At 44.6% G+C, this 137,783-nt stretch overlaps 1 protein-coding gene across 7 annotated transcripts; it reads right to left on the reverse strand.

The window, feature by feature from the left end:
- Positions 1-3,393: 3,393 nt before the first annotated feature.
- BCAS1 (brain enriched myelin associated protein 1) lies at positions 3,394-89,154 on the reverse strand. 7 transcript variants are annotated; one of them, XM_074347467.1, is made up of 13 exons: positions 89,019-89,154; positions 88,767-88,913; positions 78,745-78,821; positions 76,414-76,492; positions 63,944-64,500; positions 46,014-46,160; positions 44,794-44,838; positions 35,684-35,860; positions 28,159-28,200; positions 20,544-20,714; positions 12,735-12,800; positions 7,309-7,557; positions 3,394-4,403 (listed from the first exon to the last, which is right to left on the reverse strand). In XM_074347467.1, exons 3-13 carry the CDS (start codon positions 78,814-78,816, stop codon positions 4,329-4,331), a joined length of 1,680 nt encoding a protein of 559 aa, XP_074203568.1. In that variant the 5' UTR covers positions 78,817-78,821; positions 88,767-88,913; positions 89,019-89,154; the 3' UTR covers positions 3,394-4,328. The 7 variants fall into 7 exon arrangements, 6 of the variants coding, with proteins under 6 accessions (XP_074203568.1, XP_074203573.1, XP_074203567.1 ...); XM_074347472.1 differs by adding an exon at positions 42,298-42,432 and having other exon boundaries at positions 88,767-89,118; XM_074347466.1 differs by having other exon boundaries at positions 88,767-89,108.
- Between the last annotated feature and the right edge of the window lie 48,629 nt (positions 89,155-137,783).

Raw genomic sequence — 137,783 nt, forward strand, 5'->3', positions numbered from 1 at the left:
ACGTGGGCAATGAGCAATCATTGCCAGAATTGCAGCTGGGGGCCATTTTGTCAAGAAATGTGCCTTTGGGGGAGAGGAAAAAAGCCACACCGGCCCCCTCATAGTAAAAGGTAACAAAGGAGGTAATTAAGTTCAGGTGGGGGCATACAGCTTTACATTAGGTAGTGTATTCACAGAGCATCCTGTAGACTGTGGAGTGTGATCATGGAAGGCATTATTATTACCACCCTTAAGTCTGTGAAATCGCACGTGTGGCCCGTGCACGGCTCATTAAAGGGCCAGGGGATGGAGAGGCACCAGGGAGTAGCTTTCTGGGGAAAGGAAACAGCAGCGAAAGGGTTAAGCTCCCCAGAAAACCAATTTATGCAAAGGGCTGGATCCTGACTGGCATTCAGGCCAGCGAATGGAGATCTGAATTACAAATTTACAGAATTTGCTGCTCTGTAAGTAATTTCTTTTCTTCCTAATGGAGCCGGTAATTTCCAGTGGGCTGGTGCCACTTTTATTTCCCCCGACAGAGTGAACAAGACCTAGACCACAGAGGAGCCTAATTCTACTCCCCGTGCGAACTGCCTTTTTAAAAGGCTGAAAAAGGGACATTGGGAGGAGAGTTAAGTGTACATTTCTGCAAAACGCACTCCCTGCGTTTGCAACTTGGATGAGTTAATAATTGAAATCATTTTCCCTTCCTTCTCCTGGAAGTCCTAAGGGTAGGGAGGCTAGCTGATTTTATTTTGTTAAGGCTTAAGATCAACTCGGGACTGTTTGACACAAGAAATGAGACTGGTCAGGTCTGCTCCCTTCCAGGCATTTGGAGAAGACCCAGCAGGACACAGATCCTAGTCTCTTGGAATCTAATTTAAGGGGACCCCAGTGCATGTGGACTGTTTGCAAACAAACAAATGCAGTCCTGCTGGAGAGTCTGTGTGTGTGTTTAAAGCCCTGATAATCTGTTTAAAGAGCAGGGGGTACAACAAAACCTCACTCTTTCTTTTCCTTCCCTTTGGGCACTTCTATGCGTGGTAGGTGCCCCCTTCCCCAAGATGATGACTTCCTGAGGGACCTCAGGGCTGCTGTGCTTTTGAATGAATTCTTTTCTGGATCTCAGTCCAAAAGTCACCTTTGGCAGGGACTGGAAAGCAGAGGTTTTTTTGCTTTTGTTTTTCTCCCCCCAAGTGGCAGTCATTTCAGCTCAATAGTCCAATGCTTGGAAAGGCACTTCGTCTTGACACTGGAGAAGACGCTCTTCCCTCTGCACCTAAAAATAAATAAGTAAATAAGTGAATGAGTATGTCAATTTAAAAAAAGTACCTTTGCCCCCTCCTGCAGGTTTTAATTTCTCTTTCAGTTTCAGGCTGTTCTTAAGACTGCAGTGTGTGCACTTTTGCTACTCAGATGGCATTCCTGGGCTCTGCATCTTGGGGAACTTCAGTCCCGCTGTGAATTCGTGTCCCAAGAGCTCTCCTGGGCCCACTTTGGGGGAGGAGCATTTGTTCTTTTCACACTAGCTTGGCAGAAGGCATGGATGTTAGTATTTACTGTAAACGCATCAGGAAGCAGCGCTCCACCCAAAAACAAACCAACCTCACAAAATCCAAAAACACAGTTTTAACTCACTTCTTAAGCCACAGCTGGCTTTAGAATCCTCCTAATAAGCCATTTTTGAGTTTTTTCTGGCTAAAATGTTCTTGTCTTAAAAAAACAATTTTTTTTTTAAAGGTTGCTCTCTTTTGGCCAAGAGGATAGGAAACCAGTTACAGAAACTGTTCGCATGCTTTGCAGCAAGATTCTCAGCAGAGAACTTCTTTTGAAAAATTAAAAAAAAAAATTTTCCGGGGCGGTAGGGGATGAGAGGGCTCCTCCTGTGTCAGTGACTCAGTCCTGCCCTGGGGACATTTCTCATCGGGGCCAAAAGCCCCTGTGTCCAGTGAGGTGAAACTTGCAAATCACACTGTCACCTTTCTCACTAGACTGGTATGCCTGGGAGCTCGAAGGCCGTACCAGGCAACCCCCCTGGTGCTTAGAGACAAAGTAACCAGCTGCCTGGTTTCCTTGAATCATCCCATGTTCTATGATGGTACTGGTGGAGGGAAAGTCACCCCCAGCCAAGGGCTTCCCCAAAGGGTTTTTTTTTCCCGTTTTGAGCCCAATTAAGCACTCAGACATGAAGAAGCATGCGGTCGTTCTCAACTGGGTGAGTCATGGACACTGAGGAATCTCCAGGTTTGGACAGGAGGTCTGAAGATGCTAACCCAGCTGCCAGGAAAAGGTCTCTCGTCTCTATTTGGAACTCAGCATTCAGCCAGTGCAAGCTGGGAGCCATGAGACTCAGGAGCAAAGGGCCCCCGAAGTCTGTTTTATAGAGATACCATTTTTGTCCCCAATACATTTTCCAAGTGCCTTTTTGCCCAAGCCCTGGTTTTATTTGCCTAAGGGACAGACTTGTCAGGAGAGGAAGGTCGATGTTAGTTCTAATCACTGGGATGGACTGTACGTGTGATGGATTTGCACGAGCCAGTGTGTGCGTGCGGGTCTGTGTCAGCTACACGCATCTATTTGTATGTGTATGAATGTGAATGTGTGCGTGCATTGATCTAGTCCTGTATGTAAGTCAGCCTGCGTTTGTAAGTATGAACGTATGCACGTGTGGCTATAAATCCAAGTCTGGATGTGTATGTGTGTATCTGTGGTGGACACTGCCGATGCCCTCAACTTCTAGCTGTTAAGGAAGCCCAGCTTCTCAGCTCAATGGGAGCAGCTTGCCTGTCCCAGCCCCTCCCAGGGTGGCCCACGACTCACCAACAAGGGTACAAAGCCTGGCCCCCTTGCCCATACATAGAACCAACTTTATGGTGCAGTTCATGCTCTAGGGCCCCCTAGGGAGATCACGATGGAAACTTGACTCCAGTTGAGACCAATCCCTGCCCTGTCCGTCTCTTCCTCCCTCTACCCGGGAGCCCGCCTTCAGAAGATCATGTGCATCTGAATCCCTGTCTCAGGCTCTGCCCTAGGCAGCACAGCCTAAGGCAGTATTTATATCTATGTGCACGTGTGCATATATGCAAATATCCATGTGCACACATTTGTATGTGCATGTTCTACAAGGAAATCTAGGAGGATCTGGGAAAGAAGACAAGATGGTGGGAGATCACTGATTTTACACTGTGGATGATGAAGGCATCTCAGACAGAATACGAGAGACCTGCTTTAAAAGTTGAAAATTAAAAGATCCTTTAGATGTAAATGTATTTTTTTTTATTAAACCAAAAAAGAAAGATACAGTATACATGATATCAGTCAATCAGATGGCTACTCTGAATTACATTTTAATCGACTCATGGTCCTATTTACTCCTCTGTACAAGTATTAAAACAAAAAACTCAGGTATTTGAATAATCTTCTGTAAATTTTTATTATTAACTGGGGTTACGGGGAGGGTTTTATCAGAGCACATCATGAGAACATTAGGAAATTACAGACAGACTTGAGATAAGTGTCAGACAGAACAGATGAAGCAAGCCCCTCCGCCATCTGAGAAACATTAATAATGTAAGATTGCAGAGACCAAATCTTTGTTAGGGATACAGGATGCAGGATTAAAAATGGAGACCTCGGCGCCCCCTAGTGTTGCAAAGTAAACTCGCCACTTCATTTGTTTTGTTTTGTTTTTTTGAAGTTGTAATCATCGCCCTTGTCACTGAGCCTCAAAAAAGCAACTGTTTTCCCAAATCATTTCAAGTCCTCTCCAGTCACCCTCTTCCCTCCCGTCAGTAACGTTCAAGGACCCTATCTGAAAAACAGCTCTTACTCATTCCTTTCTCGTTCCCCACACATTCCATTCCAGGAAATTGGCAACCTCCCAACACAGAGCCCACGTCCTCCCTCCTTTAAACATGAACTTAAACAAACGGGGTTTTCGTCTCTCCTCTTGAAGCTCCGAGGATGAGCACGGATTTACTACAAAGCTTAATTCCTTCCAGAAGGCATTTTCCTTCTGCAACTTACTTGTCACTGTCATTTTTCATAACTTTACCAGAATGCCTTCCTCCACCCTCTTCCCCAAACCCTGCTTGGCAACCGCCAACTCTTCTGACCCGGCTATAGTTAACCTGCTAAACCATCTTTACAGTTATGTACCAAGAAAAGACTGGACCAGAGACGTAAATTATACACCTTAATATACAACAGCTCAGGCTTAATTTGTAGGCAGAATTTCATTGGATGGCCGTCAGAAGAAAAACTATGTACATGGAATGGGGCCGGGGAGGAGGTGGAGAAGGGAGAAGGCATCTTGGTGGCAGAACTTGGTGGGAACCGTGGTGATTTGTTTACTTGGATTTGCCAACTGGTCCGATGGAGACGGGGTCTGTTTGCACTTGAGCATCCGACATCCGCTTTGGGCCCTGGAGAAAAATATGAAAGAAGGTGCATTGTAGTGAAGATCTGTAATAGCAGCAGCAACAATGGCCATTTATTTAGCGTTCACTCTGTGCTAAATCAATACACCTTATTCACGGTGGCGGATGGGAGAGTGGTCTCCAATGAGATGCCTGAGTTCAGTGCCCAGTTCCACGACGTCCTAGCTTTGTGAAATCTTGGACAGAAGACTGAACTCTTTGCGCTCCAGTTTCTCCATTTAGAATAGGGGGTGATAGCATTTGTCTCAGAGGGTTGTTCCACGCTGAAGTGAGTTCTCACTGGTAATGCCCTTAGGATGGCGCCTGGGGTGTAGAAGACCTTCCCAGGTAGAGCCCACATCAGTCACCCTCTCTAGTCACTTTCTAACCACATTGCCCTGTTTAACTTTCTTACAGAACGTATCTTTCTCAGAAATGACCTCATTGTCTCTGCTGTTTGTCTAACATCTGTCTGCACGAAAGCCCCGTGGATTCTGTCTGTTGCATCCTCCGTGCCTCACGAGGGCCTGGAACGTCGTAGACGCTCTTTCGCATCGACTGAATGCGGCTGAATACACTCCACGAGCCAAGTGCCATCTCTGCTGTTGTTATTATTAGTGTTATTTCTCTTTCTGTGAAGTAATTTACATACAGTAAAGTCAGCCCTTTCTGTGTGCAGCTCTGTGAGCTTCGACTAACACAAATAGTCATGTAACTACCACCAAAATCAAGATACCGAGCAGTTTAATCACCTCCAAAATCCCCCTTGTGCCGCTCTGTAGTCAACACCTCCCCCCACCCCCGGGCCCTGGAAACTACTGACCTGCTCTCCATCCCTAGAATTAGTTCTGCCTTTTCCAGGATGTCAGCTCAATGGAATCAAAGAGCACAGCAACTCTGAGTCTAGCTTCTTTCACGTAGCAGGATGGAGCTGAGATTCACCCATGTCGCATGTGTCAGGGGTACTATCATTGTGGGCCCTGACTCACAGTACAGTTTATATAGTAGAGTATAACATGGGACAGTATAGCATAGCAAAAATAGTCTTCAGAGGTTATAAACAAGGGTCCAACGCTCCCTTGCTTACCACCCTTTCACAGCTTCCCAATTTACGGAGGATTTCGTCAGCATTCTTTGCTCAGCCTGCACAGCCTGCATGAGCTGCCCCCTCCAGCATCACTCCCTTTATTACCCACCTGGCTCACCACCTCCCAGCGACTGGGGCTTCCTTTCTCGTCCTCAAACACGCTAAGCTCATCCCCACCCCAGGGCCCTGGCACATGCTGTTCTCCCCTGGAATAAAGAGCGCCCCTCTCTTCCTGCTTGGAACCAATCATCATTGCTGTCTCATTTCAAATTATTAGCTCCTTAGAAACAGAGGATCCATCAATTCCAAGGAGCACACATACCCCCTCCCCGTACCCAGCATGACTCTATCACATTGCCATGTTTCTCCCCCTTCCACGACTTCCCACACTTAACATTTCTGTTTTCTAATTTATCAGCTTTCTAGTTCCACCCTTCCCCACTAGAACATGAGCTTCAAATTGAGGTTTTGCACACATCCTCAAGGGCACAAAGACTAGATAGAAATAGATGACACTCATCACAAAACTTTAAACTTTGGGCCTGAGATTCAGCATTTCTATAGTTCTTTATTCTTTTTTCATTATTTATTTTAATGGAGGTAGTAGGGATTGAACTCAGGACCTCCTGCATGCTAAGCATGTGCTCTCCTGCTGAGCTACAACCCCCCCCCCCATTCCAGATTCTGCATTTCTAATGCTCCCTAGGGATGCTTCTGGAGACCAAACCTGGACCAGGGGAACCAGAGCTTCACCTACCTCTATCTATTAGAGGTCACAAATGCCTACGGATAGTCAGAGAAGGAAAGACTTACAAATGAGCAAATAGGTTTAGGACACTTTCCTTCATGTAACTATCTCACCTTTGTTGCAACATGAAGGTTAACCCCAGTGCACTGGCCCCACAGCTGAAGTCAGTATTACCTCCCTGCCTGGCCCTCCTGGCTCCACCCACACTCCCACGGGGGCTCGCAATGACTCCACTTGTCTTTCCTCCTAGTTCACACTTGAACATCCTGCTTATTATTTGGGTAATGAGTCTTCAGACTCTCCTGGCCAGAATTTCCATTATCCCAGACATAATGAAATGTGTACTAGTGTCATATTTTGCTCCATCTATTCGCCGATCAACAAACACTGCTTGGGTGTCGACTGTGATCTAGCCACCACGCTGAGGAGGACAGCACGTCTGCCCGGGACACGTAGGGTCACTGGCCTCCCACAGCTACCAGTCTCGGAGAGGAGACAGAACAGACACAAGTAAAGAACCCAAAGCTGAACTCATTATTTAATGTCTGGCATCCACTCACCCTTCTGGGCTTTTGGAAGAAAGGAGCTAAGTTTTAGCCTCGTCCCTATACCCAACACCCAGGGCCAGGCTCAGAACAGTTACCCGGGTGTAAACTCCTCAAGGTTCCCTTTGGCCACAGACAAACATCGCTGTTTCTCATCATTACCTGTTCCATGGCCTGGAACACACCTGCCTTCAGACCGCCCCTCGCCGCCCCCCTGGACAGGTTAATCTGAGGCCCTACCATATAGGCAACCTCCTCTGAGAAGCCCTCCCCACACTCCCCTCAAACCCAACGCCAGGCCGTCCTCCCACCCAGGCTCGCTCCCCGGCCGGCCTCTCCCTTCCCGCGCGCGCAGCCCCTCAGCCCCGCACCTGCCACGGAACAGCGACGCCCGCCCGCGGCCGCCTGGCCCCCCGCCCCGCGCCGGGCCCCGGCAGGTGCTCGCCGAGTATCCGTCTGGCAAACGCCCCCCCACACCCGCCCCCACCCCGGCCCCAGAGCCCAGGGAGAAGACGCGAACCGCCCACCCACCAGGCCTTTGAAGAAGCCCCCGAGGGACTGCCGCCGCTTCTCCGGTCTCTTCTGGGACTTGTCCCCGTTCTGCAGCGAGTTGGCCTCCGCCGCGGCCGGCTCGGCACTCGGGGCCGGCTCTCTGGCTTCCTGCTTGCTGGGCTCGGCAGCCGCCTTCTTGTCCTTGGAGGAGCCGTCTTTGCCCTTCTGGGCCGCGGCCGCCGGTTCCGGCTCGGGCGGCGCGGCGGCCTTCTCCGGGGACTCGGATGTCTACGGCGAGTTCAAACAGAGCGCATGTTTAGTGACTGCAAGACGGTGCTCACTAGCAGCTGAATAAATACGTTAGAACAGAGAAGTTCAGAGGTTGGATGGTGTCTACGTTTTCATGAGCCGTGCGTGAGACGGTAAAAAATAAGGAGAATGTGTAAAATACTTTTTACTGTCGGAGGTCACGGTAGGGGACACATTTATCTGAAAATTCATTCATTCATTCATGCTTTCCCAGGAGGCATTGTTTAAGACTTCTTGAACTAGAACCTGGATTTTCCTTGGAGAGCCACCCTTCATTCATTCCCTGTAGTTTCACGCCTGGACAAAGGCATGTGACTCAGGCCTGGCCAATCAGAGCACGACATGTGACTGGGCTGCTGTGATTGGCTTAGGCTGGCCAAACTCACATAAAACTGAGTGAATCTCAGAGCTTTGCTAAAACCACCAAGAGAGAGGTCTGTTCCCTTCCCTTTGGACTTGAAGCTATGAAGATGGAATCCTAGGGCTTGCAGAACCACCACCATTTCCAGGAAAAATCTGCTTGAAAAAGAAGCCATGTGACACAGAGGAAAGCAGAGCTGAGAGATGGAGAGAAGAAGAGAAAGAGCCCATGGAGGGATGGCATGATATATGATCCTGGATCCTGGATCTAGCTGTTCCTGAAGCCCTTTTTCACATGCGTCAGCTTTGAGAGGATTTCTCCCACTGGCAGCCACATGTGACTCTTCTTGGGGATGCCTATTCTTGTCTTCATGATTATGCCCATCTTAATTTCTGGTGTGAAAGTGTCCTTTCATTTCATAAAACAGTGGTAAAAGAAGATAATTGTTTGATTTTTAGTTTTGAACATACATCTTTTCATGCTAAAGTGAAATGTTTGCAATCCTACTTGGATCCTAGGATTTGGACGAATGGGGGCTATAGAATCCAAAATTCTAGAAACTACCAGGTATATTGCAGACAACCAAAAACCTGTTAGGAAGTAAGAGCCTTCTTCCCCATAATTTACATGAATCGAAATGGCTATGGGGGCCAGGCAGATAAAATAAAAACACGAAACAGGTTAGGGGTAAGAATGTGGTGACCTTATTTCCCCAGTTGTGCAAGCAACATAAGGCCAAAGAAATACTCCTCTAGTGTGAAAAACAGTTCAAGCAATGCTGGGTTTGATGCTGGGGAGACAATTTGGAGTAGGGGGGGATTATGGTGAATTGAATGTCACATGCCTTGTTTAAAGGGGCAGCAGTGGCTCAGACCCACCAAAATATCAGAGGTAGGACTACAGCCCCTGTTCTGTCAGATCCTCTATTTTTTTTCCCCAATGGACACTTGCATTTGAATTACTTTAAATTCAAAATATGTCGATTTTAAAATACTGACATCAAAAGTTTGCAAGCCCTGTTCACAGCAAACCACCACAGCACAAGTACCCCTGTGGGCTACATTTGGCCCAGTGGATATATATTTATATTTTATGATTCATAAAAGTTACATATTATCCCCAGGTCACAAAGTTCTATGACAAAGTGGCAGTTCTGAGTGAGAGGGCAGCAAGCAGAGAACTGTCCTTTCACATCAGTGGATCAAACACATCCCTTAGAAATGAGTGAGAAGATAGTGAAAACCCCCCCAGTCCTGAAGGCCTCCCCAGGCTGCAGCTCCCAGGAGGGCAGAGTTCCTTGGAGAATGAAGCATCAGACATCCAGTGCACCCCCAAGAAGTGGTCACATCCTGAATATTTCCATCCGATCCCGACTGTCAAAGTTGTAGCAAGTGCTAAGACACAGATGCCAAGTACGGCAGACAGATACTCGTCTTAGAAGGATACAGAAACTCCCACCAAGCTGCTCTGCAGGAAGGCCGGAAACCAGCAGCCCCTGTTCAAACACCCTGGTAACTTTTTGTTGTGTGGAAGATTTTAAGACACAGTGAGCAGCTAAGAGCTTAGTGTCTGGAGTCAAAGAAACAGTGTGTGGTTCTGGTTTCATTTCAGCCTTGCTGTGTGACCTGGAATAAATTGAGCTCTCAGCTTCCTGTTCTGTATGGGAGGAACAACAACAACAACAAATCATACCTCACGGCGTTGTGAGGATTAAATTAGCAATAATGGAAAGCCCACTGGACATGGTGTCGGATGCCAACATTTAGGGACCAACTACTTCGGTCTGTCTAGGAGTGAGGGGGTTCCAGGATATGGAACTTATAGTTTTAAAACCAGGCAAAGTCCAGGGAAAACTGAGATGAGCTGGTTGTCCTGGCTTACCACTACCGGCGGTGACTGAGAGACCGTGGGTCCAAGTGCCGGGCACAGGTGAAGCTCTCAAGAAATATCCTGGGGCATCGAGTCCCCCTGCCCCTCTCTAACCTCGTCTCCCACCCGTTTCCCTTCTGCTCTTTCTGTTCCAGCCACATGGCCCTTTTCTTCCTTGAACAAGCTTGTTCTCAAATCAGAGCCTCCTATTTGCTGCACTTCTGCTTCAGGACTGCTTCTTCCCTCTCAAGTCTCGGATCCCAGGCCCCTCCTTGGAGATGCAGTCCCTGATTGGATGGTCTAAAGAAGCCTGGGTCCCTTCTTGGGGAACACTGATGAATTTTCTTTGTATTTACAGTCATCTCGGGGATTCCCCTGCTCACTTGAAAACGTTCTGTCTGACTCTCTCTGATGGAAGGAAGCATAAGAGCCCCAAACCCCTGTCTCTTCCACTGCTGTATCCTTCGCGCCTAGCCCGACATATAGTAAGTCTCCATCAAAATGGGTTGAATGAATGGCCTGCAACTCGTCTTCCAAATGTCGCCAAAATATTTCCCTAGACATTTCTCTTAGGTGCAAAGTGGGAAGTCCCCACAAACCAATGGTGCTCATTGGACATTGATTTCTTTTGAGGGGAGATTTCAATGGATCATGTCCATTTACCACATTGTCACTCCATCCCTATTAGGCTTAAGTTTTCTTTTTAAGGCTTAGAGGCTAACTTCTGAAAACCATACATGGCTGGCTCCTTATCTTCAGAGTAAGCCAAGAGTCTAAACTGTGTATGAAATGCAGATGACTTAGAACCTGTGCTTGATCCTGCCTCAAAATTTACGACAAAAATTATTCCCATGTGAATCACTGGAGTGTATCCTCTCCTAGAACCCAATGATGCTGGCAGGAAGCTGGACAAGGTCATGGGAACAACCCATTTGATTCAGACACTAGAAGCCAATCAGGCTGGGAATTCCTTGGGCTTTTTTTTCATAGAAACATTGACTAAGGCTCTTATAACTCTGACAGGGCAAATCTAAAACGAGATGAGACTGTCTGCTCCCACCCCTCAAAATTAAACTAAGCCTTGTCATCTCCCAGTGGTACACACCAATCTTCTCATGACTGGATCCAAGGCCCTGGAAAACAGAATTCTCAAAACATCCCTTGATGAGTGTAAATAGAATGACATTTCCAGCTCATTCAGATTTCCACTGACTTCATTCAGATCTTGAATCACCAAAATGATTGGTAAAACTGTTTCACTGTCAGATTCCAGACAAAATGTACAAACACATTTAAGTGTCTCATGGTAAATGAAGTAAGTTTATCATGTTTCCAAGGGAGTTACCTTTGGGATTATTTGTTCCAAAATGGCCTATAATATGGGTTTGGGGGCCAGGTATAGCAGTCAGTTAAAAGAGAAAAATGAAAATAATTTGAATGCAATTAAAAGCAATATATTCCATGTTGAAGTACATAGGATAGACCAATTATTATGGAAACAGAAATATAAATTATTTAGTCATTGCTGGTATGTGTGTGTGTGAGATAAACAACATTACAGGGTGGTAAATCCTTAGCAGCAGCATAATAATAATAGTCATAAAACAACAGCAACAGGTCTGGCTTTATATGTCAAAGCCCTAACCCCCAGTGAAGGTACGTGGAGAAAGAAAGTAATTGAGGTTAATTGAGGTCATGTGGATGGAGCCCCGATCTAATAGGATTAGTGTCTTTGTAAGAAGAGACACCAAAGAGCTTGCTCATTCTCCTTTCTATGGTATTTTGTTATGGCAGCTCATGGTGACTAACACAGCAACTAACAATTATTTATTGAGCCTTTTGTACCAGAAATGTTCTAAGTGCTTTACATGTAGAGATTCACCTAAATATGACAGCTCTATGAGGCAGGACTTCTCCTGGCTCCATTATACAGATGAGGAAACTGAGGCACGGAGAGACTGGTAATTTGCCTTTGGTCACCCAGCTGAAAAACAGCTGTGCCAGGATTCAAACCCAGGTAGTTTGAGTCTGCAACCCAGTCTCTTAACCACCTCTCTGTACTGCCAAAATTAGTAGAAGAATATTTGATGACATTTTTGCAGAGGTATATTTTCAAGCTAAGAAAGAGTACTAGCTGAGATGCCGCCTTCCTGGGCTTGTCTGGAGTGGTTCACTTCCGACCCTTCCCTACTTGGACAGCACACTGTGTTGTGTGCTACTTATGTGTAACAAACCAAGTGGTACATAAATTGAAAAAAAAAAAAAAAGAAAGAGTGCAGATTATAAAATAGAGTGTTGAACATGAGATGATCCCATTGGGGAAAAAGGAATACATATAGTTATAAAAACATCATAGCTGTTTCCTTAGGATAGAGAAAGTAACAGAAATGAACCATATGAGATCCCATGTCTTTCACTCACCAATTCCAGAAATGGCTCCTACTCTGTACCAGGCACCATGCAAGGTGCTAGAAAAATAGAAGAGGCCCCTTCCTTGCTCCACACATGCTCCAGATATGGGCAGGAAGCGGGAGGGGAGACAGGTAACTAATGGGCAAATGATTTATTTCAATGAGTAATAAGTACCATGAAGTAGAACAGGATGCAGTGATGCTGAGTGGAAAGGGAAGGGCTCTTTGAGGAGGTGATATTTGGGCCAAGCCTTGAAGGCTGGGAAGGAACTGTCACATGGAGAAGAAGGGAGAGCATGTGTGAAAGCTTTGCAGTAAGAAACAGCCGAGGAACTCTAGTTCGTTCATGCGTGTGTCTGCAGAGCCCAAGATGGTGCCTGATATACAGTAGGTGCTCAGCTTAGAGATGGCAAATGAGTTGGCCGTGATTGAGGACTGCATTGGAAATGAGGATGGATAGAATCAAGAGCATGCCAACTAAACCCACCACCAAACCGAGTTTCCAGAACACTTACTTGGTAGCTGGAGTCTTTCCCATTTATTTCTTCCGAGTGGGTGGTCCCTCCATCCCCTTTCACTGACTAAAACAGCAAACAGACAATGGCCTCTCAGCTACCAGAAGCACAGCAACGTGGCGAACGCAACAGAAGTTCTGCAATGGATGACCTCAGTCATTCATTGTTGAGAGTCGAGGGCAAGGCAAATGGGAGACTGACTAGAAACATATTACTCATGAGACATACACTCTCCATGCGGTCTGTAACCAGAGTCTGATTAAATTCAAGTGTTGGCCTCTAAAAATAACAACAGTAAAAGTCTTAAATCCTGGAATTAAGTAATTCTGGGATAAATAAATGATGATGAAAATACTAATGTTGGAACCAGAAGGTGGTTGAACATATTGAATGAATGAATAAATAAACAATTAAGCCATTGGAAGTGTTATCTACTGGTAACACTTAAGTGGTGAGTGCTTTGTTGTCGTGTTACCCACCACCCACCCTCACCTCCTGTAGAGAGACGGGTTATGTTGAACATTCTATTTTCCAACCTTTAGCGGCCCCTGTGGCCAGTGGCATCAGTGACAGGGCTGAATGGGGTTGAACTCACAGCTTTGGCTCCTTCAACCAACAGTCAAAGCTAATGGTTCTAAAAGTGTGTACCGGGACCAGCAGCTTAGGCATCACTTGGGAACTTGACAGTAATACAAACTCTTGAGAACTACACCAGATCTCTGGAGTCAAAAACTCTCAGGGGTGGGGCCCTGCAATCTGTGTTTTAACCAGCCCTCCAGGTGATTTTGAGGCACGCTTCAGACAAATGCCGACCAATATTGGGGTCTGTAGGTTCAGCTGCGGATTTAGTAATGCTTCTCTATGCTTGATGCTTGATAAGAGACCTAAGAAATTTGGCGATTAATCGTTCAGTTCTTATCAACAGTTCAGACTGTGTTCTAATTCCTGCATATTTTCTCAGTGCTTATGGTCTCCTGCTCCTGGCTATGGAGGGAAGGGATTGTAGGAAGTGAGCGTTAAGCTCTGTGGGGCAAAGAGGAAGACTTCAGATTCCACGGTTATTTTCTTGGCTATTCTGCTTGTAGACAGCAAGAATCCATAACACTTGCACTAAGAACAGTTAAAAACATCAAAGGCACTCAAAACTTTTTTGGCTGATTAATATCACATGCCCCCGCAATCTTAAATTAGCAGAGGTAATGAAAATTATTATTTATGAAGACTAAGTTTTAGTGGAGTGCTTACCAAGTGCCCAGAAGTGTACAAAATGAGATAACAACATGTGTTAGTCCATCTATTTATCATGCCAGAACCTTGAGATAGAGGAACAATTTTATTTCTCTTATTTCACAGGCAAGAAAATGGAAGCTCTGAGAAACTAGCACGAGTCATGAAACTAGCAGGTTAGGGAGCCATGATTTGTCACTATGGCAACGAGTCCGTATTCTGCACTCTTAACCACCCCCTGATAGTACCCCTAGAAGGTAGGAGGTACCAGTCAGCGAATAGATATTTACTGAGCACCTACTACGAAGCTGCCTAATTAGGAAAAATGATCAGGGCTTGGATAAGATGAAGGTTGAAAATCTCAAATATGGATGTTTGTGGGACACGCCTGTCATCAGGGCACAAATGTGCTCATCTTTACTGCTTGTTCTCCAGTTCAGAAGTCCTGACTAGGACTGTCAGTGCTTTAACACAGTATGAGAATTCCTAAGTCCCCCGTACCCCTAGAGCAACCTTTGCAGAGCTAGCCATAGGTTAGAACCTCAATACGTACTTCTCCACTGGTCAGGACTGGAAGAAGTCTTTCCTCAGCCCGAACTCCTGGTGTCCAAAAGTTCCACACACTTTTCTTAGCAGATATCATTGCCATGGGCTTCACCAAGCTGTTCAACCCAAAGGCAAATGTGGATCTGTAGGTACGACTGTGCTCAGACGGAAAGTGGTTTTTGCCTTCCTCTGGGTCTTCTGTCCTGTTGTACAAGGCTCATTTTGCTTGAGAACATTTAGAAAAATAAATGGACTCTCTTGGTGATTCTCTCTCTCGCCACAGTCAGGTCTCTTAGCTCTTACCCAAAAGTTTTGTCATCTCAGGGTTTCACTGGGCTTCCAGAAACTCAGGCTGTGTTGTAATCGTCCCTCCTACTCAGACACACTCCGGTAAAGTGTCCTTTAGGTCCTGTCCTTGTGAGCTGGCTGTTAGGGAATGTCGAATAGCGAAAAACAGCCAGCCAACCAACCAGACGAAACGGCTTTTCAGGCAAACCGAATGCTTTTCAGGTGGCATGTTACTCCCCCTAAGGGAGAGAGGTTTTTAATTTCCCTTTAATTGTTTCAATTTGGTATCATGAGGAAGTCTGCCAGAAGAATTGACCTTCTTCTTTCCTCCTTTCCCTGCTAGGAGGAGGTGAATCTGGATTGAGTCAGAAGGCTCTCTCAACAGCAGTGGACCTAGGCTACCCTCCTAAAAGCAGACCCTCCTGATGCCGGACATCACTGCAAAGAGGTTCCAACTCTTAAAAAAATAAATAAATAAAGGAGAATGCCTCAACCCTCTCCATGATTTTTCTCTGTTGTTCATTTTGAGGCATATAAAGCTACATTTATACAAAGGTGACTGCTGAGTTTAGTCTAAGGGTCTTATTAAGCCCACCTGAGGTGTCTTCAGCAGCTGTTATTGACAATTCCTTCCTTCCTCCCTTCTTTCCTTGTTCCTTCTCTCCTTTGTTTTCTTTCTTTTAAAAAAAATGTTTTCTTCTTTGTTTTCTATCCCTCCTCTTTCCTCTTTGCAGAGCCCTCCTTCAGGGACAAATTAAGATAGTTCATGTTGGGCTTTGTATTCGAAGGACCATAAGCACAGAAGCTTATTTTTTCCAGCTGTCAAAAATAACAGAGTTGCTGTTGAAAGAGACTAAAATTCTTTCAGAGACTATTTAGTCCTTTAAAGAACAGTTTGAAGACTATTAAGTAATTTCAGAGATTTCCCAGTGTGATACTGAGCAACTTTCCTTACAGAGTTTATTTTCATTCATGAGAATCAAAGACGAAGCATCTTAGGGCGTCCAGCCTGCAGGGCTGAGATGGGATCTTAGTTGTGAATCAAAGCCTTGCATATTAATGAAGTCACTTCTAAATTTCTTTCATTGTGTCAGGCATTCCTATAGCTTGATACTCTGAAGGGTGTTTGAACCACCTCCCATATGTATCACGTAGATAACTCAAAATTCTGGTGGAAGTGTTTGTTTGGTGGCCAGTTCACCTTTCTTTGAAAGAAATGCAAATGTATTTTGATAGAGATTTAATCCAACTGAAGTCAAGATTTAAAAGAAGAATTGGGATGACATTTTAGTTTACTCTGAAGACCTCAGCACGATTATTTACCAGATTAGCCTTATTACAACAAATCCAAGGAACTGGACCTGCTAGAAATTCCCAGGATAAACAAAGGCTTTGGGTCCAACCTTCATGCTTTTCCAAGATACTCGCTTGAAATGGAATCGGATGATTCAGACAAAATTACACAGCCTACGTAAATCTCATCTTAGTGACAGGCATATTCAGAAAACTCGCGCCCAAGCGCTATGTGAGTCATGCGTTAATTCTTCTTTCTTTTGCCTTGCTGTAATTTCAGGTAAGTGCAATTTTAGGTAAGCCCAATACATAAAAATGATGCTTCCACGGAAAAGGTTAATAAGAGAATCACAAACACGGAGCTATGGTTGTTCTCTGTTTACTCTCAAAGAACACAGCTGGCAATAATGTGCAGAAAGCGGTAATAACATATGAGTTCAAGGGTGAGCTTCAGCACCACTGAAAACCTGAGTCAGAATTCTGGCTCTGCCCTTTACCGGCTCTGTGACCTCGGGCGGGTCACTGAGACACTCCGAGTCTTCCTGAGCTCATCTGCACAGTGGGGCAGTAAGAGTGTTCGTTTCACAGGGTTTTTATCTTCATAAATGAGTTACTGCCGGCCATGTGCTTAGCACAGGGCTGGCTGCATCATTTGCATGCAATAAACAAATGGGAGCCATTATTATTATTATTATTACTATCAATAGCTGAGACATGTGCCAAATGACTACCGAATCCCCTTTTGGGGTGGGAAGGAATACAAGTCGCTGGTGAAGACAGGAATTGCCCAAACAAATGCTACTTTCAGAAACCTCTCCTCAAAGAACAACTCAGTATTCATATTTAGTACTCAGGGAAGAATCTGAGATCAAAAACTTTGGCTAGAAGACTCTTGGTTTTTGTTTTATAATGAACCTTACAACCCACCTTCTTTTTTCCTCTAGACAGTGCATTTCTGCAGATTTTCTTAGACTTATAGATTGAATGTAATCAACAAAAAACCTCTGATTTCACAGCTCTCTAATTTGGGTTTTAAATTTGCCCAACATGAAAGCTCACCGTCTTTCTTACCTAAACCGGAGAAGGTTATTTCAACAAAGACTTTCTTACAAAACTATGGTCTAAAGAAAGAGACAGGAGGAGGATTCAGTGAAACAATGTGTGTGACAATAGTTTGGAGGAGGAAAGCACTTTTCAAGTGTAAGGTGTTATTAACACTGACAATTTATAAATCGTCATCTCTGCTTTTCCATCTACCACCTTTCTGGTTTCATCTGCCTACCTGGTTTGCGGAAACATGAATACAGTTCTCTACCCACTCACTTTGTAAAAATATACTAGTGCTTCAACTATCCAATTTCTTGACATACAGTTGAATTAATACATATAAGAATCTTTTTCTATTTAGGGCATGACAGATGTCTTCGTTATTCCTTGTGATTATTCCGAAAGTCTGCAGGAGCACACGGAATTTTTGTGAAGTGCTGTACCTACATGTGTCCCGTGTGATGTTAAGATTTATAGGACCCGACTTCCTTTTCCCTGAAATATAATTATTTGAAAAATGATATTCATTCTATTTTGAATTCTTACGAAAGGTTAACTTTTGGAAAGAGAAAGCTCTCTTTAGAAATGAACTGGGCAATGTATTTATTAAAAAAAACCAAAAAAACCCACTCAACCAAGAGGTCCTTTGCCCTGGGAGAGTCAAATATGTTATCTGAAAGAAATTTAAGGGAGGGGAAGGCTAAAAAGTAAGAAATCAATGATCAGATGAATGGAAACACTGATGACAAAAACAGGGGTGACTCATTTGCAACTAAGTTTTCTCTTCAATTAAATCAATTACTTTAAAAAACTATATTTTGCCAAAAATATCTAAAATTATTTTAAAACTTTCACTTACTCAATTATAATGCTCAGGCACATACTCAAAGAAAATTTTTTTTAATCCCATAGTGATGGGGCAGATGCCGTCTCTATTTTCAAGCACTTAGAGCAGTTTTTTTTTTTTTTAACCTCTGCATAAATCCAAAGACTAATAAATTAGTTTGGAAGACATGAAATGTTACCTGAAAGTATTTCCTGGAAATAACTGCTGAAGCTGACTTCCAGGAGTCTACAGGATGGGGATAGTAACACATGTGCACAAAATCAGTGTACAAGGATGTTCATGCAGGTTAGTGAGGCAGCTGGGGTCACGTGTGGAAGACACATGGTGTGCGCTCACTGAATGTGGCAGAGGCTTAAAAATAAATCCCTGTTTTCCTAATTAGGCTTTGTTCTCCATGAGGACAGGGCTCACATCTATTTATGCTCCCTGTCGTATTTCTAGTGCCTGGAATATTGTGGGTGCTTAATAATTAATTATTGATTGAATAAGTGAATAAATGAAATGTGAAAAGTTGGAAACAAACCAAATGTCCATCAACAGAGCAATGGTTAATCAGAATGTGATCAATCCAGACAATGTGATTCAGTGAAGTTGTTACAAAGAGTGAGGTGGCACTACATCAGGGGCTGCAAACTCAAATACCCACAGGGATAGGACCAGTAATGTAAATGAGGGAGGTGGGTTCAGTGTGATACCGGGGAGTGGCGGGGATTGTGGTGAACTGGAAAACCCACGTGCTTCGTGCATTTGAATTAATCACAATGGTAATATAATATTCTAATGAAAACAAAACAGAATGTCAGACAAGAATAATTAGGATTATCTGGAATTTTAGGGGAAACCCCAACAAGCATGGAAGCCTGGGGGTTTAAACCTGAAAAGGAAGCAATAATATTCAAGCTCCCAGGCCTAACCCTTTTAATGGGCAATAGAAAATAAGACCAATGGACATTTGGGGAAAATGTGTCCTTTTTTTAATCCCTATAGCTGTCCCAGGGAAAATCAATTCCAAAGGACTCTTGTTTCCAATTTGTTCCCCCTAAGAGTTCAGACTCACACAGTTTCTCCTGCTAGAAAATATCCCCCAGTTGCATACAATGGGTAACTCTGGAGGATGAACTGAAGCATGGAACCTCATTCGAATTTCAGGATTTGTTTTGAATGTATGCAGAGGGTGGTTTGGAGGTCTTTCACGCTTTACTTGGAGTCTCTTATATTTCCCCCTTTTTTAAATGAAGAAGTCTCATGTTGAGTACTTGGAAGAGAAAGTCATTCTGTTTGCTTTTTTTTTTTTTTGTATCCCTCAACTCCATCCAGAAATGAGAAAGCTGGATCATCCTCAATGTTATGATGAGCTATTTGGGGATCCCATTTGTAATTCAGATGGGTTGCCAGAAACAGGCCAAATGTTCTTTTCTTTCCCGACGTTGTGTAAAAATGGATTTTTCAAAAATCTCAAACCTTGATGCCCACGTTCAGGGCCAAACTGCAGAGTAAATGGCCAGGAATACAGACGGGGCTCCAGCCATACGGGTCGCCCACCACTTCTTACTCCAACAAGAATCCGACAGCAAAGGAAAAGGATTCCTGGCAACAATTTCTAAGAGAGTGATTTCTAACACGCCTTCTCTCCCGCTGGCAAGGTTTTGTTCTGTTTTGTTTTGTGGACTAGAAAGAATTCCTTAACAGGTTGAGCTTGTGAAATGAAGAGAGTTGCTTTCTCAAAGGATTATATTCCCAAATATTCCTGAAAATAAAGGCCCATGATGATGAAATTCTTGTTTTTCGTTAAGAGAGAATTAAACCAATGATCTTTTACTTGGGTTTTTGGTTTTTTGTCTTCCAACCAATCTGGGTCTTATTGCATAATATTATTTAAGTTCCTGGATGTTTAGATATTCAATGCATGTGACTCTTCATAGACACGGAAAGATGTCTGCCCACTTTCTATTCAGAAGATTAAACGCATGACAAATCCACCAACAAAATTATACATACTCACTATTAGAGAATTACATTGTCATTTCCTTCCTGGAATCATCTATAAACCAGCTTTGCCCAAATTTCTGCCACTCATATGTTCATAATCTTTCCAACATCAATATATAACTTGAACTATTTATCACTTAATCCTTTAAAAATGCCTTATGTTCTTTATGTAAATAAACATTTTCAAAGGAAACTGCATATCATTACACAACGAGAAAAGCAGTCTCATTTGCCATAAATGGAAGAAAACTTAAAAAAAAATAATTACAACTGAAAGTAAACAATGATATTAACTTCCTGGTGGATGCTGTTGTCTGCTGGAGCTCAGGACCCAAAGCCAGCTCCTTCTTTGTTAAAGAGGTGGTCAGTGGAGGTGAGAGAGGTTAAGGAATATGAGCCTCTGTGATCGAATCACAGGGAAGAAAGGAGATTTTCTCACTGCCCAACTCCTACTCCGTTCCTATTCCATTGACACCACCTAGAAGCACGTCTCGCCACCTGTGACGTGGGTACTGTGGTCTCGGAGGCTCAGTTCGTATTTCAGTTTCCCTGCCCCGGAGGCAAGGGCTTACCATTTGTCTGAGAAACGCCATCAGGGAGGGTCTCTGCGGTTTGCGTTCTTCTCTCTTGGGTGTCACTTCCGCGGGTTCAGGTGCGCTATCTCCCTCCTCGCTGAGATCCACTGTGTGTAAGGCTGCGTCTACCTCCTCGGACTTTACCTCTACTGCTGATTCACACACCACCTGGATTATTTTGCCAGGTAACAAGACAGTGAAAAGAAAAAAAAAAACACCCCCAAAACATGCTTTATAAAGTCAGGTCCTGGTTGCCCCTTGTTTACACAGCAGCTACAGGCTGGAGTCTTATGGCCATTTCTCCGCGGGCACATCTTTGAAGAGAAACACTCACATCATATCACGTGCTCTCCGAATACGCTGGCATGGACGTGGCAGCATGCCTGCCCGACGAAGGTACAAGGCTTAGACCTTAGGTCAGGGCGGCCCTTCAGAGCATCCTCAGCACCACTTCCAATCTAAGAGACCCACCTGTTTGGTCTGCCATTCAGGTGAACACACCTGGCCTGTGTAAAAACCGGGAGCAATCATTTCCTTGAGGGTCCAACCTTAGAGATGGGGGCCGTGACGCCGTCCAGTCCTCACCCTGGCTCCCCTGGGGATGCTGGAGAAACTGTGCTCTTTGCAGAAAGGATAGTGTGAAAGCAATGGGCTCGACTTCCTCGTGAACTCATGTCCCACCTCTCCCCAGCCCAGTCACTTGCTCTTGTTCCTTAACTGAAGTTCCTGCTTTCAGAAACAAGATAAACTTGGCAAGAAAACTATTGCTAAGTTCCTTAAGGCCCCCAGCGAGCTCCTGAGTGAGCTCAGCGCCCTGACTGTCCGAAGGGATGGGCCAGCACTGGTGAGGGGTGGTTAGACAGGAGGTCCGCTTCACCTGCGCTCTGATTCCAAATTTTGTTCATTTGCGTCACCTCCCTCCCTGTGTGCTGTGCCCAGTCACGTCTGAGACAGCTTTTGTATCTGCGTTGGTCCCTGAAACACGACAGAGTTAACTGGCTTGGAGAGAATTTCATAATTTCCTTTTTGTTTCCTCAGGCAAGGTTGGCGAACTACTACCAAATTCATCCCAGAGCCTGTTTCAGGATGGCCCCCGAGCTAAGAATAGATTCTACATTTTTACAGGGTTGTAAAATTGTTTTAAAAGATGAAAAATAGGCAACAGAGACTATATGTAGCCGGCAAAGTCTGAAACATTTACTACCCGGCCCTTTACACGAACGTTTGCCGTCCCTGCCTCAGAGGGACGTGCTCTAGAGCCAAAGGCATCTTGGCATTTGTTTTGGCCGATGCCAGACCCACAGCTTCCTTGGAATCTCATTCTGTGGGGGAAGGGAACTTAGTCATTTCCAAAAACACAGAGTGATTGTAGAGAAATCATTTCCCTTTCCTTCATGCAGAATATACTATTGGTTTGCACATAATCCAGTTGATCTGAATTGAGAAGGACCCTTCATCTTGACCCCATCAGCTCAAGCAGGAAGATGGCCATCAACACATCAGCAGACAGGAACATCCCGAAACACGGCAATTAAATCATAGCATCCTCTCCCCACCTTCCATTTCTTAAGATATTGACACAACTTCCAGCATTTCCCCTTTGTCATCAAAGGTCTAGGTTGGGGAGTTATAAATTCAAAAGTAACCAGGATACAAAGCAAAGGGAGTGATACCAGCGAGGTCTGACCAGGTGTAACACAAGGCAGAGTGGTGGGGACTATGGCAAACAAAAGTCAAATTGCCCCCATCTAAAGACGTTCAAAGAACAAAGGCACCGGACTGGCCAAACAAAACACGCTTGTGAGGAGGCTTCTGCTGCCGGGCTGCCCATCTCTGACCCAGGCGTGCCTTTAGGAAACCAGGCAGAGACTGGCACCAAATAAGAAACTGGACTGGTGGTCCAACGTGGTCATGGGCTTCCCCATCTAGGCCCGATTTAATGCAACTGCATTTCTGAAAAATAAGCTTCAGCCACGAGAGTCCTGAGTGAGTCTGAAACGTAGGCAGCCTGGCACAGGGGTTGCGAGTTCACTTTCTAGTGCCAGCCTGCCTGGGCCTAAATCTTAACTCTGCCCCTGAAAGGGGCTCTAAGCCAATGTCTCTACTCAACAGCTCTGTGCCCTCGTTTCCTCATTTTTCAAAGGGGAGAGTACACACATCAGAAAGTTGTTCTGAGAATTAAATCAGGCAATGCGTGTACAGTTCTTAGAATAGTGCCTGACACTTAACAGGCACTCAGTTAATACCAGTGGTTCTTATGCTAATTGAGAGCCATTTACACCATGGCCATGAATTATCTGGAATCACCCACCATGCACATGTCCACTATTTGGAGATGTTATTAATAAATATCTCTTACTATGTCAGATGCTGCGCAAGGCATTTTTAATAATTACTTCAGTAAATAGTTACTACTTACTCAAGACAGTTCAGAGTAAATAACATTATCCCTATCCGACAGATGAAGAATCTGAATGATTGAATGACTTGAGCAAAGTCACACCACAGGTAAGAGCCATTTCAATGAGAGTGGAGTTGTTTACCAGTAACTGAATACCTAATCGTGACTTAACAAGTAACAATAAGGAATAACAAGTTCGAAAGTAGGAAGTTATGGGCTTGGCTCAGTGGCTCCACAATATTTCCAAGAAGCTGGGCTCTTTCTATCCTTTGGCTCTGCCATCCTTGTCAGGCTGGATTTTCATCCTTTTATTTGCTATCTCATGGATCTAGAGTAGCTGCCACAGCTCCAGGCATCACATCTTTAACCCAATGTCCTAAGAAGGAAGGAAGGTCACAGCAAAGTACCTGCTCCAACTGAACTTCTGTATTTTGATCCTCTACCTCAGGGTACATTTCATTGGCCAAACGTAGGTCACATCCTTACCCCTAGACTAATTATTGGTGAAAAAAAAAGGGATTATTGGTTTAGACAAATCACAGTCAAATACTTCAGGGCTGTGGTAGTTGCCAACCTTACATAAGATCAGGGGGAAAAGGGTGGAGGAATGGGAAATGGCCTTTAGTTAAGTAATGAACAGAGTCTGACTCACTGACTCTGTGTTCAGAATTATTCTGTCTTTGAAGCAGCAAGTTCTTTTTTTGTGTGTGCAAGGTCCTGAAGGGACAATTACTCATATGATAAAACGACTGTATGGTAATAACTCCGTAAATCAACTTTATTTGAGCACCAATGGTTTTCTTGCTGGGCCTTTTCAAACGTCAGGAGGTGTCAACTTCTAAATTCTAGCCCAGCGTTCATTCTTCAAAACACAACTATTTTTGTAGGCCAAAAAAATAAAAAATAAAAAATGGAGGGGGGGGGAACTTCTAGAGACTCTCATTAGCTTTGAAGTCAGGCCAAGAAGTTGGCTTTCAGCAGCCAAGGAAAAAATCCACCGACATCCAGTGTGGAAATCTAGAAAGATTTGAGCTAAGTGAGGATCTGATTTGCATATACAGACATGAGAATTTGATTTTTATTTGGATAGTTTTCTGATTTCCTTCCAGGCCAGAGCTTTGGAAAAAGTTGTTCCTTATTCAGAATATGTGACTGCATCTGCACATTTTAATTTTGGGTATGAGGGGCATAATGAAAATCCAATTTCAGCGCTGTATTTTGGAACTAAATCTCCTTTGCTTGATGTCAGTAGGAGATATTGTATGTTGCATAAAGATGGCTAGGATGATTAACACAGACAATACACATTTCAGCAAAAGGTGTCACTTTTTTGCCTCTAATATGATACCATACTTATTCTTGAAATTTGGTTTATACAGTTCTTACTAGAACTGTGAGTTTTTCAAACAGATTTATAGCAAAATAGATTTCCTCCACTTCAACGACACCCATGACATGATCATATTGATATTAAAATTTTTTATTTTAGAATCTTTTTAAGATTCTTTTTGATTTGATTTATAACATGATTACTTGATTGCAAAGACAGCGTAGAGATTTTATATTCCTACCCAGTGACTCATCCACATTCTTCCTCATTCACAGCCCCCTAGTATTGCTTTGGGGGAAAAAAAATCTTCCCTAACTTTAAGACTACGTGATTTGGATGAAGTTGGTTGAGCGGATGTAAGCCAATCACCATGGTCTCGCTCTTTGGCCAAATGAGTTCAGGGATGGGAGTATGTGGCAGAAAGTACTATTTTCCCAATTATTCACTCTGTGTGTCTTCCTCTGGAGAATGGAGCATGAGTGGATGTGATGTAACCCTCGACTGAGTGGCTGTTTTTGAAGCCATTCCCTGGCCCACCCACGGTACTGTTTTCTCTGTGTCACTCCAGCTGCACATCCTTGTTGAAGGGGCTGCTTTTTCCATCTAGATCTTAGCAAGAAGAGGCCATGAGGATTACCCACAAGCCAACTTACAGCTTATATGCAGCATGAGTCAGGGGGGACAAAGAATCTTTGCTGTTGGAAACCGCTGGAATGTGGGGCTTGGTTGTTACTGCAGCGCAACCTAGTGAATGCTGACTAATGGAGCACGTGAAAACACTTAAGTCAATGAAAAAGAACAAATTCCAGGACACGTAGGGCTGCTGCTGGACCAGTCTTGCCTTTACTCGGCCCTGGGTTACGTGAAGTTGGGAAGCTGAGAGTGTAGCCAGGCCAGGAAGTCTGAGCCAAGGGAGAGCCCTGAATACAGATTCATCCGAAACCAATTCTACTTCCCGTTGATGAGCACCAGAAATTCCATTTTTTTAAAAATCCAGGTTGACTTGGGTTTTCTTTCACTTGCAACTGAGAAGTTTCTCACTAACAGAGAGAAACAGCAGAGACACCTGTTTTCTTTGATCTTATAGGTGGCACGGAAGGAAAGCTGTTTCCCCCCATTAGTTAGAACACTAACTAAATTAACCAGTGGACCAAACGTTTTCAGATTACAACAAAAGGACTCAATATTTCCTGTGGTCAGGATAGAGAGATTTTATTTCTGGTAGGACCAGAAGCTCACTCTAGGAAACGCGCCAAACTTCCATGGGCTTACCTTATTTTTCTTTCCCTGAAAAATTTTGAAAAACGTTGAAATCCCTCTATCCTTTGCTCTGCACTGGCTGACAGACTGGTTTTAGAGACTTGTGGTAGGGAAATTTAACATCACACTTTAGCCAGAAGCAGTTGCACGTGAAAGGACTCTTGTAATATGATTAATGACTCTGAATGGTCCTGTCCTGAAGGTCTAGAGTACTGTCCATTGTTTTGACAAATGCCATCTCTCTTATCTGGGAAAAAGAAAATTAAACTAATTGTTTTCCCCACACCTTCACTCCACGTGGTCGCTGAGTGAGGTGTGTAACTTCCTGAGGAGATACAGTCACCGATCACAAGGAGGCACACACCTCCTGTCACAACTCCTGTGCACGGACATCACCGCAGGGGCGGCAAACCTCTCCTGCAAAGGGCTCTGCAGCTACTCAGCTCTGCCCCTGTAGCCGCAGAGCAGCCACCGACCGCGTACAAAGGAAGGGGAGTGTCTGTGTTATGATAAAACTGTATTCATAAACACTGAAATTTGAATTTTGCATAATTTTCACAAATCACAAAATTTTTTCTTTTGATTTTTTTTTTCAACGATTCAAAATAAAAGAACCATTCTTAGCTCATGGGCCATGCAAACACGGGTGATGGGCTGGATTTGGCCCGTGAGCCATAGTTTACCAACCCCTGCATAACTGAATTCTTCCTGCGTTTCAGGCGCTGAAGTACGCACGTTATGGGCATCATTCAAGGAATTCTCACAAGGATCCTAAGGGGTCGGTAATATTATTATGGCCATTTAAGAGATGAGTAAACTGAGGTCCAAGAGGGAGCACAGCCTGGGGGTCATGGGGCCAAGATCACAGCTTTTGAGCCTCGTTCTTTCCAACTCATAGTCAGTTAGGAGCCGAAACGTTGAAACTTAAAAACAGAAATGTTATTTGGAGGGCTAGGCAATGTAAAGCAATTTCTTAAATGCTTCTGTATTTTCTTGACAAAATATTTTGCTTTCACTTGCATCTCATCCAATTTTGTGTTATCTTTTGGTAGCAATCATTTAACTCTGACTCATGTTATATTTCTGTTTCAAATTTTATACTAGAAAATGACATGTTTTCTGTTTGCCTGCTAGAGATCACCTCTGCATTTTTGCACACGAGCTGCAAGAGACATGGGGTCCCTCAGAGAGACAACTACACAAAAAACTTCTGAAAAGAAGTTGTTCTTCAAAAAACTCGGAACCTCAAAACTGACAGATGCTTCAGATTTAACCTGAGGCTCTGACATTTAAAATTCCCGGGAAAAAGACTCATGGAGTCCCTCCTTGGTGGGTTGCTGAAATAGAGACTTAGACTCTCTAGAAAATAGCCAGTAAGTTTATGAGAATTTTCTGGAATTACAAGAGACCAGAGCTTTGTGAGCTACTAAGTTTGGCTCAAAAGAGAGAGAGAGAGAAGAAAAAAAGAAAGAGAGAGAGAAGGAAGGAAAGGAAGAAAGGAGAGAGGGAGAAAGAGAGGAAGGGAGGGAAGGAAGGAAAGAAGAAGGTAGGAAGAGAGGAAGGAGGGAAGGAGGAAGGAGGGAGGGAGGAAGGGAGAGGAGGAAAGAGAAACAACAGTAACAACAAAGCAGATTTCAAAGCTCCTTCTCCCACCGAGAATGACCACACAGCCATTCTAATTTTTATGCCACATCACAGACAATGTTTCTGGAACATATTTGGGTTTTCCATTTCTGCTCAGTTCCAGCAATTAAATACAAGTGGAAACACAAGCGCTACCCATGGCAAGCGAACAAGAGGCACCTAGGAAGAGCCAACATATTTTGCTTTGGCAAAATGGTAACCATCAGTTTCTATCTTAAGGAGCCATGGACTTCCTCATCCCGCTTATAACATTTTCCAAAGACCGTGCTTCGTTCAGAGCAGGAAGCGGCTGTTGTGGGTCTGAAACTCACGAGGCCAATTGATTCATCTCCCCAGAAGATGTTCTGGAATGACACATTTTGGTGGTCTCATAGGGAACCATCTCCTTCAGACGTGAGCGCACTGTCTTGAAAGTTTTGACCATCACTCTTGGGAATTAAAGGCCAAAAAGAGTGAGGTTCAACCTAGGTCTGTCAGCTGTCGACCCACACAGTCGGCTCTCTGGCCCGAGACCAGCAGTCTCCCAGCATCTACTGCAGCAACATGCTCCCATGCCTGATGCGCCCACCTGTCCTGGGTACCACCCACAGTTAGTGGAGAATCTGGGTTGCCATGGAAAGAAAGGCAAAAGAGCGATCAAAGTGGACTAGAGCAGAGGGCGCAGCATGATTGTCCCTTAAGGACGTGAAGGTGATTTTACGTCTAGTAGACTCCTTCAGCCCTTAAACGGTAACAAATGTTAAAAATTTGCGCGCTCTGGTTTTGCATTTAGTTTGCGTCGACTCAACGAGCCTTACAAATACCCATCCAAAGTTACCCCGCGATGGTCCCTAATCACGCAAAAGGGTGGAAGAGTCTGTAGGGGACGGATCACTCTTGGAGCATGCAGGGACCCAGGACCCCAGAGCCGGCACGCCCCAGGCCCATCATGCCAGAGATGAGGATGGACTCATTCCGTCATTTAGCGCGTAACTTACGTTCTCCTCTGCACCTGTGGGGACTGAATCCTCTTTAACTGACTAAAGGGAAGATAAAAAAAAAAAAAAAAAGTAAGAGTCAGGATGTTACCAAAACCAGGGCTAACAGCTTTCTGGTGCAATTCTTGGATATTGCTTTTGTATACTTTGTTCCAAGAAGAATTTGAAGGAGGTTTACACAAATATAAGAGCGTAGCAAGATAATACAAATTATGTATTTTCAAAAGCAATAAAGGAAAAATAAACATACAGATGCAGCCAGGAGACCAGTGGAGTGAGGAGAGCGGCTGCTACAGAAAACACAAACCACAGTGTTGGCTGTGGGCGAGGAACATGTTGTGTGGTAGCTGATGAAGAGAGGAAAGGATGTCAGTCACTCGATATAGTCACTGTTAGGTAAAGACACGTGAGCTGCTCAGGAAAATTCTGGTAATAAATTCAGGGAAACTCATCCCCTGGTCCTCATAGAGCAAGCAGGCACAGATGTAAGAATCAGGGACCTCAGCCTTATCCTGACAGGAGGAAGGTGGCCAGCATCCAAAGCTGCTTCTTACATCAGCCTTCAGTGTGGGCCAGTGTCATCACGCCCAAGTGCAATTTGGTTAAAATACTTCCACGGAGGGCCAGAGGGCTGGGCTCCAGCACATCCAGCTTCAAACACTGTTGTTCCCTGAAGTCATTCTGGCATCTACCATCCGGCCCTCAAAGAGAAGAGGAGTTACCCAAATTCTGTCAAAAGCCAAGGTCACAATCATGATACCAGTTAGCCAAGCTCCAACTTGGGAGGTCATCTTTGCGTATTTCCTGCAGTTGTTCTGAAACTTTTCGGGGTGGGCGGCGTTTACAGGCCACTTTGAGACTCCCCTGACAGAGCTGGACTCTCTTCCCAGAAAAGTAAACATAAGATATTTTGCAAATAATTCCAGGGTGTTCATAGACCCTTGCATTTCTTCTCTTGGATTCCAGGATAAGGACTCTTATCTCCATCGGTTTTGTTCCATGTCCTGCCTTGATTTTTACCTTTAAAACGTGCAGTGAGGTGGGGAGGAGGGAACTCACAGTTACAAATGTATCTTCTCCATTTGGCAGTCTTGTTTCCTTCAGTGTCTGGCACGTGGAAGAGACAATCTGCTCAGAATCCAAGTCCAGAGCACCCTGGACTGGGCGGTCAGGTTCAAAGTCACTGTTTTAGCTGTGCAATCTTGGGCAAGTCAATTGTACCTCTCTGTGCCTCAGTTCACTGACTCAAAAGTGGGCTATTCGACTGTCTACCAAACATAGGGTTGTTCTACAGAATAAAGATAATAAAGCATGTGATGGGAAAGTCACGGCTGAAGCAGAGCTGAGACGCACCTCCGTCTGGTGGCTGGGGTCGGGCCACACAGCTCCTCCTGGTATGTACAGGAAGACCTCAGTTTCCAGGGGAGTTGAGTTAGAGACTCTGGAAGGTGTGTGTATGCTGGGGAGGAACAACTTGAACCATGTTTGTAAAGAGGGTTTAGTTGTATGTAGTCTTTTCTAGAAGTCAAGGTATATGGATGGAGCAGAAATAAAGATTTTAAGAAATGGACAACAGAAAGAATTCACCGATGGAAGGAGGACTCCAGGTGGACCGGCTACCTGCAGGGTCAGTTCTGGGTAGGATGCTGTGAGAGCAACTCAGGCCCGATCAGCTCCCCTGGAGTTGGCAGAAGGGGGCCATGTGGATGCTGAGAGGGCATCTGGTTAAGTGGTGTCCCTCTGTGCCCCACGCAGCTGCCCCCGGAGCTGGGCATAACACAGGCTGCTTTCTCCTCCCTGCTTTGTAAGTGGCAGGTGGGCTCTGGCGGGCTTGTGAGGACATCAGTGATGTGTCGGGCCAGGTGGCAGGGATCTTCTCCTTGGTGGCTCTGGTGGCAGTGGTGTGGTCTGGCAGTGATCACCCACAGGGACATGTGGGGGCCTGGACTAATTCGTGACCATTTTTCTTAGCTTCCTAGAACTTTGAGTGGGATGAACATTGGTGCGGATTTTTGTTCATCAGTCTATGAAAACCGCTGATGTTAGTTTTGTATATGTAAAGCACTCAGCACAGGGGGGCCCGCACAGAGCATGTGTTCAATTAATGGTAGCAGTTTCTGTGAATGCTGGGGAGCAGCGCCTTAAGCTATGCCTATGAGGCCTGTTTATGACTTTTCTTGACTCATTCCACGTTGCTCTCGTAATTTCCTTACGTCTGGCCCAGACAGAGTTTGCCCCTGGATCCGTTATGAGCAGCATTTTTAACATTGCTCTTCGGTTATGTTCGGTTCCGGAAGCAGAATGGGCACAGGAGGACGCGGATCTCAGTTCCATCCTGATGAGCCGCTCCCTAGAGGACAGCAGCACACTGACCTCTGTAAAACAAAAATTCTGGGGCATCCTAGCTTCAGTCCATTGTGCCAGCGTTTTGAGATCTTGATCGTTTATATTGGGGATCACATTAACGAGCGAACCCAGCTTGCAACCTTGATAAGGCTGCCTCGCAGGTCACTGACCAAACAGACTCTGAATGAGGAGGCCCGAGGCCAGATTCCAGAGAGCTGCGCAAAGACGGCTCCTTGCATGTGGCTTTGACCCTTTACTATTCTTTGTTGGCCTGCGTCTCCCCATCCCGTGAATGTGCACTCGATGCACTTCCGCAGAACTGAAAAAAAGCAGCAGGACTAACAAAGGTGATAATGGAAACCACCTGGACTCCAGGGCTGTATGCTAAGCAGTGGGTTAGTTTTTAACAATAGTGCTCCGTGTCTTCAAAACGGAAGCAGTTCTCCCCTCATTTCTAGGCCTCTGCTCCAACATCTATTAACTTCTCTTTTTTTTTTTTTTAATGGAGGTACCAGGGATGGAAGCCAGGACTTGTGCATGCTAAGCATGCGCTCTAGCACTGAGCTAGACCCACTCCTGCTAAACATTCTCTCTTACTCTAAAACCATAGATTTCGAAGACTGAAGTGTGTCTCTATTCTCCTTCCAAGCTGACTGTGTCCTGGATCACACAGTACAGCATCCTGCGTCTCACATTTAATGTGTATTTGTAACTGGCTTGGCTTCCATGTTCAACACACAATGACAGACGAAGTGGCCTCGGACAACTGCTTCCTTTTCTCCTCATCCTTTCCGCACAGAAGAAAGCCTACGAGCTGAGGAACCAGCCACCCCAGATTCCAATTCCTCATTGCCCCTGCCGAGGGGTACGCGGTGATGGCTAACCTCTGGAGAGGAGAGAGGGCTGCCTCTTCCATGTCGGGAATGGGGTCCTGAAGGGAATTTCAAAGACGGGAAGGAAAATCGGACGGTGCTGCTGACAGAGCAGCTCACTTCAAAGTGAATGAGAGAGAATGATTCTCAAGTGCAAGGTCGACGTCTGCAGACCCAAAGGCATTTCTGAGGTTCTCAGGCCCTGCAGTCAGAGGAACGTGATGCGGCGCGGCGGCCGGTCAGGAGAAACACAGAGCGTGGGATTCTCATTCAGATCTCAAACCCAGAAACACTTTGATCTGTCTCGGTGAACTGTACATCTGGCTGTTATCTGGTGAGTCTAAAAACTGTCCGGTCTCATTAACAACAGCAACAAAGACCCAGTTTGAAACCTAAAGGATCTTGTTTGGACATTTACATTGCTGAGAATAAAGCCGCGCAGTTATCATATAAACGTCACTGACAAGAGCGCCTCTCCGGTCAATTCTTAAAGGAATGCTGCTTTAACATGCTGTCACCTGGGAGCACTTAAGCCAGCAGGCACCCTGCTGCTAGCAGGTCTCCTGGAAGCACCATTTGGATCATGTGACCGCTGTTCCGCGTTCACTGATTGCACGGTGGACCTAAGACCTTTTCTATCAAGCCCAGATATTTCAGCCCACCTTCCAGGTGCCTCCATAATCGTCCAGCCATACGCCAGACTTTCTTAACCGAGATCCCTGTGGATTCAGGGATCAAACACAGGATTCGGGTTTTGAAACAAATAACCCAGCTGAGTCAGAGGAATTTTTCATTTATTTTCCTACTCAGTTCTTCCTGGCTTCAGGGCTCGCATTATTTTTCTACTTCATCATTTGTCTCCCCCAAAGGAAAGCAGGAAAAGCACCATTTTAAAGATGCTCCAAACGTTATCATTTACTAATTGTGTGCACGCACATACGTGTACACATGCACATGTGCATGCATTCGTATGTATCTTGTTCCTCCAAATGGATTTCAGTCTTTTGATGTAGCAAGTAAGTCTTATACTTGTTTTGTACCATGGGTGCTGTTGGTACCAGAAGTCACACATGGATATTTAGATCATAACCAGCCATGTCATACTTGAAGAAATGATGTTAACACCGTTCATTGAGCACTTACTATGTCTCAGACGCTTTCTATGTAAATTATTGGATTCTCATAACAACACTGTGAGATAAACATGGTCCCTACTTTACAGATAAGAAGATAAAGGCTCTAAGTGGTCAAATAATGTGTCTGAAGTTACAAAGCCCCATCTTTCTGATTCTGGCTATTAATGCAAACTTGCCACACACACGATTTTTTTTCAGATCATCTATTCTAATCGTTTCGCTCAACAAATGAGGAGAAAGAAACCCACAGTAAGTTACTTTTGTAAGGTCACACAGCAAATGGTATCTCAATTAACCCAGAAAAACAAACGGCATAGTTTGCCCGAGTAACTGGATTTAAACTCTTTTTTGTCAAGCACAACAGAATTCAAAATTAATTTTCTCAAAGGTTATTTCTGTTATTTTTTGTTTACAATAAGAACCACTTCAGCCATCAAGACAAAGTCAAAATACCGTACAATTTCATATTGACAGCCTTTTAGGGGAAACATTAATTTCTGATGTTCATAATTGCAGACTTACAAACGTCAAAATTTGCTTGTTGAAAAGTTTCTCAATTAAAAGAGAAGAAAGAGAGCTTAGGGTCAGTTAGCGGAAATGTCAGAATTTTCAAGGGTTTCTCTTTGTTTCTCAAAATTTTTATAAGGATGGTGTTATAAGCAAAGCTTATTCTAATTTAAAGAAAAGAGCACAAAGACTGTCATTTTGTCTCCTACTGGGAGTAAGTGCCTCCAGGAGAATGTAAGTTATAAGAAGGCAGCAGTCCGTTCACTGACATTTCCTCAAAGCCTAGCACTTGGGGGACACACGCACCCCTTAGTACGAAGGAAGCGACTTACAATATTGCTAAATGAGTGACTCTCCCCATGTCACTTCTTTACAGAGCTTTTTCTTCTGATTGGGTGGAAGAAGGAAAGACAAGCTTTATAGGTGATGTGGTTTTCAGTTTCTCTTAACTTCATTATTTTTATGATCATCGAAAGAAATAAAGGCAGAGAATGGTGAAAAAAAAAAAAACAAAACAAAACTGAGAGACCGGAATAAACGAACTTCTGTCATCAGAGAGAGGAATGCCATGTGGTCCTGACTTTCCTTTTCAATGGGAATAGCTGGAATTTCAAAGAAACCAATATATCCTTTATCGACCATGAGATAAGATAAAATATTTGAGGTTTAGAAGCTTAAAAGCTTCCCCCAAGTGGATGGCACAGAAAGATGAAGTGGACGGGTTAATGCCTCAACCATCCTGGGCACACAGCAAATAAACGACGTTGGAGGAGAGATTTGCCCACGGGCCGCTGTTGTGGGAGCCCCAGTGTCCGGGGCTTCCCAGCATTACTTAATTTAACCCTCACTTCATTTCCATGACATAGGTACGATTATTATTTGCATCTCACAGATGAGGAAACTGAGGCTCATCCAGGTGGACTGGGACTCAAAGTGGGACCTGTCTGACTCCAGACTCTTAACCCTTATATCAGTGTTCCTCAAACTTCCGTCGTTTGCTGACCTCCTGTATCATTTTTGGTGCACTGTACGCACTACTGGCATCCATTACTGTGTTGACGCTGAGGCCAAGCTGCTCCCAGGAAATGACTGAGCACAGAGGGTGCTAGACGGTTCTTTGTGCCCCATGCAGAACCCTCGCAGTGGGCAAGCCGTGCTCTGCGATTCCCCACCGGCTCAGCATCACCCTCAGTCTGAGGTTTTTCAGACCCTCTCTTCTTTCCCTCTCTCCCTTCACAGGTGTCAGGCCCTCAGTGTGGTCTGCAGCCTCTCTCCCCCTGCTCCTGCCCCCTCTTTACCCTCCACAGTCGGTTTCCTCCAATAAATCTCCTGCACATCACTTCTGTCTTAGCTCCTGCCTTCTGAGAACACCAACTGACCATTATTTACTTACTGTCAGTACCATTAATTATATAACACTTTCCTTTTAACTGGATTCCTTTTTAAACTAAAGACATGCGGTCTCTCTCACCGTGAGCAAAATACATATATTAAATCTTGAGTTCATTGTGCCAGTTCTATTTTTCCCAATACACTTACATCTGTATATGATTATTTAAGTAAAAATATTTGAATGTGAGTCACTTAAGTCATCTCCTTTGCCACCAGTACATGCATGTAACTTACTTAGAAACTGTTCCCTTCATTACATTGCCAATAAAATATTTTTTTGAAAAAACAAAAGGGTGGGGAAGGAGGATTAGAACAGAATGCCAAATGACATCATCCAAAGTTTTCATGAAGTTTTGGAGTTTGTGTTCTGGGCAGAACCTACAAGGAAGATTTCTGGACAATACAAAACAAACAGGAAAAAGTTTTAGCAATCCAGCTGGATTCTGGACATGAGAATAAACTAACACCACGGTGGCATGGATTTTATCACCTTCCTCACATTGTGTGCCAAGTGGCACGGATGCTTTGTCGAACTGGCTAAATTAGATTTTTTCCTTTCTATGGATTACACCCCTGCCACCCCCAACTCCATCCTTGACTTCTCGCTCATCTTTTGACTACATTTAAAATGGCTCTGAACGTGTGTGGCAGCTGGGGTTTGTTCAGCAAGGATGATCAAGGAATAGCTCTCAGAATTACTCAGCCCCGCACACCCCGTTTCCTTGCTTGGCAACTTAATTCTACAGGAGGAAAAAAATCAGGCAGTGGTTTGAGTTTTCCTATCACACAGCACACTGTGTGCTTGCCCTGATGGTGACCTGGCTGACACCTTGGTTTTCCAAAAGGAGAGAGAGACCTAGTGATTATCTCTGGCCAGGGGAGGAGAGAGAGAACCCAGAGTTGTTTCATCTCGCCAGGAGGAGAGAGCTCAGAAAAAACCAAGAGGAAACCAGAGTAATCCACCATTTTAGAAAGAAAACGAAATCACAAAATACCACGACCCCTCTGTGATGAACCAGAGTAATTCCAAGAACGAAAAATTTACTTGTTCCATTTCCTTTTCTTTCCCACGAAACACATGTTTATCACAAGACAGGCATTTCATTTTTTTCCCAGGAGTGAGTTTAAAGTCTTCAACTCAGTGGCAAGCTGAGTCATTCTGGAGGAGAAGAAGCTCCACGCGCTGCTGAGTACACTGGTTGGTCCAACAGAAACCATTTCTCAAGTCATCCTAATCCCAAGGACTCTCCAAATCTTGAAGATAGGACTTACCTTTTTCCAGAACAGTTTGCCCAGAGGCAGAGAGGTGGGCCCGCCCTTCTCCTTGGCTCCTTCCTTTGCTGCTTCAGTGGATGTAGAATTCTTGGCTGCCCCTTGGGGCTCCTGGGGCGTAACATGGGCTTGGTCTGACTTGATGTCGGCTGGAGTGGTGGGTGACTTTTCGGCATCCTAGAGGAGTTTAAAATTATTTTCAATGATCTCAGGCTGTCAAAAGCAAAAGGTCTCTTTTATACACATGGGCTGGGGTCATGCCTGTTAACTGTCTTCTTCACAATTGTCTGTCTTTTCCAAATATTCCACATGGACGTGGATTTGTGTTAAAATCTTGGAAAAAGTCAAGTTATTTTCCTTTTACAAGAAATACATAATTAGAACCATGACGTATTATGTTTATGGAAGTAACGCGTTAGGAATCAAGGTGATTGTAAGAGGCACTTGCTGTTAGAAGGTTAGTTGGTGTTGAGCCCATCAGTTGGCAAATGGTTTTGATCATGTTCACGGCAGAAAAAAACATTCTGAGCACACACTTCCCATACTTGCGTATTTATTCATATGATAAAGATGCACTGTTTTACTCATCCAAATTTGAAATTAAAGACGGGTGACAATAAATATACTTTAAAAGAGAGGTGTCTAAGATTTCCTCCCAAGCTCCACTTTAGAGATCCCTGACCCAGTCTGCAGCGTTTGTGTAAGGAACTCACTGAAGAAGTCTGAGTTTGAAGACCACCCGCAACCCCTGTTTCTGCACTTTTAGATGCAACGCCCACGTCTAAAGTAGATGCGACTGAGTGGATTGTAATGGACAGAAAACTGCAAATGCTCTTCATTCTGTCCTTTCTCTTTCTCTCTCCCACCTTCTCTCTCCCGGCCCCAATCTCCCCTTCCCCTCTGAGCAGACATGCTGAGGTCCAATTCTGGGACACGGGACCTTCTCAGCTCCCAAGTCATGGGACAAAGGAAGAGTTCAGAGAATTGCAGCCTCTATTTATCTCGACAGGAGGGAACACTGCATTAAAAATTTTAACGCTGGGCTCATCTGACCTAACTCCTTCATCTTCAGCATCTTCGTTTGAATGATTCCTGCTCCGGGGACTTGGGACACAAACCCTTAAATTCCCAGGGGTGTCAGATCTTTGACTACATTTTCTGATTAAAAAGAAAAAAAAGATCTGGCAGCACAAACAGGGTGTGGAAAAACAGTACTCTTGACCTTGGAAAGAGTCTTAGCGACCACCTAGTCCAATGCCCACGTTTTCACAGATGGGGCGATGGAGGCCCACGACCTGATCTGCCCGACACGGATATGGGGCACAGTCTGGCCTCGGATCTGACCTCTGGCTCCTCCCTGGCGCTCTTTCCACACAGCACAATGCCTCTCCAAAGGGTGTTCACCAATGACGTGAATTTTGCTGTCTGATGCAAGACGCAGTATCTTCCACACTGACTTTTTTGATACCAAGAGGGAGTCATTAATTGAGCAGATTCTATGTTTGAATCTGGAGACAAAGGGCCGATGTCTAGAAATTACTTTTGTGACAGGTGATCCTGGAATAATCCCAGTTACATTTAAAAATGGATAAAATCACATAATGCTGGGGTTTAAAATAAACTCTACCTTGTAGCAACAGTGAAATCAAAATGGCTGAGCTCATACGGTCCTGCATTTATGCATGTCCCAAATGCTCTCGGACACCTGGTGCTGTCTGAGCTCTGAACGGCAATTACACGAGCGAGGGCTGGTGGCAAGGAAGTGCCCTCCACCAACTAGCTTGCTCACTTTTTCAGAAAATACGAGGAACGTATTATTATTTATTCACATACTCATAAAAAATGCATGGAGTGTCTTCTAAGACCTGGGATGTGTACTAGGTGCTGGGGTTACGTGTCCTCATGGAGAGCAAGACACTAAACAAATAATTCCACAAATGAATGTAAAATTTCAACTATGATAAGTGCCATGGTGGGGAGGGGAGGGGAGGATTCGGTGCTTTAAAAAACAAACAAACAAACAAAAAAGGCTGAACCAGAGAATCAGATCCGTCATGACAATTAGGGAAGGCTTGACCGAGAAAGGGGGTGCCTGTGCCAATGATCTAAAGGGTGAGCAGAGGTGAACTGGAGACGGAAGGAAGCACACCCCATGCACAGGGAACAGGATGCTCTCAGAGCCCTCGGCGAGCATCAGAGGGACGTGAAGGAAGTAGAAACGGCAGGAGTAGCCTGAGCTGGTCCCCAGCGTCAGCTCCCCTGCTGCTTTCCTGGGAGAATCCCCAGGTGCGAGACCAACGACCTGGGGGTGGAGCTGACCTCACTTCCACCTCTCAGAAAGGGTCCTTGTTGGCTTCAGTAAATCATGGATCCAGCTAACGTCACTGCAGCAGGCGCTCCATCGCTTCCTGACCCCACGCTGCTCTGATTTAAATTCTGTTGCTTTGCTTTCTGCACTTTAGATGCTGTGTTATCCGTCCAGCTCACGGCTGCCGCTTCCTCGGTGCTCAGTTTACTCAGCCAGAGCCACAGGGGGCTACAAAAAAACAAAGGCTGGCTCTGGAGTTCTAGAACCCTTCCAGGACAGGTCCAGTTTACTCACTCCATCACACACCTCTGGTTTGGCTGGTGTCACTGCTTCCTCTGGTTCCCCTCGGCCTCCTCTCTCTCTCAGCCTCCTGAAGCTGGGACCATGGTCCCAGGGGGACTAGGCACAGAGATTTCCGACTTTTAACTGTGACTGAATAATAACAATAAAAGGGACCCGTGCCAGGCAATGTTCCAGGCAACTGAACGTTCTAACAACAGTCCTATGAGGAAGGAACTAATTGTTACGTCCATTTTATAGTTAGGAACATCTTGATCCCAGGTGGTTAAATAACTTGCTTGTGATCACAGTCATAAGGGGCAGAGTTGACCTCTGAAGCCAGGCAGTCCGGTGCCCAAGCTGAACCCTCAACAGCTACTCTCTCTCTACTGCCTCTAACACACCAAGGTACCCCACTCCATGGGCTGTACTCCCCATCGGGGATGGACCGTCTACACCACGCATGCTCAGCCAGGGCAATATTAGCTCCAAGCAGGGGGAGAGTTGGAGGTGATGTTGCCTTGCTCTTGGGTGATGTGTTTTGGAAAAGTTTTAGATATTAATATACTCTCGGACCCTACTAAGGGCCATGGCACATAAACAGATAAACAGTATACATGTTGTACTAAAATTCCATGGGGGGAAGGGCAATTAGGGATAAAAAAGCTTCCCGGTGGAGAGATGAGAATGAGAAAAAGACTGAGAAACACATCTATACTGCTCAGTTTCTCTGGGAAATGGCCAATTCTCTGCCCTGGGAAGAAACCCTGAGATCCTTGAAAAACATCACAAGGGCAGGACTCTATCAGACGTATAATAATATCACTCTAATATATCTGTGTAATTGTTTGTTGACTATGCTTCTCCCTGGCCAGGCTGTGGGCTCTGTGAAGGTTCAGGGCTGTGACGCCTTGATCACCGTTACTTCCCTACCTCCCATCGGATTCAGTGTCTGGCATTGAGTAAATAACAAATTAACTGCATGCGAGGGACCACAGAGAGGTGCCCACACAGCATCCTGCCACGCCGTGTTCCCGCCCGCCACCCGCTCCTTACTGGTGGAGTCATAGACCACCGTGAGTCATCTCTCCCCCCGCCCACTCATCTCCTCACTTTCCAAAGAAGTGCTCCGAATGGCGTTCTGCCAGCATCAGCTGAATTACTCCTCTTTGCCTGCGTTCGGGAGGAGACTACAGAAATTCTCTCCGTGTTTTTTGGAAACAATCCCCTGAGTGGGGTGGCCAGACCGAGCAAATAACAGGGAGAAAATACGGTGTCCTGTTAAATCTGAATTTCAGATCGACAAAGAATCATTTTTTTTTTTTTGCATAAGTAGGTCTCATATATTGTCTGGGACATACTTATAGTTATACTAAAAAAAATTTGCTGTTTATTGGAAATTTGAATTTAAGTGGGTACCTCTATTTTATCAGGCAACCCTACCCATGAGATTCTAATGTATTAGATTAGGGGACTACATATCAGATAACCCTTACATTCTTCCACAATAAGTTCTCATCTTGTGTTTATGTCTGGGTGTGGGAGAGGAGAGGGAGGTGTTAGTAAGATACAAATGTTATACCAAGAACCAAAAAAACAATGAATGTGCGGCAGAAGCTTATGAATCACATGAGGCAGCTGCTAAGATTTTAGCTGCCTCACAAGAGAGGGCAGGCACTGAGCAAGCCTGAGTGGGGAGAGGCACATTTCCGGGCATGGAAGACATTCTAAAACAACGTCCTGCCTTGTGTGCACGTGGTCAGGTCCACTGTTTGGAGGACGGGTGAAAAAGTGTTACTCTGAGGCATCGCATGTGATTAAGCCAAGAACCAAAAAAAAAAGATTCAAATTCAGCAAAGAAATGCTGCTGATTGCCTTATGATTTATAACAATAAACATTTCATTTATTAATTCCAGACTCCTCCACTCTTTTAAACTAAGAAAATTCTTTTTATAGGGGGGAAAGTTGACATATAAAGAAATGAACCTTGGAGTTAACCAGAATTGATAACCATTGTGGTTGGTTTTTTGGGGTTTTGGGGGTTTTTTTGGGGGGGGTTTGAGCAAAACTAGAAGATAATGCTTGGATGTCGTCTCTTCTGTCCCAGGTTACACTGAAATCAAGGTGGATGTCTCACACCTCCCATAACAAGGTTCATCGATAGAATCTGTCTGGTCAGTTTTAATGGCCCTATTTTCCTATCTTTTTTGGGTGACAGAACAATCAGTCCAGGAAAAGAAAAACACTGTCCCAGGCATGAAGGTAAAAGCCAATGAGATCTACCAAACTGATGTATAAATGAGAATTAAGAACATCTGAGAATTGTCCTCTTAACTTTGATGTTAGGGGAAAAAAAAAAGACTGAATATACATCAAGGCAAAACCTCAGGTCTGTTTTACAGAAATCCCAGAAGGGGTTGCTACTTCTATGTCTTCTACGCCCAGTAGTTCCAGAACCTTCCCCTACCCCAAAATGCAACTCAGTGGGAGGATGTGAGGCCAAGGATTTGGAGAAGCCCCAGGAATACTGAACTTGGGTGGTCCACTTGTGGGAGGGGCAGAGATTCTGGAGACGTGACACTTTGCAGTGCATGCAATGAATATCATCATGAGACACACATCTGCAAGGTGGGGGGAACCTGCACACGTCTTGGGCATTCAAGGCCCCCTGCTCACAGAAACCCCATATGGAATTCAGCTAGGTTCCTTTGTACCAGATCTGTGACACGTGTCATTAGCAGTTACCAAACTGTCTCCCACGTACAGTGGTGCCACTTTCTAATGTTCCCTCCCCCACTGCAACGTCTCCCATCCACCTCCTCCTCTCTTTACAGAACAGAATAACTCTGTATGGAAACTGAAGGGTGGCTTCATAACACAGTTTGTTTATCAAATGCAGATTCAGCCACGAGAGCTTTCTATGGAGCGTTTATTTGCATACACAATCCTGGGACTATCACAGCCAGCTGGGGAAGTTCTTTTTAATAAGTTCATTCAACTTAGCGGAGAATGGTGGATATTTCAGGCACATTCAGAAGCATGCTAGCCCATTTCTGGGATCCCTTTAATGGATGGTTTTAGACAAACACTGGCATTTTCTTAGACATTAGAATAGTGAAATCTCCCAAACCGACTTCTCTGCTGCCTTTACTTTCCAAGAACATGGGAGACCTTGCTCTGCCTTCCCTCATTGTTTGATTCTGTCTGGGATTCCGTCTGGGTTCAGCATAAGTTTAGTTAACACAGGGAAGAGGCGGAACAGACCACAGAAAGGCAAAATTGTTATGCTGCGGTTAGCAGAGTATTTCCCAAAGTGTAGAAAGCATACCATTGCTGGTATCAGAGATGGCTTCAGGCTGTGCTGAGATAGCATATTAAATAATATTAAAATCAGGAAAATACTTTTCCCTTTTCAATTCTCATCATTCTAGGGCCATTCGGCGGAGAATCTGAGTCGGGTACTGGTGTATCTGTAACGCGTCTCTACCTCTGGCTAATTGCCCTTTAATAAGGCTGGAAAGGGCAACGGACTCAGAGCTTTAAAATGAACGAGGTAGCTAGAATATAATCTCTTTTTAAAATTATCCTTATAATGGGAGCTTCCTCTTACGAAAAATGTTGCTGGTTTTCCAAGGGTGATGTAACATGAAGTTTCTTTTAAAGATACCTTCAAATAGAAAGTGAGTCGACTTCAATATAAAAGTACCCAGTCAGTAACCGTACACCTGTCAGAAATGATGCAGGTGGTATGCAAGCTTTCGACATTTGGGAGACACTGGGTTAGAAGGATAACCCCCGAACCCTGGTCCACACTGGGAAAATAGTCTGAGATGTTTATAACTGAGAACTGAAAGAAAAATCACTGAAACTTGATTCACATCATATTTAATTCCCCTCTAATGACGCCCACCACCCAAGGCTCCGTCTTCACTGAAGGGGAGCTGGGTGGAGGCAGGAAGGCACATGTGTCCTGTGGTGAAGACCAGGGTTCTTTTTTTCCCCCTCCTAGTTTGACAAGATACAGACCTTATGCCTAAAGAATTTCCTAAAGGCGAGCCCTAGCCGGGGGCTATGCAGGTGCTTTTTCTTGGCGCCTTTAGCCTGGCTCTCCGCCGTCTTCTGCCCAGCTTGTCCGTCACAGACACTTTCTGCTTTGGATGCCTTTCGGGCAACAGCAGTCACAGCTTAGAACTTTTGTTTTTAAACAAAATCCATTTCTCGGTTGTTTTTAAGTGCAGTAATCCACTTCGACAGTTAGCTGCAGGTATGTTACCCCTGTCTCCCCATCACGAGACATCATGGGGATGTGCATCTTTTTCAAACTTTCAAAGATGATTTATTACAGAGCATATTCACCATCTATTTCAGGTACACATTGACTTTCGACACAGCAACCTATTTAAATGACCCAGATTAATGCCACTCCATGTGCTAAAGACAATGAAAGATATTTAAGCTTTGTCTAGAGGACTTGAAGCCAGGTGACAATTTTAAAAATAAAAAAGATAATGCAGTCCCTACCTGACAGTTTTTAAAATCTAGATACCATTGTCACATGAAAAAGAAAAAAAAAATACTTGAAGACAAGCAATTTATTTTTGCATCCTGGAGTCAAGGCCAGCACTGCAGCTGAGTGACTTCAACTCTCAAATTGATCTCTTTTTCAGTATTGGAAACTTTAAGGAAGCAGTATCACCCACAAAAATTTCAACTGACTTCCAGACGGGCAGCTGTCCCAGGCAAAAGATGTCCTTAGTGTGAGCCATTCCACTGAGCCAAAGTGGGGGGAGATTGGAATAGAAACAGCCCAGTTACAACCATTGAGAATTGCTGACTCAAGGCACAAGTGTGCTAAAAAGTGCCCAGGGCCAAGTGAGAAGATGGACAAAGCACGAATCCAAGTACTTCAGTAGAAAAGATGTTAAAAGGGCAAGGCATGGGAACCAGGTTGGTAGAAAGAGGTCTGTTTGTGGGTGTCACGGACAACCTACTTTCACAAAACCATCTTTTGAGATCCAGTTCCACTAGCGTTGGGCCCACAGCACTCTGGGCGGGGCCACGAGATTGCAGCACTAGGTGCGTTCAGCTGGGACCACATTCTGGGTCGGGGAAGAGTCTTGGTGCATGAGCAGCTGGAGAGAGTGAGGGCATCGGGTCACTTGGGAAGCCACACAACACACCCACACGCCCCGCTGCTTGGGGCCTACTGTGCTGACTATGGGACTTCAAACAATGCGAGACACAGAACGGAAAGAGAAACACTGGGACCCAACCATTCACTGAACTTGACCCTGGCTGCCTTGTAGCAAATAAATAATTTTATAGGAAAACGCATGTGTATGCCTCAGATATAGACTTTTTTCCATGGAGGGAGAAAATTCTAGAGGAAGCAGTCAACACAATACTAATGTAATCACAGTGTTCAATCTGTCCTGCAGTGACTGTGGGAACAGGGATCCCCTACATCTGAGCAGAGCTCCCCGGTTTACCAGGCGCTGTCACGACCTTCATTCAGTCTTGGGGAGATAGACTTTTTATCGCCTCACTTTTACAGACATGGGAATGTGGGTCCAGACCGGTTAGGATCACACAGCTATCAAGTAGCGGGACTGAAGCTCTAACACAGAATCTGTCTTCTCTGACAAATTCTAGGATCCTTCTCACAACTCAGCCTCTTCAGATCTGGGTAGCAGATGCCCCGGGCTGGCCAAGCCATTTGTTTGGTCCCAGTGTCTTTCAAAGCCCTTTCAGTTATCAAGAGAAGGACACAAGACACTTATCTGTCACCAAGTTAAACTTTCCTCATGATTCCCGTGAAACTTAAGCCATGTGTTCTACTAGAGATGATCGGCTCTGTCAAGTATAAAGGAAAAACATCTCCAGAAAGTAGCCATTCCAAACAAAATTTATGTTGAGGGGAACTGGCTGAGTTTCTAGGATGACAGTGAAAAAGTGCCCGCTCTCGAGGGCATCCTAACTCCTCTACACGTTCCTACGTTTGGCAAGTGTCGACTGGTGACTGTTTCGTTTCACCAAACAACTGCCACTGCAGTGAGATTAGTTTTTTTTCAAATTACACGAAAAACAAAGTAAGACTCATTTTTTTAAAAACCAAAAATAGAGCAGCTTACGTCTACTTTAAACTGAGTCTCACCATTTTCTCATTTCCAGAGGCTAATTTTTACTCTATTCCCTGGGTCTCTCCATACACAGCTAAAAAAGACTAAAATGATATACAATGATAGTATTCTGTTCTTGTTCTATACAAGAAATTGGCTTTTGTGACATTCTTTAGCCAGAATTGGTACATTTCCAGCTTCCCATCAAAATTTTCATTGAAACACAATTAATGTAAATGGAACGTTTTAAAGACAGTCTAACAGCACTACGAAATCGCTAAATATGTAAACATGTGTATACATCTATACACATGCATAAGATTCAAAGAACAAAGAAGGACACATAAATCCAAATCCAACTCTATACACAAACCCAAACATAAACACGCTACAAGCTACTCACCGTGTCTTCCGGATATTTCTTTGTTTCAGCTTTGCTGGGTGAAACCTTAAAAGTTTGAAAAAAAACCAAGTGTTAAAAGCCATAGCTCTTTAGGGTGATTTTATTTCATAAATACATAATTTTTTAGGGTAGCCCAGTCCACGCTACAGGTAAGGAATGTAATCACGAGTACTTTTCGTTTAGCAGAAACTCTCGGGCTTCTGGGTCACCCCTAAGTATACATAAGTTAACAAAATTAATATTTTATAACAAAATGCATCCGATCTTACACATCCACCAAGAGCTTGGCCCCACTCAAAACTGTCTCCTGGAGGGCCACAGACTTTATTTTTTCCTTTTTTTAAAACTTACCCTTTTTTTCCCCCATCTTTTTCTTCTTTTTGGTTATTTTTTAAAATTTTGGTTTCATTTTTTGGTGTGGGAGCTATTTAGGTTTATTTATTCATTTTTTCATGGAGGGACTGGGGATTGAATCCAGGCCCTCATGCATGCTAAGCACGCGCCCCACCACTGAGCTAGACCCTTCCAGCTACAGTCTTCCCAACAATTCTACCACTAAAACAAACAAATGCACAAGCCTTTGGTGTTGGTGGCACATTCTGTTGATGTTTCCTGTCTTGCCTTTTGAAGTCAGTCTTGGTCTTTGGAAATAGCCCAAACACTTCGAGCTATCTGTTTAATTATGCATTCACTCATTCAGCCCTTTATTGAGTGTCTGGCATGTGCCAAGCCGTGGGCTCTGAAGACACACAGATGAGCAGGCAATGCAAGACATGGGTCCCCGCCTCCACCCAATTAAAAGGGAGCTGTAGGTGTAACAGGACAGGAAGAGACTTCTACAGTTTGATTTGCCATTTGAGTGGCAAAACTGCTTGGATAGGTCCTCATCTCAGGGAATTATTTTCCAATTATTTGTAGGATCAACAACTGGAGGACATCCAATGGCAGCAGCGCTCCATTACAACACAGCTCATGTCATACAGTTAGGGCACCCGCTGTTCATACCGCAGTTCCCAGCACCAAAGACTCCCTCACTGAAAGCCAACTCCCTTACGAAGCACATCTTGTCCCTGTTCTGCAGTGTCCCAGCTGCATCATGGTGACACCCCATGTAGAACGAAGACATTCAAGTGCGCATCATTCTTAGAATTAACAAAACTTTCAAGCAATAGAATAAAATAGAATTTTAAGGAACAGAATGGAGAAAGGAAACTGCTTACCAGGGTTTTAAAGAAGCTCATGATGGAATTATTATTCTCTGTCTGGGGGTCTTCCTTTGCAGTCTCCAGTTCTTCAGGGTCCCCAGGGACAGAGCAACTCACAGTTGTGATTTCCTGTCCTTCCCTCCTCCTGCCGTCAGCTATGTCCTAGGAGGAAGACAGAGTTTTCACAGTTGCGACTTGTTGAATGTGTGGACTCCCAAAGTAATATTTTTGCTTCGCGCCCCTTTCTCCCTTCCCGCCTAATTCCAGGCATACTTCTTCTGCCCACGGCCGTGTAGAACAATCAGGAGCTTATGAGCATCCCTCTCCCTTTCCCTCCCCCTCTTTCTAACATATTCAGCATTTGCTGTTAGCTGGAGGGACATTGTTTGGAGCCAGAGGCTCACAAACACAGCAGTGCGTGTTGCATTCCAGACAAAAACTCTTTTCTCCCAGCTCTGCAAAGAGGTTGTGTATGATGCCAATATTTTGTGGTCTTCTCGTCTAATCATTTGTGTATTATCCTCAGAGATGCTTCTATCTGATTTCCCACAATCCCCACAGTGATGAATTGTATCAACGAAAAAAAAAAGTACTGATGTTTTAAAATAATATTTCCGTTTTCAGGATGTGAGAGTTTACGAGTGCAAGGGGTGTGATTCAGGGACTGGTTTTCTCCTCTAGCTCACTCAGGAGGGTAGGATGCATTCTGAACGCTCTCCTTTTTTCATCTCCACTCCTGTGACCCTGGCCCAAGCCAGGTGCCCATAAGCCCATCCTTTCTTCAGGCTTGGGCTCAAGTTTACTTCCTCCACTGAAGTCCTTCTGGGTCCCAGCAGCCACGGGACCTGTTCCCTTCTCTGAGTTTCTATACCACCACTCCCTGCACACTCACGTGGCACATGGGTTACCTTAAAGCCAAGGACCAGGCCAGAAGAGTCTGCATTAAAAATGGGGCTTTTGGGGAAAGGAGATAAAAATACATAAACACATTCTGGTGAATATTTTAAAAGGTAGTAATAACGCCAGTATTCCGCAGGGTTTCGCTCAGCCCTGGTACTCTCTCTAAATGGAGCAGAGCTTCTTGTGAAACGCCTCATAAAGGGCTGGAACTTCACAAACCAAAAGCAGAGAAAAGCCATGGTCTTAACAAGCTTTTAAGTAAGTTCTGAGGATCTAATATACAGCATGGTGACTATAGTTAATAATACTGTACTAGATGCTTGAAAGTTTCTAGGAGAGTAGACCTTAAATGTCTTCACCACAAGAAAGAAATAGAAATTATGTGAGACGAAGGAGTTATTAACTAAACCTACTGTGGTAATCTTTGCAATATATACACGTATCAAATCATCAAGTTGTACACTTTAAACTTACATGATATTATATTTCAATTATATATCAATAAATATAGAAAAAACAATACCACTTATAATTGCACAAAAAATGAAATACAAAACAGGTATAGGACTTATATGCAGAAAACTTTACAATACTGAAGAAAGAAATTATAAACGATATAAATAAAGAGAGACATACAATGTTCATGGACTGGAAGACTCCACACCACAAAGATGTCAATCCTCCTAAGTTGATATACAGGGTTAGTGCAATTCTTATCAAAATCCTAGCAGGATATTTAGAGATAGATGAGATTATTCTAAGATTTAAAGGTCAAAGGAATTAGAATATCTGAAACAATTTTGAAAAGAAAGAATAAAGTGGGAGGAACCAGCCTACCTGATTTCAAGCCTTGTTATACAGCTATAGTATGCAAGGCTGTGTGGTATTGGTGGGTGGAGGCACAGACACATATTTGAATGGACAGAATGGAGAACCCAGAAATAGACCCACACAAATGTGCCCAACTGATTTTTGACAAAGATGCGAAAGCAATTCAATAGAGGAAAGATCATCTTTGCAATAAACAGTGCTGGAATAATTTTACATTGAAAAAAAAAAAAAGAACTTCAGTCTAAGTCTTATGCCTTATACAAAAATTAACTCAAAATGATCAACGACTAAAATACAAATGTAAAGTATAAAACTTTAAGAAAAAAATAAGAGAAAATTTCTAGAATTGATGACAAAGAGTTTTTAAACTTGACATCAAAAGCATAATCCATAAAAGGAAAAAATGATAAATTGGTCCCATCCAAATTGAAAGCTTTTGCTTTGTGAAAGATCCTTTTAAAAAGGATGAAAAAAAAGCTAGAAAGGGGGAGAAAGTATTTGAAAACCACTTATCTGACAAAGGACTAGAATCTAGAATATATAAAGAACTCTCAAAACTCAACAGTTAAAAAAAACTCAAGCAATCCAATCAGAGAATGGCAAAGATATGAAGAGACATCTCACTGAAGATACAGATGGCAAATAAGCATGTAAAAGATGTTTAGTTTCATTAGCCACCAGGGAAATGCAAAGTAAAACCACAACAAGATACCACCACACACCTATCAGAATGGGGAAAGTAAAAAACAGTGACAATTTCAAATGCTGGCAAGGATGCAAAGAAACCAGATCACTCACACACTGCTGATGGGAATATAAAGTGCTACAGCCAATCTGGAAAAGTTTAGCAGTTTCTTAAATAACTAAACATGCAAGTATAATTTAACCCAGCAACTGCACGCCTGGATTTTTTTTTTCTACAGAAATGAAGACTTATATTCACAACCCAATACATTCATGTTCATAAAAACTTTGTTTGTAATAGCCCCAAACTGGAAACAGCCAAATGTTTTTCAATGGTTGAATATTTAAACAAAATGTGTTACATCCACAGCATGGAATACTACTCAGCCATAAAAAGGAATGAAGGAAAAATATCTATTGATAGACTCAATGACCTGGGTGGAACTCCAGGGGATTATGCTGAAGGAAAAAAGCCTGTCCAAAAAAGACATATATTGTGTGACTCCATTCATATAACATTCTTGAAATGATCTACTTACGAAAATGGAGAAGAGATGTCAGAAGTTAAGAAAGGGGTGGAGGAGGGAGGAAAGTGGAGGTGCCTATCAAAGAGCAACGTGAGGTGGTGTCGCCATGATGGAAAGGTTCTCTTATGCATTATATCCAGGTCCGCATCCTGGTGGTGATGTTGTATTGTAGTTTTGCAAGATGTTACCATTGGGGGATGCTGGATAAAGGAATTTCTTTGTATTACTTCTTACAACTGCATATGAACCTACAATAATTTCAAGATTTAAAAGTTTATAGAAAGTATTACAGGGTAGTACTGAAAAAGGAAGAATGAAGAACAATTAAAAAGTCTCCACTCACAGCAGCACTGTATACAATAGCCAAGATGTGGAAGGAACCTAAATGTCCATCGACGTATGACTGGATAAAAAAAACTGTGGTATATTTATGCAATGGAATACTACTCAGCTATGACAAATAATAAAATAATGCCATTTGCAGCAACATGGATGGACCTAGGGATAGTCATTCTAAGTGAAGTAAGCCAGAAAGAGAAAGAAAAATACCATATGATAGCACTCATCTGTGGAATCTTAAAAACAAAAGACAAAAAAGACACTATGAACTCGTCTACAAAACAGAAACACACTCGTAGACATAGTAAACAATCTTACAGTTACTGGGGAAAGGACATGGGAAGGGATAAATTTGGGAGTTTGAGATTTACAAATGTTAGCCACTATATACAAAAATAGATCTTAAAAAAAGTTTCTTCTGTATAGCACAGGGAACTATGCTCAATATCTTGTAATAACCTTTAATGAAAAAGAATATGAAAATGAAAAAAAAGATCCAAAGTAGGAAAAAAAAAAGTCTTCACAATTTTGGAACAGGTAAATAAAGCAGCATGGGGTATGAACATATGAAGTTTACCTAGGACCATGTGACAGAATATTCTGCAGCCATGGATTCTTTGAGGGATGTATAACGAGAAGAAAAATGTCCCCAGTAAAGATAAAAATGACCAGACTCTAGATGTCAGGCCAAGGCTAAACTCCTTAAAAAGATCTCATTTAATTCTTATAATGATCCTGTGAAGTGTGGACTATTTGTCATTCCATTTTCACTGATGAATAAATTGATGCATAAAAAAATAAATAACTTGCCTTTGGTCAGAGAGTGAAACTCGGATTTGGCCCCAATAATTTCAGAGGCGAAAGGCCTTTAAGCACCATGCTGCATGGCCTCGGCCATCTCCTTCCCTTTAGGTGTTTATTCAGATATCTTCCCATCAAGAGCTTTCCTATTTTAATTTTCCTTGGCTCCTTTCCTCTTCCCTGCTACTTATTTCCCCCAACTTTTATCATCATCCACATATAACACATTTTAACCAAAGACGTGTGAGAATTCAGTGTAAGATAAAGATGACACCTCAAACCTACTGGAATGAAGGAGGACTTTTTAATACAGATGTAAGGATGACTGGGTGGCCATCTGAAAAAAAATTACTTTAGTGTTGAAATCCCATACCAGGATAAAATCTAAATGGATAAAAGTACTAGAAGAACACATGGGAAAAAAAAAACTTTTATAATTTTGGATTGAGAAGGCTTTTGTAATTTTGACTCAAAATCCAGAAGGCATGAAAGATTGAAAGTTGAAAAAACCAAATGTTGGAAACCATTTGGGAGGGAGGCTGGGATGAGAAGCATTCACCCTTATACGTTACTGACTGAAGTGTCAATGACTTCCGTCCTGATGGAGGGCGGAAATTTTGGCATCGTCAACTAAAATTTTAAAAAGAAAATATTCTTTCACCCAGCAATTCCACTTCTCTAAGAGTTGATCTTAAATCTCAATTCACATCAGTGTGGAATAACAAATATACTAGCTTATTCATTGCGATGAGGTCATAGCAAATGTTTGGAAACCATCCCAATGTCGTTAATAGGGTCCTGGTTAAATAAATCATGGTACATCCATTCAATGGAAAACCATGCAAGTATTACAAATGAGGAAGCTGTACAGATATAGAAAGTGGTGTTAACTGAAAAAAACTTCATAGTATAGAACAGAATGTATATTATATTACCATTTGCTTAAAAAGAGGAATGCGAATCTACGCTTGTCTTTTGCTTGTATACGCTCAAAGAAACCTTAAAAAGATTCATTTAAAAATATGAACAGTGGCGTGGGGGTACAGCTCAGTGGTAGAGTGCACGCTTAGCATGCACAAGGTCCTGGGTTCAATCCCCAGTACCTCCAATAAATAAATGAAGAAATAAAAATAAGGAAAAAAATACAAACAGTAGTTATCTGTTGGAGGTGGCACTGATAGACAATAATACCTTTTTTCTAATTTCTTACTTTGAGCCATGTGAATGTATTACCTATTAAAGTTAAAATTAACACAAAATGTGGGTGACTAATTCCAAATGTTCAAAAACATCCAGAGAGCCAAACTCAATACAGTTGGGAAGCTGATTCAGTGCGGGGCCACTAGTTTGTGGCCTGTGCATTAAATAGTGGCTTATTCCTCCTTAACTACAAATACTTCTTTGTTATTCTCCTCAGGCCCCCAGATCGTTCTCAGCAAACAAAAATTTTAGACAGAAACACAGACATTTCCCAGGAAATATCTGGAAACTTGTCTTTAAGCAAACAGGTGTCCGTGGTATCAGCTTATTTCTCATCTGTGCGGAAGAAGCCCATATATTTTTTCCCCTTTCTGTTGGCTTCAAAGGGCAAACAGACAGGAACACCAGTTAAGTGATCACAATTTGTCATGGTGAAAAATTGTGCCGTCTTTTAAGTTGATTGTCTATAATCAAGCCCACATGCAACTTCTGGCACCTTCCTTCAAGTGTAAATTGCATTTGGATTTCATCCTCCTTTAAGCAAGGTCTATCTGCAACATCTAGGTGAAAATATACGTGAAGGCAGGATGACCCAGGCTAAAGAGAAGCCTTGTCTGGAACGACTTGTGATGAATGTCTGCCCCATCTAGATTCCCCATCGGCTGTGCATCACTGGTTTCATTTTGAGTATCTGTACCAACAATCAGTGCCTAACGTGAGGTTTAACACAGGAAAATCTGTCTCAGAAACGTTGACCAGTACAGAAACCCATGACTCCACTCTTTCCCATCTGTTAGAAATTCGAGCCACATGCTGTCCGGGATAAAAGGGAAAGCTATGCTTCCTCTCCCACTCGGTTGCCCCAGCAGCACAAAGGACATCATTTACTCAGCAACAGTGGTCTCCAGACAAATGTTAAGTCTTTACTTTTTTGCTAAAAGCACAGTCACCTGCATCCACCCATTGTTAGATTTAGCATGAAAAATCAGATTTGGTGAATTCTTAAAGGTAAATTTATCCTCCCGTTTTCCTAGAAGGGAAAGCAAATTAATTAATCAAGCAGGAAGGAACTTCAAGATCCAAGTCTACTAAAAATGGTTTGTGGAATGTCAACATTTCTGAAGCAGTCTGAAAAAAAATTTTTTTTTAACTTTGTTTTGCTACAAAGCTGAAAACCACTGAAGGAGGCTCTATCTCCATAGCCAATTTTGTATTTTTACTTTTCCCACTATTTCTGCTCAATTCACATCAACGGATAAAAATGCACTCACATCTTTTAAGCTCCTGCCAAGAAGAGGGAAAGAACTCAAGTAGCACAACTGTGAGAAATGCCAATAATGAAAGGACTTCGAAAACTGCCCATCCACGAGGAAACTTCTCCTTCCAAAATACACATTAGCAACACGTGTTAAAAGTCAGTGTTATTTCGGAACAAGGAACTGCCACGCAAGCTCTGGACTGCACAGTTCCAGAATTATTTTAAGTGAAAATAACCTCTTATTAAACCTCTTGTTACTACTGGAGTTTCTAACGCAACTCAGGATGCTCAAGCTTCACAGCGCCATCTAGCGGAGGGACCAGGAACGACCTCGGTTGCAGTACTTTCCTTACAGCCCGGAAGCACCCTGTTCTTGCTCCATTTATAAAAAAAAAAAGAGAAAATCTAGATGAGCAAAGGGTAAAAATATAAAACGCAACCATTATCCCATTACAGGAAATAACTACTACTAAAAATTTGCAATTTTCCCTTCCACACCCCTCTTTGGGTGGAAGGATGAATACCAGTGGGCAGGCAAGGAAAACATGATTTTTACCCAAAAGGGATCTTTCTGTATATACTATTTTGAAACCCACTTTTTAATTTAACATTATATGCTATTATGACCGTCCTCACATGTCAATCATTCTATTTCTATGCCGTCCTTGTTTATGATGCCCTGTGTGAGGGGTTCCTGAATCAGTACAAAAGCCCTCCAAATAGGTCTTCAGATCTTCCTAACTTTTCTCTTACAGACAATGCAGGACTTGAAAAAAAAAAATACCCTTGTGGGTAAAATATTGCCCATTATCTCAATAAATTCCTAGCTGTCAAAGTGCTCATTCAAATTTCTTAAGACTTTAAAGTTGTGAACCACTTAAGTGCCACGGCTGAGAGAAACTTCCTAGTGATCCAGGCAACTGAGTAAGATCTTATCAGACGCTTCAGAGGGCAATAAAAGTAACCTAAAATACTGAAACATGAAATCTAGCTTTTCATTGTCTTTGGGCATGTTTTCTAAGAGGGGGAATCTGCATGACACAGATCTAAAAATGCTCCACTCACCCAATTTTCCCACCTCGTTTTTTAACTTAAAAAATTTTATAAATTTTTTCTCTCATTATTTATTTATTTAATGTTATTTTTTTAAACTTTGGTGGGGGGGGGGAAGGTAATTAGGTTTGTTTATTCATTTTAATGGAGGTACTGGGGATTGAACCCACAACCTCATGCATGCTGGGTACGCACTCTACCACTGAGCTATACCCTTCCCCCTTTTTTCTCTCATTTTTTAAAACTGAAGTATAGTTGATTTACAATGTTGTATTAGTTTCTGGTGTATAGCATAGTGATTCAGAGAGAGAGAGAGAGAGATACACATTCTTTTTTATATTCTTTTTCATTACAGGTTACCACCAGCCATTGAATATAGTTCCCTGTGCCATACAGTAGGACCTTTGTTGTTTATCCGTACATAGTAGTTTCCATCTGCCAGTCCCAAATTCCCAATTTATCCCTACTCCTTCCCTCCGCCTCCCGCCCCCAAACCCCAAAGTTTGTTTTTCTGTGTCTCCTCCTCTTTTGGGGAGGAGAAAGGCAACAGTGTCCATTTTAGCTGCTTCTAATGGAATGAAGCGAGGCTGGACCAGCTGTCCAGTGTGATGCTCTTGATTCTTGTTTACAGATCATAAGCTCACCACCTGTTTTAACAGTCAATAGACATAACCTCAGGGTATTAAAAACTCATCCTACACTTAGGTAGCAGAAGTCTAATACAGCAGCTTTACATGGTAGAGCCTCATGAATCTATGATATTGATCGATGCAGAGATGTTATATTTTTAAGATTAAATAAACCAGTTGTTCATTGTAGTCACAGGTGAAGAGTGCAAAGAAATCTATCAGAAAAAGCAATTCACATTTTCTTCCTATAAATAACGGTTTTCCATTTTCTCTCTCAGCAACTCCTCTGCTTGCGGGGTGAGTGAATTTGTCGACTTGATTTCCAATGGCAAGTGAAATGTGGGTAGAGAATTAAGCAATAAAATGTTCTTTTCTCGCTGCTTCTTTTTTTTTTTTTTTTTTTGGCAGCAGTAATTACTCTGGGGTATTGCTAAGGACACATGAGTTAGCACTCTCTTACGTAAAGTCCACTATGGATGATGGAAAACAGAAAAATCCATTTGTTGTGGGCAGAGAGAGGGTGGAGAGTGATTCCCAGGTCCCATCAGCAAAAAAGGATCTGTGGTGGATTCTTCTGGTCTATGATCAGTTCCAGCATGTAAACCTCCAGACTGACAATGACATTTTACATTTATTAGAGGAAAAATATCCAACATTATATAAAAAAAACCACTTCAAAATACAAAAGCAAATAACCCACAGCCTAGAACAAGTTTCTCATCTGTTTAACAAACACTTCCTATTAGTGAGAAAACTGTTTTGAATACTGCCAAAATTAGGCTGCAGATTTTCTAAGAAATGTTTGGACTAATGTAGAAAAAGAAGAAAGGAAAGTCACACCCCTTTTCCTGAGTTTTTAGATTAAATCAGACTCCTTCCTTATTCTGCCCACTCCCCTATTCTAATGATCAGCCTTCTCTCTAAATTCTGTGTATTTCATATGCAGCCCTTTTAATACACTGGAACTGTTCATTTATTTATTTCCTTGTTTATTATTGGTCCCTCCACTGGTACATGGTTCTATCCATCCTGAAATCATTCTGGCACAAAAAAAAGCACTCAGATGTTTGTTGAATGAATAAACGAAAAATATTGGTGCCTCTTACTTATTGTTTAACACCAGCCGACAAATTGACTCTCAGGCTGGATTTACAGTTTATTAACCAGATGGTCACCTAAATTGCTTCAAACTGCCTTATGTGCTATGAAGGATGAAAAGCGGTCTCTGATGACAATATTTTATTTTACTCTCAACTCTACCACCAGAAAATAACAAGACAAGTGTTATAATGAAGGACAACTCACATGTTGGCAACTGTTGGGAATAATAGGGAGGGGTGGGGACTTGGATGAACTGGAGAGAGAATGCCCCATCTCGAGGGGCAGTCACAACTCCCACCCCACCTGGGGACATAGGATGAAACTTCTCACTTTTCAGAAATGTCTGGAATACGGAATTCTATTTAAATCTCATAATTTGAAAATACTGTCAACTTTGTCAATTTCAAAATGTTATCAATTAATTAAAATATTATTTAAAACACTGGGTGGGTCATATAAAACCAATCTGTGGCTTGATGCATCCTACAAGAAGTCGTTTTCCAACTTTGGTCTACATGTCTAACTCAGCATTTCCTAGAAGAACTATTCCTTGGAAGATACACCCAACTGGTTAGACGGCTAATAGTTCTATGGATAATTAAGTCTGAGAAACACTCAGTTAAACAAAGTCAAGCTGGTGTGCTTGCTGCAGGACTTCTCAGAGCCTTTAGCAGGCTGACATCCATTGTGAATCTTCAGGAAGGAGTATAAAGCAAGTACGATTTTCAAAAACTCTTTGATGATGGGGCCCTAATTCTAGGCTGATCTTATTGGACAGATGAGTCCACAAAACATTAGTTTGCGACATATGAGCTTCAGAAATTTAAAAAAGATATAAGATGTTTCAAAAGATTTTAAGTGCTCCCTCTTTTGAATTTATAGGCACAGTGGCTAAGTTGCTGGTGATGAATTCCAGTTCTGCTTCTTTCTAGCCACATGATTGTATGAGAGTTACTTCACCTCTCTGTGAGTTAGTCAGTGCTCCATAAATTAGGGCTGTTATTATAACCTTGGAAGGAGAGAATCAGACTGAATAACACCAAAGGGAAAGTAAACTCAAAAATCTATTTTGCAAATTCACTGCAGAACACAATTCACTTGATATTCAACCATGATGAGTAACACCAGAATATACTAAAGACTGAGTTAAAAATACCAAATAAGTGGTAGAGATATATGATTCTGCATAGTTTATCTAAGTGGAAGCATCTAGAACATACATAGGTTTTGAAATCATTGTTTATTTAAAGTTGTGTTAGGCAGAGCTGATCACGAGATTGCAATAATATATTCTAACGTTCTCTGAAAAATCGTAACATGATGTGTACCATTAGTATTCTTGGAAGATTCATCTAACAAACATTACTGCATGCCAAGGTGTGCCGGGCAGTGTGCACTGGGAACAGCCAGTTGCATAAGAAACAGTCACATCCCTCAAGATCGCTGTCTCCAGACATGAAAAGGGCGATGACGGTAGAAAAGAGCTTTTCAAACTTCAGATTGTGACTATTAGTGAATCGGAACATAATTTAATGGGTCCCAACCAGCATTTAAAAACCATCAAACAAAACAGACTAGAAAGATTACAGAGCACCAGCCTGTGTGCTTAAGAATCGTACTATTTTGTGAATTCTTTGTTTCGTGTACGTGCACATGTATCAGGCCAGGATGTAACATCTGTTTCTCACTGTGGGTCACAGTCAAGTTAAAGAGCTAGTTTGACGAGTCTATTTAAATAAATTACCATAAGGGGATACCACACCAGCCTCCTCTAGCTCCAACCACTTAATGATTTCCTAACATAAAGCTGATAGACAATAATATGTCTGGTTTCTATCTGTGGCAAGTCATCTTTGCTGGAAGAGCCTGCTTTCTATTGTAGAAGCTTTCTAAACCCTCCAGGCAGACACGTGACTCAGTTTCACCAATGGGTGAATCTTAGGCAACTCCTTTTTCACTTCATGGGACATAATGACCATCTGTATGCACTGCTTGGAACTATGGCAGCCTCCTTAAAACCACAAAGTCAGTATTATGTAATAGCTGTACATGGAGTATGACCTTTAAAAATTGTGAATCACTATGTTGTACACCTACACCTTACATAATGTTGTACATCAACTAGACCACACACACACACACAAAATGAAAAGCAAAAGAAAAACCACAAGGGACCAAGCCCGTGAACCAAGTCGATCAGTTCACGGAGGGCAGTGGAGACTGACGCATCTGGGGGCTGTAAAGACGCCGCACCACACTGAACCCCCCTGCTTCTAGAGTTCTTATTATGTACAAGAAATAGTACATTCTCCTCATTAACTAAGACATATTGATTGAGCATTTTTTTTGTTTGTTTGTTTTGTTGTTGTTTTTTACTTGCAGCCAAAGGCACCCTAGATGATACACTACCCAAATTCCATCATGCTGGAAAGCCATTTGATGTTTCATAGTCTTTATTTCTAAGCTTCTGACAATTTAGAAAATGGACTGTTTCATTTAGCATCATTACCACTGACAGCCCGTGCCTCCTCTCCCCTTGTAGTAGCCCCAGGGCAGGCAGGAGCTTCCCCTTGTGGATAAAAACACAAGGTTTTGAAATGACTGAGTGTGATGGATCTTGATTCCAGTTCTGCCACTAGTGCAGCTGTGTGGCCCTGAGCAAGTAACTTAACTTCTCTGAGCTCTGGTTTCACCATCTGTTAAATGGCAATAAAAATGTCTACCCTGTCGGGTTGTTATAAGAATCAAAGCAGATAAGGTATGCAGAATGCTTCCTACACAGCCCAGGAAGAGCGAATTATTCAAAACTGGGGCAACTATTATTTGCCTCTCCCACAAGGCTAGTAAGTGGTCGAGTCTGAGTTAATTCTTGTGTCACTCAGGCTCCTAACATTTGCACGTTACCTCCGCCACTGCCAACGTTTTATATCAAATGTTTCTTAGTGCTAATTTATAAAGTTCCTAAAAATTATAGTGTTAAAGCTGAAAACCTTGCTTACTCCCTAACTTGAATAATTTAAGATGGGTTTTTCCTCTGCACTGACACAGTCTTTGGGTGGATGGTTCTCTTTACCTGTTGAAATACCATGGCCTGCGGCTGGAAGTCAACAAAATGAAATTTTAAAAAACCATGGCTTATAATTCGCTTGACTTTCTAATGTTGGAATTAAGTGATTCTTTTCTTTTTTTCCTCTTTGATTTGAGATTCACTTGATATTCCCCGTTTTGCACATACTAACATTTTTGCATAGCAGTTCTTCACATTAACATTACTCAATTTGGCATCGTTGCAACCTCACTGCAGTTTCAAATAATTAGTAAAAACATAATATTAAGCATGGAAAGCATGGGCGTTGGAGACAGACAATTCTTTCTGAGCTGTGTAATCTGGAGTGAGTGACTTAGTTTCTCTAAAGCTTTGACTTTTTCATCTGTAAAATGGCAAAGATATAAAAATGCCCTTCTAAGCTCTGATGTTTCCATGCGATGATTCCTTCAAAGTGGTTTTATCACAGAATTTCATTTAACATATAGGATAGGATACAAGAAATAAAATACTGCAGGGATTCATGTCATGAGAAACCCCTCAGGAGAGGGGACATCTGGTCAGCTTCACGGGGAACTTGGCACTTGAATGTGAAGTAAATTTTTGAGCAACAGAGACAGAAAGAGCTACAGGCAGAGAAAATACTTTGAAGCAGACAGCACCTAAATAGGTCATGTGTTGGCCCTTCTGACTGGGCAAATTTAAAGGAATAGGGGAAAATACAGTTAGAAACACAGACATCGGAAAGTTTGTAGAGATCCTTGAATGTCAGACTAAGAAACTGGGGCTTGTGGGCACCGGCATTTTAATTTATATTGTTTCTAAAACAATTTCACAACTCCTGCACTTTTTTTCTTAAACCCAAATTAGGACTTAATGCCTTTGGTTACATAGTATTCAAATTAGATTCTATTGTGCTGTCTCTGCAAGTTCTAGTTGAGGGTTATAGAAGGGAAAGGTAAAAAGAATAAAATGTGGAGTAATAGGGAGAAAGCCATTCTGCTGATAATTGTTACATCTTATTTTTCTCAAGATGCAATATCTCTGTGTTAATTACTTTACATGACTTATCTCACTTAACTTTCACAAGTGTAAATAAACATGAAAATGTGCTTGATACTATTATCATCTCCATTTTAAGGACAAAGAAACGGAGACTCAGAGAGGTTAAGTAACTTGCCCAAGGTCACACAGCCAGTAGGTGACAGAGGCAGAGTTGAAACCTCGGCGACCTGACTGCCAGGTTTATGTTTTAATTCACTACTTTATACCACATAGAAAAGGACTCTTGGGACCTTGGGTCTTTGATTGCAATTCTACCACTAAAGAGCAGTGGTAGGACGGAGTTGCCCTGAACCAAGACGAGAAAAGCCTGTGGATTAAACAAGTAGGTATTTCGTTGTCACTGGACGTGAATGAAGAGTTCGGTGGTGGACATATCGCGGTTGAGCCGCTCAGGGAACACTCACATGGAGATGTGGAGATCCAAGCAGACGTGGAGAAGCGGCAGCTAGATCCTGAAGTCTGGGCTTCAGGGGCAGATCTGGGCTACAGGCATCAGGTTGGGACTTGTCAGCAGAGAGCTCTATGTAAACCCCTGGGGCTGGGAGAGCGCCAAGGGAGTCAGTGTAGTTAAAGAAGAAGACACCCAAGAACTGGACTCTGGGGGAGACCAGCGTCTAGAGGATAAGACTCAGCAGAAGAGACTGAGGAAGAGCAGCCAGGAAGCGGGGAGCACCCGGAAACCAAGTGAGGACGATGTTTCAGGAAGGAAGACGTGCAGGGCTGTGTCAGCCTTGACTGGCAAGCCGCATAAAGGTGGAAAGGTATCCAGTTTGGCAGCTGAGGCGAAGGGTGGCGGGAAGGTGCCACATCATGGCAACTTTGACAAGAGCAGTTTGTATGGAAGACAAAAAGCCTGGATGGAGTGTGTGCAAGAGGGAAAAGGAGAGAAAATCCCTGTTTCTCTTAATATCTGGAGCCTGAATGAATTTGAGGATTAATGCACTTACCACAACCTCCCTAAAACATGTGTCTCTTACTAGATCATATGATCTTTGAAGAATTAGGACCATTTAGTCTTTAAATGCCCTGCACAAAGTTATTTAAATAACAATTGCAGAATTTAATTAAACTTTTAAAGAAAATGAATATTCTTGTTTAAATCTCCTGAATCCATGCTTGGCAACACTTTAAGCACCTCCCCCTGCCCCTAACACAAAGACGCTTCTGGAATTACCAGTGACAACAGAAATTTCGTGTGGTTTTTTTAAACCAATAAAGCTCCAATTTTCATTATGTGATCAATTTGCAGGGGTGGGGGCGAATGAATCTCTTAAATGCATATCTTACAGTTCTGGTTCAGTTGTTGAAGGGGAGAGAAAAATTAAAGAGAAAACCCCACCCCTGCCAGCACGTTGCTTTGAGTGAATCACAGCTCAGTGAAACCTTTCAGGCATATAATTTATCTTTTCTTTGGCCCATGCAGTAAATGCTTCACTTGTTCATGAATTCTGGCCTTGTTTTAATTATGCCTATGTTCTGAATGTAGTTTTATGAGGCACAAAAATAAGATTGTCGTTCTGAAGACACAGAAGATTTGTGTGTTTCCCCCAGAATGCAATGGTGGCATCCTTCTCCCAATTCACAGCTCTGTGGGTTTGTGGTTGGAATTCCAATCCAGCAAGGAACACGCAGGGGAACCGGGGGGAAGGGTTTGCGTGCGTGGGTGGGAGGGCAGGGACGGCCAACATGGCTGAGCCCAAGGCATCATTTTACCCTAAGGATTCTGAATCAATACATTGAGGCCATGCATGCACAATGCAGCGCTCCGACCAAGAAAGCCATTGATTGAGAAGTTTCATTCCTGTTACTTTCTGAGAGCTGGGTTCTCTCATTACACTTCCAGAATGACTGATTTCCGCCCCCCACAAATACAGACTGTACAGCCAGGGATCAGATCAGAAATCTTAACAAACAGAAGGCTATTTTGTTGTTGTTGTTTTTAAAAATCTTTGCAGATACATGTATTTGAATATCCACAGGTTCACAGACTGAAGGAGAAATGAGTGGCTATTTCATAACTTTTCCACTTCTTATAAGCATAGAGTTCAAAGTTGTCATCCATATTTCAAATTCCAAAGATATTGTATCAACAACAAATGGAAATCTGTCATGTAACAAACACAGATGCAAATTTCATGTGTGAATCTAAGGAAACGAATTCACTTATTCCAAAAGGAAGATAAGCTACAATTTTTAGATCTTCTGAGAGTTACTATAACTTCAAAATTATCACCCAACGGCTTGGTTATACTATGTACCTGCCATGTTCCCAACACACACCTCAAACTCTGAATCAAATCTCATTTTGGAACTTACTCCATTCCAGCTGAGGTGTGGTCCCTAAGAGCCTTCAATGAAAAAATAAAAAAGCTGAGTTGATAAAGCACAATTGTAAAACTCTGGTGCACTTGTCTTAGAATAGGAATAGATTGACTGCATTAAGGTTTTATATGGTTATACGTTCAAGGGTCGGTTATCAGATGCTGAACTGGTTTACTTAAACAGAACAGGGATTTGGATGCGTCACGAGATACCAGTTCAGAGATGGGTAAAGCTCAGTTCTTCACTCTCTTCCTATAAATAGCTCAGTTTTTCTAAATTCAGGCAGTGGGCTGGCTTTAGGTGCCCACGTAGATGAAACATGTGACATTCAAAAACTCAGAACCTTCAGATGACTTCAGGAGCTCGTGACCAACAATGAGGATGCAACAAGAGTGTCCCCACGCAAAGTGAAGTGGTAAAGAGTTTCTCAGATACTCATGAGTGTTGAGGATCAGTCTGTTGTCCCCAGGATACGGACCTTTCGGGCTCCAGGTTTATACATTTGATGGGAGGTTCCCTGGGCCAGCGAGGCTTTCTCCTCATCCTCCCCAGCAGAGCCCTTGCATCATAACCGTGAATTTTTGGTATCTCTTCTCTGGCTGGACCACAAACTCCCTGAGGATAGGGACCCTGTCCTGTCCACCATGGTGGCCTTGCCTCGCCGGTGCAGGGCAGTGTCACACTCAGTGAAGATTTGATGCCTGAATACATTTGAAGACTCACTTTGAATTATACAGAAAGCTATTCAGTTGGCTTCTGAACTGGTTGGTGCCTTTGGAGAAGGGGGCATTGAAAGGGCATTTTTTCTTTTTTTTTAACTTTTGAAAGAAAATTTAAAAATCAGCTCTTGGAGAAAAAGTTTACAGTAACAACAAGGATGCTGATGGCATGAGCCTAAACACATCAGCCTTATCTTTTCCCCAATTCTAACTGTCCAGAGTTTTCAGCTGGTGTCTAATATTTACAGTGTAATTCTTGATACCACCCTGGATGAATTAAAACCATAGATTGGTGGTGGCTCAGTGGTACAGCGCGTGCTTGGGACGCCGGAGACCCTGGGTTCAATCCCCACTGCTTCCGTTAAAGGCAGGGAAAAAAAAAAGGCAAAAAAATTAAACCACAGATTAATGTGACAGTCATTTTCCTGAAGGAAAATAGTATGTGGACAGTGCTTAGAACAGAGCCTGGCACATTGTAAATGCGAAATAAATGACAGCCAGTGTTATTATTAGCAACCTGGCAGGGAAGCTAGTTGTCATTAAGACAAATATATGGACACCCACGATACACCACCATGTAATAAAAAACAGACCATCTAACTTTTCCCCGGGTCTAACCTCAACTAGAGGCACTTTTATTCCCAAGTTCTGAAAAATACTGTTGTTTAAAAGACCATCAACTAAAGAAAGAAGTGCCTTAAAGTACAATGTATCTACTTGTACTCCCTTCTTCATTTAAGGAGTTCTTTTCAACCACCCCAAACACAAACTCTCAAGGTTAAGAGCAAATGCTCTTTTTAAGATCAAAAGAACTTGCCTTTCTTTGTTCAGGAAAGAAAGCAACCAGTTCAGATGCCTCCTTAAAAAAAAAAGAAAATCCAGTTTTTACAAAGGATTACTCCAGCTCGTTGGAAAATAATTAGTACACAAAAGAGTCTTCTTCCCAGAGCCGTAAAACCTGTTGATTTCAGCGCACACTTTAGTGAAAAAGACAGTTGAAGATCAATCCAAGCTATTAAAAGTAAGAAATGAAATGCATTCCAATACAAGCCTATAAACATCCTATCCGGGAAGCAGGCTACTGAGACGGGGACAGGTATTTAAGTCTTTGAGGAACCGTTTTTACTAATGCCTTTCCCTCCAGACTCCATTGATCATAAACGCAAACTGTCCACCTCTGCCTTTGATGAATGGAAGGATGAATTCATCTGTGTGTAACTCCCCTCCTCTCTTCTTTTACACTAAACAGATGCCACAGCTGTTACTGTTCCTCCAGCAGATGTTTCTGCCCACGGAAACATGGGCAGGCACCGCGCTACAATGTGCTGTTTGTTCTAGAGGGATCCATGGCTTGAGACCCTGTCGGGACCCCCTGGTGACTAGAGAGCCACACGTGTGCAACAGTGTTCCCCCACGAGGCCCCCTGAGCTGGCGTTAAGAGCAAAATGGATCGTCCCTGTCAGCACTTACCCCCTCTGCAGGGACATCGCTCGACTGCGTCGATGATCCAGGAGTTTCGCGCGCCTGGTCCTGATGCTGCGCGCACTTGGCTTCCTGCTGGCTGTCGACTGGCGTCTGTTCCCGTTCCTTGTCCAGTTTGAAGAGTTTGTCAAAGAAGCTGGGGTCCTTCGGCTTGGAGGGGGCTGCTCCCCCTGACTCAGGTCCCCAAGTGGCAGAGAGGCCGAGCTGAGCGGCCGGGGTCGGCCCGGGGGTTTTATCTGGGTCGCGCCCCGGTGCAGCTGCGCCCGGAAGCGCGCCGGGCTCACTCAGGTCTTTGTTCCTCGGGGCTTGACTGGAGCTGACATCAAGCTTCACTGACCCAGTGGATGAATCCGTGGCTTGGTCTCCGGCACGTCCTGGTACAGGCCGAGAGAGCGTCAAGAAAAAACGAGATCTAGCAGCTGGTGCCTGGGGTTTGGCCTCCTTCCCGAGACTCTTCCCGCTGGCATCCGCAGCAGTGCTTATCTCCGTTGTGGTGGGGGAAGCAGTGGCTGCATGATCCTCCCGGACACTTGCTCCCAAATCGACTGTAAACACAAACATAAACAGCGGTCATTCAACCAGCGAGGAAATTCAAGCATGGCTGATGGACTCCGAACGTCTCATACACAGAGGCGGTGGTGCAGACTGGGGTTCTGCTGTCCTCGGGTCCCGGGCCTCTGCAGAGCAGAAGTCAGTCACCGAGTGGCTTCTGGCCCTGTTCTCGGGAGAGAGAAGGGAGGTCAGTGAGGAGGAAAGCCGAGTTACTGGAAAGCACACAGCAGGTGCTATACTAGACCTAGGGACACAGTCACCATCTTCTTTTATCTCCACCGCCATCCTGTGAGAAGCAAATTATCATGATGAAAGCTGGGGGGCAGGGCTGCAGTTGCCGGGTTAGGAGAATAAGGTTTTCCAGCCTCGGGGTTACTGACAGGCCGGGCCGGTTCATTCCTGTGCGTTGTGGGCCCTTTAGCTGCGCCCTTGGCCTCTACCCGCCAGATGCCAGTAGCACCCCCTAGTGTGACAACCAGAAATATCTCTGGATGTCGCCAAATGTCTCCTGGGGGCAAAGCTCATTCACTCTTGAGAACCACTGAGCAAGATTATCTTTTTGAATCTGAGTTACTTAACTTTGCTGTGCCTCAATTTTCTGGTAAAATGAAGCAAATAGAACCTATCCCATAATTTTGTTATGAAGATTCCATGACTTAATATTCTTAAATATTCTCAAAGCACACCGAACAATGCCTAGACTATAGTAAGTGCTCATTAAATGTCACGAACGTTAGTTATTATCATTATTCGTGAGTGAGAAAACGGACAGCCAGAGAGGTTGATATACCTTCCCATGGCTTCCCAGCAAACAGTCTAGTTATGGGCAGAAATCTGACTCCAAAGTTCATGCTCTGTCTTACCATAGACCTATGTTACATATTGAGAACACTGGAAGATTTTAAAAAGGAATACCAGAAAGTTTCCATTTTGAAGGCTGGAAGAGCAGATGTCTACACAGGAAGGCAGATTAGATCTCGGGCTGCGGGAAGGCAGAGGGGTAGGGTCAGCTGTGCAAGACTGTGCGTGGGAAAGCAGGCTCTGCCTCCTCCAGGGAGGGGCGCTGTTTCCAGAATCCCCGTTTCTGTTTTGGACTCTGCATGGAGGTGATTGAACTGCCTCCTTTTCTCTGTCCCTTTTATAAAGCAGTGCGATAGGGAAAATATACCACAAAATTTGAAATCACAGTTAAAGATCTAGATTCTCTACTGATAAGCTGTGTGACCCTGGGCAAGTCACGAAAAATCTTTACATGTCCTCGGACGTAAAATAGGAATAATATAAGCTCCCTTGCAGGGTGGCGAAAACGCGTGCAAAGGATCAGGAGCGCTGACTTTTCCACAGCAGGTGCTTAATAACTGACAGATACTGTGATGGTGTAGTTTGTAGCCAACCGCTTCTTAGTATCTATTTGCAGGAAGAGAGAGAAAGAAGAGAACAGAGGTTTCTTTCCGTCTTCTCGTATTGCCCAGATGAAGTGAGAAAGACACACATACCCCCATTAGCAGTTACCTTGGCCAGACTCTGGTATCTCACAGTGTCTAGAGTCAAGAACAAACAAAACAGGAAAGAGAGAGAGAGGGACAGAGCACTGGATTCTTGTGCAGAATGGTGGGCTCCTCATTAAGCACCAAGGAGCAGAGCAGAAATGGTACAGAAGTCCAGTGACAAGCCCTGGGCTTCCTCATAAACTCAGACCTTAAGGAAATCATCCTGTATGAACACTGGTTTTATCTTCCGGCTCTTCCTAGCCGTTTTCTCTGTGGTCCTGGAATTCATAACTGTGGTAAATATCACACTTGGAAGGGAAGGGAAGGGAAGGGAAGGGAGAGTATGGGAATAAGGGAGTGATGGATGGATGCGTCAGGATGCCAAGTGAGCAAGTCAGGCAGTTGAAGTGTCAGCGAGAATATAAATGAATGGTGGGGACTCTCCATGCCAGGGGAAGAGGAAACAGTTGACAAAAAAGGGAGCGACTAAGATTCAAAACAAGGAAGGGCTTTTCAAAATGCCAAGAACATCAACTGGTCTCTTTTAGCCTTTTGCCTCTCTTGCTTACTCTCTGGCTGGGAACCAAAGGAGCTAATGGTGAGTAAAAGTGTTACGCTCAGAGAAAAGTCTCTAGGGAAAAAAAAAAAAAAAAAAACCTTTCCATGGACAGACTTTTAAAAGTGCCAATCTATTGCTTTAATAAATGATCTATTCCTTACAGTCAGGTATACAGACTAGACTTCAGTGCATTTAGAGTTACAGCAGATGCAGACCAAAGCTCTTGATGTCAGAGAATGGGTAAGGTGTTTTTGATAACCTGGAAGAACGAGGACTTTTTAGATAGGACAGCCCATAACAGTGAAGCCCGCAAACTTGGGTGAGTGTACCTCCAAGTCCCTTGCCTGGAACTTCTATGTCTCTTGCTAAAATGCTCACCTCCTAGGTAGACACATGCCCTAAGTTAGACTGAAAAATAAACCCAATGACTTTTGCTGACCTGCGAGTACAGAGTTACAATCTTTGTGCTTGGGCTGGCAAACCCGTAGGGGGCACACCTGGAGGTGGTGGCCTTGGCTAGCACGTTCGGGAGTGCTTGCCTGAGAACCAACACAGAGGAAAGCAGAGCCAAGAGATCTGTGGGGCACATGTCCAGTGATCGCATTTGGACACCTGGATGCAGCTGCCCCTGAAGCTGGATTACCATTACCTAGCCAGCAAATCGTTTTCTTTTTCTTTTCTTTTCTTTTTTTTCACATAACCCATACTTAGTGACTTGGAGAGAACTTCAGGGAATTGGTCAGGATTTATTTCACTTCTTAATTAAGAGCAATCAATCTTCTCTTTGGAAAGTTGTCTCCAGGCCTTTCAGATATGTTTGGGAGACATTTAATATGGGAGGAAGGAGGGGAAAGAAAATGAAATGAGAGAAAGTGAGTTCTTAGAAGCTCACTTTCCACAGAAACAAAAAACATTTCCTCAGGAAAAGTGAAGGAAAAAAAAAATCTACTTGGGAAAAGATATTACAGTCACTTGAGATCTTAGATAAACATTACAAAACAAATAAAGTATGTCACGAAACAGTAACTTACACACACACAAATCCAATCTGTATGGATGAGAAGGAAGAAAACCTATTGGAGTTACAGGTTTTCTACTCTTGCAAAGACAGGCATGATTCACATGCCTTCCTCACATTATTACAGAAAAAGCAAAAAGTTCCTTCCTTAGATTATCAGAACTAAGCTTTCCGTTTCTATGAAAAATCTTGGGAGAAGCCCATCTGGAATCTGGTTTCAATAAAAAGTTTTCTTATAAAGCAGACAAACAGATGACAAAGAGATTTCACTCTTCATAAGGAAAAATGTATGAGTTTAAGGAAGATAAAAAGAAATCAAGAATGCAAATGGCAGCTCTCAAATGTTCAGGAGAGTTGAAAATTTTGATCTCCTTAGTGTAGAAAAGATAGTTTTGTAGTGTGTGTGTGTGTGTGTGTGTGTGTGTGTGTGTGTGTGTGCGCGCATGTTTTAAGAAAGTTGTTTTATCTAGACGTGATGGAAAACTTATTTCCAGTGGCCTCTTGGTGTCACTGTTAAGAGCTTAGACTGTGGATCAAAGGGACCTGGGTTTTAACTCTAAAATATTAAATATGTGACCTGGACAAGTTACTTTATATCCCCATGCCTCAATTTTCTCATAAAACAGACCAAAAAAAAAAAGTGCCCTCTTCAAAGGGTGATTGTGAGGATTAAATGAAATAGTTCCTACGAGGCATTTCACATAGGCTAGCATGTGATGAGTTTTTTAAAATATTAGTTATTTTTGTTATATTTATATATTGTTACTCTAATTACTATTTAATTTCCAAAATATAAGTCATAAGGAAAGGAATTATTCCAATGGTTTAACCTGTGAACTTGGGTGCTCTGGAAAGACTTTTTAAAACAGTAATGATGTAAATTAATTTATCTTCAAAAATCTAAGAACCTGGGCCTGAGAAGTTTCAAGAATGTTTTTTCCAAGCACCAAGTATTCTTAGTAAAGACAAACTGCTTTGTCAGAATTCTACTACACATTTAAAACACACGCACACACACAAGGTTTGTATTACACTATTCAGAACTTCTGAGGAAGAACTGTCTTTTTTTTTTTCATGTGTCAAAGCTAAAATTTTTACTTGGTACAACTGTAAACATAATAGCTAACATTCACTGAATGTTTTCCAGGTGCCAGGCATTATAATAAATGCCATACATAACAAGAAATATTTTATTTATGTATTACAGCAAATCTACAAGATAGGTATGACCATCGTTCCTATTTTACAGGTGGGGAAACTGAGGCTTCGAGAGTAAAGTTACTTTGCTAACATCATCCTGTTCGTGACTGGTGGAGTCAGGATTAGAACACACGTTTGCTTGATTCCAAAGCTCAAATTCCTGACAGTGTGTTGTCGTAGAAGCAAGCGCAGAAGAGGGAGGGAGATGAATGAAACAATTTGGTTAAAAGAATTAGTGGATTTTTCAAGAAAAAAATATGCACAAGGGGGACAATAAGCCCTGTGCTTTCTCTTATCTGGGAACACTGGTGTGCGATTTTTGTTTGTTTGTTTTAAATAAAAATTAGATCATATCCTTCCTCCACATGAAACTACCCAAAGAGGGCTTCACTACAAGTAAAATCAAGTTCCAAGCTCTGCCTTGTCCACACCCGCCAGAACCTCAGCTCGCACCGTGTGCTCCCTCTCACCTCTCCGCGCCCCAGCCTTGTTCCCACCTGAAGCCCTTGGCACCGGACCTTTCCACATGGGAATGCTTCCCCTAAGATTGTCCCTCGTTATCTTTCAGGCCCCAGGTCACACCTTTCTAGACCCTTCTCTCTAAAGTAACCCCTCCCACTCATCCCCATTCACTCTGTAGAGTTTGCAGAGCACGTCTTGGTCTCTGAAATGATCTCATTAATTCATCGTTTACTTGTTTCTTCCCCATTAGAATGTACGCACTGGGTGGACAGACTTGGTCTGTTTTGATTACAGCTGCATTCCCGGTGCCTCCAGCAGTGCTTGGCACATCCTAGGATTAAGGCAGGGAACAGGTAAGGCAGCGAGCAGAGCCAGGGGCAGACCAAGCGCTCAGCAACCATGATGTTCACAGCAGCCAAAACAGCCATGTGTGTAATCGTGGTGGTGGCAGAGATGGAGTTCTTTCCTTTGGAGAATTCCATTACCCAAATCTTCAGAGTTCTTACAGGTAAAGAGGGAAGCAGAGAGAGGCTGAGACCTGAGACCTGGGACCCTTTACCGGAGTGCTTGCACCTGGACAAACATCTCCAGCAACAGAATACAAAGAAACTATAAGGGACTAAAAGTAAAAATTACTGCACACACACACGGTTGGGGCCATTGTGAACAATATAATACAAAAAAGGCCACAAAGCAACTGCCACCTCTGAGGTGCCAGGAGCTAAAGCAGGGCACTGCGCGTGATTCTGGCACAGGGCACCTCCGAGGGGGCGGGCAGGCCACCCAAGCTCCGCCTCCTGCCCAAACCAGCTCCTGCTGTTAAGTTAAGGAATCAGCTTGCCCTGCGCATCTCGGGAACAAGTAAGGGCACCTGTTACTTGTGTTCGCTCCCTCGTGCTGCAGCCCCAGCCTCAGTGAAGCCTTGCCAGTGAAGCCTTGCTCCTTACCGATTTCTACTGATTAAAAAGTCCAAGGACCCAGGTCGGTAACATCGTTATAATTTCATTCACAAATGAAGTGTCTACTGACGATTCCCCACTCAGACACCCCTTCCTCTGTGACACCATCATGTATGCCAATGTGGTGATCTGTCAGGATAAAGGTTAAATGAAGAGGAAAGACAATGCACCCCAACTGCAAAGGGAAACTGCAAATCTTGCAAAAGGCGGAGGGTGCGGAGAGTCATGTAAAAATCACACACGTGGCTACTGTCGGGTGAGGATCTGGCAGACTTAAAGCAGTGCGCCAAAGGAGAAGGGAAAATAGAAGGGAAGGTAGGTGACGACACTCCAAGTTCTTCAAAGGAGAACTGCATCTGAGTATCAAAGGATTACGACGGTCCCTTGGGAAAACTGATGAAGGCCTCAAAATGTTTTGCAAAAATGACCCTGTCATTCGCGGTCAGCCTGCAGGAGTCAAATGACACTTCAAACAACTGTGGCTTTCTGTGTTGTGTAAATGCACTTGTTGTTTTAAAGGTCTTGAAACAAGGATTCATGCGGCAGATACTCACGGCTTGGAGGAAGATGTTAGATTTGAAAATTTCACTGAATGATCAGATTTCATGCTTTCCATTTCAAAATTAAAAAGCCAGGATGTCTTCTTCAAGAAACTCTAGCATAAATAAAAGAAAGGAATAGGGTTGGGGGCAGGAGGGAAGAATTCTTGGCTATTGGTTGGATACAACACATCTGAACATTGGTGATGAAAATGCTGGGTTCAAATTATGTGGGCCAAAGGTAACTGCCCACCCCTTGCTCTCGAGAGAGCATCCTCTAAAGTCAGCCATGAGTGTCGGTCACTGTGGGGCAAGACTGCCCTGGTGAGGCTCATGCTTTCCCCTCTCCTCTTTACTCACACATTTCCTATCATTCATATGCCTACAAAAGTCTGGAACAAAGATAATTCAAATGCAGAGCCAGACTTTGCGCCAACATGAGTAAATATTGTCACTCAAAGACACTTCAGATGCTTGATTTTTTTTTTCTCAGTTTGCTCATACACATTTAACATGTGTTTACTTCCCATATGATCAATCTCTCAACTCTTTTCTTTCCTTGTCTCCACCCTGCACCCTAACTGCAGGATGACCAACATCTGCAAACCAGTGTGGTTTATCAAACTCCGTCCCTGCTCATACAAATATGTACAAGTATCCCAGATACATGCACAAGGGGGTTGCACTTGTCCTTGTTGGTTTTTATAAACATAGGGTTATATTAGACACAGTTTGTGATTGTTTTGTATATCATTGTCATGGATTGAATGTTTGTGGCCCCCCTCCAAAATTCATATGCTGAAATCCTGACCTCCCACTGCGATGGCATTAGGAGGCGGAGCCTTTGGGAGGTAATTAGCTCATGAGGGTGGGGCTCTCATGAATGGGATTAGTGCCCTTATAAAGAAGGTCCCAAAGACCCCTCTCGCCCCCTCTACCACGTGGGGGCACAGTGAAAAGACTGCAGACTGTGAACCAGGAAAAGGGCCCTCACCAGACGAGGAATCTGCTGGCCCCTTGATGTTGGACTTCTCGCCCTCCAGAACTGCGAGAAATAACACAGGGTGTTTAAGCCATCCAGTCTATGGTATTTCTGTTAGAGCAGCCCAAACAGACTAAGACAACCACAGTTCTCCCTCCCAGTCAATACATCCAAAGCTATCTTATCTCTTTAATAGCTGCAAAATACTCCTTAGTATGGAGATACCAAAAGACACTGAAGCCACTGCCTGATCAGTGAATGTTCTGATAGTTTCCGCACCACTTTTTCTATTTCCACTACAAACAATGCTGTGGAAAATTTCCATGATCAAAACTCCTAAGCTAGTGCTTTGTTTCTATAGAATAGAGGCCCAGATGTGGAGCTGCTGCACCCAAATAAATGTACATTTAATTTTTAAAAACAGACACTGCCAGGTCACCTTCCCCAAAGAGGCTCCAAAGACTCACATTTCCAGAGGAAATGTGATGAGTGTCTCCCATCCACAAGGGTGGAAGGGATGCGAAGCAGCCAGAACATTGATCACAAATATAATATTAAGCACCTTTTAAGTGGTTAAACAAAAATTTACCAGGGAAAATCATACATCATTCTATTAGTGACCTCAGCTGTTAGGACACAAAGAGTAGGCTTTGGAGATAGCAGTTGGGGACAGGTTGGCGGGTGGGGGGGGTGGGTGGGGGGCAGGTGGGATTCAGGCCCACAGAACACTGCTAACAAGTGACAGTGACTAGCCTGAGGCCCTGGGGCACTGAGAGGGGCTAGCCAGAAAGTACTGTGAGACAAGGCGCTCTGGCGGAGAAGGCTGGGGAAAAGCAGTCAAATCAAGAAGACGTTACATTCCCCAGGGCAGAGCTACAAATGACCAGTGAGCACATAACAAGACGCTCAGCATCATCCGTCATTAGGGAAAGGCAATCAGAACCACAGCAGGGTACCACCTCACAGCCACGAGGATGCCCGTAATCAAGACAGGCAATAACCAGCGTCGGTGAGGATGCGCAGAAATCAGAACTCTCGTACATTGCCGGTGGGACATAAAATGGCGCAGTTGCTTTGGAAAGCCGTTTAGCAGTTCCTCAGAAAGTTAAACATGGCGTTACTAGGTGACCCAGCAATTCCATTCCTAGGTCCACAGCCAAGAGAACGAAAACATGTTCATACAAACACTTGTACACACAGGCTCGGAGCAGCATTGTTCACAACAGCCAAAAGGTGGAAACAACTCAGATGTCTATCAGCCGATGAATGGATAAACAAAATGTGGGGCATCCATACAATGGAGGCTTATTTAGCCCAATCAGACACTGAAGTACCCCTACCAGCCACAACACAGGAGACCCCTGAAAACATCACGCTAAGCGGAAGCATCCAGATACAAAATGCCACATACTGTACGAAGCTCTTCATATAAAATGCCCAGAACAGGCAAATCCACAGAGACGGAAAGTAGATTAGTGGTTGCCAGGGGCTGGGGGAGGGGAAATAGAGACGAACTGCTCGAGGAACCTCTCTGTGCCGTGATAAAAAATGTCCTGGGATCGATAGCGGGGATGGCTGCACCGCCTTGCTGATGTACTAGAAAGCACTGAATTGTACACTTTAAAAGGGTGAATTTTATGGTTTGTGAATTATATCTCAGTCTTGAAAATGAAGACATTTTATAAACAAACCCCCACACAGTGGGTGATGGGGTCGGGGGGTGAACACCCAACCCCGAGCAGAGAGTCCACAGGGAAGACAGACGGCTGGATTTCAAGCCAATGAAAAGATGTTCAGTCTCATGAACAGCAAAATACAAGCAAAATGAAATTACAGCAGGACTTGGCATTCCCCCTACAAAACTGGTGAAAAGGGAGACATTCAGGAACAAGCAGGGGAGAGAATGTGAGAAAGGACAGCCACACCTATTGTTGGTGGGAGTGTAATTTGGCCGTCTCTTTGGAGGAGAACTCAGTACTATATATCCATATTTAAAAAGTCACAAGTTCTGTGAGCTTTAATTTCTGCTTCTAGAATGCTACCCTATAAATATAAATGCACAGAGGCACGAAGTTACATATAACACACACTATCTGCTGGACTATTGTCGTGGTGGCAAAATGTCAGAGACAAGCTAATTGCTTATCAGTAGGGACCTGTTGAGACCTGGTCAAATGAACGATCGCTCGTCCATACAATGCAATACTCCCCGGGCATTGACATGAGAGGCAGGAAGAGGCTGGTGACATTTTCTCCTCCTGTGGTTGCCAATCCTGGCTGTGTATCGGAATCCTCTAGGAGCTTTTACCAGTTCAGATCCCTGGGCCTCAACCTCAGGGTCTCCTAGACAGAGGCTACAGGAGGGGACCTGGGCATCTAAGTTTTTAATAAGCCACCCAGGTAAGATATTGGGATATAATATAATGAGAAATACATATTTGGTCTTCATCCCTGTTTCTGGGACACAGCTTTAAAACTTAACTTTACGAGCCACGGGGATGACTTTTGTTTTTCGTAACAAGCCAGCCCCTTTTTAACCACATCTGAGTTTCTATTAATGAGGTGACTTCTGAAAAGCCCTAAGGGTGGGGGCCCTGGTTGCCAGGAGGACAAGTCATATGATTAAAGGTTGGGACTTTCAGCCTCAGCCCCCATCTCTGGGGTGGGGAGAGGGTGGGAGTCTTGAGTTTCATCTCCACTGGTCAGTGACTTAATTAAGGTGCCTACCTAGTCAAGGATCCACAAAAGTCCCTAAAGGACAGGGTTCAGAGAGCTTCTGGGTTGGTGACCACGTGGAGGTCCTGGGAGGGTGGTGTGTCCTGAGAGGGCACGGAAGCTCCACTGCCCCCAGGATCCGCCCAGCCTCCCACCCCCACAGCTCTCCCCGGGAACCTCTCCCATCTGCCTGCTGCTGAGTTACATCCACTTATAATAAACTGGTAATCTAGTAAGTACACTGTTTTCCTAGTTCTGTGAGCCATTCTAGCAAGTAACTGAACCTGAACAGGAGGTCATGGGAACCTCTGATTTGTAACCACACAGGACAGAGGTTGTGGGTAACCTGGGGACTCCCCATGTGCAACTGGCAACTGAGGTAGGAGGGAGTCCGGTGGGACTGAGCCCTTAACCTGTGGGAACTGATGCTAACTCTTGGTGGATGATGTCAGAACCGAACTGAATTATAGGACACCCAGCTGGGGTCACAGAACTACTTGGTGTGGAAAACCCACACATCTGCTGTCAGATGTGGTGTGAGCAGCAGAGCGCAGAGAGGGGAAACAGAGCAGGTGTTTTTTTCTTATACTAGGAAAATTTAAAGCCTCCAGAACCGATGATATGATTCATCACCTCACTGTTCAGAAGAAACTGAAGACCAGAAACTTACATGTAAATGACAGCAACCATAACCACCATGTAATCATGACTGCTAACAAATACAGAGCACCCACTCTGTGCCAGGCACTGAAATATGCTTTCATTGTATTTGATTCCTATACTGTAGGTACTATTATCATCCCACTTCACAGACAAGGAGGCTGAGGTTCAGAGAAGTTAAGTAACTGGCTTAAGGTCACACAGCTGGTAGGTGGCAAAACCAGCAGTCTGATTCAGAGTTCCTATCCTCAACCACTAGGTTATACTACCTCTTCTTATGTAATTTATAGGTATCCTTCACATAGTAGAACTTAGTCACTTTTGATGCTTCTAATTTACAGCCTTCTACTCCAGGATAAAAATCAAATAGGTAAGTACATTGTCCAGTTTTAACACTGCCCTAATGCAGAGAAAATTCTGTTGTCTTCAATACTTTACTTGGTTTGTTTTTTTTTTTTTGTTTTTTGTTTTTTGGATTCTTAAGTGCTGGGTAATACATAGAACGCTTTGTGAATGATTTCCTTGAGTCCTCTCAGCAAATCTGTGATGCAGCTGTTCATATCCCCACTTTAGAGATGGGAAAACTGAGGCTTAGAAAACCAAATGACCTGCTCCAGATCACACAGCTAGTATGTTGCAGAGCAGGGATTTCAACCTTGGTCTGTTAGACTCCAAAGAGGCCAGCCTTAGTTTTTACTTTATTGCTTTTAACTTATCTGTCGTAATCCTCGGCTTTCCAAACATACAAACACAAGAGAGGTAAGTATTGTGAAGAGTTGAATTGCACTCCCCCTGCCCCAGAAGATAAAGTCCTAATCCCCCAGTTCTTGTGACCTTGTTCGGAAATAGAATTTTGCAGATGACCACGTTAAGGTGGGGGCGGTTGGGGTGTGCCCAATCGCACGTGACTATGTCCTTATAAAAGGGGGAAGTTTGGACACAGCGACAGACATGCATAGAAGGAAGATGCTGGGAAGACACAGTGAGAGCACCACTTAGAAGACGAGGAATCCGTGAGGCTCCCTGCAGCTGGGGCAGAGGCAGGGAACAGAGCCTTCCGCCTGGTTCTAGAAGACGCCAACCCAGCCGACACCTTCATTTCTGACTTCTGCCCCCTACCATGGTGAGACAATAAATTTCTGTTGCTTATGTCACCCGATTTATGACACTGTGTTTGCAGCCCCAGGAAGCACACCGGTGTCTTTCACATGCGCCTGTGGCTTCACCTTTTCGATTTTGTTTCACCATCAACAGAATCAGCAGCCCCTTCCCTTCCCCTACCCCTCACCCCCCAGGAGAAGCAGTCCCGGCATTACACTGACCTTCATCATACTGTTGAACAGGGTGGGGCTGTGAGACCACCAGCATCCCGTTTTGATGACACTCGCTCTCAGGCATCACCTGGAAGAGAACGCGGGGCAGTGTTAAGCGAGTCTTTTGAGAAAAATCAGATGAACTCAAGGAAGAACCTCAAGGCCACAAGGGCGTCTCACAAAATCAAACTTAATTTCAAGGCTGCACTTCCAGAAACTACCTCGCTTTCTGTCACGCCTCAGAGAAACTAAATAACCTGCTCCAAGGACCGGATTCCTGTGTTGATGAGAGCTTTCCATGGTCGATGTCTCATTTCAGTAAGCCCCCAGCACAGGGAGGACGGACCCCCTCACACAGCTGGGACGCACGGGCGAACTGGGGCACTGGTCTGACCTGCCGGGATCAAGAACTTGCAGATTTCAAACCCTGCGAGGTTCCCTGCGAGGTTCCTTGCGCTCACTGTCCTGCAGCAGGCCTGTTCTGTTGTTTATTGCAGCCATCAAAAAAGAGTGACTGTATATATAAACAAAATATATACATATGTAAAATGTATACATACACAAAAATGTATACATATACTCGCAGACACAGACTGGCAAGGAAAGAAAAAAGGAATGCATGTTACATAATGTCATTTTAAAAATAAAATAAATGGTACCCTGGGTAGTTGGCATCAATTGGATATTGATTATATGCTAAGTGCTTTGTTTATCCTGTCTTATTTTGCTAATATGATTAGTAGTGTAATACATATTAATAAATTCGGAGAGAAAAAAAAAACTGAAAGACTAAATACCAACCTCCCGATGATGGGAAACTCCTGGGGCGATACGGACGCCTTCTCCTTTCTTTACATTTTTGTAAGAGTTTTGTTTAAAATAAGCCTGTCTTCTTGAATTTATCATTAGCCCTACCAGGAAGTCATAAAATCTAAATATCAAACCCATGTGATCATTTGGCTCTGAGGTCACACTGGCACCCCTGGGGTAGCACTTGGTGTGCAAATTTGATTTCTTTGGCTCACAGAGGGTTTTTTTTTTAGTACTTTGGAATCAGTTGCCAATATTTAAAAATCAAGTTTCATTATCACTGTTTTCCAGCTCCTAATGAAAAACAAGGCCCTGGGACCACGCTGAGGGTGCGGTCGGCCAGAGCCAGCCGTCTTCAAATGCGCTTCACGCTCCTGCCTTGCTCATTTCTGTTACTCCCTGGCCCCTGGAGGCCAGAGGCTCCCAGGCCCGGAATCATTCGGGGAGCCTGAGAAACTGCTGGTGGCTGGGCCCACACCCAGAGGTGTGTTTTAGTTGGTCTCAAGTGGGGCTGGGCATCAGAAGTTTTCAAAATTTCCCAGGGAATTTTAACACACAGTCGGGTTTGAGACCAACTTTGAGTTTTCAGCCCATGTCTCCAAACCCGGCCTTCCATCCTGAGCAGGAATGCCCTAACTTCTGACCGATATTCATGCATAGGGATGATCTCCTCCTACAATTATTTCCATCTTCACCTGGGCTCCAGGGCTGAAATGGAATTGACTGCCGAAGCACTGATGGTGGAAACTTAGGTTTTCTGCGACTTGCCTGTAGACCTATGATCTCAGGGGAAACACTTGGGTGTCCCTGGCCTCGGCTCCCCAGAGCGGTCTTCTACAGGGGGGATTTGCAAACAAGTTCTCGGCCCTGGCTGAATGTACAACAGCTGAGGAGCTTTGAAAATCCAGATGCCTGCCCTCGCTCCCACACATGATTCCGAGTTCATTGGTCTAGGGTGCCACACCAGCCTCGCAATTTATTTTGAAGCCTCCCAGATGAGTCTATTGTTCAGCCATGGTTGTAAGTCACTGATAGAAAACTGGGTTTCTCATCCTCTCCACTGTTGATCCTTTGGGCTGGGTCATTCTTTGTTGTGGGAATGTCCTGTGCGTTGTAGGGTGTCCATCCTCATCCCTGGCTCTAGTAACTAGATGCCAGTCGCACTACCCGAGTTGTGACAACCAAGAAGCATCTCCAGACACTGCCCAGGGTTCCCTGGTGGCGAGGCAAAATCACCCACAGTTGAGAACCACTGGTTCAGACCCACCTGACAACAGGTATCAAATTGTCCCCATAGGAATCAGTCACCATGGGGGTGCTTAGAGACACAGGATCCACAGGCTCCCAGCCCAAGAGCCTGCACTTTTAACAAGCTCCTTGATGGGTTCTGGAGGTTGGACCACAACTGAACAAGCCATGGGAAAGCAGCGAGGCATCACTCACGTCTGTGTGATGAGCCCTGTCGTTTATCCCGCCGTCATCCCAGACTCCACATACTAGTAGCGAATGACCCAGTGGGAACTACGCTACCTTGTGAGTGTCTGTTTCCGACTCATTCTCTTGGTCCTCAAGTCTTTGGGGAACACTCATTTGGTTACCCATTGTCCCTGCAATAGAGAAAAAGAGGGAGAGACACAGAAAATTTAAAACCCAAGACAAACAAAAGTCTCACTCCAAACTAACGTGTAGAGATCTGTCGTGTTACTATGGGTGTGTTACCACAAGCCCAAGGCAGACCGATAGCTTATAGTTGTTTTGGGAAATGAGAGGAGGTTTGAGGCTCATATATTCAACAGAATTAAAGTCAAATGCAGCCTCGACTTTTAACTGCATTTCATTTTTGGGGGGATATTATCATCATGGAAAGTATATTCGGTGCAGATAACATTTTCTCCCTTTTTGGCCAATCACAGCTATGATACCGAGGAGGTTTTAGAACGAGGACAGTTAAAATAATACATGTAATTTTTAGTATTCTCTGACCCACAAACTAAATTAGGTCCCCTGTTAAAACCTCTCATAGCACTGGCGTTTTTTTCTGTTTGCTTTGTTTTGTTTTTCATAGTACTTAGCACTACTTGTAATTACATATTTATTTGGCTATATTTTCATTCATTTATTGATTCCACAGATACTGAAGATGCAAAAAATATTGAAAACCAATTCTGCATCTTATGCTGTGCTAGGCAGTAGGGTCAAAGTTGTGAATTTAAAAAGATAAGGCCCCCTGACTTCAAGGAGGTGCATTCTGGTGGGTTGACAGGCAATGAATAAATAGACAATAAATCCACAAATCAGGCCATTTTTGATAGTTCAAGGCAGCATGGTGCAGTGGTTACAGGCACAGACCAGGAGCAAAACAACCTGGCTTGAACCCTCTCTCTGCCCCTCACTGCTGTGTGTCCTTGGATGTGTGTCCTTAGCCTCTCTGTGCCTTACAGGATGGCTACATGGCCACAATGAGTTAGTTCTTATAAAGTGGTTACAACAATGTCTGGCTCTTAATAAGCAATCTATGAGTGTTTGTTAAATAAAACACGTAGGATTCAATGTTATAAATAAAAGGAAATTGGTAGCATAACAAGTGGGGGGCCGTGGTGGAAGGCAGGAGGTGGCAGCACTAGATAAGATGGTTCTGGGATGAAGTAATTGATCCAGAGCAAAACAGAATATTGAAATTCTGTCTCCCTTTCCCAATAGATTGTAAGCACCATGAAGGCAGGAACTGTCTGTCTTTACCCATCGTAATATCTCCTATTCTCAGCGCTGCATCTGCATTAATTAGATGCGACATTATTACTTATTAGTTGAGTGGAGGGAACAATCGTTTGTAACAACCCCTGACCCGGCAGGCACTGAACTAGGCACTTCCCCACATCATCACTAAACCCTCTCAAGGGCCTCGCTGTAACAGTAAAGAGGACAGTAAACATTTATTCAGCCTGTTCTCAGCTCCAAGCCCTGTCTTCCAAGCGCGTTTCCAGTCTGGTCACTGGTAGCCCTACGGCGCCTTGTGTAACAGGTGTCACCATCATCTCATTTTAGACGGGAGGGAGGAAGCTGAGTCACAAGGAGGTTAAATTTCTTTCCAAAGGTCAACCGCTAATGACGGCAGAAGCAAGATTCAAACACAGGCTGCCTGTGCTCCCAACCACTGGAATGTTCCACATACTGTGGTCTCCCAAACTCACCCAGGTCACACATCCAGAAAACAGCCGAGTGAGGATCTGACCCAGCGTACGTCTGGCTCCAGAGGTGGGGGCTCTTTTAGGCACGTCAAGCTGCCTTACTACCCAAAAGCTTTTCTCACACACATTCCCAGGTAGCCCCTCTCTAAAGACCTGGCCGCTGGCCCTTCTGCCCTGGTGGCTCTCAGAAGAACAGCCAGGGCTTTTGATTTCTGGCTGAAAGCAGCCGGTGCATCTCCAAGGATTCCCACGGGCCTCTGGCTCATGGTATGAGTTTTTGTGACCTGGTAACAGATTCGAGTGATCAGAAATTATGGAGGCCAGGAAAGGGTCACAGATCTCACCACCTGCTTTCTCAGGGGAACTTGGCAGATAGCAGAATCTGGGGATTTTATACATGTGCTAATTGAAACATGTAACAAAGCTGAACAGTGCGAAAGCGTACAGGACACTAGTTGTGTTGCAATATTTTCTATTTATAAAATCCAGGATATGCACACTATCACTTCATGTACAAATGGGACATTAGGAATACAATATTAAATAGTCAAGACTGGGGTCAGCAAATGACAGCTGTGGGACAAATTCAGCCTGTGGCCTGTTTTAGGATGGCGGGGGCTAATGGGTTTCACATTTATAAGTGGTTGGGGAAAAGAATCCAAAGAATCATAGATTGTGACACATGAAAATGATATGAAATTCAAATTTTGGTGTCCATAAATAAAATTTTATGGGAAGACATCCACGTCCATTCATTTATGTACTGTCTACGTGTGGCGGCTTTCACGCGCAGGGGCGGAGTTCAGTAGGTGCAACAGAGACCAGATGGCCTTCAGAGCCTGAGACATTTACTGTCTGGCCCTTTCCAGGAAGTTTATCCATCCTGCCTAAGATCACCCCAGATAACATATACCCATTTTGCAAATAAGGAGACTGAAGCAGCTGAGAGATTAAGTGATGCCCGAAGGAAGACTAACCAGGATTTGAACCTATGTGTATAAAAATAATAACCACAACAATTCTAATAACCATAAAATATAATAATATTAACAACAAACTTGGTGAGAAACTGTTCTTTAAGCATTACTTGCAGTAAGCTGATTTATTCCTTACAGCAAATCAACAAGGCATCACCATTCCAATTTTACAGATGAGAAAACTGAGAATCGTAGGTTAAATGCCTCGCCCAAGGCCACCTGCAAAAATGTATACACACTGGAAGATGCCTCCAGCTAAATCCAACTTCTTATAAAATTAAAAATTATTTACCAATGGGGTTTACAGATTTTTAAAGTTCCTATTATTCAATTTACATTTAATCCAATTTGGGGGCCACTTTCAATACAAATATTTGAGGCTGTGAAAAATCCTTGGACTGGGAGAGGTGTCATGTGTGCAGGCAAGAGAGAAACTTTTCCAACCCACAGAGTTCGAATTCCTTTATCCAGATCATTGCATGTTTTAAGAAGCCCCTTGGCAAATTCGAGGCCAAATGGACTGAAAGAAGGAAAATCCATTTGCATGCCTCTTGCAGGGACAACTTGGATTCAGATAATAATTGCTTTCCACCAGCAGTTATAACATACGTGTTGTGAAATTGCTCCTGCCCTTCCTTCAAGTTTTGTGAAGAGCCAGATTTCTGTGTCAGAAACAAATGGTTACTGCCACCTATTGGTCAACATCAGTATTGGCAGAAATGAAAGTATTCAGCCTACAGGGGGAGGTCAAATGTCTGGGGCGGGGGGGTCCAAGGGAATGCTTTTACGTTTAGCAATTAAACCTTCTGTCAAAAGTTGGCAAGAGAGTGGCAAGTCCTTCCTCTAATGCCCCCAAGATGGAACAACTAATAAGACAATGATAGTGATCAAATCTGACTTGTATGCAGGGTGCCCCCTGTGCCAGCCCAGTGCTGAGAAATCTAGGAAGAGAGCGGGGTGGCATACAGGACAAGAATGTGGGCTCTGGAGACAGAGCACCAAGCTGGAATTCCCCGCTTGGCCACAAACTGAATGAGTGACCCCGGGCAAGTTGCTGAGCCTCGCTGGGCCTCAGTTTCCTCTTCTGTAAAATGGGGACAATTAGAGCCACTGAAGAGGTTGTTGTGAGAGTTAAAGGAGTTCATACAGGGAAGGTGCCCCAAGCAGGGCGTGGCACACAGTGAGTATCCTGCAGGTGCTCAGAAGGACCGTCATGATCCGCATGGGCATTTTCCGTCAGTCTCCCCCGAAGTGCCTGATACAATCAACTCAAGAACTTGGCAGCACTTCGGATTCTCACTGTCGTCGAACCAAACACGGGGCCTTGGGTCTGTATTTTTAGCAGATGCACACAGGTGAGTCTCAGGATCAGGCATGCATGGGAAACACCGTGGTGGCAGCATGTGTCCAGGTCATCCTGGGCGTGACGCATTCTGGGATGCAGGACTTTCCTGTTAAGCTGGTAAAGTCCCGGGCAAACCAGGATGAGTGATCACCCCGGAAGCCAGCTCAGGGACTCTGTGAGGCAAGGACTCTTTTTACTCCACTTAACAGATGGCAAAACTGAGGCTCCAAGTGGTCCAGACCATAATCCCTGTCTGTGATGAAGTTTTCTCTAGTCTCCAACAAAGGAGAAACATAAATCAGATGACAAGTTTTTCAAGAAAAACATTCTTTGAAAGAGCTAGGTCTTATTTAAAAAAAAAGAAAAGAAGTTTAAAGGTGATGTCAAAATGCCCTTTTTTAATGAACCAGCGGTTTTAGCTGTTTTGTTTTTATGACCTTATCTGACATTAAACACAAGCCTCCAGACAGCAGAGCGGTTTTGTTTTTGAAATTGGACTCGTGTCTGAAGGCCTAGTGTCGGGGTAAGTTTTTGGCTGGGGGTCATCCGCCTGAGAAAATCCCTTTATTTCTTCACTTCCCAGCCATGTTCTTGAGGCCAGTCTTCAAATTAGGTTACACACCAGAACCACCAGTGGAGAGTTAGGTCCCGGTGCCCAGGCCCCAGCCAGACTGATTCCATCAGGTTCTCCAGGGTGGGGCCCGGGCACTGGAATATTTTCAAGATCTCTAAGTGACTTCCATGACAGCTGAGGCTGAGAGGCGTGGATTTGGATATTCTGGAGCAGTGAGCATCTCCAGGCCGGGGGCTCTCCCGGACACCGGCCACCCTGAGACACGGACCCAGGATCTAGACCCTCAGATGGCGCAGGACCTCGGTCTTCAAAGCCCACAAATCACAGTCAGCCTCGAGCATCTGAAAACACTCCCAGCCCTTTCAAAGCGCTCCTTTCAGGACCCTCTGTTTTGTCAACCGGCATATCAAGACGCCGGGAGGTTTGGTTCCAGTTATTCAGAACTATATATTTATATTTCATATTTTAGATCTTGTCCCATTTCTTGATGAGTCACATTATTACGTGAAAATGTTCTCTTTAGAAATGTGCTTCTCTTTGCTTCTTACAGTAATTCAAGGGTGGTATCCCCAGGGGACATTTGGAAATGGCATTTATGATGGCCATGACTCAGGGTGGGGGATGCTACTGGCATCCCGTGGGCAGAGACCAGAGACGCTGCTAAGCACCCTCCAGTGCACAGGATAGCCCCACAGCAGAGAACCATCTGGGCCCGATGTCACTAGGGTGGACGCTGAGGGACTCTGGACTTAGGGACTGTTTTCTTGCGCTGATGGCCAGTGTCGCCCGCATTTCTGAAGCGTGGGTAGAGAACCAGTCCATGGTGGTGACACAGAGTCAACCCTCCCACCCGGGCGGGTGTCCTGGCTCACACCGGCTGTGTGCAGAAGCCTCAGCTCCTGGTCTGTAAAGGCTGGGGTGGAGAAAGGACCATCAAGTCTACCCTCCCAGCCTCCCGTGAAGGTGAAAGGAAAGAGTCCGGGCAGTGTTTGGCCCAGTGGCTGGTACAAAGCGGTGGAGGAGTAAAGATCAGCTACTGTAAGTGGTAAATTAAATGTGCCATTCTTTAACCATGGTAATACCTAATATTTCTACAGGGCCTTCTCAGTACTGGGCGTTGCTCTAAATGCTTTTCTATATCCCATCACATTACAGCCTCCCAAGAGCCTTATGAGGCAGGTATTCTTTTCAACTTTTTTTTTTTAAGCAGGACCAGGGATTGAACCCAGGCTCTTGTGCATGCTAAGCATGCGCTCTGCTACTGAGCTATACCCTCCCCCTCGGATATTCTCATGGTCCCCATTTTACAGATGCAGCACTGAGCCCAGGGAGCCTAAGCTCCTGGCCTAGGAGCACGCTGTGGGCTGAGCTACGGCCCCCCTCCAAACCCCGTGAGACTGTATTTAGAGACACGACTTGTTAGGAAGTAGGTAAGATTAAAGGAAGTCATAAGGGTGGGGCCCTAACCTCACAGAATTAGCATCCTTATAGGAGGAGACACCCAGGAACTTGCTTTCCTTCTCTCCCTACCGAGTGAGGACACAGAGGAAGGACAGAGGGGTGAGGACTGCAAGCCAGGAAGAGAACTTTCATCAAAACCAGAATTGGTTAGGAGCTTGATCTTGGACTTCCCGGCTCCCAGAACCATGAGAAAATAAGTATCTCCTGTTGTAGCCTCCCAGCCCACGGCATGTTTTTGTTACAGCAGCCTGAGCTGACTAATACAGATCATCTGCTAGTAAGTGAGTGGGGGCCTCAGGACTTAACCCTCAGCATCCTGGCTCCAGAGCTCAAACTCTTAGCTTTATACTTTCTTACCTTTACTGTCTCCTCTGCCATAGAAGTTATTCTGTGGTTTGTTAAGTATTTGTATATAACATAATATAACATAGAATATAAAATATTGATTGCGTGTCTGTCTTTGCAATGTGAGAAATTAAAATCATAACTAGTCAAGGAAGGTAGCTAGATCTAAAGTGAGGAATAAAGAGTTGAAAAATCATCAGTAATCTTTGTAAAGATTTTGCCAAGGGCTCAGCAGTAGTCAGATGAGAAAATGTGACTGGTGTTCATGTGGCCCCATTTGACTTAATCAGTCAATTCATTAATTTAAAATTTTTTATTGAATAACTTTGACATGTGACACTGCATAAGTTTAAGGTGTAACAGGCGTTGCTTTGATCCATTTATATATTGTAATATGATTGCCAATGTAGCAAGTTATGCCTTACACAGTTAATACAATAGAATTGTCTATAATCATTATATGAGGTGACATTATCTGGCTTATTTACTACTCATTGCAAGTTTGTACCTTTAAACACCACTCTTATCCCCCCCACCCCTCCCACCACCTCCTATGTTGCCTCATTTAATATTTTAATTTTTCTAAATTAACTTTTTTGGGGGGAGAGGTAATTAGGTTTATCCATCTATTCATTTAATGGAGGTACTAGGGCTTGAACCCAGGACCTTGTGCACGCTAGGCATGAGCTCTACCACTGAGCTATACCCTCCCCCATCACCTCATTTTCGTCACAGGTTAACAGTACGCCCACCTCTGGGAACAGATCAAACACCAAGCATGTTACAAGGTGCCCTGGAGAAAGCATTTCTGCAGCTGCCTCGCCCGCCGGCAGCTAAATGACTGCTGAATGGAAGGAGGAGGTCCCCGAAGGGTGGAATGGTGACAGAATTAGTCACTGAATAAACAGAAACACCTTTGATCAATGCAATGGAATGTTGTCGGCAAACCGTGGCCCCTTCTCGCCCCATTGAGGGCGGTGCCCGCACGGCCAGGTGTGGTTTCTGGTTCCCTGATGGAAGGCTGAATGATACCGTGGCCATGTCCTGACACCCTGATATTTTCTGTCTCAGCCCCATGTTTGCTTCATTTACAACTCAGCCACACTGTGAATTTGTTCATGAGTGTTTACTAGGTTTTTGCCTGTGTTCCTACCTGGACTATAACCTAGGCACGCCCAGCAGAACGAGCCCTCTGCCCCCAACTCCCAAGGCAAGGTCAACACGAGGAAAGAGAACAGACCTGCTCTGCCGGGTCCCGTGGCCCTGCGTCTCCCCATGGGCCGCTCTGTGCAGTGGTGCCTGCTGCCTCCTGCACAAGGGGGCACATGAGGACTGAAACCCATCCCTCACTGTGCCCCCAGGCCCTGTGCTCTGTTCCCTGGTCTGGGTCTGTGAGGGCCCAGGGGAAGGGGCTTCTCTATCAAAGTCGTGCTGAGTGTTTTAGGAACATTTGGTAACCGATGTCTTGCCATTGGAACCCTGAATTGTCTTTGCATCCATTTTATGGATTGCTGTTCCCCGAAGGGTTAGAGCTCACTATCTTACTCTGAGTGTTGTACTGAACATCGTTAAGCTAATAAGGCTAGCAGGTAGCAGCAACTGCAGGCTTACTGTGAGCCTGGCAGGGCCCGAGGTAGCGGAAGGCAGGAGAGGCGTCCGGGTGCAAAATGCACGGAGGCCTCCCTCTCCCGGTTGGACAGGCGCAGAACGGGCCTCCCCGCGCTTCGCTCTGAAGGTGCCTGGCTTGCTTCACCCTGGGGCCAGGCACCTTACTTCCACTGTCTCCGTTCTCCCTCATGGCAGCCCATGACTCCCCCATTGCACAGATGAAAAAACTGAGGCTAGGTGGTGCCACCCCTCCTCCCTAGTAAACTCCTTCTCCTGCTTGCACAGGGCAAGCCCTCAATTCACACCTGGTGATTAAATGGTTGCAGGAGAGTAAAGTAACCCTGATCAGAGGGAAAGCCTCGGAGAGGCAGAGCTAAGGCGGTACCTGCTTCCACATGCCTCAGGCACTCGAATCCTGGCCCAGCTCTGGGCAGCAATAGAAGCTGGGGACACCATGACACTCAACAAACATTTAACACGCCAGCGGCACAGGTGAGCCTGCGTGGGGTGGCGGCGCTGACTCCCCTGGGCCTTTTGCAGCCTCTCTCCCAACCCTCTCTGCATTCCCTGTCATCGGAAACTAGCCGGGAGGGGCTCTTCCCAGCCCATCGCTCTCCTGAAGCACCTGCCTTTTTCCCCCAAAAGACAATCTTCCCAAATTTCAGAACCCTTTGGAAAAAAATTCCACCTTGATTTGGGACCCCTTAAACTGAAAACTATGTTAGCCCACCTCTCTCTTGGTTTTTATTTAGGGAGAGCACGGATCTCTGCACCCTGGCTTCAAGGCAGTGCAATCCCAGCAGGGGCGATGAGGGTGGAGCTAGGCGCCCCCTGGTGCCAAATTTAAGGGGGCACCGGAAAACTCAGCCTTCAAGGGAAGTAATATATTTTAACACAATAATTTTAAATAACCAAAATTAATGCTGGGTCTGAGCTGCTCTTTAATGAGCACGTTATTGTGTTCATGGTGGATGTTTTGGCCTTCATTTTAAAATCTTAAAATAGAGCCTGAAAATATAATTTATCTTGCTGACTAAGCTTCTTTGTGTCTCTTAAATTCTGCGCCCGAGGTCACTGTCTCACTCATCTCAGTGACGTCCTGTCCTGGACGGAATTCCAGTTCTACAACTTCCTTTCTATGAGATCTGGAAGGAGTCCCTCTCACCCCCCAACCCTCCCCCACCAGCCTTATTTTCCTAACTATCACCCGGAGATGATGATAACAACAAAAATAGCAGCTAAAATCTATTAAGCACACAGGCATTCCCGTGCATCAGTCCCCTCCGCCCTACTGGACGTCACTTTGATCTCAGTACTATTATGATGCCCACTTTACAGATAAGGAAACTGAGGCCCAGAGAGTCAAGTCACCAGCCTCGGGGCACCCAGACACCCCATGGTGCAGCCGAGGCATCTGACAGTCATTCAGTCAGGCTCTGGACCACCCCCATCCTCTTAACACGTGATTCTTGGAGGCAGGAATCCGCGTTTCTCAAGGCAATGCAAATTCTAGAGCCTTGTTGCTGGCATCTGAATCCTCCCTCAAGGAGTCATCTTGAATGTTAAATAAGACAATTTCTGCAAAGAGCCAGACTCACAAAAGGCACTCTCAGAGTCCTTCCCCTTGTCTCCATTACTTCCTAGACAATGCCCCTAGACACAAAGCTGACTTTACTCAGGGAGGGGGGCGCTTCTTGTCCTGATGGTGGTCTCCAAATTGCATAGCACACCCCTCCAAATGCTGACTTTTTCCCAAGTTTTACACTTGAAATGACACTCAATGGTTCCGTGCAAATAGGAGCTACTTCTGGTGCTTTGTCACTGAGACGGCCAGCACCATCATTTAATCCTTGTGTGACCCTTGTAGGTAAGGCTATCTTTGGGTCCATTTCACAGATAGTGAAACTGAGGCTCTCATTTGACCAACGCTGCAGTGAATCACCGGCAGAGCCGGAGTCAGACTCAGCCCTCTCTGTCCCCTGGCTTACACATTTCACTGCCTGCCACAAACAACAAACCCTCAAGCCATGCTTAAAGGATCTGGAAGCAGTTACCTGTTGAACCCCCGGTGGGAGTGTCTTCAGGCCCCCGGAGTCACCTGGAGCTGCTTCTGCTCGGAGTGCCGTGTCTCCAGCTGGGCTGCGCAGTGCCAGGCTGCCAACTGAGCGCGGCTCCCTGCCCTTTGCTTCCTCGTCCGGAACCTGAATACACAGAGCAGGGCAAACACAAGTCTGGGTGGGGCCCTCCTCTCCCCTGACAGCCCTGTAGAAGCAGGTTTTCTTCCTGGATTCAGGAGCCGTCCTCACCTCTCCAGTAAAAACCAGGTACCTGGCTTCTCTTGTGCTAATGCCTCCCTGGCACTGCAAGCATCCTGTCTGGTTACCTTCATCCACCCACCACAGCCACTCGAGCAGACCTGGGCAGCTAATCCCCTTCCCCAGTGACCAGGGGTCATGGGCGGGGCCGGGAAAACATGTTCTGTAAGGTTCTGCAGTTCTGTCTGCCTTTCACCTTCATTTTTTTCCGGAACACCACCTAACCACCACCACCTAATCGGAAGGAAATAGCATCTCACCCCTGCCCCACCCCTAGTCATGCAAACATCATGCCCAAAGGGCTTTGGATACTGGAAAGCAGGTAACTGAAGGGTGGCTTATTGCTCTGGAGACAGAGCATGGCATTGGAAAGAGCATTCTTTTCCTCTGCAGGCTAGAAATTAAAGACAGGCTATTGAATTGATTTAATTCCAGTGAGGATATTTATTAAGGTGTCTTAGAAAGACGTATGCAAACATAAATAAAAAAGAAAACAAAAGAAGATAGAAAAATAAGAGTGGGTACATCGAATGGGACCAGGACCACAAATAAATGTGCATGTTGATTTATGAACTTGTTATAAAGGCTTCACAGATGTGGCTTCGGGCTTCCTAATAGCTAATGCAAAAAGGGAAACATGATAAATTGTATTATTCATTGATCTTGAGAAAACATTCAAGACAAATACAAACCAGCAATTATTGTGGCTTTATTCATTAATATGTGCATCCACATGCCCATCACAAATACTCATTAAGTACCAGGCTATATATAGGCCTGGGTTTAGAGAAGTGAGGAAAAGAGGCCCTGTCCCCACCCTACCTGGGCTCATTATAAACACAGAGTCCTACAAACAAACGGAGAATCACAGGGCGGGAGCCTCATTATGAAACAAGAGCTGAGGTTGCTAAGAGAGAGAAACAGGGAGAGCTAGAGAAGAACCCTTCCAGAAAGCCACATGTAAGGGACAAAAATACTCCTTAAATAAATGCTGCATTTACAATTGGATGCACCATAATTAGGTCTATAAACTCAATTCCAGCTCGGCGCTGCACCTTTAAGTCTGGAATGTAATAAACCCAATTGCTAAGCAGCTGCCAGGCGCGCACGCAGAGCCAGCACGAGTGCAGAGGCGGTCTGGACTGGACGGCCAAGGGCTTGGGCTCGGCCCAGCGCTCAGACTGGGATCCTGACCAGCTGCGGAGCGGGAGCCACTGCCCACCCCCGCCTCCGTCTCTGACGCCCCTCCGGGCTGCCAGCGTGTTTGTGTTTCTGTCGTGCTCATTTTCGTATCCCTGATCCTGCAGAACGAACCAGACAGCCCTTTGCCTGCATTTTACTCTTTGCAAAGCATTTCACCCCCATCCATCTCAGTTGCGTCCACACCGTGATTAGGAATTTTGCACCCATTTTACAAATGAAACACACGAGGCTTAGGGCTGCACTGACTTGGGCCATGAAGGAATATCATTCTGGCACTTGGCGGCATGTGTGGCATGTCATGGACTCTCCTCCAGTGTCAACTGAGTAGAAGCGTCGGCTGGGCTGGGCTGTGTGATTGGCAGGACCCAGTGCAAAAGGGAAATGCACAGCCCCTCGTTCTAAAAGCAGGAACGAGTCCAGTTAGAGGTCCTAAAATAGAGCGTCTTCCTCTCTTCCGCGGTCTCTCTCTACTCACTATATATTTTATTTGCTATTCTAAGTCACTCTAAGTAAAGAAAAATGAACATTTTAAATGATTAGCTTGAATCTTGCCATTCATTTTTCTATTGTGCAATCCCGATTTTACACGCAAGGAGCTCACGTGCAGAATCCCCCAAATCACACAGGTCCTATTTCTTTTTTAGTAAAACCGAGTAAGCCACACAGACTCGGTTGCTTTGATTTCGCTTCTAGACACACACATCCCCCCGACACGCTCCACTTCCAGTGTACCGACGAGGAAGGAAGGTTCGAAAGGCAGAGAAGCTCCCGGCTGCTCCGTCTTTCCTTTTCTAAGTCATCTTTGTCACACATTGGTTCTCACAGGGAGGTAACATGAGTAAGAAAGGGTACAACAGGGTTCTTCTGCTGTTCATGTTTCTTAGAATGCATTACCTTCCTTCTGCGTCTGAGACGATTTCTGATTTGAATGGAAACTGTGGCTTCTCAGGGCCACCAGTGTGGCTACGAACTCAGCTGTAGATGTAACATGCTTATCTGGTACCGCACCTGAGGCTCACTGAACACCCACCCATCAGCGTGCACTGCAGCCCTCCGCCCGCCGGGTACCATGATGCTGTGTGAGTGCAGCAACGCACAGTGGGCGTGTGTATTGCACATACTTCCTCGGCTCACGTACATGCTTCCTTTCTCATCAGATTTTTTTTAAGACTCCTTTTTTAGGTTCTGAGCAAAACTGAGAGGAAGGTAAGGGGCTCCCCCATATACCACCTGGTCCCACACACGCATGGCCTTCCCCATGATCAACATGCCCCACCAGAGTGGTACATTTGTTACGATCGATGAACCTATGTGGACCCATCACATTACCCCAAATCCATAGTTTTGATTAATGATCACTCTTTTTGTTTGTTTGTTTGTTTGTTTTGTGTGTGTTTTAATATATATATTTTTATTGAATTACAGTCAGTTTACAATGTGTGTCAATTTATGGTGTACAGCACAATGCTTCAGTCATATAGGAACATACATATATTCGTTTTCATATTCTTTTTCGTCATAAGTTACTACAAGATATTGAATATAGTTCCCTGTGCTATACAGTATAAACTTGTTGTTTATCTATCTTAGTTAGTATCTGCATATCTCAAACTCCCAATTTATCCCTTCCCACCCTCCCTTCCCTAGCTGGTAACCATAAGTTTGTTTTCTATGTCTGTGAGTCTGTTTCTGTTTTGTAAATAAGTTTGTCTTTCTTTTTTTTAGATTCCACATATGAGTGATATCCTATGGTATTTTTCCTTCTCTTTCTGGCTTACTTCACTTAGAGTGGCTTCATTCACTAGAATGACGATCTCTAGGTCCATCCATGTTACTGCAAATGGCAGTATTTTATTATTTTTATGGCTGAGTAGTATTCCATTGTATAAATACACCACAGCTTCTTTATCCAGTCATCCATCAGTGTACGTTTAGGCTGTTTCCATGTCTGGGCTGTTGTACATAGTGCAGCTATGAACATCGGGGTGCATCAGATCACTCTCAACATTATACATTCTATGAGTTTGGACAAATGTATGATGACATGTATCTGCCACTGTAGTATCATACAGAACAATGTCCCTGTCCTACAGATCTTCTGTGCTCTGCCTAGTCATCCGTCCTTCCTCCAAACCCCTGGAAACCAGTAACACTTTTAATTCTCCATAGTTTTGCTTTTTCCATGTCATATAGCTGGGATCATACAGTTTGTAGCCTTTTCAGACTGGCTTCTTTCCCTTAAGAATTTAAGTTTCACTCAAGTGCCACTTCACTGGCATTTAAGTTTCCTCCATGTCTTTTCATGACTTGCTACCTCATCTCTTTTTAGCGCTGAGTAATATTCCACTGTCCGGATACACCTGTTTATTTATCCATTTATCTACTGAAGGACTTCTGGGTTACTTCCAAGTTGGGGCAATTATAGATAAATCTGCTTGCTGTAAATATCCGTGTCCAGGTGTCTGTGTGGACTTAACTCTTTAATTCCTTTGGGTAAATACCAAGGAATTCACATGCTAAATCATATGGTAAAAGTATGCTTAGTTCCATAAGAAACTGCCAAACTCTTACAAAGTGGCCATCACCTTCTGTACTCCCACCAGCAATGTATGAGAGCTTCCGTGGCTCCACATGCTCACCAGCATTTGACGTCATCAGTGTCCTAGTCTGACTATTCTAACAGGTTCTCCCATCAGATTTCACTTCCACAACACGAGTTCAAGGATAAAATTGTTAAAAAAAAAAAAAAAAAAAGATAAAATTGTTAAGAATTTCAAGATGGTGACCACAGAGTATTTTTTTATTTGAAGTATACTTGATTTGCAGTGTTTCAGGTGTTTAGCAAAGTGATTCAGTTATATATATATACATGTATTTCTTTTTCAGATTCCTTTCCATTATAGGTTATTACAAGATACTGAATTCAGTTCCCTGTGCTATAAGTAGGTCCCTATTGTTCATCTGTTTGATATACAGTAGTGTGTATCTGTTAATCCCAAACTCCTAATCCATCCCTCCCCACCGACCACAGAGTATTGAGTCAAGTAGCAGAGAATCCTCAGAAATACAGACTTCTTGGTGGAAGAACTCACTTCTCACTGTCCACACGGCAGGCGCTGCCCCCGGCTGTGCATACTTTACGTGGTGTTCACAATGATGTCTCCCACCTGGTTCTCCCCTTAATCTTCTTTCTTGACGATCTCCACCCCTCTTCAAATATTGACAAACTCATGGAGTTGTCAGCTCCTGTAATCAAACTGCCTTCCTGGAATCTGGCCTGGAGCTCGTCCCTGTGCCCGAGAGTCATCGGAAAGCTGGAACCTGAAGTCTCTCTGCACCTTCCAGGCCTTTCCTTCCTCCTACAGGCAGGCCTCTCGTGGACCCTGAGCCGACTTCAGCGGTGGTTTTGATCACTGAGCCAGAGAGGGCATGACCCAGACGTCACAGCGTGGTCACGCATACCCGCCTGCTTCAGCTGACACAGAAAATCTAATATGCCCACTGTCTTTTCATTTGTCTTTACTTCATTTTTCAGATCACTTTCTTGTGCAGTATCCCATGTGTTCCTTAGTATAATCCTAGGACATAAGAAGTTATCTACTTGGGTGACGAGGAAACAGAGATTCAGAGAAGACAAATGTCTTGCTCCAAATCAAACCACGAATTGACACTGGAGCCAGTAAAAGGCTAACCCCAGGGCCCAGCCTTGATTAGAAACCCAAGCTCTGGAGTTTGAAAAAGAATCTTGGCTTCAGCAGCTGATCAGCTGTGTGACCTTGAGCAGGTGGCTTGCCCTTCCTGTGCTTCAGTTTTCTCATCTGCAAAATGGGGGTCCTGGCAGCACCCAAGTCATAGAGCTGTTGTGGGAATTAAATGAGATGATTCAGAGAAAATATTTCACCGAGAGCCTGGCACAAAGTATGGTTCTGGGTTTGGAAAGAAAGGGACTATGTTAGCTTTTCTATGACAGCACTGATGGGAAAGGAGATCTTGACTTTAAGGATCCTGGTCTTGATCTGAGGACCAGAGTTAGAGCATGGACAGGGTCAGGGGGCTGACTCAGCCTAACCCACCTGATTTCGCAGACGAGGCTCCAACACCGGCTTTGTGGTGGTGTCCGCATCCCCTGCTTCCTCAGAACCTACCTACAGGGACATGAAGGCCATGGGTGGAACCACAGCCTTGGAGGGGCCACCTGAGAAGGCGCAGAAATCCACACGGGCTGGCTGGAAGTCAAACACCACGCTGGAGTCCCACAGCTTTAGTCACTGGGTTCTTTCTCCTCATCACTAGAATCAGTGGCTTCCTGCTGAGCCCTGTTCTTGGCGGTGGCTGGAGGAGAGAGCTCTATTTTCTGCCATTTTCTCGCTTGTTCCACGCCTGCATTACCGTGAACATACGGTAAAATAAAACTGTCCAAATATTGCACTGTTATCAATGGGCTCTGCTTCAGAGACCTCAGTCAGAAAGCTGTTTTAAATTAGAAGCATCGGTAAATCCTTCTGCAGATAGAGTTGGAAATAATGGTATTATGAGGTGCTAATAATTTCCCCTCAACATGTGAATCCTCACGGGGTTTTCCTTCTCACAGTGAATGAAATAAGAGGCAGAAAATACAGACCCGAGGCCAGGCGAGGGTTGGCTTTGTTTTCTTTTCCTTCCTTCAGGAAGACGGATGGAGTTTTCCTGAGCAGCAGGGTCAGAAAACCACCTCAGTTCTCCCGCTCTGCATTAGAGCAAGCATGAGCTACGAGACAGACACACGCCAACTAGAGACTTCTTTATGTGGAGGCTTCCAGAAGAGAGAAAAGGGTTCTGCGTCAGAGAGTCACAGGCAGCTACTGTATCCACTACGGCCGTGTGGGTGTAAGATGCATTTGTAGCCCCATCGCTGGGTGCCCCTCAGTCTTCAGTCTAAGGTGATGGGCGTGGATACTTCTATGTCAATTATTTCACCTTATTGATATTAACCCTTTGGATTCAAAGTGATTTGAAGGCATAGCTTCTACAGATTCCTTTCCCCTTCCTGGTCAGTGAGCTTAATCCCATCACTGAGGGGCAAGTGTGTAAACCTCCAGGGAAAGTCCTCCACTTTCCCAGGATACGTCCCACAAGAGCCCAGGGTGAATCACACGTGGACCTGCTCATCACATTTGCAAACGACAAGTGGATCAGATTCTCAGCGCGGGAGGAGCAGAGAGCCCAGAGCCGGCTGCCCTCACTTGGGACAGGCTGATGCGTGGATCCCACCCGTTCTTATGCCGTTAACTTAGGACTGGTCCAACGTGGTGGTCATCCACACTGGATGGCTGGATAGAGCCTGAAGAAAGTGTTCTGAGGGTCGCTTTACAGAGGCTGTGGAGTCAGATGAGGGGGATGGGGTTTCTAACTCCAGCTCTGGCACTGACTAGCCACGTGGCTGCAGTGCCCCAGATGCTGCGGTGCCCACCCAGGGCTCCCTCCAGGACCGAGTGCTCATCCCCAGCCTTCGGGAGGATCGGCTGTGGATAGCTCTTCTCTCTGGAACTTGCCCTGCTGCAGATTACGCACCTTCCCTGGGCAGTCAGCATCTGATGAGAGGTTGACATGAAGACCTGGTCACCTTGCTTCAGTGCGGACAGCCCTGAAAGGTGGACTCAGCTCCAGAGCTCCCTGTCAGGAGGCCTGAGGCCTTGGTGAGACTGTGAGACAGTGTCCACCTTCTCCCTGCACCCAGTCCTGCCCCTTTCATGCCCCCACAGGACTGGTTTACGAAGGCACGCCCTCATAAACTCCAGACGGGCAAATCTCCATCTCAGTCTTCTTCCCATGGAATCAGTCTATGCTAATGACCTCAGGAAAGTTGATTTTTTAAATTGAAATGCACACGAGGAAAAGTAGAATAAATAATTCAAAAGGTTATTCAAACAAATGAAAACAAACAACAACACAAAACGTGGCGCTATGACTCCAACTCTCCTAGGCTGCCGCCCGAAAGCTATGCGCTTCCTTGTAGATAACTTAAGACAGTGATTCTCGGAGTGTGGTCCAGGAACCTGTGGACGTCTCTGACCCTATCAGGTGGTCCGTGAGGTCCTGCAGTCTTCATAATGTGGCTAAGATGCTATCTGCCTTTCTCTTGCTCATCCTCTCACAGGTACAGAGAGAATAAAAAGTTCATTACATGGTTGCAGATTTCACATTAACCTTAAGAAAAACTCACTTGTCAAGTTTTGGTGTAGTATCATAGGACACTACCACAACTATTTGAAAAGGCTGTTAAAATAAAATACTTCTCCCTTTTCCAACTACAGAGCTGTCGGGGGACTGGGTTTTATTCATACACTTTAACCAAAACAACATACGGAAACGTATCAAATGTAGTGCTGACAAGAGAATTCAGTTGTCTTCTCTTAAGGCAGAAATTCAAAATATTTGCAAAAATGTAAAACCATACCAATTATCTTTGCCTTTTGGTTCCTGTTTTAGAACAAACTAAATAGTTTTGTTGGAAGCCATTGGAAAAAGAGTTTTTTTTCACAAAAATGTTATTTCCATTCACATGTAATGGGTTTCTTATTATGATTTAAAAATGAATTTATAAATAAATACTTTTAAAAGTTTTAGTTTTAATTTCTGATGTGATCAACTTCAGTAGCTCTAATCCCCATAAATAAAAGCATTTGGGGGTCCTCAATAATTTTTAATGGTTTGAAAGTTTTCTAGAGAACAATGCTTCAAAAGCTGTTCCTCCCCCCCCCCCCCCATTACAGAAGGAATAGGTGCCTATTATAGAATATGTAGGGAGCAAACAGATAAAGGAATAACAGCCTATAATCCTATTACTGAGCATTCCTCTCTTTTGGTATTTCTCTCCTTCCATATTAATATCACACTTGTATTATTCATTCTGAAATACTATTTTGAAGCTAAGACCTTTTTTTTTTAAAATCATTGTATATTCTGCCAAAAGGGTCATTTAAAATAGGGTTGGGAGTTTCTCTGAATGGCTGTGCCCCAGATAAATTAACCACTGGCCGTGCTGTACATTTGGGTGTTTGACATATGCTGCTATTATAAACACGGCAGAGAAGGACACCCTCGCAGCACTATTACTGAAGTCATTTCCTAGATTTTTCTCTTAGAAACATTTCCCAGATGCTGAGCATGGGATCAAAGGGTAGTCATGTTTTAAAGGCATTTGATACACATGGCCAGGTTCCTCTGAACTAAATGGCCTTTCGCGAGGCCAGGCACCAGGTCTCCATCAGTCATGACGATATTCTGCATTTCCACAGATGGACAGATGGACGAATGAATGTGTAAGAGGGACAGGTTCTTTGAATCCAGGTAAAACTGAGCATTAGCAGATGGAAATTTTATTTTGTATTTGCTTAGTGGAGAAAAAAAAAGATGATTTCTCATCGGTATTCCGTCTTGTAATTTTCTCCCCCTTGGTGACCATGAGGTTGAGAACCTTGTCGCGTGTTTACTGAACATGTCAAAGCGACTGACTCTTGACAGCGGTATTTTTATCCGCCTGGACTCAGCCTCCCTACAGTGCCCACTGCTCAGCCACGGCAAAGGCGGGAACACGTGGCATGAGGGCTGCGATCTTAGTGACCACTCTTCCCTGATGTTAGACAGAAAAGCGTTTTGTTAAAAGCAGGAGCTGATGCAATAATCAGGGAACCTCATATGAAAATCCCCCGCTCTAACTCGAGAGCGCCTGGAAATATTTTCTCATCGCTGTGGACTGGCGCTGGGTATTGGCTGCACCTTTTAAAGAGACAAGCTCTTTGTTCAAGTTCCAGTTCACCTTGGTGCCCACGTTTCTCCCCACCACCCTTCCCCAGCCCCACCTCTCTCCCTCTCTCTCTCTGGTCCCAGCATCATTTGTCACTTACCCTCACCTTTGTGCCGCCATTTTTCTTAGGGTCAATTGAAAAGAACCATGAACTGTTTCTTATGCACAAGTTTCTATCAAAAGAAGAGCAGGAGACCCCACTGTCTCCATGAAAATGTGTAAGTATCCTTGTGAAAGTGAGATGACATATATTTTTGCCTATGATACACATTTAATGTGATTTAATATGCTATATATTTGATGCAATGCATTTACTATGATATATAACATATTATGTATTATATAAATATAGCTGCATATATATAATACACAAAGTGTGTTTGAAAAAGCAGATACGACTTTTTCATCCAATACATAGCTATTAAAAAAAAAACTCTGAAAAAATGGCTAGGCATCAAACTCTTTTTAGATGGAGAGTTTATACCAATGCATGTACCATGGCTCTCTCTGAACCTGGAGACACTTGAGTTGGTGAGTGTCCATCCATCTTCCTGTTGCATTTAGGTGGAAACTTTAAGCTGAGCTTGGTGAGTGTTTTTCCTTCCCTCGCTCGGGAGAAGGAGATTTCCCATTTCACTCCATGCAGTGTTTAGACATCTGGGTTATCTTGGCCTCTCCAGAGAGCCGGGGCTGAGAAAATGGGGGAAGCCATCTCTTAGGAGCTATAATGTACACGGCTGGGACAGATTACAACAGTCACAGGGAAAAAAAAAACACACAAGGTTTTCCTGGGTGGATTTAAACATTAGCCCTATGGCCAAATGTGTATTTGCTCCCTCCTCCGGCAGGGTTTTCCAAACTCTGCAGTTACTCACTTTTGCTTTTTGCCATACCTCCTATGCCACCCACACTATCACTCACATATTTCCTTTCAATTGACTCGCAATTCTATTTAATGTGTTTAAAAAGAAAATTGGATAGGACTACCATAAAAGGAATTAAAAGGTAACATTAAAAAATAAACCTGCAACAAATATCAAGAAAGATCTTACATTCTAGTACATTCTAGCTAGATTCTGTCGCCTAAGATTCACACCTGAGTCCAGTTCACTGTTAAAAGATGTTACAGAAATTCCAGCATCAAACTGAGATTTCCTTCTTGACATGATTAGAAGTAGTTATTCATAACTGAAAGAAAGCGGCACAGGGAATGGCTTCCTCACTTGCTTACTTGGGGAGGTAACGCCATTTAAAGCTCATTTGATTAACAATGTGAGACATTGTTTTCTCTATCACCACTGGTAAGCATTCTGTAACTTGTGAAACACTATCCCAGTGTGCTATTAATCATTTATTAATTGAAATTGAAAGTATTTGTATTGCCACTTGAGTTACCTCTGCCTACCAAACCACTGTGTCTGCCTATGAGGGACTGAGCAATTACAGCACGTGTCATTTTTTTCAAACCCCGACACAACTCTCTGAGACCGTCTTCCGTACTACTTTTCAATCATTCCTGCTCCCTGCTTTACAGATGAGGAAAGGGAGGCTTAGAGAAGTTAAATTTAGCCAAGTTTTCTCACAATAAGAAGCAATAGAGTTGAAATCCAAACCCAGATCTGATACTCCCCTAAGAGCTGGGAATTACTTCCAATCAATCACCACCTTCACTACAGTTTTGCCCCCTCTCACCCCACCCCCACCTCTGCAACTTAAGAAACAGTGGTGTTCCAGTGGCTCTCCCCTGCCACAGAGATGGGACAGAAAAATCCCTAGAAGAGTTATTTTTTTCTTTAGGAACAAGGGCAGACGTGGTTTCAGATCTCAGGATTGATCATGGGTGTGACCCACATTGAACTATGTTCTTGTCCAAGTGAAATCTGTTTAAAATTAGCAACTAGACCACCTTGAAGGAGAACAAGTGTCTTAAAATAAGACAACTTGCATCCTGGCACAGGGGAAGGGTGGCCTGGACCTTCTCCAACAGGAATGGGTTTACAGAATTCTACGGATCAATTACAGTTGGAGAAGATTTGATCTCTTTGAAGTCCAGAAGACAGAAGCTTTTGCCATTCCTTAATCAGCTACCTCCTAAAGGCATTGCTCCATCTGTCCACTCATCCATCCATTCAACCATCCACTTAACCATCCATTCACCTACCTACCCACCCATCCATCCAAATACCCAACCATCCATTCACCCAGTTATCCACCCAGCCAGCCAGCCATCATCCATCCATTCAGCCAGCTGGCCATTCATCCATCCATTTATCCATCCTCCTTTTTTTTTTCAACACTTATTAAGCACTTAACACACACCAGGCTTTGTACTAAGCGTTAAGATTACAAGAGGATACAAAGATACAAAATGTATAGTTCTGTCTGGGCCACAGACTAACAGGGAGAAACGTGTATAAACTGAAAAAAAAAAAAAAGTGTTCAAACAGACGTCTGCAAAGGGGGAATATGAGACTGAGGAGGAACCATCCTATCTCAGCCTTGGATGGGGAGAAACCCTTCCTGAAGGAAGCATCTTATACATGAGTTGAATAAGAAAGTGGCATTCTTCAGGTAAAAACCAGGGTCAGGCAGGGTGGAGAAAGTTGCCTCCAGCACAGAGGGCTGCACGTGCAAAGGCCCAGCACACACAGTGCTTCTAGTAGTGAAGTGCTGGCACAGAGGCCCCAGATTTCAGGTTCTGAGGGGACCACCCAGTCTCAGTTGCCCTTCCTGGATATTCAGGTGCCTGCTTGGACTCTCCCTGCCTAAGGACTTGGATTTTCATTTGCGTTTGCATTCTGATGTTGGCTGAATCATGGTCAATATTGTCTCAGTTTGCTTGGCACCAGGATTAAATGCTAGAATATTACTCAGAGAAACTAACCTTTAGTATTCAGCCCAGCGTACCGACCGGATCCCTGCCGAACAAGAGAACGGGCGCTTCTCCAGCTTATTTCTCTGGCACAGGGCTGCCTGCTGGTAGCATTGGTAGAATTATTTTGTCTGCACACGAATGGCATGGAGGTTCTCTCGAATCTCTGAGGTTAAACCATTACCGGGCTAGCTTTTTTTTGCATCTTCTTGGCATCCCCATTGAGGCCACGATCCTCCCCAAGCTGTTTGATGGTGAGGCTGAGGGTTGAAAACCAGTATCTCTTTCCTTCACCCTTCTGCAAAGAACACAACTTTACGAGGGAGTACACATCTCTCAGTCTGTGGGCAACTCAGAGTTGTCACTTTGAAAGTACCATGGTCCCTGACATTGATTTTATTTGCAAACTTAAGAAAAAGTGGGTTTGGAACTGGAAAGGCTCTGTGATCTTGGGCAAGTTACTTAACTTTCCTGGGCTTCAGTTTTCTCCAGTCAGAACGAGATGATGCCAGCACCCACCTCATGAAGTTTTTATGAGGATTGAACAAGTTAATATTTGAAGCACTCAGAACAGTTCCTGGCACAGGGTAAGCACAGAAATGTTTGTTAAGTGCAATAAAGAATGGTATGCGGTACGGGACAGGTGTTTCCAGCGACGGTGCAGGCGTGGCGCAGATTTGGGTGCCACCTCCCAGCTGTGTAGCCGTGGGCAGGTTACTTAATGTCTCTGGTACTCAGTTTATTTGCTGCTAAAATGGGGATAATATTGTTCCTCCCTCTGAGGATTATGCAGCGTTGAAGTGCTCTTGGCACAGCGCTGGCAAAAAATAAATGGTGGTTGTTTTGTTCAGTGATACTACTATTCGTCAACTTAAGCCCCAAGTGAGATGGCCAAGTAAAGAACTACAAAAGCAGATTTGCAGAGGCAAGCGAACACCGTGCCCCAGCAATTCCAACCTCTTACCCGTCTCCTGCATGTTTCTGAGTGTCTCCATGGACAGGGGTCTCTGCAGGGGGCAGAAGGACCTGGATTCATCCAGACAACAGTCCTGGGATGCAGGGAAGATTGGCTTTATAGTTTAACCATGGATTCTGAGTCCTGGTGACTCGCCCAAGCACTCAGTGGCAAGGATGGCATTTGAGCCCATGTCTGCATCCTGCCCAGCCCTTGGTGAGCCCCGGGCAGCCCTGGAACCAGGCAGCCCTGGGTTTGAGTCCTGTCTTTGCCATCTACCAGCTGTGTGACCGAGGGCGTGTCATTTCACGCCTGCCACCCTCAAACTCCTCATCTCTAAATATGAACAACAGTAGCTCCTCTAAGGGCAGATGGTGGAGAGCAAGTGAACCTGGGCGTGGAGAGCACGCAGCTCGTGCCTGGGGCACCGTGAGCGCTTCATCGATGTCGCAATACTTAATTTACTGTCACCATCATTACTGCTCTTGTGCTTCAGCACATTCTCAGTGCTGCCCTAAGTTTCCAAAAGAAGAGAGAGAAGAGGATTTTTGAAAACCAGGACCTGCAGTTTCCCCATCCTCTCATGTCACCTGTGATAACACATTTATGGCTGCTGATTTCCTGGGAACGTGTTTTTCTCGCCCAAGTTACAGTGTGTAAACTTTCATAAGAGGACACTGCCTTGTTTGAAAGCCAAGAATAGCTGTTTGGAGATCATGTGCTGCAAAGATCTTCTCAAGTAATTCCACACCCTCACCACCACGTTGGTTTTCTGGAGAGCAGTTTTAGAGTCTTAACAATTTCTCCTCCTAAAGGGAAAGTATGTCAGTCACTGGACCCTCCCCCGTGGGTTTTCTCCTCCTGTGACTTCGGAATCGTAGGTTCACGGCTAGAATCCAAGAGAGCCCTCCACTGGTGTATCAGTTCGGGTCAGAAGGGAATAGATGGCATGCTCAAATGAGGACAATTTAAGGGAGATTCATCTGCTGAGAGGTTCATTCCCAAGGTGCAGGTGGGGCTTAGCTGAAGAACAAGGACAGCATGGTACCAAGGGGTCCAGCAGTGGGCCCAGAAAGAAAGGGAGAGGGAGAAAGCTGGTTACTTTAAGAAGAACAGAGACTTTCTGTCCAAGGACACAGCCCGCCTGAGGTCGCCTCACTCATCTCATTTTCCCTAACTTCCTGCCTGGTATCCCCCATTGGCCAAACCCAACCAGAAGCCCGGGGCACAGCACTACATCAATTGTATGTTGATACCGTCCGCCCAGACTGGCCTTGGGAGGCAGAGCGCAGGTAGAGGTGGGTGGGAAGTGGGTCAGGAGAGGCAGACAGAGAAATGCCCCAGGAGGAGCCTGGCTAGTGAGCTGCCTGGACTGGAAGGCACAGGAGAAGCTGGTCCTGGAAGACCAACTGGATCACCGACCGACTGCTAGGCTGGCGACGCAAGGTACCCGCTAAAGCTGTGTTAAGGCTTTTAAAACAAGAATGTCGTGCTGCATTTCAATCCGAGAACTACCACGTCTGTCTCAGGGATGTATATTTCAAAGCCCAGATAACAGAATGATTGACTGAAGTAAAAGAGATCTTCTGGTTTGCCTCTGGATTCACATTTCCTCCACTCCCTCTGTAAACAGACAATTCTTTTATTTGCACACACACAGCCTGCAAAACACACTGAGGACGCCCCTCGCACCTGACAGCTCACGGGAGTGGGTTATTCCGTGGTCTGTGCTCCTTTGTTCCTACCTGTTGGATTTTACATTTAGCCGGTCTCAGTGATGTTTCTCCCCAAACCTGCTTACACCAGTGGTACTTGTAAGTGATCACTGAAGTAAATAATGAGTAATTCAGTAAACTAGCAGGATCAAAATAAACAGGGTCGTTGCTTCAGTGAAAAGTAAGTTAAATTACTTTGGGGGAAGAAAAACTCAGCAAAGGATAAAAGGCGACTGCAGTCAAATTAGTTGTGAACAAGGCAACAATGAATGCCAGGGGGGAAGACAAGAACCTGGAAGGATCTATTTGTGATTTATGGTTAGCAATCTCATCATTTCCCCTGGTCCTCAATTCAAGCTAATAGCCAGGCTTTTTATATTCTTGCCTTGAGGGATTTTTTTCAAGAAGGGCAGAAGCTTCTGCTCCGAAGTCATTGGCTAAAGCCTTGGTAATTCCCTGGAATCGCCAACATCCCTTTCCTTTCATCCAAAACTTTTCTCATTCCCCTCCCCCTCTTGAACCTCAGAGTCATTTGGAAAAATTTCTTCCTTCGTCTCAACATCACCAAGGATTACTTCCCTTCTGACCATTTCTGTTTTATACCAAAATTCTTGAGGGAACTGAAATTTCCCTGGATGCCTTTGAGAAAGAGCAGCCCCCCTCTCTGCTCCCCTGGAACCCTCTTCACTTGCCATGCTCTGCTTGAGGCTTTTTCTTTCCATGCCCACCTTTCCACTAGACAGCGAGCCCCATGGGGTTTGGGGATATGTCTCAGGCACCTTGCCCTCCCCACCCTCCCACCCCCCACAGCTCAGCATCCTCAGGAACAGCATAAATGCTTGTGGAATTATCTGGAAAGTTTTTGAACTTTGGCAGAGACACAAAGGATGCTGCCTTCACAGGTAATGACATGTTACCCCAGCTCTTTAAACTTGAAGAAGCTTTGGGGGCTAAGCTTGCTGAAGATCAAGTCTGAATAAATCGGCAAAGCTAGAAAAGATCAAAACGCTGTTAGGTCAGAGAAGTTGGTACCCTGACGTTTGTTCAGATTTTTCTCATGACTTACTTCTCCTCTTTGCCTGAAGGAGTCACATATCTGTACGGAATACTCTCAGCCACAAGTAGCAGGATGTCCACCAAGAAGTGGTTTAAAACGTTAAGTACACGTATTTGTTACTTAAGAAGTACACAGATTTGCAGCCCCAAGGATGATCTGTGCTTTAATGTCATCGAGGAAAGTACGACTTGCCATTTTCCCATTGAACTATCCTTGAAATGATTTTTTTGTTTTGTTTTGGGGGGGATGGGCTATAATTAGGCTCGTTTGTTTATTTAATGGAGGTGCTGGGGATTGAACCCAGGACCTTGCGCATGCTGGGCGTGTGCCCTCCCACTGAGCCATACCCTCCCCCTTGAACTATCCTTGAAACATTGACTTTCATTCTTGGGCTATTGCACTGCATTGCTCTAGATATCACATCCTGGCACAGGAGCTTCCAAAGCAGGATATGGCATCGTCTTTGTGTGGCTCTTTTGGATACAGGGAGAAAATTATTTCCAAGACCCCCCTCACCTGCAGGCAAATCACTGGCAAGTCGTAACGTGTTGCCATATGTGGTGATTGGCTTGAAGCCAGCGTGGCTCGCTCCCTAGGGCTGGCTGCATGGCTGTCTGGAAAAATAAACAGGGTTTTGTTTGCAAAGAAGTGGGGGAACCAACAGTGTCTGCTGAAAGTTATTTGTTGCCATGGCTCATCTTAAATACTGAAATATTCACTTTTAATGGAGGAGTTTTGAAATCATGAAGTCCCTTAAGAAATCAGCCAAACTGTCTGTAATTAGTGTTTGTGCTTCCCTGAGACGTGTTTATTTGTGTCTCAAGCTCAAAGAGAGAGATTTCTAAACATTCAAAGGATAATGTTTAGGTTTTGGGGGGAGATGGAGGTGCATAGAGGGTCAGAGAAGGGAGGCCGGGGCTGGTGGTTGGAAATAGGGTAGACAGAAGGTGATCTCAATTCCAAGGAAGAGACAAGACCTGTTTTGGGAGGTTGCTGTTTTGTCATTGCCAGAGACCAGGCACACCCTTGCTCTCATGTTCCATGGAGGGCAGCTGCTGGATGCCTATGGAATTCAGCTTCTGAGGGCGGAGGTTCTAAAAGTAGCAAAGAGGGTTAAGACCCTGAGCCTGGGGTCAGGGGCAAGGTCTGGCAAGAGGAGCATCTTTGAGCCCACTTGAAGCATCTGGGTTGTGCAGATGGAAGAAAAGCAGGTCAGGATGGAGGTAATGAGCAGAAACAGCACTTGTAACTTCAAAGGGGATCCCTTGAGGCGCTGAAGTCCCAGCTCCCCATTCGGAGAATAGAGATTATAAAGTAAGTATCTCTTAGGTAGGACTGAACAATACAATATGTTTAAGTGCCTCGCATGGTGTCTGGCACAGAATAAAGTTCATAAATTATTATTATTATTTTCTAATTATATTGTATGATTATAGAAAAAAAGAAGAGACCCCAACCGGGACTGAGATTGAATTTCTCAGCCATCAAGCTAGTGATGGTTTTCAGCTGGATTTATTGGATAAAGAAGAAAAGCAGAGATGTGACAGTTCTTGAATCTGAATGCAGTGGAGCCAATTCTCATTCATCACATTAGGGAATCGATTGAGTCCCTTTGGAAATCATGCTCTCTTAGGACACAGACCTTCCCGTTCCACCGCGAATAGTGCCACTGCTGAAGTGGTCACATTTCATCCAGCCGGTTCTGTCATCCGTGCACCAAATCAGGCACATTCTGCAGTAGACTGCCTGACTCTCAATCTTCCATCTACCTGATCTATCTGGTGCTCACATGTGATGTGCACTACAGCATTATCTCATTTTATCCTCCCAAAACCCTGTGGGTGAGAACACAGGCTTTCACTTTGCTGATGGTCACTTACAACTGAGACATACATTTTTCTGTGGTGCACACACACACACACACCTGGAAAAAAATGCTCATACTTACTCTATGTGGCACATTCTACTTCAACTATGTTCTACTGCATTCTGCCCCGGTCCACTTAAAAAAAATATTTCTTGTGAGCCACGATACTGATTTTATGAATCATCAATAGAACGAATTCTTTTCCTGGGTTCACAGGCTAGAAGTTCAGAGAAGTTGAGGCAGATTACAGAAAAGGCCTGGAGAAACCCAGCCAATCAGTCAGACTGATACCCGAGCATCCACCACGATGCCTTCCACAGCGCGTCTCCCTTACGACAGCCAGCGAGAGCCCAGCGTGCGTGGTGACGGACAGCAGTCCAGCCCCGCCCTCCTGTCTGCTAGCTCAGTGGTTTTTCAGCCCTGGCTCTACCCTGAAGTTATCCAAGCTGCCCTCCCAGGGATTAAGGCTCCATAAATCCTGGGTGGGCCTGGGCAGAGGTGCTTTGCATTATTTAAAGGCTACTTGGGTAATTTTAATGCACATCCAGGGTAGGAATTGCTGTAGTGGGGAGCCCTATCAGGCTCTCACTTCTTCCCGTTTTGGTGGAGGCTCAGATTGCAGCTTTGTTAGTTTGCTGGGACATTTATAACCAGAGAAGATGAAATAACGTGTACAAGCAGAAACACAAAGCGTGTGATTAAAGCAAACGTGTGTGCAAAACAGTGTTCTCTCAATTGCAGTATTGTTTTCCTCTTTCCTCTGCAAGTATGTAATTCTACTGCACAACTGGCTGGGGGGAGAGAAAAATGGAGTGTGCCTTCCTGATTTTGACTGGAACCATCCACTCTCCCTCAACCTTCCCTCGAGGAGAAAAGAACAAAACCCCCCACTGAACGGGATTTGCAGCTTGAATCCGAATCTGCTTGAATAACTCCAGCTTTTCTGTTTGTGTAGAATTACTTCAACGCTCTGGGTCATAAGGTCCTCTTCTAAATTGAAAAGCTGCTTTATTTTTATATTTATGGCATAAAAGGCCCAAAGAATACAGTCAAATTGAATTTCCTCCTCCTGAGGAGACTGAAGAATTTATGAATTCTAAGCGGTTTTTCCGTATGAACAATTCAGTCTTGAAGCAAGAAAACTGACCTTCATGAAGCGTGGAGGAGACCCTCTTCAATTAGGTGGAGTCCATTTCCGTCTCAGGAAGCAGCGTTAAGAATTCATGTCTTGTTTGTTTTCTGATATGGGAAAAAGGATGCACTTTAACAGCATAAACTCCCAAGCCACATATTTAGAAAATAAACAAGAATGACAACCTCTTACCAATTTCAAAACTTGAAAGTGCCCTTCTACCTATTAAGTTGTGGAAAGACTTTAGAGAATCCATGAAAATGACTTTCTCTAAAGCCTCAGTGTGTCCAGCTGTTAAATGGGTGGCAAGTCCCTCTTCCACAGAAAGATCTATATCCTCAAAGAAAATGATGAAATGGACTAGCCTGGAGATCATGGCTCTTCATTTTTAAAAGATACAATGTAGTGCCTCATTAGAGCAATGATTATAGCTCATTTTAATAGCTGGCACTGATTGGATACGTGCTATGAGTGGGGCATCTTGTCAAATTCTGAATTATCCCATTTAATCCCCATAATAACTATATCAAATGGGAAATGATATTAACCCCACTGTTTAGATGACAAAACCAGGGTTCAGTGAGGTTAATAACCTGCCCCACATCACATGACCTGCAGATACCATGCCAAGAGAAGAATGGAGGTCCCAAGGCAACTGAGGACCTTGCCACTTCTCCCTAAAACATGGTGGGGTACCACTGGTGGAGATCAAGATGCTTTTAGGCTTTACACAAATGAATTCCGTGTATTCCAGATGACTGAATCAAACAACAGATTTATCAAGTGATGTCATGCACATGCTTTGACAGATCGCACTTTGAACAAAATAAATGGATTACAGGAAAAATGTTGAGTAAATAATCACCCAGGTAGCACACGTCAAGAATTTTAGTAGCTTAAAGAATTTTAATAGTTTATTTAAATGGCTAGAAAATGATTTTTTAAACGGTGGAAGAGAGAATGTGGTGGGCCTTTGATTATATTTTTTAATGAGTTAGTATGTCTAGAATCATAGTCCCCAAATGTAACCGGAGCCCCCAATTGTCCAGGAATAGGGGTTTATTCACAATTCTGCTTTTCCCACAGGACACCGTCTGGTACTTACCCTAGATGTGGGCAATTTACCCTAAGCAAACGCTGCTACAAGTGTGATATGGCTGAAGGAGCCCAGTGACCTTGCTGATCTGTCATCAAGTTGCTGTGTGACCTTAGGGAAATCACCAAACCTCTCTGTGCCCCCAGGGTGTTGTTTTCTTTTTATACAACAAAAGGGATGGAGAAGTTTGGATCTGAAGCATATTCCAGGACTACATTTCTGGGAGGGGGGAGTTAATTAACCTAAAGCGTATCTATTGGGCACTTCCCCCAGCTGTTTTTTTGTAGAGGGTAGCATAGCACAGAGATTTCAAGCAGGCAACTGCGAAGGCAGGTTACCTGGTTTGAATTCCGTCTCCACCACTTTTGGCTGTGCGACTTTAAGCAAGCTGTTTAAATTCCCTGCACCGCAGTTTCCGGTAGAGAGCCCGGGAGCAGCAGGGCTCCTGCACATAAATTGCCGAGGTGTGGCTGCCAGGCACGTTGCCAGTGTTAGCTACCATTTCTGTTATTTCTCTGGGCCAGGGACCATTTAGGTGAGAATTAGGGGACTGTTCTCAACCACGCAGATCATGTTTATGCCCTAAATAAATAAAGGCGAGGAGGATAGTGGTTAGTGTCTTGCATCCTATTGTGTCTACCAAGATTAATGTGCCAGGAGCTGTTTTCCAACAGGGCGTTCAGACACCTTTTTGCACTTCCTGAGATCACCAGCAGGTGGTGGAGTTGGATTGTATTTTAGATGGTCAGGGCCCGGGGCTCCTTCAGCTGGGGGTTTTGTTAAACAATAAATACTTAACTTTTCTTCCCCCTTTATCAATACCTGGAATCATTAGCATTTGGAATAAATAACGGCTATCTTTGTCACTTAACACTATGACGTAACAAAGTTCTGCTACTTAAGAGCACTGGTTCTCGAAATCTCAGCATCATTAGTACCACCTAGGGCACTTGATAGTCATGCAAATTCTCCAGCTGCAGCTCTGCAGGGCTGAGTCAGAAACTCGGGCCTGGGTAGGGGGCGGTTAGCCGCACCCAGCGATCTGTGATCTGCATGCTTTTGGATAGGAGACCTCCCTGCCAGGGCAATCCCTAGAACAGCCAGGTCTCAGGTTGGACTCCAGTTGCACGCGTAGGTAAAGGGGGCACGAGCCGAGTCCAGGGACCAGCGGTTTTGAACATGGGGGTTTGTTAGAAATGCAGTCTCAGGACCCACCCAGACAAGCTGGACCAGGGTATGCTTTGTAACCAGATCCCCAAGATTCTGCACAATCGCTTTCTCTTTCTCCTTTTCACCTCCTACCCGTCGCCTGCCCTTGGCTATCCCTTTTCAGCAACAGTTCTGACTGTGAACCCCCAGAGTGCTGGCTGCCAAGGCGGGAAAGGACCAAAGAATGGAGGAGAAAAGACCTCTCCACTTCGTGTCCAGAAAGAACTTGTTAAGAATGGTGTTCCTCACCTGGAACTGAAATGCTCTCTGATTCTGCTGGCAGGGAGCCGGGGCGGTGGTGACTGCAGCGGGTAGCCGACAGTTTCTGCCCGTGTCTCACACTGGGGATCTTGAGCCACAATGTGTGTCAGAACCTTCTGGGGACTTTGTTGAGCACAGTCTCTGATTCAGGAGGTCTGGCGTGGGCCTGAGAAGTTTTAACAAGTTCCCGGTTGCTGGAGGCTGACGGTCCAGGAGCTACACTTTGAGAACCACCGACACATACTTTAGATTCTAAATCATCCTCGTGATGCTGAGGTGTGAGACTCAAGCTGCTCACAAGTGAAAACCGGTGACGTACAAAAAGAGCGGTGGACAGCGAGAAGGATGCGGGTGATCGTGTAGGGTGACCTCGACTTGGGTTTCCAGACGCTGCCCCGCTGCCACCTTCTCTGTGAAGCCTTCGGACATGGATACTTCAGCCCCAAAGGGTCCTTCCCTCCTCGTGGCCTGCAGCTCAGGGCACACGCTGTCCTGTGTTGTATGTTTAGCTCCTCGGAAAGAGCAGACCCTTCCCCTGGCCCCAGGGGAATGAACTGTGATGGGTCTAAACTCTGTTTCTTCTCTGGCAATGACAGGTTGTCGCAGATCAGAGCCCCAAGGAGCAACAGGTGGCACAGTCAAAAGACAGTGGTTTAGGAGGGGTTTGCTTCAAATAGGACATTTATAGAGTTGTGAACAGATGGGGACTCCAAGGGATAGCGAAGCGATGAAGACCAGCAGCAATGGAGCTGCTACCTTCCTTAGGCGGAAGGGATCAGACGAACATCACAGAATTTAGGAGAGAATCAAGTCGGGGGGACCCTCTTGAGAAGACAAAAGTCCACAGCCAGCCTGAGGTCACGCCCAGAGAAGACACCTGGGGGACTGTCCCCGTCCCCATCATTGTGTTTTCCCCCTCCGATCTTCTGCTGCGGTGCCCCCTTGGCTGCACCAGTCAGGGAACACGGGAGCCCTGTGGCCCTCACAGGTAGTGCTTACGGGGCTCCGTAGGCTGTAGACACAGAGGATACAAAGCTGAGGGAAGCGGAAGACGTCCAGCTGACTGGGCTGGGGGTGGGCAGGAGGCCCAGCCTGGCCAGTGAGCTGTGCGGGAAGCTCTGCTGGGCGCTCCCGGGGCAGACCTTCTTCCCTGACTGTCACAGGAAGGAGGCCCTTCCCCTTCCTTTCGGCTTGGGATGCTGTTGAGAGGATGTGCGCTTTGGGCTTCTGCAGCCGACCTGTGGCTATGAGGGGGATGCCAGGAGACGGGAAAGAATGCAGGAGGGGAGGTCGGCAAGGCGCAGAAGAGGCCGGGTAGACGAGGCGGGGTCGTGCGTGAATGTCTGCTGCTTCCACCCACGTGGGACTAACCTCTCCATCCTCTCCGCCTGCCGGCCTCAGTCTGCTCCACATTGTAGCATCGACGATGCTGCATCCAGCCTCACATCTGTTTCCCCTCCTTGACTGTGAACACCTTTACTGTAGGAAAATCTACGTAAAAATCTTGAGTTACAGTGAAATTATTTTTTGATGGCTAATTCTGTTTCTCCGCCCATGTCTCCTCTCTGGGACTGAACCACGTGGGCCACGATTTAATGTGGTTTCATTGTGCTGTTTCCATCATCATCAGTACAGACAGTAAGAATCCAATCTATGGTTGACTCCCTGTGATGCAGACTGTACCATGGGGTGAAAGAATTTGGCCTCTGTGTCATGTAGACCTGGGGCCAAGTCCTGGGAACCTTGCTGACTACCTGGGTCCTTACTTGACTTCTCTGAGCAAAATTAGGATAATAATACTGCTCCTCCCACAGTTAACGTGAGGATTAACTGTGTGTGGTACGTTTGTAGCACAAAAACCCACTGATGGCCCTTCATAAATACTTCCCTTTTTCTCTCCCTCCCTTTCTCTTTTCATTAAGGACATAACAAAGCCCTAAGATGAATCTTAGAGATTACATAACAAATAAAATTAAAAGCCCAAATGCCAAGTGAAGTCTCACCCAAAAATACAGAAGTGATGAATGTGAAATTTGCACCAAGCTTCAAGCCGAGTGAGTTGAGAGCCAATGTCCCGTCAGACACTGTGGCATGAATCACTTGGATAAGCTTAAAACGTTAGAGTAAGCAGATTTTTTTTTTGCAAATTCCAGGCAGGCGACTCCTACAGAACCAGGATCAGCACCGGACAGCCGTTGAGCTTTCCTTCGACCTTTGGATGCTGGTTGACACTCTGTTTTCCTCCTGCCGGTGTGGAGCTGCGAGGCCAGCGAGGACTTCCTGAGGATGGATGTGCTCCGGCTGGAGGGCACATCCCCAGGCGGGGTCACTGAGAGCTTCTGAGTCATCGTTTTTCTCCAGGTCACCGAGGGCATGGGTGGTGAAGCGCCCCAGCCTGTAACTGGTCTAGATTGCTCAGGTGAAGAAGCACACCTGTCATCAGTGCCCAGAGGCTGGGGTGGAGGTGCCAGCTGGCTGGGGCCCTGCAGGCAACACCAAGGGGATGCTCCAGTGAGGCAAGGATCACCAGGTGCATCAAAGGAGAAACAGCTACCATTTACTGAAGATCAATTATGCGTCAAGCATCGCACTAGGTACTGCCTTTTGCAAATAAGGAAACTGAGTCTCAAAGAGGTTCCATAACTTCCCCAAGAGCACACCAGTAGGACGGGATGGCACCAGGGAGCAAGTCTAGACCTACCACCAAACTCAAGTTGCTTCCACAACGTGATGCTGAACACTGGCCGGGAAGATGGCAAAAATATGGCTTAGACGGCCTGTCAGGCTGGCGAAGTAGAACTTCCAAGCAAGAGCCAGGCTGTGCCTTTAATGTTCGTGAAACCTCGGGACTGGCTTCCTCTCTCTGAGCCCTGACATCACCTGAAAATTGGGATGGCATTCTCTTTGCGTGGCAAAACAGCTAATAAAAACTGTAAAGTTCTTTGCCTCTTCCAGAGGCCTCTAGTAGAAGCCTTCCGACCCATCACTAATAAACAGACTGAGACAGTTTTGTGCCCTACAGAGAAGGAGCAGGGCTTTCAAGGAGGCCCAGGAGGATCTTTAGAGGCCAGCAACGAGATTTTTCTAATGACGACTTGAGGTTGTTGATAAAGCAAAACCTCTTTATGTTTTACCTCTGGCGGCCCATGCAATTATTTAGTTCTTTCTCCTCCTTTTGAACCGCGTATACACAACTCCATCACCTGTTCCTGCGGATCTTAATGGTAGCGGTGCTCGGAAGAACCAGAGAAGAGGGTTGTAAGCCAGACTCAGAGTGAGCACCGTCCTGCACAGGGGAAGACACACCGAGACAACAAGATGGCACAATTATTTGAAACCCGTAGGCCAGGACCCTTGTGACAGCAGAAGTCTCCAATTTTAGCTTTCCATTTTTAATATTAAGTTTATTTATAATATCCTTAAGCGATAGAACTAATAAACAAAGATAATGACAGCTAATAGTAGCTGAAGTGCTCACTACGTGCTTGTGACTGTTCTGTTTTACTTGTGTTGTATCATCAGGTCCAACCTTGGGAGACAGGTCGATTATTTTCCTCCTTTTTGCAGGCGAGGAAATGGAGACAGAGGAAGTACATTTTCTGAAGTTACGCAGCTTGTAGGCAGATGGTCCAAACCCTCCGTTCACCAGTTCCTAGCCACGTGGCTCTGGCCAAGTAGCTTATCTACTTTAAGCTTTATTAGGTCCTTCACAAGATTGGGATTAATAATAACAGTATCTAAATAAGGGTGGTGGTGAAGGTTCAAGGAGATACTGCAGTTACTGAGTGCAGAGAGTCCCTTCCTGACACACAGTCAACACCCAACATACGTTACTGCTGTTTTTAAATGATTATTATTATCATGATGTTGCCCTATGTGTTAGAAGGCTGTTGTCTTAAAAAAAAAAAAAAAAGAAGGCTGTTGTCTTACTTCAGAGGTGAGTGCTTTTTATATAAAATGTAAATATAATTATGTGTCCATGGGATAAGGGATAAAAGGGATGCTATTTTAAGTTATATGTTTGTATTGTTTTCTTTCCCCCAGTGAATTAAAAATGTTCACTGAGTTGAATGTCCAGCCGTGGGAACTCCCGGAGTATGCAGGTGGCAGCCAGGACTGCAATCACCTTGGAGAGTAACTTGACAAGATCTAATCAAGATGAGGATGTGCACCCCGGTCCTAGCAGATCTGTGGTGCCCGGAGGAGCCCTCACACAGGTGCGCAAGGAGTGTGCACAGCAGGACGATATGAAATGGTACAAAAGTGGAAACAAACTGAAGGTCCAGCAACAAGATGATGGGTAAACAAATTGGGATAAAGTCATCCAACGGAATCTCATACCAAAGTGGAAATAAATGAACTGATGCTCAAATGAACTGTAGCAGCAACGCAAAAGCTCAAAAGCATAATGTTGAATAAAAAGCAAATTACGGAAAGATACATGTAGGTTGAAATCTACAAACAATACCATATATTGATATGAATATGTTTATCTACAGTAATCGTATCAAACATGTTTGGAAATAATGGATCCCAAATTCAGGAATTCAGGATAGCCATAATTTCTGGGAAAGGAGGAACAAGGGACTAGATTTGCTGAAAAGAAATCAGGGCAATTCAACTCCACTCTTAATATTTTATTTTTTATAAAAGTAGGACCAAAGTTAAGATTTCACCAAGCTGGGTGGTGAATGCTTTTCCATACGCTTGAAAGGTTTCAGAATTTTAAAAATCGTGTTTCATTGCTTGTTTTGTCTGCTCGCTCCTCTTTTTCTCTTTGTTTTATAGTTTCCACACGTTTAGCACCTATGCGGAGATGTACATTTTTCAGAACAGTGTTTTCTTCCTGCTACGAATCTTCCATAAAAGGTTTTGGGGTTATGGATTTCAGTTTTGAGTGTTAGAGCTTGTTTTCTGCTGGGTTCTGATGAGAGGTCCTAAAATGCAAGCTGCAGTCAGGGTTGGGTTAATTATTCAATACGGCTCCCGCTTGGTCTGTGTGAACCCACTCCTTTCCACACGGGGGAGGGGCCGAGGAGAGGGGCCAGGAGGTGACATGGTTGGCCAGCACTAAAGGCTCCCTGACCCATCAGTGTTTCTGCTGCTTGCTTCAAACATCAGCAGCGTCGATAAGACTTGTTAAGGGAATCAGGTGCTGGTGGAGTTATCACTGACCTACTGAGAGGGAAGGTTCAAAGAGGCCAAGGAGGTTTGTGACCTTCCAGTTAAAGTATGACTTCACCGAAGGGAGGTGAGTGGACATCGAGGGCAAGAGAGGCACCGAGTTCATGGATGAGATCAGTGTCAACGGGGACAAATCCAGCAGGTGACTACGTGCATGTGTGTGTGAATTAAGTGAAGCAGGGTATTAAAATACATGCATTAAATCTAAAGCAGATAACATCGTATACAACATCTTATAAGTTACCAGCACACATATCGTGAAATGTGAGATGGCTTCCAACGTGCTGACACTTAAATGGTGAAATGACTCAGCTTAAAGAGCTTATATTCCCAGGAAGCCAGGTAGAAACTCAAAGTCATCTCTGTGGATGGGTTGGATTAAAAAAAAATTTTTTTTAATTGACTTGCAGTATGAACACTTAAGAGGGGATCTACAGTGTTACCAGATTTTTAAATGTATAATACCACACTGTTATCTCTAGACCCAACATTGTACAGCGGATCTGTAGAACTTACTCATCTCGCAGAACTGAAATTTTATACCCATTGGGTAGCAACTCTCCATCTGGCTCTCCCCCAGCACTTGGCCACCGCCACTCTATCCTTTGCTTCGATGCCTAGTTTAGATCCCAGACGGAAGTGGATCATGCAGTATTTGTCCTTCTGTGACTGGCTTATTTCACTTATCACGATGTCCTCAAGGTTCACCCATGTTGTTGCATATCGCAGGATTTCCTCCTTTTTAAAGGCCACATAATATTCCACTGTATGTACCTACTACATTTTCTTTATCCAGTCATTTATCCGGGTGCTTTGAAAATTTTTTCAACTTTTTATTTTGAAAAATCTCAAGCTGCAGAAATGTTAAGAGGAGTAGCACCATGAGCATCTTTTTACCTTTCATCCGGATTCTTCAAATTGTTAACCTGTTGCCATATTTGCTTCCTCTCTCTACAAGCTATACTATATATGATGTAACATATACAATATGTAATAATAGAATACATATATACATTATTTTTATGCTAAGTCATTAGAGAGCAAACTGCAGGCATCATGCTCTTTTACTCCTAAAAACCTCAACAAGTATTGCCTCAGAACGAGAGCATTCTCTTATTTAACTGCACGTGCAATCACCAAATTCTGAAAATTTATCATTGAGACAGTACTACGGGCAGCATAGGCCATATTCAAATCTTCTCAATTGCTCCCCACCCACAAATGCTATTTAAAGGGTCCAGGGTCATATATTGTCTTATTATGTCTAGTTCCCTTTGTTCTAGAATAGCTCCTTGGCCCTGCCCTGTCTTTCTAGATAGGGACAGTTTTGAAAGTGTTGGCCAACCCTTCTGTAGCACGACTCTCGGTTCGAGTTTGTTTTTGTTTGCTTCGTCCCAATTAGACTCAGGTTAAATATTTTGACAGGAGAACTCCACGAGTGGTGGTGTGTTCATGTCATGGGCATTGTATCAGGAAGCCCATGATGTCAACTTGTCCCTCGATTGGCGATGTAAATTTGGATCGCTCGGTTAGGTGGGGCTTTGAAAATTTTAAGATGCAATTCACTGGAATAAGTTCATTGCCGGGACTGCTTCCTTGAACGTGAAAGTTGCTTTTGAATATGTCTCTCATAGGGAGGGCCCTTCTCTCCTCTTACAGAAGAGATCCAAGTGCCTGCCAGGCCCTGGTTTAGCACCTGACAGGCCACCTCCTACCAACACCCACCCCCACCCCCAGGGTTTGCCTTCTGGTGGGGACGGACAGACAGTAAACCAGTAAACACTATGAAATAATAAGTCGATTTGAGTTGTGATACATGCCACGAAGGAAATGAAACAAGGAAATGGGTCAGAGTCGGGCAGGGACAAAGTCACTCTGGATAAAACAGAGTCACTGCTCTCCTGGAGTGCCCTTTGCAGTGGGGGAGACCAAGGAAAAGCCAGTGAATAAATGAAGAGTGAGTCAGGGAGTGATAAATGCCATGAGGAGATAAGGAGTTGGTACACATGGAGAGTGTCCTGGAGGGCTCACTGCATGGGGACAGAAAGGACCTGGCTCAGGAGGGGACGCTTGAGAGGAGGTTGGGATGAAGTGAGGACGAGGCTATGAGGCTCAGGGGGAGAGTGGTCCAGGCAGACGGTTCGGCCAGTGCACTGACTCGCAGGCAGGGACCAGCTTGGTGCGACTGAGGCTGGCAAGGGTGCGAGCCAGAGTAGAGGGCGCCAGCTGGATCAGGGGGAAGTAAGAACCCAGAGGGAGCCAGGGCCAGACTTTGGAGGGTTTCTAGGCCATCGTAAGGACTTTGGATTTTATCTTTGTTGGAATGGGAGCCATTGGGAGGTTGAGTAAGGAGTGGCATGATCCGTGTTTAAAAGGATCCCTTCGGCAATTTTGTAGAGAAATTGTTGAAGGGGGCTGGGTGGTGCCCAGGGAAGCGTGGCGGCTGGGAGAACCATGACCTTACTTTGTTTGCCTGTGTCCCCCTCGTGCCTAATAAAGGACTCTCAGCATTTGTTCAATGGATAAGTGGATGGATGAAACTATACCTTTGCTTCTATTGTTATTAATTTTCAAGTATAGAAGTTCATCTGATGGATGGGAGATTTGCACTCTGTTGATTTAGCCAAGGTAGGGCATTTCCCTGAATTTGCTTTCCTATGTGTTTCCAGATCAGGATTGTCTGCAAGAGGAATCTGCACACGATTTAGAAGAGAGAGACTCCTTACTGCGCTCCCACGGTCGGATAAAGTCTCATCTCATCCAAAGTCCCTTTTCTAGATCCCTCATCATGGTTCTGCTTCCCTGAACAAACCCTAAATGAAACAGCCTGAATTTGAGGATTTATCCACCTTGGGGCTTCTTGATCTATTCTAAGTTCTAGGGTGAAAAAAACCCTATTATCTCTAGGTAAATTGATGAAGATAACTGATCAGTCTCTTCGCTACTCTGGTATAAGTTGTGCTCACCTAAACATACAGGAGAGTTTTTAAATGGATGAGCCCAGTTCTCTGGGTTTTATACCTGTTCAGTGAGAGAGCAGTTTCTTAATTGTTTGTCTGCCTAAGAGGCTAGGAGATGTCTCCGATTCGATGTTGTAATATGCGAACCCAGTGACTTCGCAGCGGGTCGTGGAGGTGGTGAAGTTCAGCTGGCAATCATTGGCAGACCCTCAGCATCTCCGCTTGGGAGCTGTGACCTTTAAATGAGTTCCTGAGATTAAAGTTCAGTTCCAGTGTGAGGCCAGATCTAAAGAACCCTAATTGTTTGAATTTACGAGAAAAAGGGACGTGGAAGAGGGGAGAGAAGAGGCCACTTGCGATCTGGGCCATCAGGACAGGGGGAGGAGGCCACTGGGTTTTGGGACAGTTAAGGGTCCAGCTCTGTGGTCAGCCACAGCCAGATCCGAAGCTCAGTAACACCGTGTAATTGCTGTGTACCTAGAAGCAATTTACAGCATGTCATCAAGTCTCAGCGCCCTGATTTATAGCACGGAGTGATAACCCCTTTCTCCTAGTGGTTGCAAAGATCAAATGGAATCACATATGGGGGAGTCCGTATAGTGCCCGGAGCCCAGGGCAGTGAGTAAGAGACTGCTTGACCTAGGTGACCTGGGACAAGTCACTCAACTGTTTGGTGCCTCAGTTTTCTCATCTGTAAAATGGGGCTACTAATAGCACCCACTTTATAAAGTGTTCATAAGCATCAAATGAGTAAAGAGTAGTATGGTTAGGGTGGCAAACACTAGATTCAAATTCTGGCTCCAACAGTTAATTACTGTGTGACCTTGGGAAAATTACTTAACATCTCTGAGTCCATTTCTGGTTCTCATTTAAAAAGCGTGGTAATAACAGTACCCACTGCACTGGGCTGTTGTGAAGGTTAAATGACACCGTGGGTGTAAAGCAGTTAACAGTACTGAGCATTACTAAGTGCTCAGTAAATCTGGTTATTTTTGCTGCTACCTTGTCGCCATCCTTAGCCATATTCCAAGGTCTGAGCTAAGTGCATTGCGTGCCTAGTCGCTTTTGACTCTTACAGCCATCCTGCTGGGTAAGTTTTACACTGTTCCTGTTTGATGGAGAAGCCACTGGAAGGTTCAGAGCACGGGTCAAGGCTATCTTTTGGACTGTTTGTTCCTCTTTGGACTGCGGAGCTGAGCCCTGATCACTTTCCCACACTGCCTCCAGTGATTTTTTTCTAAGAATATATCTGGAGGAATGAATGAGCTGAGAAGCTCACTCCCCCAGGGACCATTGTTTCTCTCAGACTGTTTGATAAATGCCTCCAGGCAGCCTGGGGTTTGAGCTGCGGTGAACAGGTTGGGGTTATCTCCCAGGACACATTTGAAAGCAGTAAAGGACAGGGAAGGTCTCTTTGTGTTGGGGGTGGGGGACTCTGCCCCATCTTCTCATTCCTACACTGACAGTGGGAATGCTGAGGGGCCTCTCAAAGGAAGAACGCAAACCCCAACCCTTCATATGCATGAAGCAAGACTTTAATGAATACTTGCTTTTTGACCAGGGAGGAGAGCACAGCAAAAGAATGGGACCATTCTTCATGGAGGAATCAACTGAAATTTGTATCAGTGAGGATGCCTGTTGCTAACAGCTGGGAAAATGAAACAGCATCTAAGCAACATAGTAACTGTTCTTCTTTGGGGACTGCTGGTAAGTAAGAAGCAGAGGCTCGGGGCGCTGAGCTCTGTTGATTGCTGAGGCCGACACTGTAGGACAAGAAAGTATTGGGTGGGTGGTTCTTCTCTTGCCGAATTTCACAGCTGAGGAAAACCAGAGAGATTTTACTTTTACCATTTTTTTCTTTTTGGAGGTAAACAAATGGGGACTGGAGTTAAATAAAGGACTTGCCCATGGACCTTAACACATGCTAACCCCCAAATGCGTAGAAGGTGGGGCAAGGGTTTCAACGACTGAGGGAGACCGGGTGGGGGGCAACAGGGAATGGCAGAGAGTAGGGCAAACCAGAGAGGTCCCGCCCTCCTCAGAGGGGATTCCGTTGCCCAGCTGTGGCTAGCTGTGCCAACCAGGAAGCATGCCCACGGGGACAGAGCTAACTTCTGAAGAGACGGGGGCAATTTTTGAAGAGAAGTGAAAATCCCGATTTGGAGGATGCAGTCTCCTGAGTTCTAGAAGCTGTTGACGAATCCAGAAGTTTAAAGCACTCCATGCCAACCAAACAAAGCACTTCTCAGGTCCACATCTGGCTCGAAACCTGCCTGTTTGGGACTTGTGCTGAAGAATCTTCCAGCACCCCACACATTTCCTGGCAGCGTAATTCTCACCTCACGTCCTGTCAAGTGTTGTTTTTTCATTCCAAGGCAGCACTGTTTACTTAGGTCAGGAACCCTCGGTGTGATACTTTCTGAATAAGGGCCTCAAGTAAAGACAGTATTTTACTTGTATTTCCTCCTGACCATTCACCCGTTTGTGCTTGTTCAGCCAGAAATTCAGGAACTACAAAGAAGGCTATTAAGAACTGAAGAACTTTTTAAACTCTCGTCCCGCCCCTATTTTTTCTATTAAAGAATCTTCTTTTTCTAGTAAACTAGAAAGAGGATGTGCAGAGTCCGGGTTCATAAGGTACAGGGGTTTCGCTCAGCAAAGCTCAGAAATAGAACTACAAAAACACAGTTCGGTAAATCTTTAATGCCCAGATACTACTCCTTCCCCTCACAGAAGCAGCCACTGGAACCAGGTCCACCTCTGCACTTAGAACAAGACACTGACCGGGAGGCTAATTCCATTTCTCGTGCACGCTTGACTCTATGCCTCCGTTCCGTCTGAGCATCTTTAGGGCAACAACAAAAAAATAGCAGCATGACATCCAGCTTGGATGTAAGTCTTTCTCCTGAATTTCCAAGCAAACCCAGAGAGTGAGTCAGAGATGAGTCAGAAACCCATGAACTTCAGTTTCGGGTTAAGTCCTTCATGTAAGATGAGGCAATTCCCCCAGATTATAGTTTTTTCCTATTTAGTGAACAAGAGTGTTTACTTTAAAAGACTAATCAATAAAGTCATCACACAGATAACCTCTCTGGAGGAAATGCTGAAATAGCTTCTGTGTTTCAAACAGTTTAAGAAAGAAAGATACATTTTAATAAAATTATGGGGGATAGAAATCTGAGTTTGCACCTATGAAAATTTGGGCGATAAATTAGATACACACGTGCACACACTTCCAAGACACAAGCTAGTGAGCAAAGATTTCGTGTGACTGGTCACAGCAGTCATTTCATGGCCTGACCTTTGTCACCTGTGTGGCTCTAGTCAACTTCTTACTCAATTTCTAGCTGCCTCTGTTCCTTATCTGCAAAGCATAGGTTAATAATAGTACCTCCCTAGGAAAGTCGTGAAGATAAAATGACATACAACATGTAGCACTCTTATCACAAAGTCTGACACATAAGCCAGGTCCATAGTGGTTAAAAATACCGCTAATGCTGCTAACGCTTCCATTGCTAACGCTTCCAGGTACTTTGCTTCCAACCATGGAATAACACAGACAGAACAATCTGATTCCAGAGCTCCGACCCCTCCCTCCAAGCCCATGACCAGGATAAACAGGACAAAATGTATGACCTGTGTCTATGAACAACCTCACCTTGGGAGAGAAAAACGGTGAACCCAGATAATGCTCAGCTCATTAAACATAAATGTTTTTATGCCCATGAAGCCCCATATCCCTAGTTGTATGCGTCCCTATAAAGCACATATTCTCTGTGACATGCCAGTGGGGAGATGGGTGTCTTTGTCTGAGGACGCTGAGGACCCCAGGGAGGAAACACAGTGCCTAGGGGTGCTCAGTGAATGTTGTAGGCAGCTGTTGCTCATAAGATTTTACAGAAACTCTGCCCATAAAGCACAGGAAAGTTTGCTAAATAACCTGGTAGTTTGAAATCAACAAATAGCCCACTAATTCACCATTTCTTCTTTGTTGAGTCTGCTTTTTCGTCATAGTTTCCCACTCAGACTAGGTGCAGCTAAAACGGCAATAAATGAGTCACTCCCCCCCTGTTTCATTTCAGGAGGCAGAGCAGGGCCGAGGCCAGGAGCACGGGTGCTCAGACCGGAGGCCCTGGGTCCGATTCCTGGTCGTGCCACTTTTATTGGTTGGTTAACCTGAGGTTGGTAAGCTGGAGATAATGAAAATAGTAGTGCGAGCTCCTAATTTGGTTGGGAGGACTAAATGCCTGGCTCCAAGCACCAATTCAAGCAACATGAGCCCTGCCAGCTCGAGCAGTTCGGAGAACGAGCAGAGTCTTAAGTTTGAGCGCCTAGCTATGAACCCTGTCCCGAAAAATCCTTGGGCACACATACACCCAGATGTTGATGGTCTCCCCTGCCACCACCTCCCAGGTTTAGAACCTCCGTCTAGGAAACACCCACGAGAGACAGGGAAAGTGTGTTCACACGTGCAAACCACGTCCATCGCTGTCAGGATGCCTTCCGCCTTTTCTGAAGCATGGCACCACCGGCAGGTACACAGGCAGTGTCGGGGGAGCTGTTTAATGGGGCTTGAGAATTCCATTCTTGTTTATTAGGAAGGAAAGGACAGGATCTTTCAAGCTGGTGATTCATCATCTGGTTCCTTCAGGGAAAGTAAGGGAGGGAGTGACTGGAAAGCACTCCTCCGCGGCTGGAGTGGGGTTTGCGCAGCGGGGACCTGAGGGAGGCAGCCTTCCCCCCCAGCGTCTTCCAGCGCTCCTTACAGGCACTCCTAGAGGGGCCTTCTGAATCATCTCTGTGTCTAGACACATCAAAAGGGGAAAACTGCCTGTTCATCAGGCTCACCGAGCCCGGTTAGGAGACCCAGCAGGCAGGTCTCCGTCTGAATCACTCAGACCAGAGAGCGGGAGTTGAGGTTGACAGGTTCATGGGGCGGCATTCCTCACCCTCACCGGGAGAGGAAGTCAAGCTGTCTCTTGCCAGAGTCGGGCAAGAAGACACTGTTGATCTTGTCTCATCTCCTGGTGCCAGAGCAGAACCCACGAGGGCTTGGAAGACGTCGGTGAGGCTTAAGTCTGGAAGAAGAATGTGATGGTAGGTGCTTGGTGAATACCTGGGGCCTGAATTCAAGGACCCAATTGCTGGGGAAAATTGGCCACTCATTTCAGATACTTAATTAAAAGAAATACATTTACAATCTGATGAGTAGAAAACAGAAATCAAAGCTTTGGGTTGTTCTTCAGAAGCCTCATCCAATACACTCTCATGCCTCAGTTCACTGCACTTCATCTTGTGAGCTGATCATCTTCAGGTCAAGGATGAATTCCTGTCCCTACATGAATATTCCAGAGTTGGCCCCAGCGTCCAGGAGGAGAGAGAGAAGGAAAAGCAGTCTCTGTGTTCCCAAGACCAGACACGATGTCCTTGTATGGAATTCCTTGGAGGAGCCACTTTATATGCAACACATTCCTTACCTGAGGTTTTTCAGGACATTCACAGAATACCCTGCGACTCTCCCAACCTGCGTTTAGGAAACAGCACGAGACACCGTGACGTCACCCCACCATCTCAGTTTACGGCAGGCAGTAACCGGCCTTGGGAAGGGGGCCTCAGGGATTCCTGTGTGTGGCGGGCTGTCATGAACCTTTGCCTCAAGAGAAACAGGATTGCTGTCAAATCAGAGTCTTTTTAAGCCTCAGGTGCTAATTTGGTCTGACACCAAAAAAGTCCTCAGCCCAGAGAAGCAGTGGCAAGTCTTTATCATATTGTTTCCCAAAGTAGTTACCTTACTGGTCTTCAAATTTCTCTTCCATTGTCTCCAGCACTTACTGCTGGTCAACTGACCACTTTTTGAATTGGTTATTTTTATTAGGTCTTCTCAAAATTACCAGCATGAGGTAATAAACTTTTCCTAAATCTGTGATGTTGTGAACCCCAGAGTTCAAATCCAGTATTACCTGCGGGTGTGGCTGATGTGAAAGCAGGTCATCTAGCGTGTGACAAAATGCTCAGAAGAAGGGATCTGAGCCCCATCCCCTGTGGACACTTTTCCTCATTCTGACTTTGTGTGTGTGTGTGTGTGTGTGTGTGTGTGTGTGTGCACGCGTGTGCGCTGTACACAAAGTTCCTGGTGAGTTTTATCACAACCCCAGTTGGAGATGGTGATTCCTGGGCCATAACTGAACTCAGCAGGTTTGTAACTGGACTATGGGCCCAAACACATGGGAGAAAATCTCTCACCGGTGCACCAGAAGACCCTTGGTTTATGTACTTTGGCAATAAAATGCTTAGCAGAGGAATTCAATGCAGTTCTTTGGTTTCTCTTTCTTGGTTGCTTCTTTTCTTGGCTTGAGCAATGAGTTGGTCTGTTGGTCTGTGTGTGTGTGTGGTTCAGAGAAAGGGCCTAGGATTCCACTCAGGCTTCGTGGAGGAGTGACTCTATCACCTTTCAGCCTGGGCTTCTAGTTCACTCCATTGCTTTATTTCCAAGTTTTTTTTTTTTTCCTTCACCAAAAAGCATTTCCTTCTTCTTAGAGGTCATTTTATCAGGGCTCAATGGTAGAATGCTTTGTCTTTACTTAAAAAAATAAAAAGAAATTATCTTGCTGGCTTGGTGCTTAGTGTGTCATTTACCTGCCATTGTAGGAAAAGGGAATTCATTCTTTAAAAAAAATCTTTTTAGGGGGAAATGAGTTCATTTCGGGAGTACCTGGTAGGATGTACTTACTCTGGTTATCAGAAACAAACATTTCTTTCTTTCTTTCACTTCTTTCACTGACTTGAGAGGTCTTTGTGAAACACCAGCTGAGCTAAGGACATCGCCTGAAGGGGCAGGAAGGTGCCCAGTGAGAGCTGAGATGGTGGAGGCTGGGCTTCCTGGAAGGAGACGTCATCCAGGGGGATGAAGCTCTCAGCAGACACGTGGCCTGAATGGTGACAGAAGCAACACTCTGACCTTTCTCACTTCCCATCCCCTGAATTTCCTGCTGATGCTTGCCTCCCATTGGCTGAATCCAAATGCAGCCACTGGCAAAGGATCTGGAGGTCCGTGGGGTTGAGCCTCTCAGGAATAGAGGAGGGCAGGGTGGATCTGGCTAAGGAAGCCAAGAGATGAATCAGGGTGTTGGGACCCCAGAGAAGCCCTCCCCATAGGCCATCCTTTCCCAGGAGTCTTCTCCCAGCCAGTGGACCCACCTGCATTCACACGCCAGCTTCTTCGGCTTCATGCGGCGTCTGCCTGTGTGTCTCCTCTCCTGTTCAGTGTCCCTTCTAGTCTCCACTTTTCTTCTCTTCTGTTTTCCTATTCTTCCTCTTCTCTCACTCAGCACCCCTCTATTCTTGGAGGCTTTCTCAGTCTAACAGAAGCCCTAAACTGCCACTGAAAGCCACGAAGAGCTCTTTCATGAACACGCTTTTTTCCAAGTGCAAAGCAGGATTCTTGATTCTTAGGACAGTTATCTTGAAACGAGGAAAACTGCTTAAGACTTTCTTTTCAGGGTAGGAGTATTGGTCTTGAGTATCAAAAAGAACCAAGGATTTGGGTAAAGTTCTTTTAGATAAGTGAGTACTACTTACATCATATAGTAAGAGAAAAAAATTTAAAAAATGAAAACGAAAAGAAAAAAGAAAACCCCCTAAACATTGCAAATCTTTTCTCAGATGATGGTCCTTGATCTATTTTCTCATTTCCTTTAATCGTCTTTTTTGTGTTTGCTGTTTTCAATTGCTAATGTTAAGCACTGGTTACACCACTCAAGTGACTCTTGGGACCCATCCCAAGAGCTGTGTTGCAGGTTGGATAAAATGAAGCCATTCCAACTGCCATACACAATGCCTGTGGGCTGATAAAGCTGCCACATAAATCAGCCTATTAAGAATTGTGAGAATAATCAACCCCCGTCCCTGAATAAGAAGATGAATTCATTATTGCTCTGGCAACAATTTTTAAAACATAAACTTATGCCTTTCATCAGAAAGAGGGAAAACTGCTTCTCTTTCAAAACAGGAATTTACTTCCCCAGTTAGGACATCACCCATGTATTTAACGGTCCTACAATGTGCTGAGATATCTTCTGAGGGGACAGTGATTCATGCAGACATGGAATTGGGTTTCAGACCCTTTGAAGTCTAAAGCTGCCCAACTGTGGACATTGAGCAACACACAGTTGGGCACAGAATCCAAACCATTCCTGGGTTGGTCTTTAATGATTAAAAATGCCTGCATGTGATGTATCAACAGCTCATAAACTCGTAATTGGGGCAAGGCTGCTGTGGCTCCAGCTGCCAATCATGTGTTAATATCAGGTTCAGAGTGTCCAATTAGGGTTGAATGTGAAAAAATGTGTAGTAGCAAATGAATACAAGATCACTCATGTTTTGGCGGTATTTTCTTTGAAGCTGTAATGTGTTCTACAAAATCAGGGGCATGGCTTCCCAGATCACATTGACTTCACCAAGTGGCCATATTTCAGAGGCTGAAGAGGAAGTCATGATGGAGCGAAAAGTGGGTGCTTCCCCAGATAAGATTAGATACAGGGTAGGGATGGAGGGTTGGTCAAGTATGAGACTCCTCCCCATCTCATCCCTGATACACCTGAACCCTTATTAATGTGGCCGGAGAGCCATTTCCACACATAAGCCAGGATCTGGTTTCATTGTGCTTGGCTTCCTTCCCAGGAATGAGTGGTGAGTCATGAACGGCAGGTTGGATTCCTCCAAGGCTGAAGGTGTCTTTGTGCAGCCTCTTGGCTGCTGCTTCCTCAGTGTTCCAGGTTACAGTCTAACCGGCACTTCCTTGTTGTCAGGACTTGTACTGTTTGCATAAGTCAGGATTCAAGCTCTTCTTTCTATCTGCCTCTTTTTATCCACCCATTCATTCAGCAGCTCTATATTATGATCCCACTATGGCCAAGGCACTATTTAAGACACTGGGGAACACAGCAGTCAGCAAGACAGATAAGGTCCCTGCTCTCTTATCTTTTTGTTGAGGAGATATGCAAAGAAGCAAAGAAATAAAATCATTTTAGATAGTACTAAGGAATATGAAGGAAATAAAACAGGGTGATGTTACAGAGTAGCTTAGTGGGAGCAGGGGGTGGCAATACTAGATGATGCCATTCTCTCTGAATAAGCGATTTTTATTCTGGGTCTTAAAGAACGAGGAGGAGTCAGCAATGTAATGATTTGGAAGGAGCGTGTCTTAGGTAAAGGAATTGCAATTGCAAAAAGTCCTCAGGCAGGAATGAGCTTGGTTTATTGAAGGAACAACAGCATCAGTGGAATCAGTATATGACTAGGCTCAGTGAGCAGGAGGGTGAGGAATAAGAGTTTATGTCAGAGTGCTTCAGGGGCTGGGTTTCATACACCATGGTGAGGACTTGCAGTTTTATTCAGTTACATCCATCCACTTGTTCTTGCACATGCTTCACTTCCCTCCTTATCCATCTTAGGTTTCATGGTTCATCATTATAATCACTCCCTTGATAACACCTTCCCGTTTTATATCAGTTATCTATTGCTGTGTAACAAATGACACCAACATATTTTAGTGGTTTTTTGGGCAGTTTTGTCTGAGGGTCTCATGAGATTGCAGTCAAGATGTTAGCCAGCACTATAGTTAATCTGAAGGCTTGAATGGGGCTGGGGGATTCACTTCCAAGTTGACTCACTCCCATGCCTGGTGAGTTAGTCTAGGTTGCTGGCCAGGGGCCTTAGTTCCTTGTCATGTGGGCCTCTCCATAGGACTTGAGTGTCCTCATGACCTAGTGGCCGGCTCTCTTCCCTCCCTACCCCCTGGAGAGAGTGATCCAAGAGAGAGCAAGGTGAAAGTCACAATGTCTTTTATGATCTAGCCTTAGAAAGTCACACATCCCTATTTCATAATCTCTATTGGTCACACAGGTCATCTTGCTTCCTAGTGTGGGAGAGGAGGGACCCCACAGGGTAGCTCACCTTTCCATACCTTCTAAGTATAAACTCAAACTTATGTGGTATCTACTATTTTCATGGGTTTTTTTCCCCAGAGAGTCATTAGAAGACATACATTGTACTGGTTGTGAGCCCATGCTCTGCATTTAAAAAGAATGTTGAGTTCAAAGACCAGATTTACCACTCATCAGCTCTGTGACCTGTGGCACATTTCTTAACCTTTCTAAGCTTCTATCTCTTCATCTGAACAACAGAAAGAATTCTAGCTCACAGCTTATGATCTATGTGAAAATTAAAGTGAGATAATGCTTATAAACAAACTCAGCCATAATGATTTGTCACACAGATTCTCAGTAGATGTTATCTACCACTACCCTGGATCTTACGCCTTTTTTAAAAATTATTACTACCGAATGCAGTCACTCCTTGAAGTGTTTCATAAAGTTTGGTGATATGCTAACACTTCCGGGAAGCCAAGCCTTCAATCCATTTAGATTGGAGGGGTAGGGAGTTTGGTGATCTGGATAATCCCTGATAATGCATGTTCAGGATGCCAGGAGTTCAGACCTGTAATAGAAAATTCCCCTTCGGTGTGGTAAAGATTGGCAGGCTAACCACCTATCCTCAGATGAGCTGTGAGTCCAGCATTGTTCCCGCTCTATAGGAGCACCTAAGTTCAACCCCAGTGCAAAATCTAATCAACCCTCAAAGTCAAAGAATGAGCTGATGATTCAGGTATTTATATCAAAAAGTGTTAAAAGATTATTTGGAACATGGTAAAGGAGAGAAACAGGATTTCAAATCCATTCCAGAATTACATTTCTTGAGCATCTTCTAAGAAAGGAAGCTAACGAACTCTTAAAGATTATTCATCTTTCCAGCTAAGGTTTTTTGAGCGCTTACTGTGTGCCAGATTCTAGGCTAGGTTTTGGCAGAGTAGCTGAGAACAGGACCACCTGCACCCCGACCCTCATGCTGTTCAAACTCTGAGTCAACAGTTAGACTGAGCACACAGCCCTTATTATTGTTTGACAGCTTAACGTTCCACAAGTTGCCAGAAATTGCTCGAAACCTGAGGGATTTCAATCGATACATTCAAATGAATAATAGCATTAGTAGTAGGGATAACATTTGTACCCAGTTAATCAGCCTAATTATTCAATAAGAGATAAAAATGCATTATTAACGTGTTGAGGCAAAATGTTTCCCAAAGCCGTTGTTCAGAACTGAATTACCAACAACGTGTTTTGAGCAATAGTGTCATGATCACAAGTCATTTTTCTCAATTGACTTTCTGAGGGCTGAGACAAGATCTCTGGGAACCGTTCGTATTGCAACACAAATATGTTGGTAATGAACAGATTCCCAAGGCAGTTTCAATACTGGCATGGAGATCCATACCTTCCCTAAGCTTTGCTCCAAAGGCAGGTAAAATTCCTTCTGAATTGGGTAAATGGAATGCATTCTGTAAACTGCACCTGTTGTTACAATTAACTCAATTGCTCCTGTGGTTCCTAATTTGGTCAGCCTAATCTGACCCGACAAGCCAATTCTTTGTTCGATTGCTAATCCATAGTGGAGATTTCAATCTCCACTTAATAATTTATTCCTACATATCTTGAAAAGTTCACGACTGCCAATGTAGGCATTTTTACAGTTGTGTGTACAGGTCTCTAGGGAGACAATAAATATTTGTGGAATGAATGCATGCTCCTTTTAATTCTCATTTCAGTGAATGGAATTTGCATTCAATGCTTGAAATATTACACTATACTCAAATGACATCTCAACAGAGAAAAATTCAAGTGAGAGATCTAGTTCTTGACTGGGATGTTTTCACCCCCGTCCCCCAGGGGACATCTGGCAACATCTGGTGACATCTTTGTTGTCACAACTGAGAGAGGATACTATTGGCATCTAGCAGGTAGAGACCAGGGATGCTACTAAATATTCCACAATGCCCAGGACAGCACCCCACAACAAAGAATTACTTAGCCCTAAATGTCAGTAATACTGAGGCTGAGAAACTCTGATGCACCACGGTTGGTCTAGATAATTCTGTCGAAAAACTCATATAAAAGGGAAGACAAATTTCTTAATTTATCTAAACCTGTTTATTCATTTATATCTGGGGTTGGTCATAGTAATGACTTGTTATCACTGTGCATTTAAAATGTAATAATGTTCACAGAGTCCTGGTTACATTTTTGCCACATAGTAAGCACTTTGGTAAATGACAGTTACTATTATTATTATCACTGTTATTATTATTATGTCGCATGGGACCCTGAGCTCAGACAGATGCTAGTTTAATGCCTTGTGCCACTTGAAACTCTCAAAAAAATTTTTTTAACAAGATAGTCATTTTTACTTTATACTGGACCCTGCAAATTATGTAGCTAGTCCTATTCATACCTGTAGAGTTTTAGAGGTGAGTTTTCCAACTAACTTTTAAGGTACTCATAATACAAAGCTTTTCTGAAAACAGGAAAAGCAAGCAAGTCACCCAGTTCATTTTAGAGTAACTTTTCAAGCTTCCAAGATCTCCTGATCAAAGTCATTCAGAAATTTAGGGGTAATATGTGATTTTGCCAAATCTGTCAGAACATGAGTAACTACCGTGGTCACTCATTACCGGAGAAGTTTGATATTGACTTGAACAAATGAATGGTCCTTTCCTCAAATGAAGTTGTTTTTTAATTTTTTTTTTCCTGGTCCCAGCACGGAACATGTTAGACAAGCTTACCCCAAGTTCACTCTGGGCTGGTTGATGAGTTAACTATTTTAAGCTCTTCCGGAACTTGTAGACTTTTAAAGCCTTAATACGAATTTTTTTTCCAGGTCACTTGCTGGTGAACCTTGGAAAAATCTGGCAAATTCACTTACGTGCTCATCCAAAGGTGGACTCAGCACCTTTCTCTGGAAACTCGAAGAGAAAAAAACGGATGGAATTAGTCTCAGAAATTTCATTAAGAACACATTGGCCACATATTCTGCTGTGTCTATGGTTCTGACCTAGCCAAAACTGCCGTAATAAGGCAATCCTGAGCGAATCTTTGTGGCCTTATGATTTTAGATGCTCATTTTAATTAATAACCTGTTCTGTTATTTAATAAAAACCAGAACCCACTTCAGTGATGGCTCAAAAACATCAGTGCCTCCCTTCTTACTCACTTGCGTGTTTGCTTCCTTATTTTCGTTTATTCATTTTCATATGTGAATACACTTCATATCTTCATTTTCAATGAGAAGTAAGATAACTCACATGTGAGGTTTTCCCACAGTCAAAATGTACCTGAAATTAAAAATCTTCAAAGTGTTTGAGAACAATGACGGTAGATAATTTCCTTATTAACTTACATGTCAAAAAAGAACTAATCAGTCCAGGCTTGAAAGATGGGATGAGCTTGTCTCCCTAGTGAATTACATTATGGAGAACAGATAATTTCCAGAAGGGAGTAAGTGACAACTCTCGTAACGTGAGGATAGAATTTCTTTATCCTTAAAAGGTATGCAATTTAATAGGATTTAATAGCTATTTGTTGTATAAAACAGTGCATGATGCTGGTTCTTCTTTGTAGTTGTTGTCATGGGTTTTTTTTTTTTTTTCATTTTTTTGTAATTGAAGTATAGTTGATTTATAAGGTTGTGTTAGTTTCTGGTGTACAGCAAAGTGATTTAGTTATATATATATATATATATTCTTATATATCTTATTATATATATATATTCTTCCCCATTATAGGTTATTACAAGATATTGAATATAGTTCCCTGTGCTCTACACTAGGACCTTGCTGTTTGCATGATGCCACTTCTGATGGTTAATTTGGGACTTACTAGGTTCCTTTTTGGACTTTCCTTTTTCGTAGGAGGCTGCCCTCAGTTCCTCGCCACGTGGGCCTCCCAACATAGCTGCTCACTCATCAAAACCAGAAAGAAGAGAGACTCCTGGGAGAGTAGACGTTCCAATCTTCCGTAATATAACGGGGGGTGGGGTGGCATCCCGTCACCTTTGACATCTCTTATTGACTAGAAGCAAGGTACGGATGTTGCCCATACTTATGTACATAGAGGGGGTTATAAAAAAAAAAATGTGGCTACCACGAGGTGGGAAACAGAGGCCACCTGAGCGTCAGGGCCCTACAGCCAGACTTCCTGGCTTCCAATCCGGACCCCACTGCATACTAGAAATGAAACTTCCAAGTTCGTTTCCTAGAAACTTATGAGTTTATTAACCTACAAGCCTCAGTTTCCTCATATGTAAAATGAAAACTCACAACTTCATCCTGTGGTGACCGAATTCCAGCAATTCCTGACTTCCAGATACTCTTACGCCATTCTCTTGACTGTGGCCTAATTTGTATGCTTCAAGAAATATCACTCACTATCCGTCTCCTCCTTAAAATATAAATCAAGGGGGAAGCGTATATAGCTCAAGTGTAGAGCGCATGCTCAGCACCCCAGAGGTCCCAGGTTTAATCCCGGGCACCTCCCCCACGCAGAAATCAAGGAAGAAACCTAATTACTTCCCCCTCAGAAAACAAATAATACCAGTAAAATGTAAATCAACTTATTTAAAAAAGCAAATTTAATAATACTATTAGAATTTAAAAATTTTTAAATTAGTATTACAGAAGATAATTGTAAACACACGTCATCAGTAATGAAAACTATTGGTCTGCGTACCTCCAACATTGCTCCTGCGCACGACTTGCGAAGGGGACAGATACGCCCTTGAGAGGCAGGGCCACGGTGGCAGAGTGGAAAGACCCTTGGGCTCCCCTCCTCTCATGAACACACCGAAGTCACAACTGCCTGCAGAACAACCACTGGACCCTGCATAGAGTCGGGACCCACAGCGCCGGGTGGGAGAACCACAAACCGGAAGGTAACTGCACCGCAGAGCTTTGCCCCGCGTCTGAGCGCCACGTCGCGCTCCTCAGCCCGGGCCCTGCACCGGGAGGATGAGCCCCCGGAGTGTCTGGCTTCGAGGGCCAGCGGGGCTTGACTCCGGGAGCCCCACGGGGCTGGGGAGACGGAGGCGTCACCCTTAAAGCGCGCGCACGACGCCTCCCGCACCCCGCGACCCTGCGCAGAAGCAGTAAGTCGACGCGAGCCTGGGCCGCACCTACCTGCTGGTCCGGGAGGGTCTCCCGGAGAGGAGCGCGCGGCCGCGGCTCACCCTGGGGACACAGGCGCCGGGGGCAGGCCTCCTCGGGGGCGCACTCCCGCGCATGGATGCTGTTGGCGGCTGCTGGCCGCCATCGTGGGAGCCGCCCTCGGAGGAGACTGGTTAGCGCAAGGCCTGGCCCCACTTGAAGGCCTCTAGGCGCCGTGCTGGACACCTCACGCCTGGCGACTACCTGGGCGGGGACACAGCGCCAGCCGCCAGCTGATAGGCTGGCTGAGCCCACGGCCGCCTATAGACACGGCCCTGCCCGCCAGGCGGCCTATGACCCAGCTCCATCCACCAGTGGGCAGGCACCTGCTCCCTGGCCCAGCTCTCCGGGAAGCGTGCCATGGCCTCTGGACTGGCCTCTCCCACCCGGGGGGGAACACCGGGCGCGAGAAAACCACACTCCCCCAGGCTGTGGCCCCAGCCTGCCCCTAGAAGGCCAGCCCCCGTCCTGAGACCAGCCTCACCCCGGCCCTGCCCACCAGCAGGCCAGCACAAGCTTCAGGACACCCCAAACCCCATACTCAACTGTGTCAGGGACCAGCAGCCCCCACCGGTAACCTGACACCAGCTCTGGGATCCCTGGGTCCTACAACCAGCCTCCAGGACCTGGCTCTTTCTGCCAGAAGTCCTGCACCAACCCCAGGGCCTGGCTTCACCCACCCATAGGCAGGCAATAGCCCCCGAGCCTTCTCCCAGCCCCAGACCCCGACTCCACCCACCAGTGAACCAGCACTCGCCCCGCGGCCCCCTGCGGTTCTGCAGTCAGTCGCTCTGTGACGTGGTCCCGCCAACCAGAGGCTGGCAGCCTTCTCACAAGACAGAGCCTGGCAGCCAGCTGGACCAGGGGCCAGCCAAGCCTGCGTGACCACCCGCGTAGTCAGCCCACCGCGACAGAGGGACCCAGGCAGCCCTCATAGGGGGAAGCCCTGGAGCACATAACTCGGGTGATGAGAAGGGTGCATGCTGCTGGGACACATAGGACATCCAGAGAAGGACACTTCTCCAATGTCGGGAAATGCCACCGACCTGCCAGATACACAAAAATAAACAGCAACTTAGGCAAAGTGAGGCAACAGAGGAACATGTTCCAAACACAGGAACAAGATAAAACCCCAGAAGAACGAAGTGGAGCAGAGATGGGTGATCTACCCGAGAAAGAGTTCAGAGTAATGTTTTTTGTTTGTTTGTCTGAAAGGAGGTAGTGGGGATTGAACCCAGGACAAAATGAAAAAGCTCGTTGGTGAAGGCAAACATACAGTGAAGGTAGGAAATCATGCACTCACACAGCTAGGAGGAAGGTTAAAAGGCAAAAGGCGTAAAGTCATCTGTGTCCCTGATAAGCCGTTAAGGGATACACAGAACAATCAGATGTAAAGTATGGAGTCAACAGCAGTGACTGGGAGGAGAGGAGTGCACACACACAGGGCTGTTAAAATGCATTGGGCAGTAAGAGGCCAGCAACTTAAAATAACCGTGTGTATAAACCTCATGGTAACCACAAACCAAAAATCTGTAATAGGTATGCAAACAAAAAAGAAGAAGAAGAAAGAAAAAGGGTATATATGCATCCTTAATAAAAACACTGATAAAAAAAATGTAATACGCATAAGTGCTTAAGATCCAGGTTTATCCAGATATATGTCCCAAATACATTGTGTGTAGGGTGTCTAACACAGGAGAGGCTCTCTTTAGGCGCCCATGGCCGACACTGTCGGTTAATCATGATTCTGTCTTGGACTCAACTTTACAATCTGGACTCAGCTCTAGAATCCTTCTCGATACGGTGTTTCAGGCAGCCGTCACCCATCCACACCAGGAGACGTGGACTAGCCTCCGGCAGATGTCGCCTGGTGCAAAGAGATGAGGGCAAATTATAGCTAAAGAAGCATCAACGATAAATGAACTAAAGGAAGGAATCACCTTAGTAAAAAGAAGGCAAGTGCAAATGAAAAAACAAAACAAAACAATGACAAAGCATGTGTCATCTAAGTATGCGCGGTTGACTCCTGGCTTCATTTTGACTTCCAGACCTCCTGCCTCCTCAACAGATGTAAAATGTATCTCACGTTCGTTTTCACTAAAGCAAAACAAATTTGGGAAGAAAAAGCATACACTGTGCGAATCTTTTAATTAACTCTAAAGCATCAGTACTGGGGTGTTGACGCCCCATGGAAGACTCAGGTGCGAGGCATCCGGATGATTGAGTGCTGCAAATATGTTTTTGCTGATAAAGGGAGGTTCTGCAGGACAGAACAATCGCGGACAGCAATAAAAGATTGTATCATTTGGGTCAATGTCCAATTCAGGAGACTAGAGAAAGCTCAACGAATCAGACTATAGCATAGATGGGGCCTTGGCTTTCAACCAAAGTAGTTCAACAGGCTTTACCAAATACCTGCTGATAGATTAATTGACTGACCTATTATAAATTCTTTGAATGCCACGAAGTGTAGGGAAATGAGTAAGCCTGTGGAGTCAGAGAGATTGGAGTTTAAGTTTTCTGCTTACTGTGTTTCCCCGAGCAAATCTGACTTCTCCAAATCTATTAAAAAATGGAAAGGTTCCCAGCTCCCTGACAAGGCTGATGGAGGATTAGTTGAGACAAGGTACAGGAAAGGGCCTTGAGCACACTCAATAAATGTTAGTTGCCCTCATCAGGTTTTTGTGCGTTTTAGTGAGTTGGTGAAATCCAGCGAGATTCCCTGAACACCAAAGGGGACACGCAGTCAATTTCTAGGGGGGAGCAAAACGGAGTCTGAAAATGAGGTGTGCGGATAATATAACTGAGTGGCGGCTGGGTCACTATCGGTTTGAGAGAATAGTGTTTTTTAATTGTCTTAGTAATTCTCCATCAGTCTCATGAAAACCCTGAAGAGGGAAAAAAAAAAAAAAAGGTAGTATTAATCCCCAACCCCTGCTAACCCCTGCCGTCCCAAATCTCCTAGGGTCTGCTCTATAGGCAGGAAAAACTAACTCCATTTCCAGAGATTGTTGTCTCCCATTTTCCCCATCTGGACCCAGGACATTTAATTTGACCCGCTCTATCCTTATAAAGGGGGCTGTTTCATTTTTGCTCCTCCAATCCATAAGTATGAGTTCTGACACTACCCCTGCTCTGTGCCAAGCACTGAGTTAGGCACATGTCCGGTTTTCTTGTCCTCACAAGAGCACTTGTACATGAGGTATATTAGCCTCTTTTTAATAGTTGAGGCCCAGAGAAGTTGAGTAGACTCCTGAAGTCACACAGCTAGGAGACAGCGCTGCTAGGATGAAAACCCAGCGGAGGTTAGTATCTCCAAATGTGTGTGTTTTCCCCCTACACCAAGGTGGAGTCTGTGGGGCACGGAACTCACAGGCATTTCACTAGAGGGAGAAGCACATTGGAGAATTGGGTCTTCAAGCCAACCAAGCAATGCAAATATTGCTTATCGTTCCGATAACCTTCACATCTCTTAAATCATCTTCAGGCTAAAGTGACATAGTACCATCTCTCCTAAATCCCCCCCGCTTCCAGTGTTGGAAGTGTCTGCCCTTTTGGTTGAAAACAACACGAAGTGCTTAGCTCCTGTCTAGGGGCTGCGTCATAAGACAAATGCACACCTTAACTCCTAGAACCACATGCAGGGCGGCAGGAGGCTCACGCTTTGAGATGCAGGAGAGAGACAAGAGCTGGACCTTGTCCCCATCCTGTCACCCTGTTGAGTGAGGCTGTTGGAATTATCTATGTTACCTTTGCTCGTGGCCAGCCCTCCAGCTCTAAGCATGGTTGGTGGAGTTTGCATGGGTTAAATGTGCATACAATGTAACTCCACTCCGTCACCTGCTAATGCATAATAGTTGCCCCAAAGATGCCCCAATGATAATTTTTGACTATTCAGGGGAGCAGCACTGGGGGTGGAATCTTTGCCACAATGTCGAGGAAATCCCTTGATCTCTCAGTTCTCGCCTTCCTTCCCTCCTTTTCCCTTCTCTCTCTTCTTCCCTCCCTCTCTTTCAAAAAATTATCTGGACATCGCAAAAGCCAGGTGGACTGCATTCCCAGTCGTGTATCCTCGTGAACTGGTTTCCCATAAACATGTATTAGACTTTTGTTCAAGCTGAAGAATGGAGTCGACCTTGCGGGAGACAGAATCGGGACTGGAGGAGAAATAATAATAAGCCACAGGCCCTGAACGGCAGGTACTGTCGGTGACAGTCACGACAGGTCGGAGCTCTGTGCTGCTCGCTGCCCTCATGGGGAGGAGCTTTTACGACTTGGCGTGAGTCCTGGTTCAGCCATCCATCAACAGGATGATTGTGGGGAAATTTGCCTAGATTTGTTGGTCACCATAAAGTTCAGGAGCGTTAT

Source organism: Camelus bactrianus, chromosome 19 (assembly GCF_048773025.1).
Source record: "Camelus bactrianus isolate YW-2024 breed Bactrian camel chromosome 19, ASM4877302v1, whole genome shotgun sequence".
Lineage (NCBI taxonomy): Eukaryota > Metazoa > Chordata > Mammalia > Artiodactyla > Camelidae > Camelus > Camelus bactrianus.

What these genes read in the sequence shown, in the direction of transcription:
- BCAS1 (XM_074347472.1), bottom strand. Translation starts at nt 78,816, where the DNA reads ATGGGTAACCAAATGAGTGTTCCCCAAAGACTTGAGGACCAAGAGAAT. An exon ending in TGTTCAACAGTATGATGAAG is followed by an intron (nt 64,501 to 76,413) that starts GTCAGTGTAATG and finishes TTGTGTTTACAG; the next exon opens with TCGATTTGGGAGCAAGTGTC. An exon ending in GGAAAGACTCCAGCTACCAA is followed by an intron (nt 7,558 to 12,734) that starts GTAAGTGTTCTG and finishes AACTCGCCGTAG; the next exon opens with ACATCCGAGTCCCCGGAGAA.